Raw genomic sequence first — 144179 nt, forward strand, 5'->3', positions numbered from 1 at the left:
ATATTCTCATAAATAAAATTCTAGAATATTCAGCTATAAAAATTAACGCAAATTCACCTCTTCTATATTCAATATTAAACCCAGAAACTAACTCAGATTCACCTTCAGCAAAATCAAAAGGCGTTCGATTAGTTTCAGCTAAACAAATACAAAATCAAATAAATCAAAGAGGTAAAAAAATCACTAAAAATCAAAAATATTTTTGATAATAAAAAAATTGAAAAATATTATATCTTCCAAATTAAAAAACATAAGACAATAAAATTAAAACTATTCTTACTTCATAAGAAATTGTTTGAGCAACTGCCCGTAACCCCCCTAATAAAGCATAATTAGAATTTGATGATCAACCAACAATTATAATTCTATAAACACTTAATCTAACACAACTTAAAAAAATAATAATCCTAAATTAAAAGAAAATAATTTTACAAATAAAGGTATACAAAATCAAACAACTAAAGAAAGAAATTAGGAAAAAATTGGAGAAAAATAATAAGAAATATAATTAGATAATAAAGGATAAGTTTGTTCTTTAGTAAATAATTTAATTGCATCACAAAAAGGCTGAGGAATTCCCAATAAACCAACCTTATTTGGACCTTTTCGAATTTGAATATATCCTAATACTTTACGTTCCAAAAGAGACAAAAATGCAACTCTCACTAAAACACAAATAATTAAAATTAATGGACCAATTAAAGTTAAAAATAATTCAAAAATAAACAAGTACTATTTGTAATAAAAAAAATTACATCTATAAATTCTAAATTTAATGCACTAATCTGCCAAAATAGTTAATTAAATTATATTAATAAAATTCACATAAATAAAATATAATTATTTTAATAACTGGTCCTTTCGTACTAAGATATTATAATATATTAAAGATAGAAACCAACCTGGCTCACACCGGTTTGAACTCAGATCATGTAAGAATTTAAAAGTCGAACAGACTTATCATTTAAGCAACTACACCTAAAATTATATCTTAATCCAACATCGAGGTCGCAACCTTTTTATCAATAAGAACTCTCCAAAAAAATTACGCTGTTATTCCTAAAGTAACTTGTTCTTTTAATCATTAATAATAGATCAATAAATCATAAATAAATGACAAAAATTAATTAAAAGTTAATTAAATTTTAATATCACCCCAATAAAATAACCTTAAAAATTAAAATAAAATCAATCCAAAAAATAAAAATTTATAAAATTATAAAGATTTATAGGGTCTTCTCGTCTTTTAACAAAATTTTAGCTTTTTTACTAAAATATAAAATTCTATAATAAATTCATATGAAACAGATTATACTTCATCCAACCATTCATACAAGCCTTGAATTAAAAGACTAATGATTATGCTACCTTTGCACAGTTAAATTACTGCGGCAATTAAAAATTTTCATTGGGCAGGTTAGACTTTAAAATTAACTCAAAACAAGTAAGGAAGGCTAAGTTCCGGTGTAACCGAACATTACATACTCAGTTGAGAGCTGTGGAGACAAAGTAAGGGAAAATCACCATGTTGTAAAAAGAACCGGGTAACCCTGGAATGTGTTTGTATGACATGTGTATCAAATGGAAGGTATTAAAGAGTATTTTAAGAGGAAGTGGGCCATAGTTCTATAGATGGACGCCATTTAGGGATATCGCTATAAAGGTGGGCCAGGCCTGACTCTAGAATTTGTTTGTACGATATGGGTATCAAATGAAATGTGTTAATGATAATTTTAAAAGGGAGCTGGCCTAAGTTCTATAGGTGGACGCCTTTTCGAGATATCGCCATAAAGGTGGACCAGGGGTGACTCTAGAATAGGTTTGTACAATATGGGTATCAAATGAAAGGTGTTAATGAGTATTTTAAAAAGGAGTGGGCCTTAGTTCTATATGTGGACGCCTTTTCGAGATATCGCCATAAAGGTGGACCAGGGGTGACTCTAGAATTTATTTTGTACAATATGGGTATCAAATGAAAGGTATTAATGAGTATTTTAAAAGCGCGTGGGCCTAAGTTCTATAGATGGACGCCTTTTCGAGATATCGCCATAAAGGTGGACCAGGGGTGACTCTAGAATTTGTTTGTACTATATGGGTATCAAATGAAAAGTGTTAATGAGTATTTTGAAAGGGAGTGGGCCTTAGTTCTATAGGTGGACGCCTTTTCGAAATATCGCCATAAAGGTGGACCAGGGGTGACTCTAGAATTTGTTTGTACTATATGGGTATCAAATGAAAAGTGTTAATGAGTATTTTGAAAGGGAGTGGGCCTTAGTTCTATAGGTGGACGCCTTTTCGAAATATCGCCATAAAGGTGGACCAGGGGTGACTCTAGAATTTGTTTGTACGATATGGGTATCAAATGAAAGGTGTAATGAGTATTTTAAAAAGGAGTGGGCCTTAGTTCTATATGTGGACGCCTTTTCGAGATATCGCCATAAAGGTGGACCAGGGGTGACTCTAGAATAGGTTTGTACAATATGGGTATCAAATGAAAGGTGTTAATGAGTATTTTAAAAAGGAGTGGGCCTTAGTTCTATATGTGGACGCCTTTTCGAGATATCGCCATAAAGGTGGACCAGGGGTGACTCTAGAATTTATTTTGTACAATATGGGTATCAAATGAAAGGTATTAATGAGTATTTTAAAAGCGCGTGGGCCTAAGTTCTATAGGTCGACGCCTTTTCGAAATATGGCCATAAAGGTGGACCAGGGGTGACGCTAGAATTTGTTTGTACGATATGGGTATCAAATGAAAGGTGTTAATGAGTATTTTAAAAGGGCGTGGGCCTTAGTTCTATAGGTGGACGCCTTTTCGAAATATCGCCATAAAGGTGGACCAGGGGTGACTCTAGAATTTGTTTGTACGATATGGGTATCAAATGAAAGGTGTAATGAGTATTTTAAAAAGGAGTGGGCCTTAGTTCTATATGTGGACGCCTTTTCGAGATATCGCCATAAACGTGTACCAGGGGTGACTCTAGAATGTGTTTGTACGATATGGGTATCAAATTAAAGGTATTAATGAGGGTTTTAAAAGGGAGTGGCCCTTAGTTGTATATGTGAAGGCATTTTCGAGATATCGACCAAAATGTGGACCAGGGTGATCCAGAACATCGTCTGTCGGGTACCGCTAATTTATTTATATATGTAATACCACGAACAGTATTCCTTCCAAGATTTCAAGGGCTTTCGATTTCGCCCTGCAAAACTTTTTCATTTTCTTCTACTTAATATGGTAGGTGTCACACCCATTTTATCAAGTTTTTTTCTAAAGTTATATTTTGCGTCAATAGACCAATACAATTACCATGTTTCATCCCTTTTTTCGTATTTGGTATATAATTATGGCATTTTTTTCATTTTTCGTAATTTTCGATATCGAAAAGTGGGCGTGGTCATAGTCGGATTTCGGCCATTTTTTACACCAAGACAAAGTGAGTTCAGATAAGTACGTGAGTACGTAGTAAAGATATATCGATTTTTGCTCAAGTTATCGTGTTAACGGCCGAGCGGAAGGACAGACGGTCGACTGTGTATAAAAACTGGGCGTGGCTTCAACCGATTTCGCCCTTTTTCACAGAAAACAGTTATCGTCCTAGAATCTAAGCCTCTACCAAATTTCACAAGGATTGGTAAATTTTTGTTCGACTTATGGCTTTAAAAGTATCCTAGACAAATTAAATGAAAAAGGGCGGAGCAACGCCCATTTTGAAATTTTCTTTTATTTTTGTATTTTGTTGCACCATATCATTACTGGAGTTGAATGTTGACATAATTTACTTATATACTGTAAAGATATTAACTTTTCTTTTAAAATTTGAATTTTTTGCTAATTTTTATTAAGCAGACATATAGTAATAAGAGTAACGTTCCTGCTAAATTTCATCATGATATCTTCAACGACTGCCAAATTACAGCTTGCAAAACTTCTAAATTACCTTCTTTTAAAAGTGGGCGGTGCCACGCCCATTGTCCAAAATTTTACTAGTTTTCTATTCTGCGCCAAAAGTTCAACTCACCTACCAAGTTTCATCGCTTAATCCATATTTGGTAATGAATTATCGCACTTTTTCGATTTTTCGAAATTTTCGATATCGAAAAAGTGGGCGTGGTTATTGTCCGATATCGTTCATTTTAAATAGTGATCTGAGATGAGTGCCCAGGAACCCACATACCAAATTTCATCCAGATACCTCAAAATTTACTCAAGTTATCGTGTTAACGGACAGACGGACGGACGGACGGACGGACGGACATGGCTCAATCGAATATTTTTTCGATACTGATGATTTTGATGTATGGAAGTCTATATCTATCTCGATTTCTTTATACCTGTACAACCAACCGTTATCCAATCAAAGTTAATATACTCTGTGAGCTCTGCTCAACTGAGTATAAAAAGACATGTTTTTGTTAAACAGGCGAGTAATATATTTTCCGAGTTCTTTATATAAACTTTATATACTAATTTAATCATTATTTCTCTTCAAATAAAATTACAAAAAATTTTTTTATAAAAAAATTAAAATATAAATAAATAATATTTAAATAAAATAATTTTTAACAAAATTAATAATAATTGCTAATTCTAAGCATATATTTCTATAATTAATTTATTTCATTTATAATAATATATTTTAAAGCTTATCCCTTAAAATATTATAATTAACAAATTTATTTATTAACAAAATAAACAAATAAATCAAAAATTACTAAATTAAATTTATTTCTAAAAAAACTAGATATATTTATAACCGAATAACATTTCATTTCTAATAATCTATTCAAAATAATTTTAATACATTAAATTTAATAAATTATTAACTCTTATAAAATCGAAATTAATATTTTTACTATTAATTATTTAATAAACCCTGATACACAAGGTACAAAAAATAAATTTTTCTTATAAAATAAAAATTTTTCAAATTATTTCAATAATCTTTCGCAATACAAATACACTATAATTAAATTTATTTTTTCATTAAAAATTACTAAAACACTAATTTTTATAATTACTTTTAATATAAATTAAACAAATAATATTAATAAATAAATCATATATAAATAAATATTAAATTCAATTTATATTGATTTGCACAATCTTTTCAATGTAAATGAAACACTTTACTTTATAAGCTTTAAATTGTCATTCTAGATACACCTTCTGATACATCTACTATGTTACGACTTATTTTAGAATAAGAGCGACGGACGATATGTGCATATTTTAGAGCTAAAGTCAAAATTTTTATCTTTAAAATTTTACTACCAAATCCAATTTCATTACACATTTAAAATTTAAATTAATTAAAATAATTTTATTGTAACCCATTTCTAATTAAATACAAGCTACACCTTGATCTGATATAAATTTAAATACAAATTATTGAAAATTATTATTCTAATAAAATATTCTAATAACGACGGTATATAAACTGAAAACTAATTTAAGTGAGGTACATCGCGGACTATCGATTATAGAACAAGTTCCTCTGAATAGACTAAAATACCGCCAAATTTTTCAAGTTTCAAGAACATAACTAATACTACCTTAATGAAAAATACTCACATTTTTTATAATAGGGTATCTCATTCAGTTTAATAATAAAATTTTTAAGACTAAATAAAATTAATTGAAAAACTATTATAAATTTAAAATTTCACTAATAAATTTATATATATTTTTAATTTATACCTTTCATCGAAAAATTTTTATTTGTATTATTTGTATAACCGCGGATGCTGGCACAAATTTACGCCTACTGCAGTAAATATTCAATTATTTTCACCAATTTGTCCCTCAGGACAACTGTGTTTTCCTTATAAATTTCAAGTCCTGGATTGCCGGCATTTCTTTTATGCCTGGTCGAATATTGTCCTAAGTCAATAACTTCCTCAATAATCTGGTTGCTTGAAAATTTTCTACGCTACCATTTTTCTATCCTAAGATGAAAACGAGCGCGACTAGTCTTTTATTGCAAATTTATATAGGGCTTTAATATATATATATATATGTGGGATCTGGAATGGTGGGATCACCAACAAATCCACCAATTCACCCACGAACGGCAAGAATGGCAACCCGTGCAAGGGATAGCGAAGGAATACGAGAAGCAACATATTAGCGAGTTAGTCGTGATCATAGAGAGTTGTTGGTCGGATGTTGTCGTGTGCGCTTGCCTAAGCACAAAATACTTAGTTAGTGCCAACAAGTGTATAAAATACCAATGAATTAATACATGTACTTATTTTAATACTTTAACTAATTAACATTCCTTATAATTCAATGTAATTATTACTTCTAATATTAATCAATAAACATTATTATTAACTGAAATATGTGGTGCGTGTATATCATGTCCCACAAATTGGGGGCTCAACCAAAGGAGCTTAAGTAAATGGGCTCAGGAAAGTGAAATAACAATTGTGGAAAGTGCGCATTTAAATAAAATAATGCTTGTGACAAAATCCTCGTAAGAAAAACGAGTACAGTATTGTAAAGAATCATCTTATTCAACAAGAAAATTCATGAACAAGACGCATGAAATGTATAACTGTATGTGTGAACAGTTCAATGCAAAAAGTGAGCAAATATACGTATAGATTCAGAGCGTTGTGCATTAACATCGAGGAGAGACTTGGTGATAAAGAAGTGGATGTCAAGTTGGAACACTTGAAAGGGGTAACCGCGGAAAAGGTCGAACAGATAGTTAGGGAATATAGGCCGAGGAAAGAAAAAGTCGCACCAGTACAAATGAAACTTTTATTATATGATGAAACTCCGATTTATCAACGACCGCGTCGAATGTCATATGTAGACAAATGTTGGGTGGATGAGCAAATTGCTAAAATGTTAAGTGAGGGGATAATCCAAAACAGTTCGTCAGAATTCGCATCGCCGATAGTCCTTACAAAAAAGAAGAACGGCAGTAAGAGGTTATGCTGCGACTATAGAAAGATCAATGCGAAAATTATTAGGGATAATTTTCCTATGGCCGTAATAGATGAGGTGCTAGATAGCCTTAGTGAAGCGAGTGTGTTCACCACACTAGATCTAGAAAACGGGTTTTACCATGTTCCTATTGAGGAAAATTCTAGAAAATATACTGCTTTTGTGACCCATAGCGGGCAGTATGAGTTTCGTTTCGTGCCATTTGGAATTTCCAATTCACCGGCAGTATTTTGTCGCTATATTAATTCAGTTTTTCAAGATTTGCTAAGAGATGGTACGGTTTTGATATATATGGACGACATAGTTATTCCAGCAAAGGATGATGAGGAGAGTCTTAAAAAACTTAGAATCGTGTTAGAGAGAGCAAGCGAGTATGGACTACGTATAAAATGGCAAAAGTGTCAATTTTTGATGAAGAAAATAACGTTTTTAGGATATGAAATAGAGAGAGGGCAAATTCTTCCTTCGGAAGAAAAGACAATGGCGGTCAAAAACTTTCCTATTCCCACGAGTAAGAAAGAAATGCAGCGTTTCGTAGGACTGACATCATTTTTTAGACGTTTCGTAAAAAACTATGCTTTAGTAGCAAAGCCACTAACAGACTTTCTAAGGGATGACGAACAGTTTCGAATCGAGAAAAACACTTAGTCGCGATACAATCTTTGAAAGAGGCGCTCATGAGCGCTCCAGCGTTAAAGCTATATAGACCAAGGGCTGAGACGGAAGTGCACACAGATGCATCGAATTATGTGTACGGCGCAGTTTTACTGCAGAAAGATTCAGAGGATCAGCTTTTACACCCAGTGGAATATATGAGCAGAAAAACTTCGCCCACAGAAGAAAAATATTCGTCATACGAACTCGAAGTATTAGCAATAATCAAAGCTTTACAGAAATGGCGCATTTATTTGAAAGACATGCATTTCAAAATAATTACGGATTGCAATGCATTTATGCAAACTTTAAACAAGCAGGAAATTCCGGATAGGGTTGTGAGATGGACCATGCAACTGCAAGAATACGATTTTAAAGTAGAGCACCGTAAAGGCTCAAGCATGAAACATGTGGACGCCTTAAGTCGGGTATATTGTCTTGTTATCAAGGATTCGATGAAAGTAAGGTTTAAAGAAGCACAGGGGGAAGACGATTGGATTAGGGCGGTAAGGAAAATAGTAGAAAGCCAAGAGTATGAAGATTTTTATATAAAGAATGAGTTATTATTCAAGGATCCCGTCAAGGAACTGTTGGTAGTACCATCATCAGTAGAAGAAGAAGTAATCAGATTAGCGCATGTTCAAGGTCACTTTGCTGCAAGAAAAACTACACAGATAGTTGAAAAATCATATTTTATACCGAATTTGAGCGAGAAAGTCAACAAGGTAGTAAAGAGCTGCGTTCAATGTATTGTCATGGAAGCAAAACAGGGCAAAAAAGAGGGCTTGTTAACGTCAATTGACAAAGCCAGTGAGCCATTGGGAACTTTGCACGTAGATCACGTAGGACCTTTAACCGATACTCGTAAAAAGTATAACCATATTTTAGTTGTCGTGGATGAATTCTCTAAATTCGTGTGGTTTTATCCGACCAAGTCAACGGGGACTGAGGAAGTAATCGATAAATTACAGAAACTCACGGCGGTATTTGGGAATCCAAGACGAATAATATCAGATAAGGGATCTGCTTTCACGTCTGGAATTTTTGAGGAGTTTTGTAAGAAACAAAACATTCAACATTTAACAATTGCTACGGGGGTACCACGAGGGAAAGGGCAGGTGGAGAGAATCCACAAGATAGTTATTCCAATGATCGCAAAAATGAGTCACGAAAGCCCCACCCATTGGTACGCACATGTAGACAAGGTACAGCAGATAATTAATAACACTGCTCCGCGAAGTACGGGAGTAACGCCTTTCAAGATTTTGACAGGTTTAGATATGCGCGTAGAGGAAAATCCTGATCTAAGAGAAATTTTTAACGACATGGGACTTGAGGAGTTAAATAGGGAAAGAGAAATAGTGCGCGACAAGGCTCGCGAAAATATTGCTAAAATCCAAAAAGAAGATCGAGAATCATTTAATAAACGCCGCAAAGCAGAGTATAAATATAAGATAGATGATATGGTAGCAATAAAAAGAACTCAGTTCGGGTCGGGTATGAAATTAAGACCGAAATATCTAGGACCGTATAAAATTACGGAGAAGTTAAACCACGGAAGGCATAAGGTGCAAAAATTAGGGGAGCAAGAAGGCCCTATTGCGACAACATCAGTAGTACATTATTCGGGGCGAATAATACGTCAGGACAGCCGATTGTGGGATCTGGAATGGTGGGATCACCAACAAATCCACCAATTCACCCACGAACGGCAAGAATGGCAACCCGTGCAAGGGATAGCGAAGGAATACGAGAAGCAACATATTAGCGAGTTAGTCGTGATCATAGAGAGTTGTCGGTCGGTTGTTGTCGTGTGCGCTTGCCTAAGCACAAAATACTTAGTTAGTGCCAACAAGTGTATAAAATTCCAATGAATTAATACATGTACTTATTTTAATACTTTAACTAATTAACATTCCTTATAATTCAATGTAATTATTACTTCTAATATTAATCAATAAACATTATTATTAACTGAAATATGTGGTGCGTGTATATCATGTCCCACATATATATATATGTATATAGGTTCTCGTTGTGACATTTTCTTCATGCTTGTTGTTATGAGCTGTTTTTTTTTTAAATTTTTGTATATTTTGTTTCCTAGGGTTTGCTTATTTTCACTGTCCTAGAGTTTTCTATTGCTTCATGACTATTTTTGTCAGGAGCATTCAGAGGTGTTATGCAAATTTTTGATTTGCTGTTCGCTTTAGGCAGGGCTGCCTTTACTATCGATTGTGAGATTTTGAGACTTACTATTTGAGATTTTACTTCAATTGTTGTACGATATGGGTATCAAATGAAATGTGTTAATGATAATTTTAAAAGGGAGCTGGCCTAAGTTCTATAGGGGACGCCTTTTCGAGATATCGCCATAAAGGTGGACCAGGGGTGACTCTAGAATAGGTTTGTACAATATGGGTATCAAATGAAAGGTGTTAATGAGTATTTTAAAAAGGAGTGGGCCTTAGTTCTATATGTGGACGCCTTTTCGAGATATCGCCATAAAGGTGGACCAGGGGTGACTCTAGAATTTATTTTGTACAATATGGGTATCAAATGAAAAGTATTAATGAGTATTTTAAAAGCGCGTGGGCCTAAGTTCTATAGATGGACGCCTTTTCGAGGTATCGCCATAAAGGTGGACCAGGGGTGACTATAGAATTTGTTTGTACTATATGGGTATCAAATGAAAGGTGTTAATGAGTATTTTGAAAGGGAGTGGGCCTTAGTTCTATAGGTGGACGCCTTTTCGGAATATCGTTATAAAAGTCGACCAGGGTTGACTCTAGAATGCGTTTGTACAATATGGGTATCAAACGAAGGTGTTAGTAAGTGTTTTAAAAGGGCGTGGGCCTTAGTTCTATAGGTGGACGTCTTTTCGAGATATCGCCATAAAGGTGGACTAGGGGTCACTCTAGAATTTGTTTGTACGATATGGGTATCAAATGAAAGGTGTTAATGAGTATTTTAAAAAGGAGTGGGCCTTAGTTCTATATGTGGACGCCTTTTCGAGATATCGCCATAAACGTGGACCAGGGGTGACTCTAGAATTTGTTTGTACTATATGGGTATCAAATGAAAGGTGTTAATGAGTATTTTAAAAGGGCGTGGGCCTTAGTTCTATAGGTGGACGCCTTTTCGAAATATAGCCATAAAGGTGGACCAGGGGTGACTCTAGAATTTGTTTGTACTATATGGGTATCAAATGAAAGGTGTTAATGAGTATTTTAAAAGGGCGTGGGCCTTAGTTCTATAGGTGGACGCCTTTTCGAGATATCGCCATAAAGGTGGACCAGGGGTGACTCTAGAATTTGTTTGTACGATATGGGTATCAAATGAAAGGTGTTAATGATTATTTTAAAAGGGCGTGGGCCTTAGTTCTATAGGTGGACGCCTTTTCGAAATATCGCCATAAAGGTGGACCAGGGGTGACGCTAGAATTTGTTTGTACGATATGGGTATCAAATGAAAGGTGTTAATGAGTATTTTAAAAGGGCGTGGGCCTTAGTTCTATAGGTGGACGCCTTTTCGAAATATAGCCATAAAGGTGGACCAGGGGTGACTCTAGAATTTGTTTGTACGATACGGGTATCAAATGAAAGGTGTTAATGAGTATTTTAAAAAGGAGTGGGCCTTAGTTCTATATGTGAACGCCTTTTCGAGATATCGCCATAAAAGTGGACCAGGGGTGACTCTAGAATGTGTTTGTACGATATGGGTATCAAATTAAAGGTATTAATGAGGGGTTTAAAAGGGAGTGGCCCTTAGTTGTATATGTGAAGGCATTTTCGAGATATCGACCAAAATGTGGACCAGGGTGATCCAGAACATCATCTGTCGGGTACCGCTAATTTATTTATATATGTAATACCACGAACAGTATTTCTTCCAAGATTTCAAGGGCTTTCGATTTCGCCCTGCAAAACTTTTTCATTTTCTTCTACTTAATATGGTAGGTGTCACACCCATTTTACCAAGTTTTTTTCTAAAGTTATATTTTGCGTCAATAGACAAATACAATTACCATGTTTCATCCCTTTTTTCGTATTTGGTATATAATTATGGCATTTTTTTCATTTTTCGTAATTTTCGATATCGAAAAAGTGGGCGTGGTCATAGTCGGATTTCGGCCATTTTTTACACCAAGACAAAGTGAGTTCAGATAAGTGCGTGAACTGAGTTTAGTAAAGATATATCGATTTTTGCTCAAGTTATCGTGTTAACGGCCGAGCGGAAGGACAGACGGTCGACTGTGTATAAAAACTGTGCGTGGCTTCAACCGATTTCGCCCTTTTTCACAGAAAACAGTTACCGTCCTAGAATCTAAGCCTCTACCAAATTTCACAAGGATTGGTAAATTTTTGTTCGACTTATGGCTTTAAAAGTATCCTAGACAAATTAAATGAAAAAGGGCGGAGCCACGCCCATTTTGCAATTTTCTTTTATTTTTGTATTTTGTTGCACCATATCATTACTGGAGTTGAATGTTGACATAATTTACTTATATACTGTAAAGATATTAACTTTTCTTTTAAAATTTGAATTTTTTGCTAATTTTTATTAAGCAGACATATAGTAATAAGAGTAACGTTCCTGCTAAATTTCATCATGATATCTTCAACGACTGCCAAATTACAGCTTGCAAAACTTCTAAATTACCTTCTTTTAAAAGTGGGCGGTGCCACGCCCATTGTCCGTACTTTTACTAGTTTTCTATTCTGCGTCAAAAGTTCAACTCACCTACCAAGTTTCATCGCTTAATCCATATTTGGTAATGAATTATCGCACTTTTTCGATTTTTCGAAATTTTCGATATCGAAAAAGTGGGCGTGGTTATTGTCCGATATCGTTCATTTTAAATAGCGATCTGATATGAGTGCCAAGGAACCCACATACCAAATTTCATCCAGATACCTCAAAATTTACTCAAGTTATCGTGTTAACGGACAGACGGACGGACGGACGGACGGACGGACATGGCTTAATCGAATATTTTTTCGATACTGATGATTTTGATATATGGAAGTCTATATCTATCTCAATTCCTTTATACCTGTACAACCAACCGTTATCCAATCAAAGTTAATATACTCTGTGAGCTCTGCTCAACTGAGTATAAAAAGACATGTTTTTGTTAAACAGGCGAGTAATATATTTGCCGAGTTCTTTATATAAACTTTATATACTAATTTAATCATTATTTCTCTTCAAATAAAATTACAAAAAAATTTTTTATAAAAAAATTAAAATATAAATAAATAATATTTAAATAAAATAATTTTTAACAAAATTAATAATTGCTAATTCTAAGCATATATTTCTATAATTAATTTATTTCATTTATAATAATATATTTTAAAGCTTATCCCTTAAAATATTATAATTAACAAATTTATTTATTAACAAAATAAACAAATAAATCAAAAATTACTAAATTAAATTTATTTCTAAAAAAACTAGATATATTTATAAACGAATAACATTTCATTTCTAATATTCTATTCAAAATAATTTTAATACATTAAATTTAATAAATTATTAACTCTTATAAAATCGAGATTAATATTTTTACTATTAATTATTTAATAAACCCTGATACACAAGGTACAAAAAATAAAGTTTTCTTATAAAATAAAAATTTTTCAAATTATTTCAATAATCTTTCGCAATACAAATACACTATAATTAAATTTATTTTTTCATTAAAAATTACTAAAACACTAATTTTTATAATTACTTTTAATATAAATTAAACAAATAATATTAATAAATAAATCATATATAAATAAATATTAAATTCAATTTATATTGATTTGCACAATCTTTTCAATGTAAATGAAACACTTTACTTTATAAGCTTTAAATTGTCATTCTAGATACACCTTCCGATACATCTACTATGTTACGACTTATTTTAGAATAAGAGCGACGGACGATATGTGCATATTTTAGAGCTAAAGTCAAAATTTTAATCTTTAAAATGTTACTACCAAATCCATTTTCATTACACATTTAAAATTTAAATTAATTTAAATAATTTTATTGTAACCCATTTCTAATTAAATACAAGCTACACCTTGATCTGATATAAATTTAAATACAAATTATTGAAAATTATTATTCTAATAAAATATTCTAATAACGACGGTATATAAACTGAAAACTAATTTAAGTGAGGTACATCGTGGACTATCGATTATAGAACAAGTTCCTCTGAATAGACTAAAATACCGCCAAATTTTTTAAGTTTCAAGAACATAACTAATACTACCTTAATGAAAAATACTCACATTTTTTATAATAGGGTATCTAATTCAGTTTAATAATAAAATTTTTAAGACTAAATAAAATTAATTTAAAAACTATTATAAATTTAAAATTTCACTTAATAAATTTATATATATTTTTAATTTATACCTTTCATCGAAAAATTTTTATTTGTATTATTTGTATAACCGCGGATGCTGGCACAAATTTACGCCTACTGCAGTAAATATTCAATTATTTTCACCAATTTGTCCCTCAGGACAACTGTGTTTTCCTTATAAATTTCAAGTCCTGGATTGCCGGCATTTCTTTTATGCCTGGTCGAATATTGTCCTAAGTCAATAACTTCCTCAATAATCTGGTTGCTTGAAAATTTTCTACGCTACCATTTTTCTATCCTAAGATGAAAACGAGCGCGACTAGTATTTTATTGCAAATTTATATAGGGCTTTAATATATATATATATATATATGTATATAGGTTCTCGTTGTGACATTTTCTTCATGCTTGTTGTTATGAGCTGGTTTTTTTTAAATTTTTGTATATTTTGTTTCCTAGGGTTTGCTTATTTTCACTGTCCCAGAGTTTTCTATTGCTTCATGACTATTTTTGTCAGGAGCATTCAGAGGTGTTATGCAAATTTTTGATTTGCTGTTCGCTTTAGGCAGGGCTGCCTTTACTATCGATTGTGACATTTTGAGACTTACTATTTGAGATTTTACTTCAATTGTTTATTGCTTTTCCTCAGTTTTGAATTTGGAAACTTGGGTAGAAGAAAAAAAAATTTTAGACGCGCTGTTGCACGTTATTCATTTGCCTATATTTAAATTTCATATAGTTTTTAAGTATAGCGGCTATCGCTATGATTAATAGCCCTATCGTGCATATTAAAGCACCTAGCCAAATCTCTGTAGTTTTTGTGTCTTCTTGGGCTTGTGGCTCATATTTTACCAATTTGTTGTCAACTATTTCCTCTTCAGAGGTTTCTTTACCGAATTCATAGCCAGCTATCGCTATCATTATGCCTTGGGCTATTTTTGTCCACCAAGACATTTTGAAATATAATTATCTTCCTGCTTCTATGAGTAATGAACTAAATTTAATTTTTAATAAATTTTTTCGATTTTATTCTTTATCCTATGCATTGCATTTTACTCTTGACCTTCATTGATTTTTAATAAATTTACCTTGTTTAATTAATAGTTATTTTAAGAATTTATTTCTAAAATTGTAGTTTTTGTGTTACTTTAGAATATTTTTTCATTTATGATTTAGATATTTAAAATTTTTTCCTAAAAATTTTTAATTTTACTTGTTTTTCTTCCTAGCGGAAAAATTTGTTTAATTTAAAATATTTTTTTTTCAACTTACAATATATGTTAAAAACTAATTTGCCATTATGCCATTTTCAACGATAGCGTTAAAAATTCCGTTAGATTTTAATCATTAAAATCTTTTTAATAAGACATTTTAATTTTCTTCGTATTTACTTTTTTCTTTTTTTTTTTGACATTTTTCTTTAAATTTTAAAATTTTAAACTTCCTTTCCATTAAACTAGTCCTACTTTAAAAAAAAAATTTCTAAGCAAAAACAAAGTTTTTGCTCATGGTTTAGCGTCCGTAAAGGCCGCCCAATTTGTTTCTAAATTTTTGTACTTAAATTACTGCCGCCAGATTTGCCGCTGCCATTCTCGAAAGTTATGCCGCTCATCGGAAAAAATGTCTTGTATTATTCCACTTGATGTTTTTCTATATGTTTCCTTGCTGTCAATCTCAGTATTCCACTTCTTTTTATGCTCTTACTGCCCCTCTAATATGCGGCCAGACATTAGTCGTTTGGTATATTCCTTGTTATTACTGTTGCGATTTCCGCTGGGTATACCAGGTAAAGGTCTTAATCCTGATGATATGAAGTTGCTTGCCTCCTTGCCAACATGTTGCACGATCTCAAAAATGTGTTTGATTTTTAAGGACTTTAACCGTCAACACGCAAGTAACAAAATTGGAATTTTGATTTTGAACGGAATGATTTTAAACTGACTGATTTTAAACTGAATGATTCTAAACTGTCAGGTTCTTCCTGCAGTCAGATCTTTTTTTAGCAGTTGTGCTAATTTTTGATCTGTACTGGCAGGATCTTCCTCCAGCAAGATCTAGCTAATTTTGCTTAAGAGCAAATTTTCAGCTAATTTAAGATCAGGCTGGCAGGATCGCCATGAAAAGTTAAAATAATAAGAAATTTATTGACTTTGGTAGTCAGATCAAGATTGTCTTTATTACAAAAATTCTTTCTCTTTTTATAGCTAATTACTTAACCTACACATTTATAAATATCCTAATACTAACAACTAAAAATAAGTACATTTATATTACTGAGCATATATGTAGATTTGTATTGCTATGCATATATGTAGATTTGTATTAATATGCATATATGTAGTATATGTAGATTTGTATTGCTATGCATATATGTAGATTGGTATTGGGATGCATATATTTATATTTGTATTACTATGCATGCATGTAGATTTGTATTAATATGCATGCATGTAGATTTGTATGCAAAGTCAGCAGATCGATATTCATGTGAAATGTGAATATTTGGTTAATTCATATTATTGGTTGTATGTAAATATTTTGGTGACAAACTAACATAAGCATAATTTGTTATGTGTGAACTGACAAGGGATTCATATTCGGCATTCCATTGATGTTAGCTAACCGCTGTGTGAGTTCAAGGTAATTTATGTCTTATGATATTGTAATATGATTTTGCTATTAAAATGTATTGGCATAGAAGTTCATGATGCGTAAGGCCGTAAATGTATTGCATAGGTGGGCATGACGCATACTGCTACAGTATCACTGTGACACAATTGCAGATCGTAAAATTGCTTGTGTTGTTTTTTTTAAGCCACCACAAGACACAGCAGGTAGAATTGAAATTATCATTTCATTCTTATTACCTCGTCTCGTAGACCATATATAACGCAACAGTTTTTGTGAATGCATTAAGTCGTTGTGAAGAACTAATTGTGTGTGAAGTGTGAAGTGCTAATTTCAGATAAAAAAATATTTCAAAAAAAAATAATAAGTGAAGTGACCATTCCAAATCAAAAAGTTTACAATGAATCCACCAAACTCTACACCGCAAGATGAAGCAACTACATCAACAACTATCGAAAACCCAATGAGTCATATACCCAAGCATGATGTTCCAGTCTTACGTAACCAATCCATTCAGACTTGGGTTCTCTCAAAATAACAGGATGAGGTTCTTTTCAATATAAATACACTATAACTTTATTTTTGCGAACTTCAATTTTATTAAAGAATACGGGGTTGAGCGAGCGATTATAATCGTTTGAAGGATAGCGAACGACTCCCTTTAAAGTGGTCCAGTACATTCCACTGGACCGTTTACTTCTCCTTTTTATACCTTTTATGAAAATGAAATGGTATATTAATTTCGTTACGAAACCCAAAATTGTAAGTCCTTAAAGGAAAATAGATAGACCCACCATTAAGTACACCGAAATAATCAGGATGAAGAGCTGAGTTGATTTAGCCATGTCCGTCTGTCTGTTTGTGTGCAAACTAGTCCCTCAATTTTTGAGATATCTTGATAAAATTTGGTGAGCGGGTGTATTTGGGTGTCCGATTAGACATTCGTCGGAACCGGCCGGATGGGACCACTATAGCATATATCCTCCATACAACCGATTTTTCAGAAAAAGAAGATTTTTGTCGTATCTTCCTCAATTTAACAGATTGAAGCTTCAAACTTCACCATGTACTTTCGTATATTGCACATATTGTTGTTTGAAAAAATTGATGAGATCGGTCGTATATATAGTATATATCCCCCACAACCGATTGTTCAGATGAGAAACTTTTCGTAATTACTGCCCTATTTTACGAGCTAGAGGCTTCAAATTTCAACGAATGCTTACGTATATAGCATATATTGTTGTCTGAAAAAATCATAAAGATCGGTGGTGTATATAGTATATATATGGTGGTAAATATAGTATATATATATATATATATTTTCGCAATTTCAGCCCCATTTTAACAGCTTGAAGCTTCAAATTTCACCGAATGCTTACGTATATAACACATATTGTTGTCTGAAAAAATCATAGAGATCGGTTGTATATATAGTATATATCTCATACAACCGATTGCTCAGATAAGAAACCTTTCGCAATTTCTACCCAATTTTAATAGCTATAAGCTTCAACTAGTGCCACCGCGGTGGAATGGTAGCGTGCTCCGCCTGCCACACCGTATGCCCTGGGTTCGCACCACGGGCAAAGCAACATCAAAATTTTAGAAATAATGTTTTTCAATTAGAAGAAAATTTTTCTAAGCGGTGTCGCCCCTCGGCAGTGTTTGGCAAGCGCTCCGAGTGTATTTCTGCCATGAAAAGCTCTCAGTGAAAACTCATCTGCATCGCAGATGCCTTTCGGAGTCGGCATAAAACATGTAGGTCCCGTCCGGCCAATTTGTAGGGAAAATCAAGAGGGGCACGACGCAAATTGGAAAAGAAGCTCGGCCTTAGATCTCTTCGGAGGTTAAAGCGCTTTTCATTTATTTATTTATTTTTTATAAGCTTCAAATTTCACCGATTGTTACGTATATAGTATATATTGTTGTGTAAAAAAATCATAGAGATCGGTGATATATATGTAGCGACTTTCGCTCTACAATTGCGCATGTGATGTCAGCCTAATGGTCTAATTCAATGTAATACCTCAACAGCTGATTTAATTCGCCATGCCCTTGACACTGAAAATTAAAATCACTTTTCGGTACCTTAACTGCGTTCTCTCACCCTCTCTTCGCCGAACATTCATCAGAGACGGACATCATTTTAAGAAGCTACTCTTTCCCCAGCTAAATGCAAATAAGTATTTGCATAATATAACCTAGCTGTGATCCTTTTTGTAACTAAATAAATACAATCAAGCACATTAACAATTGATTTATTTGGCATCCGAACATTTGGTAAGTTGCAGACTGTTCCACTACATTGGTGACCCCGACGAAGAATTGTTTCGCAAGCAGTAATTTTGCGACTTGCTATCATCATCGTTTGCCACCCAGTAAAGTGCACGTTGCTACATATTTATGCATAACCACAAATTTGCACAATAATCGTAGGAAAAGCAACGCACATTTAATTTTGCTAATTTTTTCATTTCGATTTGATATTTTCCTTCTGTCCGAAGTACGTAAAAACTAACATCACTAATTCGGAGAATACTGCGCCTGAAGACAAACCTATATTTGCTGAATCTTTAGTGAGGCAAATTCAATTTAATCCTGATAAGCCATCTCTTTGTTTTGCCCAAATCGAAGCTCAATTTATTATTTTAAATGTTTCGAAAGAAGTAGAAAAATTTTACCATGCAATTTCGGTAATTGACGGCCGCTACGCCGCAGAAGTGGAGGACATAATTGTCGCACCACCGTCGGTAAATCCATACTCGACCCTTAAAACGGCGCTAATAACGCGTTTTTCAAAATCCAAGGAGGCAAAGCTGCAACAATTACTGGATGGCGAAGCCATCGGCGACAGAACGCCTTCTCAATTTTTGCGCCACCTAAAATCTTTGGTAACCGGAGTTGGTGAAGACGTTATTAAAGCAAAGTGGTTATCAGCGCTCCCTAAAGACATGCGCGCCATGCGTGCACTACAAACCACCGCTTCGTTAGACGAGCTAGGTACCAGCGCTGAAAAATTGCACGAACTTCTTCAGAATAGGCAGACAGCTGCGATTTCCTCAAGTACTACGGACGTGAGTACGCAAATATCAGATTTAACTAAACAAGTGGCTGCTTTGACTAATACTATTAACAATCAACGGTCTCGGCGAAGAAGCCGAAAACAATACCGACCTCGACAAAAGTCACGTAGTTTTTCAAAAGTTCGCAAACTAAATTCGGAAGGAATTTGCTATTACCACGAAAAGTTTGGAAAAGATGCTAAACGCTGTACTGAGGGCTGTAAGTTTTCGGGAAACTCGAAAGAGAATCACTAATGGCGGATAGTGATTCACTACCCGACTCTCGCCGCCTTTTTATTAAAGATCGCACCTCTGGGGGATCGCACCACAGGTTCCGATCTGTCCGTATTTCCTTGGTCGCGGTTGAGAACCCAATTATCTCCAGTCAACTACCAGCTCCACGCAGCAAATGGTACGGTGATTCAAACTTACGGCACCAAAATAATTTCATTAAATCTCGGCCTTAGACGCGAATTGACATGGAACTTTATCGTTGCGGATGTAACGAAACCCATTATCGGGGCAGATTTGTTGGGTCACTTTGACTTACTTGTCGACCTTAAGCGAAAATGTTTGCGTGATGGAGTTACAGGGTTTACATCGCCTGCGTTTTTTGCCAGCGCAACCGGCGCTTCATCGATTAAAGCAATCGACGGCGACACAATTTTTCACAGATTACTCAGTAGGTACCCTGAAATCACAAAACCTGATGGTGTCAATAAACCTAAGAAGCACGCTACACAGCACCGTATTCAAACTACAGAAGGACCTCCAGTAACAAGCAAGGCTCGCCGACTTGCCCCAGATAAGCTTAACATCGCTCGCGAAGAGTTCAACAAACTGATAAAACTGGGTATTGCACGATCTTCAAATAGCCCCTGGTCATCAACACTACATCTACAACCTAAACGTTCTGGCGAATGCCAACCTTGTGGAGACTACCGTGGTCTCAATGCCCGCACTATTCCTGATAAGTACCCAGTACGCTACTTGGAAGATTTTACGGCAACCCTCAGTGGTAAAGAAATATTTTCGACTATCGATCTAGTACGTGCTTTCAACCAGATCCCAGTGGCACAGCAAGACATTTGCAAAACCGCCATTATTACACCTTTCGGGCTTTTCGAATTCCCTTACATGATGTTTGGACTTCGGAACGCCGCGCAGACTTTTCAAAGGTTCATCGACGAGGTGACACGCGATCTACCATATATTTTTTCTTATATTGACGACATACTCGTTGCGTCAAACAACGAGACGGATCATTTGAAACACCTAGAGACTTTATTTCAACAACTTCAAGATTATGGCCTTGTTATCAACCCTTCGAAATCTGTTTTTGGCAAGAGTGAAGTTCGTTTTCTGGGTTATACGGTAAATAGGCATGGCATCAAGCCATTAACTGAAAAGGTTGACGCTATTACCAATATCGAGCTACCTTCTACAATAAAATGTTTGCGAGGATTCCTTGGATCAATAAATGTTTACAGGAAGTTTATAAAGAATGCCGCGGAGATTCTTGCGCCACTTAACAAACTATTAGAAGGGCCGAACGTGAAAGGCTCCCAAAAAAATTGACTGGACCGAGGAACGAAAATCTGCATTTCAGCAAGCGAAAAGCGCTCTCGCAGAAGCCACCCTTTTAGCACACCCAAACGTAACAGCACAGTGGGCCATATTCACAGACGCATCAGACTACGGGGTAGGAGCAGTTTTGCAGCAACTTGTCGGTAAAAACTGGCAACCGTTAGCATTCTTCAGCAGAAAAATGCCGCCGTCTATTCAAAAGCTGTGAAGGTACGACCGCGAGTTACATGAGTTTAAGAGGCGGTGAAGCACTTTCGTCATATTTTCGAAGGCCGTTCCGTCATCATTTATACGGATCACAAACCACTACAGCATGCGTTTCAGCAACGTACAGAGAGGACTTCACCATGGCAGTTTAGAAGGCTGGATTTTATAGGCCAGTTCGCGTCTGATATCAGACATCTCTCAGGGCGTGATAATATAGTAGCCGACACCCTTTCGCGTGTAGAAGCCATCTCACCTACCATTTCCATACGTCAGCTCGCAGATGCAAAGCAGACAGACATAGAACTCCAACGTCTAATCAACAATTCCAACACCGCTTTAAACCTACAGAAGCTGCGTATTGAGGCAAACGAGCTTACATTATACTGCGACGTATCAACGGGTACTGTCAGACCCTACGTTCCTATGCCTTTGAGGAAAAGCATCTTTGATGCGCTTCACTCTCTCGCACACCCCGGAATCAAATCGTCCCAAAAACTCGTTAGTCAGCGCTACGCGTGGCCTTCGTTGAACAAAGATTGCCGTACGTGGGCCAAAGCGTGTATCAACTGCCAGCGCAACAAAATACAACGTCATGTGTTTTCGCCAATAAGAACCTTCCAACCGACTTCGCAACGCTTTGAACATATCTAAATAAACTTAGTATCTCTGCCGTCGTCACGCGGTTTCAATCAGTGTCTAACTATAGTCGACCGCTTCACAAGATTTCCAGAAGCGGTGCCTTTGGAAAACGGGACCGCAGAGACAGTAGCACGCGAACTCATACGAAATTGGATTGCGAGATTTGGAGTTCCCAGAAGAATTACCTCGGACCAAGGCTGGCAATTTGAATCCAAGCTATTTCAAATACTGTCGCAAGTTTTTGGAATCAAGCACTTAAGAACAACACCGTATCATCCACAATCCAATGGCTTAGTTGAACGTCTCCATAGACAACTTAAGTCAGCGCTTTTATGCCACAACGAATCGTGGTACGACGCTCTACCCGTGGTATTACTTGGCCTTCGTGCGGCCTGTAAAGAGGACATAGCAACAACTCCTGCCGAACTTGTGTACGATGAGCCGATATGCCTACCAGGTGAGTTTATCGCTCCATCTAACTCTAAAATTTCAACTAGCGAGCTCTTATGCTCTTTAAAGAACTTCTTCAAAACTTTGGCGCCCGCCGAAATGTCACGTCACGGCAAGCGCTCTACTTTTTATTTTAAGGAACTCGATACCTGCTCACACGTCTTAATACGAAACGACCACATCGAGAAATCGTTCTCGCCACCCTACGAGGGACCTTTTCGAGTCATTTCACGCCATGATAAATATTTCATAGTGGATTATAAAGGAAAACATAACACAATATCAGTCGACAGACTAAAGCCAGTTTATGTTGCAGATGAAAACATACAAATTCCAAACACATCCTCTCATACGTTGGCGTCGGCCCAACACTCTGCAGTAGTTTCATTTAAAAACTAGTTACTTAACTATAAACTTCATATTCTTGCTAAACATTAGATTATCAAATTTAAACATTGTTTATTTTTCAAAATCTTTGTGATGACACATGATTAATTTATATTACTAAATATCACAAGATATTTTCTTTTTTAAACAAGGGGAGAGTGTAGCGACTTTCGCTCTACAATTGCGCATGTGATGTCAGCCTAATAGTATAATTCAATGTAATACCTCAACAGCTGATTTAATTCGCCGTGCCCTTGACACTGAAATTTAAAATCACTGTTCGGTACCTTAACTGCGTTCTCTCGCCCTCTTTTCGGCGAACATTCATCAGAGACGGACATCATTTTAAGAAGCTACTCTTTCCCCAGCTAAAAGCAAATAAGTATTTGCATAATATAACCTAGCTGTGATCTTTTTTATAACTAAATAAATACAATCAAACACATTAACAATTGATTGGTTTGGCATCCGAACATTTGATAAGTTGCAGAAACCGTTCCGCTACATATATAATATATATATGATGGTATATATAGTATATATTTATAGTATATATATATTTTTTTTGCAATTTCAGCCCCATTTTAACAGCTAGAAGCTTCAAGTTTCACCAAATGCTTACGTGTATAGCACATATTCATGTCTGAAAAAATCATTGAGATCGGTGGTATTCATAGTATATATCTCATACAACCGATTGTTCAGATAAGAAAAAGAATTACGAATAATCCTAAAAAGTTCTGGGCTTATGTTAAGTCTAAAAAAAATTTATCGAGTATTTCCAAAACAGTGTACTACAACAATGTCTCAGCTTCATCGATCAGTGAGGCTGCCAATCTATTTGCGAACTTCTTTTCATCGAACTTTGTATCAGATGAGGACTTGACTGTAAACGACCTAGATGCGTTACGTGTTAGCCTCAACGATAAACCGTGTTCTTCTGTTGATTTTAGATCTTTGGTATTACCTGAAGTGGATGTCATCGAAGGTTTAAAGAGTGTCAAAGACTCTTCGCATACCAATGTTGACGGGCTTTCCATGAAGCTTTTGAAAAATTGTACCTCGCTGGTAAAACCTCTCACGCTTATTTTTAATCTGTCCCTAGCTTCAGGGGTTTTCATTGATGATTCGAAAAGCACTTCTATTACTCCTATTTTTAAAAGTGGAAATAAAAATGATACTTTAAATTATAGGCCTATATCCAAGTTGTCGTCTGTTGCCAAGCTATTTGAATGCATTGTAAAAGAGAAACTTTATTTTCATGTGAAACATATAATTTGCACAAACGAGCATGGATTTGTGGCAGCACGCTCAACAGTTACCAATCTTTCAGTCTTTACTGAGGATTGCCATTCGTGCTTTCGTAATGGTCTTCAGCTTGATACGCGTTATACTGGTTTTTCTAAGGCGTTTGACAAAATTTCTCACGTAATCCTCATTGAGAAACTTGCATTCCTGGGTTTTCATTCCAGTATCCTCAAATAGATAAAATATTATTTACATAACAGGAGTTGCATGTTTGCTATAGATGGGGCATTCTCGGATCCATTCATTGCTACATCTGGTGTGCCTCAAGGTAGCATATTAGGTCCTTTATTATTCATCTAGTTTATTAATGATGTTTCTTTTTGTTTCAACTCGTCTAGATTTCTCGTATATGCCGATGATCTTAAAATATATTCTGAAAGAAGAGACTCGCGTGATTCATCGGCGCTTCAATGTGGACTTAATAAATTCTTAGATTATTGCGCTTTGAACAGGCTTTATATAAACATTAACAAGTGTTTCAAAGTAACTTACTCTAAAATGGTCAAGCCCTTGGATACTTGCTATTGCAAAAATTTACGGAAAATTGTTGTTTTTCGTGTTGGACTTAACAGAACAGTCTTTGGCGCTAACGCTCCCTTGAATAGAATTATGTCTGATTACAACTATTTCTCAAATATTCTGGATTTAGATTTTACGTATACCAAATCGGTTATACAGTTCAAATTAAAAACCTATTTTTTAAGTAATACTTAATTTACATTAGTTTAACTATATTCTTTAGTGTCTGCTATATAATAGACATACAAGTAAATAAATAAATAAATAAATATACATCGACTGTTGTCTGAAAAAATCATAGAGATCGGTGGTATATATATTATATACCCCATATAAACTGTCATTCTTGCCCCTTTTTACGGCTAGAAGCTTCAAAATTCATCAAATTTCATCAAATACTTACGTTTACGTCATATATTTTTGAAATACATGATTCGTAGTCATAGTTCTTACATGCAGACCACAAAAAACGTGAAGCTTTGCATCCTCACACAAAGTACCTACCTATTTTTATACCTTTCATGAAAATGAAATGGTATATTAATTTCGTCACGACACCCAAAATTGTAAGTCCTTAATGGAAAATAGGTAGATCCACCATTAAGTATACCGTCTGTCTGTTTGTATGCAAACTAGTCCCTCAATTTTTCAGATATCTTGATAAAATTTGGTGAGCGGGTGTATTTGGGTGTCCGATTAGACATTTTTCGGAAAAGGCCGGATAGATCCACTATAGCATGTATCCTCCATACAACCGATTTTTCAGAAAAAGAGAATTTTTGTCATATCTTCCTCAATTTAACAGATTGAAGCTTCAAGCTTCACCATATACTTTCGTATATTGCACATATTGTTGTCTGAAAAAATTGATGAGATCGGTCGTATATATACTATATATCCCCCACAACCGATTGTTCAGATAAGAAACTTTTCGTAATTACTGCCCTATTTTAAGAGCTAGAGGCTTCAAATTTCAACGAATGCTTACGTATATAGCATATATTTTTCTTTGAAAAAATCATAAAGGTCGGTGGTATATATAGTATATATATGGTGGCATATATAGTATATATATATAATATATATATAATATATATATATATAAATATTTTCGCAATTTCAGCCCCATTTTAATAGCTAGAAACTTCAAATTTCACCGAATGCTTACGCTTATAGCATATATTGTTGTGTGAAAAAATCATAGAGATCGATTTTATATATAGTATATATCTCATACAACCGATTGTTCAGATAAGAAATTTTCGAAATTTCTACCCCATTTTAACAGCTATAAGCTTCAAATTTCACCGATTGCTTACGTATATAATATATAATGTTGTGTAAAAATATCATAGATATCGGTAATATACATATATAATATATATATGATGGTATATATAGTATATGTATATAGTATATATATATATATTTTTTTTTTTGCAATTTTAGCCCCATTTTAACAGCTAGAAGCTTCAAATTTCACCAAATGCTTACGTGTGTAGCACATATTGAAGTCTGAAGAATTCATTGAGATCGGTGGTTACATAGTATATATCTCATACAACAGATTGTTCAGATAAGAAACTTTGCGCAACTTCTGCCCCGTTTTACCAGCTAGAAGCTTCAAATTTCACCAAATGCTTACGTATATAGCATATATTGTTGTCTGAAAAAATCATAGAGATCGGTGGTATATATATTATATACCCCATATAAACTGTAATTTTTGCCCCTTTTTTACGGCTAGAAGCTTCAAAATTCATCAAATTTCATCAAGTAGTTACGTTTACGTCATATATTGTTGAAATACGTGATTCGTAGTCATAGTTTTTACACGCAGACCACAAAAAACCTGAAACTTTGCATCCTCACACAAAGTACCTACCTATTTTTATATCTTTCATGAAAATGAAATGGAATATTAATTTCGTCACGAAACCCAAAATTGTAAGTCCTTAAAGGAAAATAGATAGACCCACCATTAAGTATACCGAAATAATCAGGATGAAGAGCTGAGTTGATTAAGCCATGTCCGTCTCTCCGTCTGTCCATCTGTCTGTTTGTATGCAAACTAGTCCCTCAAATTTTGAGATATCTTGATAAATTTTGGTGAGCGGGTGTATTTGGGCGTCCGATTAGACATTTGTTGGAACCGGCCGGATCGGACCACTTTAGCATATATCCTCCATACAACCGATTTTTCAGAAAAAGAAGATTTTGTCATATCTTCCTCAATTTAACAGATTGAAGCTTCAAGCTTAACCATATAATTTCGCATTTTCCACATATTGTTCTCTGAAAAAATTGATGAGATCGGTCATATATATAGTATATATCCCCCACAACCGATTGTTCAGATAAGAAACTTTGTGCAACTTCTGCCCCATTTTAACAGCTAGAAGCTTCAAATTTCACCAAATGCTTACGTGTGTAGCATATATTGAAGTCTGAAGAATTCATTGAGATCGGTGGTTACATAGTATATATCTCATACAACCGATTGTTCAGATAAGAAACTTTGCGCAATTTCTGCCCCGTTTTAACAGCAACCAGCTTCAAATTTCACCAAATGCTTACGTATATAGCATATATTGTTGTCTGAAAAAATCATAGAGATCGGTGGTATATATATTAAATACCCCATACAAACCGTCATTTTTGCCCCTTTTTTACGGCTAGAAGCTTCAAAATTCATCAAATTTCATCAAATAGTTACGTTTACGTCATATATTTTTGAAATACGTGATTCGTAGTCATAGTTCTTACATGCAGACCACAAAAAACCTGAAACTTTGCATCCTCACACAAAGTACCTACCTATTTTTATACCTTTCATGAAAATGAAATGGAATATTAATTTCGTCTCGAAACCCAAAATTGTAAGTCCTTAAAGGAAAATAGATAGACCCTCCATTAAGTGTATCGAAATAATCAGAATGAAGAGCTGAGTTGATTTAGCCATGTCCGTCTGTCTGTTTGTAAGCAAACTAGCCCCTCAAATTTTGAGATATCTTGATAAACTTTGGTGAGCGGGTGTAGTTGGGTGTGCGATTAGACATTTTTTGGAACCGGCGGGATCGGACCACTTTAGCATATATCCTCAATACAACCGATGTTTCAGAAAGAGAAGATTTTTGTCATATCTTCCTCAATTTAACAGATTGAAGCTTCAAACTTCACCATATACTTTCGTATCTTGCACATATTGTTGTCTGGAAAAATTGATGAGATCGGTCATATATATAGTATATATCCCCCACAACCGATGTCTGAAAAAATCATTGAGATCGGTGGTATACATAGTATATATCTCTTAACACCGATTGTTCAGATAAGAAACTTTGCGCAATTTCTGCACCGTTTTAATAGCTAGAAGCTTCAAATTTCACCAAGTGCTTAGGTATATAGCATAAATTGTCTGAAAAAATCATAGAGATCGGTGGTATATATATTATATACTTCTTATAAACTGTCATTTTTGCCCCTTTTTACGGCTAGAAGCTTCAAAATTCATCAATTTTCATCAAATAGTTACGTTTACGTCATATATTTTTGAAATACGTGATTCGTAGTCATAGTTCTATACATACAGAACACAGAAAACGTGAAGTTTTGCATCCTTACACAAAGTACCTACCTATTTTTATACCTTTCATGAAAATGAAATGGTATATTAATTTCGTCACGAAACCCAAAATTGTAAGTCCTTTAAGGAAAATAGATAGACCCACCATTAAGCATACCGAAATAATTAGGATGAAGAGCTGAGTTGATTAAGCCATGTCCGTCTCTCCGTCTGTCCATCTGTCTGTTTGTATGCAAACTAGTCCCTCAAATTTTGAGATATCTTGCTAAAATTTGGTGAGCCGGTGTATTTGGGTGTCCGATTAGACGTTTGTCGGAACCGGCCGGATCGGACCACTATAGCATATATCCTCCATACAACCGATTTTTCAGAAAAAGAGGATTTTTGTCATATCTTCCTCAATTTAACAGATTGAAGCTTCAAACTTCACCATATACTTTCGTATATTGCACATATTGTTGTCTGAAAAAATTGATGAGATCGGTCTTATATATAGTATATATCCCCCACAACAGATTGTTCAGATAAGAAACTTCTCGTAATTACTACCCTATTTTAAGAGCTAGAGGCTTCAAATTTCAACGAATGCTTACGTATATAGCATATATTGTTGTCTGAAAAAATCATAAAGGTCGGTGGCATATATAGTATATATATATATTTTCGCAATTTCAGCCCCATTTGAACAGCTAGAAGCTTCAAATTTCACAGAATGCTAACATATAATGTAGCTGAAAAAATCATAGAGATCGGTTGTATATATAGTATATATCTCATACAACCGATTGTTCAGATAAGAAACTTTTCGCAATTTCTACCCCTTTTAACAGCTATAAGCTTAAAATTTCACCGATTGCTGACGTATATAATATATATTGTTGTGTAAAAATATCATAGAGATCGGTAATATATATAATATATATATGTTGGTATATATAGTATAAATATATATTTTTTTGCAATTTCAGCTCCATTTTACACAGCTAGAAGCTTCAAATTTCACCAAATGCTTACGTTTATAGCGTATATATTTGTCTGAAAAAATCATAGAGGTCGGTAGTATATATATTATATACCCCATATAAACTGTCATTTTTGCCCCCTTTTTACGGCTAGAAGCTTCAAAATTCATCAAAATTCATCAAATAGTTACGTTTATGTCATATATTGCTGAAATACGTGATTCGTAGTCATAGTTTTTACACGCAGATCACAAAAAACCTGAAACTTTGCATCCTCACGCAAAGTACCTACCTATTTTTATACCTTTCATGAAAATGAAATGGTATATTAATTTCGTCACGAAACCCAAAATTGAAAGTCCTTAAAGGAAAATAGATAGACCCACCATTAAGTATACCGAAATAATCAGGATGAAGAACTGAGCTGATTTAGCCATGTCCGTCTGTCTGTTTGTATGCAAACTAGTCCCTCAATTTTTGAGATATCTTGATAAAATTTGGTGAACGGGTGTATTTGGGTGTCCGATTAGACATTTGTCAGAACCGGCCGCATCAGACCACTATAGCATATATCCTCCATACAACCGATTTTTCAGAAAAAGAGAATTTTTGTCATATCTTCCTCAATTTAACAGATTGAAGCTTCAAACTTCACCATGTACTTTCGTATATTGCACATATTGTTGTCTGAAAAAATTGATGAGATCGGTCGTATATATAGTATATATCCCCTACAACCGATTGTTCAGATAAGAAACTTTTCGTAATTACTGCCCTATTTTAAGAGCTAGAGGCTTCAAATTTCAACGAATGCTTACGTATTAGAGATTTAGGCCGATCACTTTATCGGCGGCGGCGGCGTAGGCTATACTATATACCGGCGGCGGCGGCGTGAGCGGCGCGCGGGCGTACGCCGGTGTTCTTACTTTAAAAAGCTTGATTTTTCTATTTAAAAAAATAATATTTATGAAAGGTATTGCTTGTATGTATTAAAGGAAATCAACTTGTTGGCCATTTAGGAAAGATCCGTAATTTTTGCCTCAAGATCTCGCAGACTGTTCAGAAATTTTCAGGAATAGCTCCTTGCGGAGGGATTGTCCCTCGTTCGTTTACTCCAGAGAGGCTTCTAACCTAGCCCCGGTCTTTGGAATTGGTACTGCTGCGTCTGCTGAAAGGATATAGAGATACATAAAATAGTCACACTTTTGTCTGTATATTTCGTGCAAAGCGTAGATTCACCTAGGGATAACGCGAACAAAATTTTTTTAAATCATTTGTGGCTCCTTGGCGGTCAAGCATAAAGGCGACTTACGGTTGCTATTAATGATGTAATAATACTCATGACTCTCGTGGCACAGGGCGCATCCAGTTTTTTCGAGCTACAATTCCCGATGTGCGAATAGCAGCAATCCCGACCACCAGTCGCTAACACGCCTCCTGGCCCTCACACCATATGCTAGCACAGAAGCTATAGGACTGCGACTTCGAACTGATACCTTCGTCGACGTCACTTTTCTAGAAGCTCTAGGTGTAGCTCTGCAGACTTTCCAACGGATGCTAAGTGGATGTCATTGCGTTATGGGTAAAAATCGTATAATCCTCGGCGCATCTACATAATTAAAATTTTACAAGGACCCTGGGTAGAATTTTTAAGATGTAGACCAAAGTTTGCAGACGTCTGTGTTCACAACATCGATTTCAATAGTCTTCGTTAAATCAAAACGATATTTTAGAATGAAGGTCGACCCCATTTTAAGTTGAAAGATGTTAACTGCTGTTTTCCAGCCTTATGATATAAGAGCTCATTGTGGATGACCGTGTACCTTCAGTTTTCAGACTAGTTCGACTATCTATTACTTTAGGGTAGTAGCACACGGTCATTAGTTCGACTGTCTTGGGAAAGCATTTGCTTCACCACTTTGAGTGTTCTTGCGAAGGACAATGCCTCACCTGGTAAATATATGTGCCTACGTTTTCACATTTGTAAAAGGAGCCGTAACGTGTAGGTGATATTTAAACTTGGTTGATAGGCTATAATCAATGTGATTCACTCAACGGGACTAGTTTGGACAGGGCCGCCACCTTTATGTCAAACCGGGAGATTTGAGTGTAGAAAGATGAAGTGTGAAAATCAAAATTAACATTTCAGACGCTATTTATAGTTTCACAAATAAACAACAGATGTTTGAATGTAAGCCCAAGTGATTTTTCAAACCCTTCTCATACGTACATATATCCTCAGCTTAAGTATTATATTAAGAATCATTTGAAATGAGTGTTTATGTCTGTGCCTAGGACCTACTAAAGAATTTTGCATCACTTATTCTTCGTTTGTTCTTTCAGCCAATCGCAATATAATTTTTTTTTAAATCGGCACCTTTTTGGGTATTTTGCTTTTTTTTTAAGAACTTGAGGACAATTTAAACATGTTCGCTTGGGTAATTTTATTTGAATTCATTCTTCATTATTAATTTTTTGAAAAAAATATGCTAAGTGAGCATATAAATTTATTATATAACTCTTCGTTTAGTGTTTTCTTTATAATAACTTGGTGAATTGGGTGATGCAAAGTCCGTGTTTAAGCTGACATCGGAGACGCCTGTGTTTTTAAATAACTTTTGGCCAGTTAGAAAGAGTTAAATTTCGCAATTAGTTTCTCATAACTGGGCAGTGATGCGCATCCGTTGATACCACTTTCGACCATATCCGACCAATTTTCGACATGAACAATAAATGGCCTAAACAGTCTTAAACGAGTAGAAAATATAGTAACGCGCCGGACGCCGCCGCGCTGACATTTTTGACATTCGGCGGCGGCGTGCGAAAACAGACCAAAATCGGCGGCGGCATTTATTGGCGGCGTATATCTCTATTACGTATATAGCATACATTGTTGTCTGAAAAAATCATAAAGATCGGCGGTATATATAGTATATATATGGTGGTATATATAGTATATATATTTGTAAACTTACAATTTTTCTCTAATATCAATTACAAAAACTATTGTATAAAGCAATATGAGCAAAGCTCGCTAATTAAATATATATAATATATATATATTTTTTTCGCAATTTCAGCACCATTTAACAGCTATAGCATACGTTGTTGTCTGAAAAAATGATAGAGATCGGTTGTATATATCGTATGTATCTCATACAACCGATTGTTCAGAAAAGAAACTTTTCGCAATTTCTACCACATTTTAACAGCTATAAGCTTCAAATTTCACCAATTGCTTACGTATATAAAGTATATTGTTATGTAAAAATATCATAGAGATCGGTGATATATATAATATATATATGATGGTATATATAGTATATATATATAGTATATATATGTAGTATATATATATAGTATATATATATTTCTTTTGCAATTTCAGCCCCATTTTAACAGCTAGAAGCTTCAAATTTCACCAAATGCTTACGTGTGTAACATATATTGATGTCTGAAAAAAGCATTGAGATCGGTGGTATACATAGTATATATCTCATACAACGATTGTTCAGATTAGAAACTTTTCGAAATTTCTACCCCATTTTAACAGCTATAAGCTTCACATTTCACCGATTGCTTACGTATATAATATATATTGTTATGTATAAATATATTAGAGATCGGGGATATATATAATATATATATGATGGTATATATAGTATATAGGTGGTTGTTTCACAAAAAGTTTTATTTATTTGAATATTAATAATGAATAATAAAGTTGGTTTAGTTTAATTACAGTTCAATTAGATTTTAATTGTAAGTACAATTAATGGTTTTGAAAAATTTTAGGAAAGGTCACGGTGCAACTACAATTCAGCTCGGCGTCAGTTTTACAACTAATATTTCTGCTGTTTTATTTCAAAATTGGCATTTTAGCAGGGTTTGCTATAACAGAACGATACGCCTGCAAGGTTGTATTTTATTTGTATAATTTGACCTGATTGGTATGTTTAGGGTTTGTTTATGTAAATGGCTAATTAGTATTCTCGACCACCTCTAGTCTTAAGCCCCAATCCCACAATTTGCCGTCCTGACATTCGTTCGTCCCTGAAGGACGGGCTCCACATTTTTATGTACTCTGCCACCGTTGTCGTTCGGTTTGGCCCCTCATTTTCACCTATCTTTTCCGCCTCGTACCGCCCATGGTTTAATACCCGAATAATCTTGTAAGGACCTAAATATTTCCCTTTTAGCTTGAGGGTGGGTCCGCTTTATAGCTACCATATCGTTTTCTTTATACACTTTCTCTGCCTTCCTTTTCGCATTGTAATTTTTTCTATTCTCTTCCTGGACTCCTTTGATATTATCCCTAGCCATTTCTCTGATTTCCTCGCGTTCTTTATCTAGCTCTTTGATTGCATCATCTTCAGTAATTTCAATCAGATCTTCTTTGTTACTAACGGCCCTATGCTGCGCGTAACCGGTAAAATTGTTATCGGCAAACAAAATTACCAAAAGTCGTAACCCCCCAAATGAATGACGAAGAAACTCACCAGTGTGCATGGTAGAATTAAAAAACATATGTTTTTGCAATCAAAAGAAGAAAAGAGGAAAATGGAAATCAACAAGTAAGTAAATTTTGGTAAATATTTTGTTAAGTTCATTATTACTTGTTTATTTTAGTTATAGAAAATATGCACGCACCACCCCTTCCCAGTTGCGATTATATGTGGCGTATTGTAGGGATCATCCCGAGCTCCTGCAGGGTAAAAACTATCCCACATCGCCAAATCATATTCAAAGGATGTGGGAGGAGCTCAAAGTAAATTGAATGCGATATTGGGGCCATCAATAACATGTGATACTTGGCGAGAGGTAAGCAAATTGATTTTTATATAATTAAGAGTTTTGTGTTGTTTTTTGCGCCAAAAATTTACTCCGGCTACAGCGTGATTGTGCGTTCAAACACGTAGGCGGAGTAATGCAATCTGCAGGATTTCTGTGTCAAGTACACATTTTAATGTCCAGAAACATAGAAGAGCGCACCTGTGTAATTAAATACTAAAATTCTTATGTCTAAGTTATTAGTTGTTGAAAGCATGCATGAAAGCCACAAACAACAGAATAATACCACACATAACTACATATTACTATATTATTATTGGAAAGAGGTTAAGAACTGATTTTTTATCTTTATTTATAGTTTCAGAGTTTGCGAAACTGGCGAAAACAGTTGCGTTCCCGGGCCCGAAAATTTTCTGCCCTTGAGAAAGACAGGTGGTGGACAGAATCCTGTGGCAGAGCTGACTGACTTCAAGCAGCAAGCGTTAGAGGTGTTTGGGATTGCTGCTGTGGAGAGCCACTCAACCTCACGGCCCTGCTTCCAGGTAAATATATTTTCAATAAACTTGTGTAATACAATAATAACCGTTGGTAGTGTAAGTGTGAAATTGTTATGCTCATGTACATATATGCATTTCTTGCATTTTTATGTAAGAATTGAAATATGTTTACATATACTTAAAATATACTACCGATATTGTAGTATTACATTTTTATATTATAAAGAAATGTTTGACGATAATAATTTTTTATTAATAGAACGCCAGCAATGCCGAAAATTTTCCTCCAACGCCAGAAGAATTAAAAGTGGAAATTCCACTACCTGCTTTTCCGTAGTTTACCTTGTTTTGCTTAGTGGTAAGTGAATCGCCCAGTCGAATTTCCTCACGTCCTGTTACTCCCAATCCCGTGCCACTTAATCCTGCTGCGAGCAATTCGCGGCGCCGAGTGCTGATACGCCCAGACAAGTTTTGTTGCCAACGTCACGCAACAGAAGAAGGGCGATAGGGATGAAATTTTGGAATTGGTGCAACAGGACATGAGGAACAGACGTCATGAACTGTCAAGAATGGATGAATCGCTAGACAATTTGGGATATGGGTTGATGTTGTTGGCTGCGGCAATTCAGGAGATGGTGGCATTGCAAAAACAACACCGGGATTACGCACGTATGATGTCAGTCAGTATTCTTTTAGTTTAGCTTAAGAACATTGAATTCCTTTTTTTAAGTATTAAGTAAGTTAAGAAATTAAAAAAAAGACTGAATTAATTTTAATTTGTTTTATATTATTGAATTTTTATTTCATTTAAACGAATTTCTTTTAATTTTAAATGTATCAATATAGTGCGGTAATTTTTGCTTTTTAAAGAACCAATATGAAATGTGATAAAATTATTGAGAAACTTAAAAACAAACTATTCTGTACCTTTTGCTGTTTTATTTACTTTATAAACAAATGTATGTTAGTTTTTAAGTAAGCAATATGGAATGAGATACAACTCATTACTATGAAACCAAATTATCAAAGAAGATACTCACTATTTTTTTGTTATTGACTTATTTAGAAATATAAATCCACAAATAAGAAACCTGCAAGTCATTCATATAATTAATAAAAACTTTTGAAAATTTTAAATTTTGTCTACATTTTTATTCATTCTTCAGTATTTGTTTGTGTTTTGTTTACATATATTATCCTATTCGAGGCACAGTCAGGGTATATGGTTGATTAACTGCTGTCGAATCCGTTCGCCTTGGCGGTGAAGATTATGTTGGTGGCATTTTCTGGTGCAGTCGTTTCCTCGTCTGGCTCCACTTCTTCAATTTCCACTTCGTCACTCGGAAAATTTTTTCTTACAACATTGTGAAGAATAAAGCAGGCGTCTACAATTATAGTTACTCTTTCGGGATTATAATTTAAATTGCGATGCTGTGCCAAGCACCGAAAACGTGACTCAACCACTCCAAATCCTCTTTCAATAACATTTCTTGCCTTGCAATGCACTTTATTGAATTTTTGTTCCCGAGGATTTGCGTGCTGAGCTAAGGGTGTGATAAGCCAAGGCTCTAGGGGGTAACCCTGATCACCTAGTAGTAAGCTTTCTCTCTGTCCGCTCATAAACGCACGCACGTTTGATGTTGTCCATATACCTGAGTCGTGGCATGACCCAGGAAAAGTTGCATCAATTGCCAGAAATTTTAAGTTGCCGTCGCAAACAGCTTCAACATTGACGCTGCAGTATCCCCTGCGATTCATGTAGAGGCTACACGGTCTGGCCGGAAAAGTTCTTGGTCGACAAATGAGCGCCACATGTGTGCAATCGATTGCACCGATAACACCTTTCAAACCAAACTTTGCGTAGAAACAAAAAATATTAGCCCATATACTATCTGTAAGTTTCCACTTGCAACGTTACCTTGCTTTTATAGCCAACTGCTCCTCGTTTGTGGTAGGAAAACTTACTTCAGATGCTTTATCTTTCTCAATTAAATTTGTAATGTATTTGATAGCTCGTGATGCAGAAGATTGGCTGAGCGCAGCATATATATTATTAGCAACACATTTTTGATACGATCCATGTGCTAAAAATGTGAGACAACAAAAAACTCGTACTCCAAAGGGCAGAGAAGTAGGTTGGTCATCCTTTGGCCACAACTCTTCTATAAGTATTTTACAGGCTTCTATCGGTAAACGGAAATGCTCTTTGAAGGTACTACAAGGAATGTTCAATGGATCACTACTGTCCCGAAGACTCTTTAAGTTATGTTCCAAAATTTCATCCTATTCTTCATCTTCAGTAAGCAGCAGTAATAGTAAATTGGACATTTTTATTATATTAAACTAATTATTGGCGTTTGAAACATTTTGGGTAATTTTTACTTTTCGTTGTATTTGTTTATTTGCTTTTAAAATGCTCGATTTAATTTTCACTTTCGCTTTATTTATTTTTCAGAGTAAACATCAGCTGTTTTATGTGGTTACGTCTATGTTACCACCTATTTTAGTGGTTACGTTGTTATCCGGCAACTTTTGCCTTCAGAATACCAAAAAGGTGTAAAAGTTGCCAGAAGCTTTCGTAACCGGTAAAAATGAACTTGTTACCACTGTAGAATAGGGCCGTAAGTCGCATATTTAGTCCTGTTAAAAGATAAAAAGGAGCTGCTTTTGTACTTCTACTTGGGGAATTGTTCAAAAATTGCTGAACTGCTGCTACATGTTGATATCACTTGTCGGGATTGTATAAAGAAAGTTTTGTAAGCATTGGTACAACTATGCGACGGATTCGCTCAACCTGACAATTACCCCTTGGCACACCTGTCGCTATCAGGAGATGCTGCACACCCGTTCGCTGCAATAGTTACTGAAAGCCTGTGAGGTGAAAGCTGCACCCCTGTCAGTGATTACTCTCATCGGGTTTCCGAATATGGCCGCTTGCCTCTCTGACCTATCAATAACAGCTGCCGCGTTTGTATCCTTCGTCGGATACAACCAAACAAAATTCGAGAAGGCGTCCACTACTGCTAATATATAGTTATACTGTTTCGATGTAGCTGTTAATGGTCCTAAGTGATCTGAATGGTATGTACTTAATGGTTTCTCGTCTTTTGGAATTGGATTAAGGAATCCCTCTTTTTTGCCTGCTTTAGCGTTTGCTATTATGCACGCAACACAAGCATTTACCACTCTAATAACCTTTTGACTGACCTCCGGTATGTAGTATGATTTCTCGACGCACTCCTGTGTCTTGTGCGCTGCAAAATGACCCTGCTCGTGAATGTACTTGATGATGTCATCTTCCATCTGCTTCGGAACAACCAAAAGTTCTTTTGAAGGATCTTTACATAAAATGCCGTGGACTAAATAAAAATCTTCGTATGATCCTTTCCTTTCTCTAAAATCGTTCTAACCACTTTTGTCCTCTAACTGCGCTTTCATTAACCTATGTCGTATAGAGTCATCTATTTATAAACAATACATCCTTCTTAGTGCATCAACGTGGCGTATCTGACTCCCTGATCTATGCTGTATCTGGTAATCAAACTCCTGAAGTAAAAGTGCCCATCTGGCTACCCTAGGTGGTATATCGTCTTTTCGCATTCTACACGAGAACGCATTACAATCTGTAATTATGGTAAACCTAATACACTTCGAATATATTCGCCACTTTTTTGAGGCTGCAGCAATAGCGAAAACTTCCAATTCATATGAAGTATAGTTTTCTTCTGCCTTCGTTGTCTTTCTACTCAAAAATTGTACTGGGTGGAATTTTTGGTCTTCACCCCCTTTTTGCATAAATATCGCCCCATATCCGAACTTGGATGCATCTGTATGGATTTCCGTATCCGCGTTAACATTATACAAACGTAGTACTGGTGACGTAGTAAGCGCTGTTTTCAATTCACTAAAGGCTTTTAACTGTTCTCTACCAATTTCGAAATCGCGTTCGTTTTTTAGCAAGTCAGATAAGGGCTTTGATATTAAGGCATAACCATTTATAAACCGCCTAAAGTACAATGTTAAGCCCAAAAATCGTTCGAGCCCTTTTTTATCGCGCGGTAATAGATAGTCCCTAATAGCTTCAATCTTTTCTGTTGATGGCCTAATCTTTCCGTTTTCTATCTCATATCCCAGAAAATTAATTTTTCTTACTAAGAACTGACATTTTTTCCATTTAAAACGTAGCCCGTACCTTGAACCTATCTCGAAAACAAGTTTTAGTTTAGTAATATTTTCTTCCTCACTTACTGCCGGTATAATAACATCATCCATGTAAATCGCGATTGTTTCATCTTTGATAAGTTCCCTAAACACGAAATTTATAAAACGATAGAATACAGCTGGGGAATTACATATGCCGAATGGAACGTACTTCAACTCATACTGTCCATCTGGCGTTACGAATGAGGTATATTTTATTGATTGTGCGTGTACTGGCACATGGAAGAATCCATCTGCTAAGTCCAAAGTATTGAAAACGTATGCCCTTTGCAACTTATCAAGAACATCATCGAATCTTGCCATTGGGAAATTATCCCGAATAATTTTCTTGTTCAATAATCGATAGTCGCAACACAACCGCTTAGACTCATATTTTTTGTTGGCAATTACAATAGGAGATGCATAGTTAGAAAAACTGGGTTGAATAATTCCCGCTTCCAACCACTCCTGAACTTGCGTATCCACAAATCCCTTATCTTCCTTAGACAGTCTTCATGGTCGCTGAAAAACAGGTACTTCATCTTGCAACAATATCTTCATTTCCATTGGATACTCTTCAAACTTCTTTGCGTCATAGTTTTGTATAATTTCACAGACTGCACTGTTACTACTAAGTTCTTCTACGTTCATGCATAAGCTTCTGAACTGTTCTAGCAAATCTAATTTTTCTTCGCATTCAACTGTATCACCAACAGCTTTATTTGCCTCCCTCTTTGTAAACGTTACCCCCTCTGACGTCACGCTTATATTGACTTGCTCTAAAACTGATGTACCAATAAACACTGGAAACTCAATTGCATCCTCGCTAGTGATGTGGAATGTTTGTGAAAAATTTAAACCATCAGCTACAATGTCCGTTACAAAACTACCATAAGTTGAAAATTCTTTTTTACATACACCATATAAAGTATGTTTTTTCTTATTCACCTCGCCATCAAAATTCAATTTATCGAAAATATCGCGCCTAATCAAACACAAACAGCATCCAGTATCAATCAGCGCATTCATTTGTAACCCTTCCACAGCTACTGTTTTAAACGCTAAATTAAAAACTCTGTTTTTTCCATCTACTATGTTAGCTTTGTCACTTTCTTTTTTAATTTTTGGATTTTCCTTACTAGTGCACTCAAAAGATTTGTGCCCTACACCTTGACACTTGAAGCATTTTACCTCCTTCACATTGCAATCACGAATGAGATGACTTGAACTTCCACATCTAAAACATGGCTTCACCGTTTTTTGACTACTTGAGGGAGTACTTACATTTTGCTGGCTGACACTTTTTGGAACCTGAGTACTTACCTTACCATAAACCTTTCCGTATATTTTGATTTGCTCCTTGAGCTCACTAATCGATTTAGCTTGATACAGCACAATTTTGTTTGCCCTCGAATCAGGTATGCCATCAATGAAATAAGAAATTATACTCGGTGCGTCTATATTAATGGGTTTACCTATTTCCATTAGTGCATATAAATATTCCCGAAAGGTTTCATTTGCTTTTTTCCTACGGCTTCTCAATTCATTATGCACATCGGATGCAGATAATACCGACCCAAATTCAAGAATGAGCGCTTCCTTCAATAATTCCCAGGTTAAAATTCCCCGCTAGCTTCTAATAAATAATTTAGCCGCACCCTTTAGCAGCTGTTTGCTGTAAACAAATTTTTGTATACCATTCCACCCTACTGCAGTAGCATTTCCCTCAAATTCATCTACCCACTGCCTTACATCCATGGAGTCATTTCCACTAAACTGCGTTCAACTTTCTTCTGTGTCTTTGAATGTGAACAATGATCTGCCAACCGACTCGACAGCGATGGCAGAGCTTCTAATCATATCAGCTGGCGCATCTTAATAGGATGAACCGGCCGTGGAATTGGCATCATCACCTACGTCAAACATATTATGCCCAAAATGCTCTAATAATCGATTGTGTAATTCTGATTTGCATCCAGCGGTGGACAAATTTAACTCACGAAGAGAATTTTGCAATTCTTTTACATTTTAATTCAAAATCGACTTCTCATCCATGTTACACAGTCACCTCTTTACATTAAAGCAAAACTATATCTAATAATTTCAATTGTATACCCTCACACAACAAATTTCTTTTTTTCTATTTTTGCAAATTTATGTATATCAAACGTATCCGAATGTTTTCAAATAGATACTTAGTTGTTTAGCTGTATATTCATTTATACAAATAAAAATGCGTTTTCTAAACAAACTACTTTTAACTAAAATATACATACAACAACTTATCTGCTTCTTGCTGCTTCGTTTCCTTTTGTTTTTTTGCTTGCTATTTTCGCGGTTCTTCCTCTTGTTACTCTACTCAGAACTTCGTTTCAGCTTCGCATCCTTTTCAATTCCTTTTCACTTGCTCTGTTACGATTTTCTTTTCAACCACCAAAGAACTTGACCGTTTCATTTGAGTTGATGAGTTGCTCTGTTTGCGCTGACGTCGACGCAGATTTTGCTTTTGTTGCGCAGAACATGTAACTGTGACACTTCTTGCTGTGTTTCTTTTTTACTAATCAGATTCTTTACTTTGAACTCTGATTCTTCACCAAATTGTACAATTCTTGACCCTGCGCTTTTTGCTACGCTTCTTCTTCACTAATTAGGTTCGTTGCATTGAACTCTAATTCTTCTCCAATAATCAGACTCTTTGCTTTGAACTCTGATTCTTCACCGAATTGTACAATTCTTGACACTGCGCTTTTTGCTACGCTTCTTCTTTACTAATTAGGTTCGTTGCATTGAACTCTAATTCTTCTCCACTAATAAGATTCTTTGCTTTGAACTCTGATTTTTCGCCGAATTGTTAAATTCGTAGAACTCGATTAACTGACATTTTGTTGTACAAGGCTTTGTATGGAAAATTATCAAGAAGAATCAATCAGCTGATGGGATAACACCTGTAATGAATTCGCCTTGCATTCAACTGAGACTTCAATGATGCTCTGCTTGCCTTGCCGTCGACATAGGCTTTAGCTTTTTAGAAAGATTATCGAAAATAAAGATGTTGCAGGCACAAACTTCGGTGGAAAGCAGCGGAGCTTCACACAATTCTGTGAACACTGTGAAATAAAATTGTTTTCTGATGATACATTGCTGATGATAAGTGGGAACAATATTACTGAAATATATGCTAAGCTACAAGAAGATCTTAACAGCGTATATGGTTGGTTATGCGTAAACAGACTAAAAGTGAATGTCAATAAAACGAAATTTATGGTTATATCTAGACGCAATTTTCAAAACAATGAGCTACAAAACTTAAATATAAATAACGAACTAATTGAAAAAGTCAGCATTATAAAATACTTGGGAATAAAAATAGATGATAAGCTGAATTTCAACGAGCACGTGGATTATACGGTAGGAAAAATAGCGAAAAAGTTATATTTTACACAACGAACCTGCAAATATTTAAATAGAAGGTATAAAATCATCGTCTACAGATCTATAATCGAACCTAATTTTATTTATTGCCCAACTATATTTTTCATCTTGCGAGATAGTCAGATATACAAGCTACAAAAGCAACAGAACCGCGCTATGAGATTCATTCTCAAAAAACGGTATGACACACCTATCAGAGACATGCTATGCTCTCTTAATTGGCTTACCATTAGACAGCAACTTTTTTATTATACCATAAAATTTATTAAGAACATAATAGAAGGAACTTTTCCTGCGTATTTGAGGACTAATATAAAATATGTAAAAGATGTGCACTCTGTAAATACTCGTAATAAAAATGATTTTAATGTAATCTGTATTATAAAGGTCTTAAATCATATAATGAACTACCGATTGATATTAAATCATGTCATTCCAATAAATTTAAACAAAAATTGTACAATTATTGCAGAACACTACCAATTTATTGCTGGACAGGCGGACTTCCATAGCATCGATAGAAGTGCAGCGAAACTATACTGCTGTGTAGCGCCAAGACTTCCAAGCTCTTGTGCGCATACAAAAAAGGTTGCCGAAGCACATACTGAAACGCATCACTCGATTAACTCAGTGCATCGCCGTGCAGATATTGCCTTCGCGCTTTACTAACATGCGTAAAATGCCTACATACTACATAATCGCAACGCTTTGTTCGCATGATCTGGAAGTCTCCCATCCATAGTACTCCAAGGTAGGACATAGATGTAACTATTCTAGATTGCATAGTCCAGAAGACAATTATAAACATGTAAAATAGATTTAAGTTAGGCTTAGGAAAGCCGTAATAAATAAATACATTATACATTATACAATTCTAGTAGGTCACTTTCACCACACCAAAAATTTTAACACAATTTTTAACATAATTTAAGCACAGAAATACACTGATTGGAGTTTTAGAGAGTAAAAGTTAAAATTCTGAACACATTACCTGAATAAAAAGTGTACAAATAATTATTAAATAACAAATACAGACAGTGGTAGTTAACAAATTCTGCTGTGGTAAGTGGTGAGTGTGACTTACTAGAAGTTTTGTGAAGCTTGCTTCACACAATTTTTCGTCCCTGCAACATCTTTATTTTCGTCCTGCAACATCTTTATTTTCGATAATCTTTGCTTTTTATGCGTGGAACTTTCGCGACGCAAGTGCTTACTGCTTTGGATACACACATTAACTTTTGCAACTTTTAGCGACACCCCTGGCTTCAATGTTCTTATGCGGTTTAAACAGTCTGAATTTTTGTCATACTTTTGCACCAATTTGTTACGAGCGAGCGTTTGACAACACTTCTCGGATTTTTTGCCACACTGACTTCCTTGGCACTTTAAGCTTCACTTTTCTAAGGTCACAAAATCTCGGTTGAGCCCCCAATTTTTGTTGTTGTTTCACAAAAAGTTTTATTTTATTTGAATATTAATAATGAATAATAAAGTTGGTTTAGTTGAATTACAGTTCAATTAGATTTTAATTGTAAGTACAGTTATTGGTTTTAAAAAATTTTACGAAAGGTCACGGTGCAACTACTATTCAGCTCGGCGTTAGTTTTACAACTAATATTTCTGCTGTTTTATTTCAAAATTGCCCTTTTGGCAGGGTTTGCTATAACAGAACGATACGTCTGCAAGGTTGTATTTTATTTGTCTCGTTTGGCCTGATTGGTATGTTTAGGGTTTGTTTATGTAAATGGCTAATTAGTATTCTCGACCACTTCTAGTCTTAAGACCCAATCCCACATATATCTATAGTATATATATAGTATATATATACATTATATATATATATTTTTTTTTTTTGCCATTTCAGCCCCATTTTAATAGCTAGAAGCTTCAAATTTCACCAAATGCTTACGTGTATATAATATATATTATTGTCTGAAAAAATCATTGAAATCGGTTGTATACATAGTATATATCTCATACAACCGACAGTTCAGATAAGAAACTTTGCGCAATTTCTGCCCCGTTTTAACAGCTAGAAGCTTCAAATTTCACCAAATGCTTACATTATATACCCCCTATAAACTGTCATTTTTGCCCCTTTTTTACGGCTAGAAGCTTCAAAATTCATCAAATTTCATCAAATAGTTACGTTTACGTCATATGTTTTTGAAATACCTGATCCGTAGTCATAGTTCTTACATACAGACCACAGAAAACGTGAAGCTTTGCATCCTCACACAAAGTACCTACCTATTTTTATACCTTTCATGAAAATGAAATGGTATATTAATTTCGTGACGAAACCCTAAATTGTGAGTCCTTAAAGGAAAATGGATAGACCCACCATTAAGTATACCGAAATAATCAGGATGAAGAGCTGATTTGATTTAGCCATTTCCGTCTGTCCGTCTGTCTGTTTGTATGCAAACTAGGCCCTCAATTTTTGAGATATCTTGATAAAATTTGGTAAGCGGATGTATTTGGGTGTCCGATTAGACATTTGTCAGAACCGGTCGGATCGGACCACTATAGCATATATCCTCCATACAACCGATTTTTCAAAAAAAGAGGATTTTTGTCATATCTTCCTCAATTTAACAGATTGAAGCTTCACACTTCACCATATACTTTCGTATATTGCACACATTGTTGTCTGAAAAAATTGATGAGATCGGTCGTATATATAGTATATATTCCCCACAACCGATTGTTCAGATAAGAAACTTTTTGTAATTACTGCCCTATTTTAAGAGCTAGAGGCTTCAAATTTCAACGAATGCTTACGTATATAGCATATATTGTAGTCTGAAGAAATCATAAAGATCGGTGGTATATATAGTATATATATGGTGGTATATATAGTATATATATATATATATATATATATATATATATATATTTTCGCAATTTCAGCCCCATTTTAACAGCTAGAAGCTTCAAATTTCACCGAATGCTTACTTAGCATATATTGTTTTCTGAAAAAATCATAGACATCGATTGTATATATAGTATATATCTCATACAACCGATTGTTCAGATAAGAAACTTTTCGCAATTTCTACCTCATTTTAACAGCTATAAGCTTCAAATTTCACCGATTGCTTACGTATATAATATATATTGTTGTGTAAAAATATCATAGAGATCGGTGATATATATAATATATGTATGATGGTATATATAGTATATATATATAGTATATATATATATATTTTTGCAATTTTAGACCCATTTTAACAGCTAGAAGCTTCAAATTTCACCAAATGCTTACGTGTATAGCATATATTGATGTCTGAAAAATCATTGAGATCGGTGGTATACATAGTATATATCTTATACAACCGATTGTTCAGATAAGAAACTTTGCGCAATTTCTGCCCCGTTTTAACAGCTAGAAGCTTCAGATTTCACCAAATGCATACGAATATAGCATATATTGTTGTCTGAAAAAAATCATAGAGATCGGTGGTATATATAGTATACATCTCATACAACCGATTGTTCAGATAAGAAACTTTGCGCAAATTACTGCCCCATTTTAACAGCTAGAGGCTTCTAATTTCACCAAATGCTTACGTATATAGCAAATATTGATGCCTGAAAAAATCATAGAGATCGGTGGTATATATATTATATACCATATAAACTGTCATTTTTGCCCCTTACTTAGCATATATTGTTTTCTGAAAAAATCATAGACATCGATTGTATATATAGTATATATCTCATACAACCGATTGTTCAGATAAGAAACTTTTCGCAATTTCTACCTCATTTTAACAGCTATAAGCTTCAAATTTCACCGATTGCTTACGTATATAATATATATTGTTGTGTAAAAATATCATAGAATATATGTATGATGGTATATATAGTATATATATATATTTTTGCAATTTTAGCCCCATTTTAACAGCTAGAAACTTCAAATTTCACCAAATGTTTACGTGTATAGCATATATTGATGTCTGAAAAATCATTGAGATCGGTGGTATACATAGTATATATCTTATACAACCGATTGTTCAGATAAGAAACTTTGCGCAATTTCTGCCCCGTTTTAACAGCTAGAAGCTTCAGATTTCACCAAATGCATACGAATATAGCATATATTGTTGTCTGAAAAAATCATAGAGATCGGTGGTATATATAGTATACATCTCATACAACCGATTGTTCAGATAAGAAACTTTGCGCAATTACTGCCCCATTTTAACAGCTAGAAGCTTCAATTTTCACCAAATGCTTACGTATATAGCATATATTGTTGTCTGAAAAAATCATTGAGATCGGTGGTATATATAGAATATATCTCATACGACCGATTGTTCAGATAAGAAACCTTGCGCAATTTCTGCCGCATTTTAACAACTAGAAGCTTCTAATTTCACCAAATGCTTACGTATATAGCAAATATTGATGCCTGAAAAAATCATAGAGATCGGTGGTATATATATTATATACCATATAAACTGTCATTTTTGCCCCTTTTTTACGGCTAGAAGCTTCAAAATTCATTAAATTTAATCAAATAGTTACGTTTACGTCATATATTGTTGAAATACGTGATTCGTAGTCATATTTCTTACACGTAGACCACAAAAAACCTGAAACTTTGCATTCTCACACAAAGTACCTATCTATTTTTATACTCAGTTGAGCAGAGCTCACAGAGTATATTAACTTTGATTGGATAACGGTTGGTTGTACAGGTATAAAGGAATCGAGATAGATATAGATTTCCGTATATCAAAATCATCAGTATCGAAAAAAAATTCGATTGAGCCATGTCCGTCCGTCCGTCCATCCGTCCGTCCGTTAAAACGATAACTTGAGTAAATCTTGAGGTATCTTGATGAAATTTGGTATGTAGGTTCCTGAGAACTCGTCTCAGATCGCTATTTAAAATGAACGATATTGGACTATAACCACGCCCATTTTTTCGATATCGAAAATTTCGAAAAATCGAAAAAGTGCAATAATTCATTACCAACTACGGATAAAGCCATGAAACTTGGTAGGTGAGTTGAAATTATGACGCAGAATAGAAAATTAGTAAAATTTTGGACAGTGGGCGTGGCACCGCCCACTTTTAAAAGAATGCAATTTACAAGTTTTGCAAGCTGTAATTTGGCAGTCGTTTAAGATATCATGATGATTTGAAGGAACGTTACTCTTATTACTATATGTATGCTTAACAAAATTTTTTTTAAGTAAAATTTTAAAAGAAAAGTTAATATCTTTACAGTATATAAGTAAATTATGTCAACATTCAACTCCAGTAATGATATGGTGCTCCGCCCTTTTTAATTTAATTTGTCTAGGATACTTTTAATACCATAAGTCGAACAAAAATTTACCAATTCTTGTGAAATTTGGTAGAGGAATAGATTCTAGGACAGTAATTAATTTCTGTGAAAAAGGGCGAAATCAGTAGAAACCACGCCCAGTTTTTATACACAGTCAGCCGTTTGTCCTTCCGCTCGGCCTTTATCACGATAACTTGAGCAAAAATCGATACATCTTTACTAAACTCAGTTCACGTACTTATCTGAACTCACTTTGTATTTGTGTAAAAAATGGCCGAAATCCGACTATTACCACGCCCACTTTTTCGATATCGAAAATTACGAAAAATGAAAAAAATGCCATAATTATATACCAAATACGAAAAAAAGGATGAAAAATGGTACTTGGATTGGTCTATTGAAGCAAAATATAACTTTAGAATAAAACTTTGTAAAATGGGTGTGACACCTACCATATTAAGTAGAAGAGAATGAAAAAGTTCCGCAGGGCGAAATCAAAAGCACCACCACTCTCTTTTAAAGCCCTCATTAATAACTTTAATTTGATACCCGTATCGTGCAAACACATTACAGAGTCTCCCCTGGTCCACCTATATGGTGATATCTTGAAAAGGCGTCCACCTATCGAACTAGCGCCCGCTCCCTTTTAAAATACCCATTATCACCTTTCGTTTGATACCCATATGGTACAAACAAATTCTAGAGTCACCCCTGGTACACCTTTATGGCGATATCTCGAAAAGGCGTACACCTATAGAACTAAGGCCCACTCCCTTTTAAAATACTCATTAACACCTTTCATTTGATATCCTTATCGTACAAAAAAATTCTAGAGTCACCCCTGGTCCACCTTTATGGCGATATCTCGAAAAGGCGCCCACCTATAGAACTAAGACCCACTCCCTTTTAAAACACTCATTAACACCTTTCATCATTTGATACCCATATCGTACAAACAAATTCTAGAGTCACCCCTGGTCCACCTTTATGGCGATATCTCGAAAAGGCATCCACCCATAGAAATAAGGGCCACGCCCTTTTAAAATACTCATTAACACCTTTCATTTGATACCCATATCGTACAAACAAATTCTAGAGTCACCCCTGGGCCACCTTTATGGCGATATCTCGAAAGGGCGTCCGCCTATAAAACTAAGGCCCACGCCCTTTTAAAATATTCATTACCACCTTTCATTTGCTACCCACGCATTCTAGAGTCACCCCATGTCCACGTTTATGGCGATATCCCGAAAAGGCGTCCACCAATAGAACTAAGGCCCACTCCCTTTTAAAATACCTATCAACACCTGTCGTTTGATACCCATAATGTACAAACGCATTCTAGAGCCAATCCTGGTCCACCTTTATAACGATATACCGAAAAGGCGTCCACCTATAGAACTAAGGCGCACTCCCTTTTAAAATACTCATTAACACCTTTTCTTTGATACTCGTATAGTACAAACAAATTCTAGAGTTACCCCTGGTCCACCTTTATGGCGATATCTCGAAAAGGCATCCACCTATAGAACTAAGGCGCACTCCCTTTTAAAATACTCATTAACACCTTTCATTTGATACCCATATCGTACAAACAAATTCTAGAGTCACCCCTGGTCCACCTTTATGGCGACATCCCTAAATACTCTTTAATACCTTCCCTTTGACACACATGTCATACAAACACATTCCAGGGTTACCCTAGGTTCATTTTACTAAATGGTGATTTTCCCTTATTTTGTCTCCATAGCTCTCAACTGAGTATGTAATGTTCGGTTCCACCCGAACTTAGCCTTCCTTATTTGTTTTATTTTATATTTATCTTAAAAATCGTTTAGGTCTGTACATCTGTTCACTATATATTTCTTATCTTATACATCCGATTATTAGGAGATTACGAACGGGAAAAGATTATTGTTCAGCCCCATTCATGAAAGGTATGAAGTCTTCGGCACAGCCGAAAGCAGTCCTGTCCTTACTTGTTTCTTTTATATTTATCTTGAGAATCGTTTAGATATGTTCAAATTTCACCAAATGCTTACGTTTATAGCATATATTGTTGTCTGAAAAAATCATAGCGGCCGGTGGTATATATAGTATATATCTCATACAACCGATTGTTTAGATAAGAAACTTTGCGCAATTTCTGCCCCATTTTAACAGCTAGAAGCTTCAAATTTCACCAAATGCTTACGTATATAGCATATATTGTTGTCTGAAAAAATCATAGAGATCGGTGGTATATATATTATATACTAGGGTGGAGCGAAAATGTTTTTTCATCAGACTGCAATCTAATAGTGAAAATCTGGTGCATTTTGGGCTTAAATTACGTCTGGCAAAATTTTGTCCAATTCGGATTAGAGTAACTGCCTCCGCAGCGGTGAAAATATGAAAGTTCCCAATTTCGCAAAACACTACTTAATATAGGTACGTAAAAAATTTGCATTTTTTATTTTTTCGATTTAAACTGTTGAATTGTACATTATACTAATTCCCATAAATATTGTTTGCTTTTAATTCTATAAGTATCTTCAGTAGTTTGGCCACTATGCCAAAAAACGTTCAAAAACTTTGAAAAAATAACGATTTTTTTTTTAAATCTCAGATTTAACCACTTTAAAATCAGAAAAAGTCTATGGACGATAAAAAGTTAGCCCTTCTATGCTGTAGTAAATTTAATTACGAAAATTTTAAGCGTACTAGTATTACATTATGATGTGCCCTTGACTTTATAAGCTCTGCTATATTGAAAGTCCTCAATCAAAAATTTTCTGTTTTTACCCAAGAAATTTTATTTTTGCATTCGTTAAAAGGGTATGATGTTTCCTAAAACACTTGTTGCATAGTATTGATACTAAAAAATATTAGGCGGGATAAACAATAGTGAAATTCTTTGAAGCAGTGCAAAGAGTCATTTTTAAAAAAAGTTTTTCTTAATGTTGGTGCGCGTCGAATTGTCGTAGACTTATAATTAATCGCCGTCCTGTGCCCTAATTTTTTCGATCTATTATAAACGGAGAAATCAGTCTGGTTTTTATAAGCTTAGTTCGGAAGTATTCGAAAATATATTTACCGGAACTTGTCACGCACGCGTTGTTTTCAGTGCTGTTTTTATTGGTTTCAATCGGTCGGCATGCAAAGAACTCGAAGTGTGAAATGTCCTATTTTTGGGGATACTTGTAAAATAAAAGATAATGTTTTACCTACATACGAAGATGTGATAAAGTTATATGAATGGACGAGACATCAACTGAAATTGCAATTAAAAACAGCAAAAGAATCCACTTTTTCGGAGATAGCAGATATCGTGCCGTCCAGAATAGAAAGTATATGGCGAACTACATCTATTCCGATAGTAACACGAACGAGGGTCATTCAACTGTTAAAGGCATTTCATTTAAAATATAAAACCTACTTAAGTCTATCAAGAGGCTTTCCCCAGAAAAGTTAAAAAGTTTTCGGCAAAGTAGTACGAAATTTTTTGATTTAGCAACATGCAAGTGCAAATAATTAAGTCGGTGCATTTGTCCTCAAAATAAAAAGGTTCCTCAACAAAAGCAAACTTTTCTGATAGATCAAAGAACGTCGCGATTGATGAAAATCGGTGGAGTTGACGTCTCTGACTCAAAGAAGTTGCAAAGAACTTCGAAAAGGAAATAGAAAATCGCCCAAGCACATCACAAAATAGTTCAACGTTAGCGGATTTAGACCTGAGCATTTCTTCCGCGGCATCATCGGATTCCGAAATTTCAGAATACACAATTGGTACAAGCGCTCCTGTGAAGAAAATTAAAAAGGTTGTGCCCGTCCATTTTCCTACGTTATCGATATGGAGTATCAGACAGAGCAGCAGCGCCAATAGCTTCATTTGTTCTGTTCGACTTTGGATCTGATGCCGAAGTAATTGATAGATACAAGGTACGAAGAGAAAGATTTAAACTATGGAAAAACTTGATCGAAAACTCAAAAGTCACAGAGCTAATAGCATTATACTTTGATGGGAGAAAAGATAAAACTCTAAAAATTATAAGGAAAGGGGTACATGCTACAGGACTACAGTTGTAGAAGAACATATATCACTTATTCAAGAACCGGGATCTGTTTTCATGGGATATGTTGTACCTGAGGTTGGTACTGCGAAAGGAATACAAACCACCATAACAGGGTTTCTGTTAAATGGAGAAATTTCTCAAGATAATATGATGACCATTGGCTGTGATGGAACGAATGTCAACACTGGGAAAAACAGTGGAGTTATAAGGCTGCTGGAGAAAAAACTACAAAACCCACTTCAGTGGATAATTTGTTTGCTTCATATGAACGAGATGCCTCTGAGGCTCTTGTTTCGGCATCTCGACGGGTATACTTCGTGACCTAAATCGTATATGGGTCCATTGGGAAAAGCCGTAGAAACATGCGAAAAACTTCCGGTAATGAAATTTGAGCGCATTGAAGGAGAAATATTACCAAAAATGGTTAATGATATATACTTGTACCAAATTGTCTCAGCAGTAATTTTAGATGTGTTTCAAAAAGATTTGGAAAATAAGTCTCCAGGTAAACTTTTACATGCATGTTGGATCACATGCGCCAACCGAATACTACGTTTGTATGTAGCAAATGAAAAGCCGACGGAAAATTTGATAACAGTTGCTAATTTTGTGGTTAAAGTTTATGCACCCTCCTGGTTTTTAATTAAGAGCAAACCATCATGCAAAGATGGTGTTCGCCATCTCTTTCTCATTATTTCGGCCTCCAGATATCTTCCAGAAACTTTAAAAAAGATTATAGATCCTGTTATCCAAAGAAATAGATATTCACCGCATCCCGAAAACATTTTTCTTGCGATTATAACAGATGCGAGAAAGGACATAAGAGAGCTGGCAGCACGTCGCATACTAAAGGCACGCAATATGAGTCAACCTTTAACACATAGGCTTTTTGACGTGCCATTTATGCATTTTAACGCTAATTCGTATACTAGTTTAATAAACTGGGAGGAAAACTTTACTGAGCCTCTACTTTTGAAAAATTTATCAGACGCTGAAATTCATGGCATTGTAGAATCTGGTGGTGAGAACAAACCATTGTTTTTAAAGCTTCCTTGTCATACTCAAGCTGTTGAGAGAGCTGTGAAGATAACGACCGAATCTGCCGTTTATCAGTGTTCAAGAAAGTCACGTTTAGGTGCAATAAAAGCCAAGTTGGAATCGCGAAAATTGATGCCTAAGTTCGAAACAAAAAGGATTTTCAAGCCAAATAGTTTATGTAATTTTTAAAATCTTTTTAAAACTTCAATATTAATTCTCAGAATAATACCTTAATAAATAAACAAATTAAATATTACATATATGAATAACTGGATGCGATATTCGGAATCAGGAGACGATTTTACATTATGAAAATGTACTTTCATTCTTGGAGAGATTTTTTTGTCGAGTAGTGTTATATATTATTTGAATATTTCACCATATACATTTTAGCGTTCTTATAAATTTTGAAGGCACTGCGGAGGCAGAACACATCGACCGATTTCAATAAAAAATAGGGTATATTTTTGTTATTATAAGGCACCTACATGTCCGTCCGTCCGTCCGTCTGTCCGTTAACACGATAGGTAGGTAGGTTGAACTGGCCGGTCCATGAGGACCTCACATAGACTGATTGAGTCCGTAGTGTTACCAGAAGTTTGTTTTAACGACCAAACTGAAAAACCCTATCAAACACCAGGACCTATGTTATAAAATAACTCCGTCCTCTTAGCAAATACTAGAAGCTTCCTAGGACTTAAGCCACTTGCTGCTTCTAGATCTGACAGCTGTATCACTCCCAATAGCTGGAGTCTTAGCCTGGCAAGTGCAGGGTACGAGCACAGAACGTGCTCGATCGTTTCCTCCTCCAACCCGCACTTCCTACATCTGCTATCACTGACCTAGCCTAGTTTAAAGGCATGTGACGCCAGAAGGCAGTGTCCAGTCAGAATACCCGTCATGAGTCTACAGTCCTCTCTTTTTAATGATAGGAGCAACTGTGTTAGTCTAAGGTTGTAAGACCTACACATAATCTTCGACACTTTACAGCCCCGCGCTTGAACCCACGCGTTTCCCGCTTGGTCGATCATGTGCACCTCTCGCCTTCGCTTAATCTCGCCCAATCTAATTGGGACATCTACGGAGCAAGCTTCAAGGGATGCACCCTTTTTAGCTAGTTCATCCGGCATTTCATTCCCATCTATTCCCGTATGCCCTGGAACCCAATATAGATGTATGCTTCTCCCTGTCCCGATTCTCTCCAGAGACTGCTTACACTCTAACACGCATTTAGATGGTGTGTGTTAACACGATAACTTGAGTAAATTTTGAGGTATCTTGATGAAATTTGGTATGTACGTTCCTGGGCACTCATCTCAGATCACTATTTAAAATGAACGATATCGGACAATAACCACGCCCACTTTTTCGATATCGAAAATTTCGAAAAATCGAAAAGTGCGATAATTCATTACCAAATACGGATTAAGCGATGATACTTGGAAGGTGAGTTGAACTTATGACGCAATATAGAAAAATAGTAAAATTTTGGACAATGGGAGTGGCACCGCCCACTTTTAAAAGAAGGAAATTTAGAAGTTTTGCAAGCTGTAATTTGGCAGTCGTTGAAGATATCATGATGAAATTTGGCAGGAACGTTACTCTTATTACTGTATGTCTGCTTAATAAAAATTAGCAAAATCGGAGAACAATCACGCCCACTTTTTTAAAAAAATTTTTTTTAAATTCAAATTTTAAAAGAAAAGTTAATATTTTATTTAATAATACCACCGTGGTGTGACGGTAGCGTGCTCCGCCTACCACACCGTATGCCCTGGGTTCACACCTCGGGCAAAGCAACATCAAAATTTTAGAAATAAGGTTTTTCAATTAGAAGAAAATTTTTCTAAGCGGGGTCGCCCCTCGGCAGTGTTTGGCAAGCGCTCCGGGTGTATTTCTGCCATGAAAAGCTCTCAGTGAAAACTCATCTGCCTTGCAGATGCCGTTCGGAGTCGGCATAAAACATGTAGGTCCCGTCCGGCCGATTTGTAGGGAAAATCAATAGGAGCACGACGCAAATTGGAAGAGAAGCTCGGCCTTAGATCTCTTCGGAGGTTATCGCGCCTTACATTTATTTTTTATTTTTTTTTTTAATAATAAAAAAAAGCAATATGGGCAATCCCCGATTATTAAAATCATACGAAAAGTTAATATCTTTACATTATATAAGTAAATTATGTCAACATTCAACTCCAGTAATGTTGCAACAAAATACAAAAATAAAAGAAAATTTCAAAATGGGCGTGGCTCCGCCCTTTTCCATTTAATTTGTCTAGAATACTTTTAATGCCATAAGTCGAACAAAAATTTACCAATCCTTGTGAAATTTGGTAGAGGCTTAGATTCTAGGACAATAACTGTTTTCTGTGAAAAAGGGCGAAATCGGTTGAAGCCACGCCCAGTTTTTATACACAGTCGACCGTCTGTCCTTCCGCTCGGCCGCTAACACGATAACTTGAGCAAAAATCGATATATCTTTTCTAAACTCAGCTTACGTACTTGCCTGAACTCACTTTGTATTGGTGTAAAAAATGGCCGAAATCCGACTATGACCACGCCCACTTTTTCGATATCGAAAATAACGAAAAATGAAAAAAATGACATAATTATATACCAAATACGAAAAAAGGCATGAAACATGGTAATTGTATTGGTCTATTGACGCAAAATATAACTTTAGAAAAAAACTTGGTAAAATGGGTGTGACACCTACCATATTAAGTAGAAGAAAATGAAAAAGTTTTGTAGGGCGAAATCAAAAGCCCTTGGAATGTTGGAAGGAATACTGTTCGTGGTATTACATATATAAATAAATTAGCGGTACCCGACAGATGATGTTCTGGATCACCGTGGTCCACATTTTGGTCGATATCTCGAAAACGACTTCACATATACAACTAAGGGCCACTCCCTTTTAAAACCCTCATTAATACCTTTAATTTGATACCCATATCGTGCAAACACATTCTAGAGTCACCCCTGGTCCACGTTTATGGTGATATCTCAAAAAGGCGTCCACATATAGAACTAAGGCCCACTCCTTTTTAAAATACTCATTAACACCTTTTATTTGATACCCATATCGTACAAAAAAATTCTAGATTCACCCTGGCCCACCTTTAGGGCGATATCTCGAAAAGGCATCCACCTATAACACTAAGGCTCACTCCCTTTTAAAATACTCATTAACACCTTTAATTTGATACCCATATCGTACAAACAAATTCTAGAGTCACCCCTGGTCCACCTTTATGGCGATATCTTGAAAAGGCGTCCACCTATAGAACTAAGGCCCACGCCCTTTTAAAATACTCATTAACGCCTTACATTTGATACCCATATCGTACAAACAAATCCTAGAGTCACCCCTGGTCCACCTTTATGCCGATATTTCGAAAAGGCGTCCACCTATAGAACTAAGGCCCACGCCCTTTTAAAATACTCATTATCACCTTTCATTTGATACCCATATTGTACAAACGCATTCTAGAGTCACCCCTGGTCCACGTTTATCGCGATATCCCGAAAAGGCGTCCACCCATAGAACTAAGGCCCACTCCCTTTTAAAACACTTATTAACACCTTTCGTTTGATACCCATATTGTACAAACGCATTCTAGAGTCACCCCTGGTCCACTTTTATAACGATATTCCGAAAAGGCGTCCACCTAAAGAACTAAGGCCCACTCCCTTTTAAAATACTCATTAACACCTTTCATTTGATACCCATATAGTACAAACAAATTCTAGAGTCACCCCTGGTGCACCTTTATGGCGATATATCGAAAAGGCGTCCACATATAGAACTAAGGCACACGCCCTCTTAAAATACTCATTAACACCTTTCATTTGATACGAATATCGTACAAACAGATTCTAGAGTCACCTCTGGTCCATCTTTATGGCGATATCTCGAAAATGCGTCCACATATAGAACTAAGGCCCACGCCCTCTTAAAATACTCATTAACACCTTTCGTTTGATACCCATATTGTACAAACGCATTCTAGAGTCAACCCTGGTCCACTTTTATAACGTTATTCCGAAAAGGCGTCCACCTATAGAACTAAGGCCCACCCCCTTTTAAAATACTCATTAACACCTTTCATTTGATACCCATATAGTACAAACAAATTCTAGAAATACCCCTGGTCCATCTTTATGGCGATATCTCGAAAAGGCGTCCATCTATAGAACTTAGGCCCACGCCCTTTTAAAATACTCATTAATACCTTTCATTTGATACCCATATCGTACAAAATAAATTCTAGAGTCACACCTGGTCCACCTTTATGGCGATATCTCGAAAAGCGTCCACCTATAGAACTTAGGCCCACTCCCTTTTAAAATTATCATTAAAACATTTCATTTGATACTCATATCGTACAAACAAATTCTAGAGCCACCCCTGGTCCACCTTTATGGCGATATCTCGAAAAGATGTCCACATATAGAACTAAGGCCCACGCCCTCTTAAAATACTCATTAACACCTTTCATTTGAAGCACATATCGTACAAACAAATTCTAGAGTCACCCCTGGTCCACCTTTATGGCGATATCTCGAAAAGGCGTCCACCTATAGAACTTAGGCCCACTCCCTTTTAAAATTATCATTAACACATTTCATTTGATACCCATATAGTACAAACAAATTCTAGAGTCACCCCTGGTGCACCTTTATGGCGATATCTCGAAAAGGCGTCCACATATAGAACTAAGGCACACGACCTCTTAAAATACTCATTATCACCTTTCATTTGAAACACATATCGTACAAACAAATTCTAGAGTCACCCCTGGTCCACCTTTATGGCGATATCTCGAAAAGGCGTCCACCTATAGAACTAAGGCCCACTCCCTTTTAAAATACTTATTAACACCTTTCGTTTGATACCCATATTGTACAAACGCATTCTAGAGTCACCCCTGGTCCACTTTTATAACGATATTCCGAAAAGGCGTCCACCTATAGAACTAAGGCCCACTCCCTTTTAAAATACTCATTAACACCTTTCATTTGATACCCATATAGTACAAACAAATTCTAGAGTCACCCCTTGTGCACCTTTATGGCGATATCTCGAAAAGGCGTCCACATATAGAACTAAGGCACACGCCCTCTTAAAATACTCATTAACACCTTTCATTTGAAACACATATCGTACAAACAAATCCTAGAGTCACCCTTGGTCCACCTTTGTGGCGATATTTCGAAAAGGCGTCCACATATAGAACTAAGGCCCACGCCCTCTTAAAATACTCATTAACACCTTTCATTTGATACCCATATCGTACAAAAAATTCTGGAGTCACCCCTGGTCCATCTTTATGGCGATATCTCGAAAAGGCGTCCATCTATAGAACTTAGGCCCACGCCCTTTTAAAATACTCATTAATACCTTTCAATTAATACCCATATCGTACAAAATAAATTCTAGAGTCCCCCCTGGTCCACCTTTATGGCGATATCTCGAAAAGGCGTCCACCTATAGAGCTAAGGCCCACTCCCTTTTAAAATACTCATTAACACCTTTCATTTGATACCCATATCGTACAAACAAATTATAGAGTCAGGCCTGGTCCACCTTTATGGCGATATCCCTAAATGGCGTCCATCTATAAAACTATGGCCCACTTCCTCTAAAAATACTCTTTAATACCTTCCATTTGATACACATATCATACAAACACATTCCAGGGTTACCCTAGGTTCTTTTTACAACATGGTGATTTTCCCTTACTTTGTCTCCACAGCTCTCAACTGAGTATGTAATGTTCGGTTACACCCGAACTTAGCCTTCCTTACTTGTTTTATTTTATATTTACCTTAAAAATCGCTTAGGTCTGCACATCTGTTCACTATATATTTCTTATCTTATACATCCGATTATTTGGAGATTACGAACGGGATAAGATTATTGTTCAGCCCCATTCATGAAAGGTATGAAGTCCCGTCCTTACTTGTTTCTTTTATATTTATCTTAAAAATCGTTTAGATATGTTCAAATTTCACCAAATGCTTACATAGAATAGCATATATTGTTGTCTGAAAAAATCATAGAGACCGGTGGTGTATATAGTATATATCTCATACAACCGATTGTTCAGATAAGAAACTTTGCGCAATTTCTGCCCCATTTTAACAGATCGGAGCTTCAAATTTCACCAAATGCTTACGTGTATAGCATATATTGTTGTCTGAAAAAATCATTGAGATCGGTGGTATATATCTAATACGACCGATTGTTGAGATAAGAAATTTTGCGCAATTTCTGCCCCGTTTTAACAGCTAGAAGCTCCAAATTTCACCAAATGCTTACGTATATAGCATATATTGTTGTCTGAAAAAATCATAGGGATCGTCGGTATATATATTAAATGCCCCATACAAACTGTCATTTTTGCCCCTTTTTTACGGCTGCAGGCTCAAAATTCATCAAATTTCATCAAATAGTTACGTTTACGTCATATATTGTTGGAATACGTGATTCGTAGTCATAGTTTATACACGCAGACCACAAAAAATCTGAAACTTTGCATCCTCACACAAAGTACCTACCTATTTTTATACCTTTCATGAAAATGAAATAGTATATTAGCTTCGTCACGAAACCCAAAATTGTAAGTCCTTAAAGGAAAATAGATAGACCCATCATTAAATATACCGAAATAATCAGGATGAAGAGCTGAGTTGATTTAGCCATGTCCGTCCGTCCGTCTGTCTGTTTGTATGCAAACTAGTCGCTCAATTTTTGAGATATCTTGATAAAATTTGGTGAGCGGGTGTATTTGGGTATCCGATTGGACATTTGTCGGAACCGGCCTGATCGGACCACTATAGCATATATCCTCCATACAACCGATTTTTCAGAAAAAGAGGATTTTTGTCATATCTTCCTCAATTTAACAGATTGAAGCTTCACACTTCAACATATACTTTCGTATATTGCACATATAGTTGTCTGAAAAAATTGATGAGATCGGTCGTATATATAGTATATATCCCCCACAACCGATTGTTCAGATAAGAAACTTTTCGTACTTACTGCCCTATTTTGAGAGCTAGAGGCTTCAAATTTCAACGAATGCTTACTTATATAGCATATATTGTTGTCTGAAAAAATCATAAAGATCGGTGGTATATATAGTATACGTATGGTGGTATATATAGTATACTAGCAGACCAGGCAGACGTTGTTCTGCCCTAAATTTGGTCTATCTGCATACATCTTAACAAGCTCTTTCCGTCTAACTCTGCCTCGCCCCTCTTATATTTTTCTTAATCTTTTATTCACTCCTCCTTCCGTTTTTTTCGATTCATCTATCTCTATTCCATCTCACTCTATCTCTTTCTCAGTCTCCTTCTCCTACCCTCTTTTCTCCTCTCTCAAGTTCTCCTCATTCTCCTTCATCTCTTATTGCCAGTCCCAGAGGTCCTAATCCCAGTCCCAGTCCGTCTCTGGTCTAGTTCCCGAAAAAAGGATCGTAAATACTAATACAGGCAAATTAATACACCAAATTTCAGGCAAATCGAATAGGACATACATAGGTACATATATAGTAGGGCGGTTCGATTTGTGGGGAGGCAAAAAAATCGCCCACTGCTCTGTGAAAATCATATTCTAGAGATCAAAATAAGAAACTTTGCTGAAGGAACCATACCTCTAAAACGAATTCTAATGTCCCTCTCACTAACTTTGGAGGCCTGACCCACCGATGCCAGTGGCAAACCCCTTGTAACACCTTCCCCCCGGTAGGGGTACATTTTGAAAAATCCCACTTTGCCCATTTAGAGTGTTCCACTCGAGTCCAAATGTATGACCGACCCATACTAATTTTGGTGGCCCGACCCACCGATTCCAGTGGCCTGGAACACCTTCCCCCCCAAGTTAGGGGTAAATTTTGAAAAATCCCACTTTGACCCATTTAGAGTGCTCCACTCGAGTCCAAATGTATGACCGACCCCCACTAACTTTGGAGGCCCGACCCACCGATGGCAGTGGCACACCCCCTGGAACACCTCCCCCCCCCCCCCCCCAGGTAGGGGTAAATTTTGAAAAATCCCACTTTGACCCATTTAGAGTGCCCCACTTGAGTCCAAATGTATGACCGACCACCACTAACTTTGGAGGCCCGACCCACCGATGCAAGTGACACACCCCCTGAAACCCCCCTGGGGGTTCCCCATACAAACATTTCAAAAAATCGCCGGTTTTGCACTTTACATGAAAAAATCAGCACAAATATATCCATACCAACTGAAAAGAGGTGCACCACTGCGTATACGTAACATTTTATTATTACGTATAAACAAATAAAAAAAATTGCAATAAAATAATTTGAAATTTTTGTGTGGTGAACCCCCGAGGGGTTCCAGGGGGTGTGCCACTGGCATCGGTGGGTCGGACCTCCAAAGTTAGTGGGGGTCGGTCATACATTTGGACTCGAGTGGAGCACTCTAAATGGGTCAAAGTGGGATTTTTCAAAACTTGCCCCTACCTGGGGGGGGGGGGGGGGGCGGGCATAAGAATTCGTTTTAGAGGGATGGTTCCGTCGGCAAAGTTTCTGATTTTGATCCCTAGAATACGATTTTCACAGAGCAATGAGCGATTTTCAAATCGACCCACCTTAATATATAGGTATGTGGGTATTATTAATTAATGTCTTTATTTCGGCTTCGCATGCTTATTTATCAGTTTTTCCAGGTTGATGCTACTAAATCGAATATTACAATGGAAATTACTTTAAAGCTCTCAGCAATAGCTTTCATTTGATATCCATAATACACACACATTGCACAGGTATCCGGGTCGACGTTTTGGCCTATATCTCAAGACCCTTGTCACTCAGCGATATAAAAATTACTCTGTACTAAAGCACACATCAACAGCTTTCATCTGCTATCCATATTACACACACCTTCTAGGGGTATCCGGGTCCACGTTTCGGCCTATATCTCGAGACCCTAGTCACACAGCGATATAAAAATTACTCTGCACTAAAGCACACATCAACAGCTTCAATTTGATACCCATAATGTAAAAACACATTCTAGTTTTACCCTGATCCACATTTTGGCCTTTATCTGGAGACCCTAGTCACCCAGGGATATGAAAACTACCCTGTACTAAAGCACTCATCAACAGCTTTCATTTGATATCCATTTTGTATAAACAAATTTTAGGGGTGCCCGGGTCCACGTTTTGGCCTTATATCTCGATACATTAGTCACCAATAGGTATGAAAACTATCCTGTACTAAAGCACTCATCAACATCTTTCATTTGATATCCAATTGTATAAAAAGATTCTAGGGGTGCCCTGGTCGACGTTTTGGCTTATTCCTCGAGACCCTAGTCACCAATAGGAATGAAAACTACCCTGTAGTAAAGCACTCAGCAACAGCTTTCATTTGATATCCATATTGTATAAACACATTCTAGGGGTGCCCGGGTCCACGTTTTGGCCTATATCTCGAGACCCGAGTCTCCCAGGGGTACGAAAAATATTCAGTATCACAGTACTCATAAAGAGATTCCATTTGATACCCATATTGTACAAACACATCCCAGGATTACCCAGGTCAACGTTTTGAACCTAAGACCCTAGCCAGAACGGGATAAAAAGTATCGTGTGTCCGTTCCCTGGTTATAAGCTACCTCTCCACCAATTTTCAGCCAAATTGGTTCATCCGTTCTTGAGTGATATTGGTTTAAGTAAAACAATAACAACTCCAATTGTAATTAATAATATAAATGATGTATATGCAAGAACTATTGAATCTTATGGAACATATCATCCGATTTATAGAGGTTTTGGGTATGATGCACAGCCTCAATTACATGTTGGTATAATAGCTTCCCTCAACTAAAACTTGGTGATAATTCAAAGACGTATTTGAATAGTGCATGTTATTGGAAAGTTGAATATAAAAAAAAATAAATAAATAAAAAAAAAGTTTAATGTTCAATCGATATTAAGTGTAATATTTCATCATGTTTTGGTAGAGGGTTTAGTGTTAGTTGGCCATTGGAAACGAACTTTTGTGCAAATTATGATCGAGCCTATACAGATGGACAAACACTATTTGGAGTAACTGAAGATGAAGACGATGATGATGATGATTACATAGTAATAACTAAAACACGAAAATTAAATTTATAATCAATTTATAATTTTATATTTATTCAATAAATAATAACTTGACATTGGGTGTGGCTTTTTTTATAACTTTTCAGTTTTTTATATGATCTCCATTTGTAAGTATACATTCTAGATCTAAATGCCGAATCATTTGGAAAAACATCATTATTTGATAATACAATTATTGGAGTTCTCATTATTACAGCATCATTTGTATATTTTACTTTTGCAGCAACTGTATCGCCACCAAATAACATTTTTAAAGTTTCTGTTGCTGAAGGTTCTAATAGTGGTTCATTCCATAAAAAAATTCTTTTATTTACACATTCCATAAGAGGAAATGAACAGTATCTATTAAAATTACCTACTTGACCAAAGTTTAAACAATAGTGTATAAATATATCAAAAAAGAAATTTTTTCCTGCATTAGGTGGTATAATATAAACATGGTATTTTTCTGTGGAATATTTTTATCTATAATGTTATAAAGATTTCTTAAAAATATTGCAATTTCTTCTTCATTATTATTAAATTTATATTTTAATAAATCTTCTAAAATTTCTATTGATTCTGGTATAGTATAATAGTAATTATATAAATTTCCAATTGGAGCATTAAAAATTAAATTTTTCGGTTCAATTGTTTTTAAATACATGAATATTTCCTGAAAATTTAAATTGTTAATATCGTTATTTATTATTTTTAAACAATTTTTTATTAATATAGAGTCTATATTCCAAAATTTAAATTCTGATGATAACCACATTAAAGTATTTAATATATTGTTACGAATATTAGCAAAACTAAGGGATGCTGCTATCTCTAAGCCGATGCTAAGCAGTGACGTGAATTCACATAAATAATTCAATCATTATGTATCTACATAAACGAAACAATAATTGCGTCTACACATATGAACCATGTACGTACACGAGCAGCGGAGAGTCAATGCACAAACACATGCATATATCTGAGATACTCCTGAAAGTATGCAATAAAATTGTGCAATTGTAGTTACAGCTGAGAAGTTTGAGAGCTGATGGACTAGAAGATTCTGAAAATGGCAGCGCCTAGAAGATGCAACGTTGAAATCCGAGAGTATAAAAGGCAGCAATTGTAGAGGCGCTGGAATTTAGTTTGATTTGAGTTGTCAAGCAGTTTCGACTAAGACGCTATCTAGCGAGCAAGAGCAGTATTATTTTGAGAATAGTAGAGTTTCATTTGAGGTATCAATCAGTTTGGTTATTAAGCAAGCTATTCGTTGCACAGTTTGAGTGTTATTGTGGAGTACTTTAATAAAGGCCATTTTGCATTATTACAAATGGGAGTTATTTATTCAAGAGTTTAGTGTTTCGCACTTAGCAGAGGTATGCAAATGAGAGGATTTGCAAGTAAATTCGTTACAGTTGGGGTCAGAAGAGGAATTGTTGAATAAATTCCAGAGGACAACAAGGACATGGCAAAGTTCAGTGAATTGAAGATCCAGCAACTGAAAAAGGAGTTGGAGAACCGTGGATTAAGTACAACCGGCAATAAGATCGAACTTCAAGCACGGCTACGAGAGGTAATGGAGTCGCAAGGAATTGATGTGGACGAGTTTGTCTTTTATCCTGATGGGGACGAGGCAACAACAAAAATTTAAGAGAAAAACGAAACATCGCAGACAGTTACGAGCACAGACTTGAACGTGATTTTGGCTGCAATAACTGCACAAACATCGACAGTAACATCAATGTCGTCGCAAATGTCAGAAATGTCGACACAGATTACATCCAAGATGGAAACACAGCTCGAAGAACAGAAGACATATATGGCATCCCAACTGGAAGTGCAGAAGACATATATGGCATCCCAACTGGAATCACAGGAGGCACGCATTTCAGAAATATCGTCACAAATGTCATCTCAACTGGAATCGCAGGAGAAACGCATAAAATCACAGATGGAATCGCAAGAAACACGCATAACATCTAAGATTGAAGCACAGGAGACGCGTATTTCCGAAATGTCGGCACAAATTTCAGCACAGATATCATCTCAGATCTCCACACAACTAGAAGAGCAGGAAGTCCGTATATCATCGAAACTGGAAGCGCATATGGAAAAAAAACTAACCCAGTTTCATGAAGGCTTCAGGGGTCGACAGGATAAAATACAGGCAGAGATGGATGATTTGAAAGATAGGATCCAGGAATTAGAATTAAATCGCCCAGCTGTTTCAGCGAGTAATCCAAAGGTAAAAACATCATCCTTTGACGGTTCTGTTCCTTTCCAGGTCTTTAAGCTACAGTTTAAGAAGACCGCGGCAGTGAACAACTGGAATGCGGAAGATAAAGTTGCTGCACTCTTCGTAGCATTGAAAGGACCAGCTGCCGAAATCTTACAGACTATTACAGAGTAGGAACGGGACAGTTATGACACATTGATGGCTGCTGTAGAACGACGTTATGGAAGCGAGCATAGAAAACAGATATTCCAAATTGAGTTGCAAAGCCGTCACCAAAGAACGAATGAGACTTTGCAGGAGTTTGCGGATGTTGAAAAGTTGGCACATTTGGCAAATGCGGACGCACCCGTGGAGTACACCGAGAGGGTAAAAATCCAGAGTTTTATAAATGGCATACGGGACGTAGAAACGAAGCGAGCGACATATGCAAACCCAAAACCTACATTCGCAGAAACGGTATCCCATGCACTGACTCAAGAAACAGCGTCACTTTTGAGTAAGCCCGCATACAAAGCTCATCGCGTGGAAGTGGGAAGGCCAGATTGGGTAGACACAATTTTGGAAGCACTGAAGGGGTTTCAACAGAAGAATGCCGGAGTTATTAAATGTTTCAAGTGCGGCAATCCAGGTCACATTGCACGTCATTGCGATCTTGGTCCTAATAGTTCCAACAATGTGGGTGGCCGTAAACGCAAAGCTGGCGGAAATAAGCTAGAGCGTGTCGGATGAAAAAAAGAGAACTTGCCCCGGCTATTGAATGTCCTGTGATATCTGTGTCACAAATTGGAAGGAAATCAAGCAGTCTTGCCGTCAGAGGGAATGTGGATGTTAAAGAACATGTACTGACTGTAGATACGGGCGCATCTCATTCCTTGATTCGATCTGATTTGGTATACAGGAGAGTAAAGTCATTACCTGGAGCGAGGTTGCGTGCGGTCACTGGCGACTATAACCAAGTCCGGGGAGAAGTGATCTGTGAAGTCTTAATTGGGAAGGTCATGGTTTTACACAAATTCGTTGTGGCGGAGATCGTTGATGAAGTCATATTGGGAGTGGACTTCTTGGTTGACCATGACATCAATATCGATATGCATAAAAGGGAGATGTGTTATAAGAACCAGTATATACCACTTAACATCAGTTTGCAGAAAGGATTCAGTAGTAATCGATTACTGGTGAAGAAGACTCGACAAAAACCACGGTAGTCAAAGGCAAAGGTTAATAGGTCGAATGGGCCAAATAAAGCAAAATTAAAAGTACCTGCGAGAGAAACACTGGCATTGACAAAACCTAAAAGACGCAGGAAAACGAAGTAACGAATTTCCGAGAAAGAATGCGAGGGTAGTTTCAAGCCGGAGCGCACTGTTGTGAAACGTGGGAACGATACTGATTATGCGAAGCCAATCCGTCAAGCGCAAGCTCTACGAAGTAGTTCATTGGCCAAGCAACAGAGTGCGAGGGAACGATCCAGGATAATGAGTAGTAAGATGAAACACATGTACGACAAGGAAAATAATTCGGAAGGTTTCCGGGAAGGAGATTTGGTACTGCTATACAACCCTCACTGGCGGAAAGGTGTTCCATCCAAATATCGGTGTAGTTGGGAAGGCCCGTACAGAGTTGTGAAGACGATCAGTGATGTCATCTACCGAATACAAGAAATTGGGAAATCACGAAATAGAAGAGTCGTACATTTGGCGATGCTAGCAGCGTTTAGATCGAGAGATTTGTCTGATCGGCACGATCGGACTTAGGTGGAGGGCAGTGTTACGAATATTAGCAAAACTAAGGGGTGCTGCTATCTCTAAGCCGATGCTAAGCAGTGACGTGAATTCACATCAATAATTCAATCAATATGTATCTACATAAACGAAGCACTAATTGCGTCTACACATATGTACCATGTACGTATACGAGCAGCGGAGAATCAATGCACAAACACATGCATATATCTGAGGTACTCCTGAAAGTATGCAATAAAATTGTGTAATTGTAGTTAAAGCTGAGAAGTTTGAGAGCTGACGGACTAGAAGATTCTGGAAATGGAAGTGCCTAGAAGATGCAACGTTGAAATCCGAGAGTAAAAAGGCAGCAATTGTAGAGGCGCTGGAATTTAGTTTGATTTGAGTTGTCAAGCAGTTTCGACTAAGACGCTATCTAGCGAGCAAGAGCAGAATTATTTTGAATAGTAGAGTTTCATTTGAGCTATCAATCAGTTTGGTTATTAAGCAAGCTATTCGTTGCACAGTTTGAGTGTTGTTGTGAAGTACTCTAATAAAGGCCATTTTGCATTATTACAAATTGGAGTTACTTATTCAACAGTTTAGTGATTCGAACTTAGCAGAGGATTGCAAGTAAGTTCGTTACAATATGATGGATTGGAGCTGTTGGATGCTGTTTCAAAAATTCGGTTACTTTGTCTCCCTTTCCGCTCTTTTTACACCCGGAATTTGAGATATCTGGTTCATCTCTGAAAGCAGTAGTTTCATTACCATTTGGTGGTTCGGATCCAATGGGGAATTTATTATAAAAGTCGGCCCATAATTCCCTTCCTTCCACCATTCTGTCTTCGGTTTCTCCGATACCTTTGAAAAATCGAATACATCGAGCTTCACCACTTGGTAGCCACGTTCTCCCGGCGATGTTAAAATAGATGTACTGCCTGAAATCTTTCTGAAGATAGATTGACAAATTAATGCAGTGTTGGATCGTGAACTGCCAACTCGGAACGATTCATCTAGCATATTTTCTAGGGAATTGTTGTCTAATGTTATTGTAGAAGGAACATCTGCATGAATTGTTTGAAGAGGAACAGTCGTGGATGATGTGGATGTGGTTGCCGTGGTACGAAATGATGAGGATGGCCCCTGAAAATGTCTGCATATTTGTTTGTAATCCAACTGGATGTCTCCAATGTTATATGGGCATCTGTGTACGTCGTGTACCACTCGCTGCTTAAGATGATACTTACTAAACTCCTCATTGAACACTTGCCTCTTAAAAAAAAAAATAATTAATATATATTTTTATAGTATATAAATAATTTGTATTACCTAATTCTTTGTTTTGGTTCAGCAGTTGCGTTTGAACAAAAGCCATCGATTCCATCAGATTGTGCAGGAACCTCTTCGCCTCGTACATCTTCCCCACCAAAGAGAGAGATATCAATATCTCCAATGAAAAAATCATTGAGATCGGTGGTATGAATAGTATATATCTCATACAACCGATTGTACAGATAAGAAACTTTGCGCAATTTCTGCCCCTTTTTAACAGCTAGAAGCTTCAAATTGCACCAAATGCTTACGTATATAGCATGTATTGTTGTCTGAAAAAATCATAGAGATCGGTGGTATATATATTATATACCCCAAATAAACTGTCATTTTGCCCCTTTTTTACGGCAAGAAGCTTCATATTCATCAAATTTCATCAAATAGTTACGTTTACGTCATATATTTTTGAAATACCTGATTCGCAGTCATAGTTCATACATGCAGACCACAAGAAACGTGAAGATTTGCATCCTCACATAAAGTACCTACCTATTTTTATAATCAGTCGGGCAGAGCTCACAAAGTATATTAACTTTATTGGATAACGGTTGGTTGTACAGGTATAAAGGAATCGAGATAGATATAGACTTCCATATATCAAAATCATCAGTATCGCAAAAAATATTTGATTGAGCCATGTCCGTCCGTCTGTCCGTTAACACGATAACTTGAGTAAATTTTGAGGTATCTTGATGAAATTTGGTATGTAGGTTCCTGAGCACTCATCTCAGATCGCTATTTAAAATGAACGATATCGGACTATAACCACGCCCACTTTTTCGATATCGAAAATATCGAAAAACAGAAAAAATGCCATAATTCATTGCCAAAGACAGACAAGGCGAAGAAACTTGGTAGGTGGATTGACCTTATGACCCAGAATATAAAATTAGAAAAATTTTGGACAATAGCCGTGGCACCGCCCACTTTTAAAAGAAGGTAATTTCAAAGTTTTGCAAGCTGTAATTTGGCAGTCGTTGAAGATATAATGATGAAATTTGGCAGGAACGTTACTCCTATTACTATATATGTGCTAAGGAAAAATTAGCAAAATCGCATTACGAGCACACCCACTTTTAAAAAAAATTTTTTTAAAAGTCAAATTTTAACAAAAAATTGAATATCTTTACAGTATATAAGTAAATTATGTCAACATTCAACTCCAGTAATGATATGGTGCAACAAAATACAAAACTAAAAGAAATTTTCAAAATGGGCGTAGCTCCGCCCACTTTCATTTAATTCGTCTAGAATACTTTTAATGCCATAAAACGAACAAAAATTTACCAATCCTTGTGAAATTTGGTAGGGGATTAGATTCTAGGACGATAACTGTTTTCTGTGAAAAAGGGCGAAATCGGTGGAAGCCACGCATAGCTTTTTTACACAGTCGTCCGTCTGTGCTTCCGCCCGGCCGTTAATACGATAACTTGAGCAAAAATCGATATATCTTTACTAAACTCAGTCCTCGTACTTATCTGAACACTTTGTATTGGTGTAAAAAATGGACGAAATCCGACTATGACCACGCCCACTTTTCCGATATCGAAAGTTACGAAAAATTAAAAAAATGCCATAATTCTATACCAAATACGAAAAAAGGGATGAAACAAGGTAATTGGATTGGTTTATTGACGCAAAATATAACTTTTGAAAAAAACTTTGTAAAATGGGTGTGACACCTACCATATTAAGTAGAAGTAAATGAAAAAGTTCTGCAGGGCGAAATCAAGGGCTTTGAATCTTGGCAGCAATACCGTTCCTGGTATTACATATATAAATAAATTAGCGGTACCCGACAGATGATGTTCTGGGTCACCCTGGTCCACATTTTGGTCGATATCTCGAAAACGCCTTCACATATACAACTACCACCCTTAACTTTTAAAACCCTCATTAATACCTTTAATTTGATACCCATATCGTACAAACACATTATGGAGTCACCCCTGGTCAACCTCTATGGCGATATCTCGAAAAGGCGTTCACCTATAGAACTAAGGCCTACTCCCTTTTAAAATACTCATTAACACCTTTCATTTGATACCCACGCCCTTTTAAAGTACTCATTAACACCTTCCATTTGATACCATATCGTACAAACAAATTCTAGGGTCACCCCTGGTCCACCTTTATGGAGATATCTCGAAAAGGCGTCCAACAATAGAACTAAGGCCCACCCCCTTTTAAAATACTTATTAAAACCTTTCATTTGATACCCATATCGTACAAACAAATTCTAGGGTCAACCCTGGTCCACCTTTATGGCGATATCCCTAAATGGCGTTCACCTATAGAACTATTACCCACTCCCTCTTAAAATACTCTTTAATACCTTCCATTTGATACACATGTCATACAAACACATTCCAGGGATACCCTAGGTTCATTTTCCTACATAGTGATTTTCCCTTATTTTGTCTCCATAGCTCTCAACTGAGTATGTAATGTTCGGTTACACCCGAACTTAGCCTTCCTTACTTGTTATATATAAGATTACAATGTTCTTGGGCAAAAGTTGTATGGTGAAAATATCACAGCGATACCTTTCATCACTTTCCTTTCAATTTATATCCCTACTCAGATAAATGTTGCAAATAGGAGGTGAAAAAGGTAAACAGTTAAGACGCACACCTTTGTCAAATATGTGTACCTTTACAAATCATAGCTGCCGTTACTTTAAAAATGATTTAATAAGTTAGTACGTTATTTTTATACTCAGTTGAGCAGAGCCCACAGAGTATAATATACTTTGATTGGATAACGGTTGGTTGTACAGGTATAAAGGAATCGAGGTAGATATAGACTTACATATATCAAAATCATCAGTATCGACAAAAAAATGTGATTGAGCCATGCCCGTCCGTCCGTCCGTTCTTAAACACGATAACTTGAGTAAATTTTGATGTATCTTGATGAAATTTGGCATGTAGGTTCCTGGGCACTCATCTCAGATCGATATTTAAAATGAACGAAATCGGACTACAACCACGCCCACATTTTGGATATCAAAAATTTCGAAAAAGAGAAAAAGTGCGATAATTCATTACCAAAGACGGATAAAGCGATGAAACTTGGTAGGTGTGTACACCTTTTGACGGAAAATATAAAAAAATATAAAATTTTGGGACAAAGGGCGTGACACCGCCCACTTTTAAAAAAAGGTAATTTAAAAGTTTTGCAAGCTGTAATTTGGCAGTCGTTGAAGATGTCATGATGAAATTTGGTAGGAACGTTACTCACATTACTGTATGTGAGCCAAACAAAAATTAGCAAAATCGGATGACGAACACGCCCACTTTTTAAAAAAAAAATTTTTTAAAGGTAAATTTTAAGAAAAAATTCAATATCCTTACAGTATATAAGTAAATTATGTCAACATTCAACTCCAGTAATGATATGGTGCAACAAAATACAAAAATAAAAGAAAATTTCAAAATGGGCTTGTCTCCGCCCTTTTTCATTTAATTTGTCTAGAATACTTTTAATGCCATAAGTCCAACAAAAATTTACCAATCCTTGTGAAATTTGGTAATGGTATAGGTTCTATGACGACAACTGTTTTCTGTGAAAATGGGCGAAATCGGTTGAAGCCGCACCCAGTTTTTATACACAGCCGACCGTCTGTCCTTCCGTTCGGCCGTTAACACGATAACTTGAGCAAAAATCGATATATCTTTACTAAACTTAATACACGTACTTATCTGAACTCACTTTATCTTGGTATAAAAAGCCGAAATCCGACTATGACCACGCCTACATTTTTGATATCGAAAATTGAAAAAAAAAATTCCATAATTCTATACCAAATATGAAAATAGGGATGAAACATGGTAATTGGATTGGTTCATTGACGCAAAATATACCTTTAGAAAAATTTTTGTAAAATGGATGTGACACCTACCATATTAAGTAGAAGAAAATGAAAAAGTTTTGCAAGGCGAAATCAAAAGCCCTCGGAATCTTGGCAGGAATACTGTTCGTAGTATTGCATATATAAATAAATTAGCGGTACCGGACACATTTTGGTCGATATATCGAAAAGGCCTTCAAATATACAACTAAGAGCCACTCCCTTTTAAAACCCTCATTAATACTTTTAATTTGATACCCATATCGTACAAACGCATTCTAGAGTCACCCGTGGACCAGGGGCATTATGGCGTTATCTCGAAAAGGCGTCCACCTATAGAACTAAGGCCGACTCCATTTTAAAATACTCATTAACACCTTTCATTTGATACCCATATCATACACACACATTCTAGAGTCACCCGTGTTCCACCTTTATGGCGATATCTCGAAAAAGCCGTCCACATATAAAACTAGGGCCGACTCCCTTTTAAAACACTCATTAACACCTTTCATTTGATACCCATAATGTACAAACGCATTCTAGAGTCACCCCTGGTCCACCTTTATGGCGATATCCCGAAATGGCGTCCACCTATAGAACTAAGGGCCACTCCCTTTTAAAATACTCATTAACACCTTTCATTTCATACCCATATCGTACAAATGCATTCTAGAGTCACCCCTGATCCACATTTATGGTGATATCCCGAAATGGCGTCCACCTATAGAACTATGGCCCACTCCCTTTTAAAATACTCTTTAATGCCTTCCATTTGATACCCATGTCATACAAACAATTTGCCATCGTTAACCTAGGTTAATTTTCCTACATGGTGATTTTCCCTTATTTTGTCTCTAAAGCTCTCAGCTGAGTATGTAATGTTCGGTTACACCCGAACTTAGCCTTCCTTACTTGTTTATTTTATATTTATCTTAAAAATCGTTTAGATATGCTCAAATTTCACCAAATGCTTACGTTTATAGCATATATTGTTTTCTGAAAAAATCATAGAGACCGGTAGTATATATAATATATATCTCATACAACCGATTGTTCAGATAAGAAACTTTGCGCAATTTCTGCCCCGTTTTAACAGCTTGAAGCTTCAAATTTCACCAAATGCTTACGTATATAGCATGTATTGTTGTCTGAAAAAATCATAAAGATCGGTGCTATATATAGTATATATATGGTGGTATATATAGTATATATATATATATAATATATATATACATTTTCACAATTTCAGCCCCATTTTAACAGCTAGAAGCTTCAAATTTCACAGAATGCTTACGAATATAGCATATATTGATGTCTGAAAAAATCATAGAGATCGGTTTTATATATAGTATATATATCATACAACCGATTGTTCAGATAAGAAACTTTTCGCACTTTCTACCCCATTTTAACAGCTGTTAGCTTCAAATTCCACCGATTGCTTACGTATATAATATATATTGTTGTGTAAAAATATCATAGAGATCGGTGATATATATAATATATATATGAAGGTATATATAGTATATATATATATATTTTTTTGCAATTTCAGCCCCATTTTAACAGCTAGAAGCTTCAAATTTCACCAAATGCTTACGTATATAGCATATATTGATGTCTGAAAAAATCATAGAGATCGGTGATATATAAATTAAAGTATTTTATTTAATTTTTTAAATAGTTTTATTTATTAATTCAGACAGGGTCTACTGATACTAATACTACATATATCGTAGCGCACGACCTTCACATTCAAATTGCAACCAAAATCTGATCAGAAAGAATTCCAATAAGAATTGGCCTACCGCTTACTTGCTCTCTGCTGTAACAAGAAACTGGTTTTCGCTAAGAAACAAACATTATACAAAAATACTGAGGTTACCGCTAGCTTACTCTATTCTACCATGCATTATACTCTCCCAGAAGTCAACGTTGTTCACCGCAAACATTATACTCTATTCGGTGAACATTATTATCATAATGAGAAAGAATTCCAATAAGAAATGGCCGTTATCATACAAACAGATAGCTCTCCCAGCAATAACCCACTCTTACATTGCAAGGGATGGCTATGCCGTTAAGTATTGTACTAGTGATGTTAAATTGTGCATCACTTAATCTTACATTGCAAGTGATGATGATGACGCAGTGTTGTACTCGTGACGTCAAACTGTTCATCACTTATTCTTACATTGCAAGTGATGTTGATGTCGCGAAGTGTTCTACTCGTGATGCTAAAGAGTGCATCACCTACTCCTACACTGCAAGTCAAGGTGATGACGTTATGTATTGTACTCGTGATGCTATAGAGTGCATCAGAAAGCAGATCGAACTACATGGGTGGTCATTGTGACTTAACTTATATATTATATACTCCATATAAACTGGCATTTTTGCCCCTTTTTTACGACTAGAAGCTTCAAATTTCATCAAATAGTTACGTTTACGTCATATATTTTTAAAATACCTGATTCGTAGTCATAGTTCTTACATGCAGACCACAAAAAACGTGAAGCTTTGCATTCTCACACAAAGTACCTACCTATTTTTATACCTTTCATGAAAATGAAATGGTATATTAATTTCGTCACTAAACCCAAAATTGTAAGTCCTTAACGGAAAATAGATAGACCCACCATTAAGTATACCGAAATAATCAGGATGAAGAGCTGAGATGATTTAGCCATGCCCGTCTGTCCGTCTGTCTGTTTGTTTGCAAACTAGCCCCTCAATTTTTGAGATATCTTGATAAAATTTGGTGAGCAGGTGTAATATCGGACTATAACCACGCCCACTTTTTCGATATCGAAAATATCGAAAAACAGAAAAAATGCCATAATTCATTGCCAAAGACAGACAAGGCGATGAAACTTGGTAGGTGAATAGAAAATTAGTAAAATTTTGGACAATAGCCGTGGCACCGCCCACTTTTAAAAGAAGGTAATTTCAAAGTTTTGCAAGCTGTAATTTGGCAGTCAAATTTTAACAAAAAATTGAATATCTTTACAGTATATAAGTAAATTATGTCAACATTCAACTCCAGTAATGATATGGTGCAACAAAATACAAAACTAAAAGAAATTTTCAAAATGGGCGTAGCTCCGCCCTTTTTCATTTAATTCGTCTAGAATACTTTTAATGCCATAAATCGAAAAAAAATTTACCAATCCTTGTGAAATTTGGTAGGGGATTAGATTCTAGGACGATAACTGTTTTCTGTGAAAAAGGGCGAAATCGGTTGAAGCCACGCATAGTTTTTTTACACAGTCGTCCGTCTGTCCTTCCGCTCGGCCGTTAATACGATAACTTGAGCAAAAATCGATATATCTTTACTAAACTCAGTCCTCGTACTTATCTGAATTCACTTTGTATTGGTGTAAAAAATGGACGAAATCCGACTATGACCACGCCCACTTTTCCGATATCGAAAGTTACGAAAAATTAAAAAAATGCCATAATTCTATACCAAATACGAAAAAAGGGATGAAACGAGGTAATTGGATTAGTTTATTGACACAAAATATAACTTTTGAAAAAAACTTTGTAAAATGGGTGTGACACCTACCATATTAAGTAGAAGTAAATGAAAAAGTTCTGCAGGGCGAATCAAGGGCTTTGAATCTTGGCAGCAATACCGTTCGTGGTATTACATATATAAATAAATTAGCGGTACGCGACAGATGATGTTCTGGGTCACCCTGGTCCACATTTTGGTCGATATCTCGAAAACGCCTTCACATATACAACTACCACCCTTCACTTTTAAAACCCTCATTAATAGCTTTAATTTGATACCCATATCGCACAAACACATTATGGAGTCACCCCTGGTCAACCCTTATGGCGATATCTCGAAAAGGCGTTCACCTAGAGAACTAAGGCCCACTCCCTTTTAAAATACTCATCAACACCTTTCATTTGATACCCACGCCCTTTTAAAGTACTCATTAACACCTTCCATTTGAAACCATATCTTACAAACAAATTCTAGGGTCACCCCTGGTCCACCTTTATGGAGATATCTCGAAAAGGCGTCCAACAATAGAACTAAGGCCCACTCCCTTTTAAAATACTTATTAAAACCTTTCATTTGATACCCATATCGTACAAACAAATTCTAGGGTCAAACCTGGTCCACCTTTATGGCGATATCCCTAAATGGCGTTCACTTATAGAACTATTACCCACTCCCTCTTAAAATACTCTTTAATACCTTCCATTTGATACACATGTCATACAAACACATTCCAAGGATACCCTAGTTTCATTTTCCTACATGGTGATTTTCCCTTATTTTGTCTCCATAGCTCTCAACTGAGTATGTAATGTTCGGTTACACCCGAACTTAGCCTTCCTTACTTGTGAAATATAAGATTACAATGTTCTTGGGCAAAAGTTGTATGGTGAAAATATCACAGCGATACCTTTCATCACTTTCCTTTCAATTTATAACCCTACTTAGATAAATGTTGCAAATAGGAGGTGAAAAATGTAAACAGTTAAGACGCACACCTTTGTCAAATATGTGTACTTTTACAAATCATAGCTGCCGTTCCTAGCCCTTTCGTACTGAAACCGGTACTTTAAAAATGATTTGATAAGTTAGTACGTTATTTTTATACTCAGTTGAGCAGAGCCCACAGAGTATAATATACTTTGATTGGATAACGGTTGGTTGTACAGGTATAAAAGAATCGAGGTAGATATAGACTTACATATATCAAAATCATCAGTATCGAAAAAAAAATTTGATTGAGCCATGCCCGTCCGTCCGTCCGTCTGTCCGTCCGTTCATAAACACGATAACTTGAGTAAATTTTGAGTTATCTTGATGAAATTTGGCATGTAGGTTCCTGGGCACTCATCTCAGATCGATATTTAAAATGAACGAAATCGGACTACAACCACGCCCACATTTTCGATATCAAAAATTTCGAAAAACAGAAAAAGTGCGATAATTCATTACCAAAGACGGATAAAGCGATGAAACTTGGTAGGAGTGTTCACCTTTTGACGGAAAATATAAAAAAATATAAAATTTTGGGACAATGAGCGTGGCACCGCCCACTTTTAAAAAAAGGTAATTTAAAAGTTTTGCAAGCTGTAATTTGGCGGTCCTTTAAGATGTCATGATGAAATTTGGTAGGAACGTTACTCACATTACTGTATGTGAGTCAAACAAAAATTAGCAAAATCGGATGACGAACATGCCCACTTTTTAAAAAAAAAAATTTTAAAAGGTAAATTTTAAGAAAAAATTCAATATCCTTACAGTATATAAGTAAATTAGGTCAACATTCAACTCCAGTAATGATATGGTGCAACAAAATACAAAAATAAAAGAAAATTTCAAAATGGGCGTGGCTCCGCCCTTTTTCATTTAATTTGTCTAGAATACTTTTAATGCCATAAGTCGAACAAAAATTTACCAATCCTTGTGAAATTTGGTAGTGGTATAGGTTCTATGACGGCAACAGTTTTCTGTGAAAATGGGCGAAATCGGTTGAAGCCGCACCCAGTTTTTATACACAGCCGACCGTCTGTCCTTCTGTTAACACGATAACTTGAGCAAAAATCGATATATCTTTACTAAACTTAATTCACGTACTTATTTGAACTCACTTTATCTTGGTATAAAAAATGGCCGAAATCCGACTATGACCACGCCTACATTTTCGATATCGAAAACTGAAAAAAAATGCCATAATTCTATACCAAATATGAAAATAGGGATGAAACATGGTAATTGGATTGGTTCATTGACGCAAAATATAACTTTAGAAAAATTTTTGTAAAATGGATGTGACACCTACCATATTAAGTAGAAGAAAATGAAAAAGTTTTGCAGGGCGAAATCAAAAGCCCTCGGAATCTTGGCAGGAATGCTGTTCGTAGTATTGCATATATAAATAAATTAGCGGTACCCGACACATTTTGGTCGATATCTCGAAAAGGACTTCAAATATACAACTAAGGGCCACTCCCTTTTAAAACCCTCATTAATACCTTTAATTTGATACCCATATCATACAACCGCATTCTAGAGTCACCCGTGGACCAGGAGCATTATGGCGTTATCTCGAAAAGGCGTCCACCTATAGAACTAAAGCCGACTCCATTTTAAAATACTCATTAACACCTTTCATTTGATACCCATATCGTACACACACATTCTAGAGTCACTCGTGTTCCACCTTTATGGCGATATCTCGAAAAAGCCGTCCACCTATAGAACTAGGGCCAACTCCCTTTTAAAATACTCATTAACACCTTTCATTTGATACCCATATCGTACACACACATTCTAGAGTCACCCCTGGTACACCTTTATGGCGATATCCCGAAATGGAGTCCACCTATAGAACTAAGGGCCACTCCCTTTTAAAATACTCATTAACACCTTTCATTTCATACCCATATCGTACAAACGCATTCTAGAGTCACCCCTGGTCCACATTTATGGCGATATCCCGAAATGGCGTCCACCTATAGAACTATGGCCCACTCTCTTTTAAAATACTCTTTAATGCCTTCCATTTGATACCCATGTCATACAAACACATGCCATCGTTAACATAGGTTAATTTTCCTACATGGTGATTTTCCCTTATTTTGTCTCCAAAGCTCTGTTGGTTCGGTTACACCCGAACTTAGCCTTCCTTACTTGTTTATTTTATATTTATCTTAAAAATCGTTTAGATATGCTCAAATTTCACCAAATGCTTACGTTTGTAGCATATATTGTTTTCTGAAAAAATCATAGAGACTGGTAGTATATATAGTATATATCTCATACAACCGATTATTCAGATAAGAAACTTTGCGCAATTTCTGCCCCGTTTTAACAGCTTGAGGCTTCAAATTTCACCAAATGCTTACGTATATAGCATGTATTGTTGTCTTAAAAAATCATAAAGATCGGTGCTATATATAGTATATATATGGTGGTATATATAGTATATATATATAATATATATATATTTTCACAATTTCAGCCCCATTTTAACAGGTAGAAGCTTCAAATTTTACCGAATGCTTACGTATATAGCATATATTGTTGTCTGAAAAAATCATAGAGATCGGTTTTATATATATTATATATATCATACAACCAATTGTTCAGATAAGAAACTTTTCGCAATTTCTACCCCATTTTAACAGCTGTTAGCTTCAAATTTCACCGATTGCTTACGTATATAATATATATTGTTGTGTAAAAATATCATAGAGATCGGTGATATATATAATATATATATGAAGGTATATATAGTATATATATATATATATATATATTTGCAATTTCAGCCCCATTTTAACAGCTAGAAGCTTCAAATTTCACCAAATGCTTACGTATATAGCATATATTGATGTTTGAAAAAATCATAGAGATCGGTGGTATATATATTATATACTCCATATAAACTGTCATTTTTGCCCCTTTTCTACGACTAGAAGCTTCAAAATTCATCAAATTTCATCAAATAGTTACGTTTACGTCATATATTTTTAAAATACCTGATTCGTAGTCATAGTTCTTACATGTAGACCACAAAAAACGTGAAGCTTTGCATCCTCACACAAAGTACCTACCTATTTTTATACCTTTCATGAAAATGAAATGGTATATTAATTTCGTCACTAAACCCAAAATTGTAAGTCCTTAACGGAAAATAGATAGACCCACCATTAAGTATACCGAAATAATCAGGATGAAGAGCTGAGATGATTTAGCCATGCCCGTCTGTCCGTCTGTCTGTTTGTTTGCAAACTAGATATCTTGATAAAATTTGGTGAGCAGGTGTATTTTGGGGTCCGATTAGACATTCGGAACCGGCCGGATCGGACGACTATAGCATATATCCTCCATACAACTGATTTTTCATAAAAAGAGGATTTTTGTCATATCTTCCTCAATTTAACAGATTGAAGCTTCAAACTTCACCATATACTTTCGTATATTGCACATATTGTTGTTTCAAAAAATTGATGAGATCGGTCGTATATATAATATATATCCCCCACAACCGATTGTTCAGATAAGAAACTTTTCGTAATTACTGCCCTATTTTAGGAGCTAGAGGCTTCACATTTCGACGAATACTGTTGAAATTCTTTTTCATGTGGCAACTCTGTTTTTCATTTGCAACTTGTAATCGCATTTTTTGCTTTGCGAATTCTTTCTTTGTATTCGCCATTTTAACTTGCGAATAATTCTTTTCTACTGTGTGTATCTAACCGACGTTGAAGTAAGTCGAAATAAACATTCTTTATTGTTCAGAAGAGCGGCTGTTTTTATTTTAAATTAGAGGACCTCCAACAGGTTATGGGCCCAGCCCCTACATAAAGTGCTAAGAAAAATGAACAATTCCTCGTTTTTTAATGTTGAGAAGTTGGATGAGTCCAACTATGACGCATGGTGCGTTCAAGTAAAAAGTATACTTGTATACAAGGAGCTCTGGGATGTGGTGTCAGGTGCACTTATGCAGCCAGCTACAGAAGCCGAAGACGCTGAACAAAAAGCATGGAAATCGAGTGATGAGAAGGCCATGGCAACAATTGTGTTAAGCCTAACGCCAATACAAATTGCCTATGTGAAAAAATGCAAAACAGCAAAAGAAGCATGGAGTGTGTTGCAGGATATACATCGACCAAAAGGCCCTGCGCGAAAGGTGTCTTTATTTAAGCAGCTACTGGATATGCGCATGGCAGAAAGTGATAAGGTACAACAATATCTAAGCAATTTTTCGATTATAGTTGAGAAGCTAGCAGAAATTGGTATAGATCTGCAGGAGGAGTTATTTGTAATAATGCTCCTAGCTAGTCTTCCGAAGTCTTTCGAAAATTTAGTTGTCGCGTTAGAGTCACGCGATGAGCTTCCAAAGCTGAGTTTGTTAAAAATTAAATTGCTTGAGGAAGAGCAACGTCGAAAAATGAGTGTGTCGCCTATTGCAGAAAGTAGCGTGCAGGTTTTCATGGCACATGAAAAGGGTAAAAGCAGTGGCAGCAAGTCGTCGCAGCGAAGTAAATGTTCTAGAAATCGATCGAACTTAAAATGTTTTAGTTGTGGACGAACGGGTCATTTTGCTGCACAATGCAACAAAAGCAACAAAAACCAGGAACAGACAGATAAAACAAACGAGAAACTAAAAGCATTTACTGTGTTCTCAGCGTTTGAGTCAAACAACTTGCAGTCGAACGTATGGTGTATCGATAGCGGAGCCACGTCGCATATGTGTTGTGACAGAAACATGTTCGATAAGTTGAATGAATACAATGAAAACATTTTGTTGGCTGGTAACAAATGTATAGAAGCAATGGGAAAGGGAACAGTTCGACTAAAAGCAGAAGGGAAAGAAATCCAGCTGATTGATGTACTTTATGTTCCTGTATTGCAATGCAATTTTATTTCAGTATCGAAAGCAGTGAAAAATAACCTTTGTGTTAAATTTGCAAAAGATTTTGTCACGGTATATGAAAACAACGGCAGCGTAATATTGCGTGGAAACAAAGTTGGTGGTATGTTTTTGTTCACAGAAAATAAGAAAATGTTATTCTTTGCAGGCCAGCAGAATGAAGCAATGAAGTGGCATGCACGGTATGGTCATTTGAACTATGACAGCATGCGTATGCTTGTAAGCAAAAATTTAGTGAACGGGCTTCAAGTAAATGTGCCAAAATCTATTCAGTGTGTTGTATGTATGCAGAGTAAATGTGTAACAAAACCATTTACATCAAGTTCAAATCGAGCAAGCGAATTACTTGAACTAGTACATACAGATGTATTTGGGCCAGTAAAAACATCGGCTGGTGGTTCGAAATACGTATTGACATTTGTAGATGACAAATCAAGATATGGTTTTGTTTATTTAATGAAGCACAAAAGCGAAGTTTTCAGTAAATTTAAAGAATTCAAGGTTTTCGCTGAACGTCAAACTGGGTGTCTAATTAAAGCCATTAGAAGTGACAATGGCACTGAATACACAAATGATTTGTTTCAGGAGTATGTAAAAGATTGTGGCATTTTGCATCAGTTCACGGTACCCTACACCCCGCAGCAGAATGGTGTAGCTGAACGCTATAACCGGACATTGGTAGAGATGGCACGGAGCATGCTAATTGGTGCGAACTTGAGTGATACATTATGGGCAGAAGCTGTAAATACTGCAGCCTACTTGCGAAATAGGTCACCAACAAAAGCAGTCGATGAAATGACGCCTTATGAGGCATGGTATAAAAGAAAACCAGTTGTGTCACATCTAAGAACATTTGGATCAGTGGCTTACGCCTTAGATAAAAAACCTAAAAGTAAATTCAATGCTAAGGGAAAAGGGTATGTAATGGTTGGTTACGGTAGTGCTACCAAGGGCTATCGCTTGTATGATTCTGCCACAAGAGGAATTATTTTAAGACGTGATGTATCATTTATAGAACCAACTATTCCGAAAGAAAATCTAAACGTTGATTTATATATTTTAAAGTCAAATCAAGATAAGCCAGAATGTGAATGTGTAAGCACTGAAGACAAGCTAAAGAGTGAGTGGGTTAGCACTGAAGACAAGCCAGAGAGTGAATGTGTTAGCACTGAAGACAAGCTAGATGATGAACGTGTTAGTGCTGAAGATGACCCAGAGAGTGATTATAAATCTGCAAAAGAAGAAAGTGATGAAGAGCCTGCTACTAAACAAGTAGGACCTGGTCGGCCTAAGTTGGTGCGGTCAGGGAAACCAGGAAGGCCAAAGAAAGAATACCATTATGCAAATTTTCTCAATGATGTTGATATTCCGAATACAGTGGGTGAAGCCATGTCTAGTGACCATGCAAGTGAGTGGCGTAAAGCAATGTGTGCTGAATATCAAGCTCTTTTAGACAACGATACATGGGAGCTAGTAGATTTACCAAAAAATCAGAAAGCCATAAAGTGCAAATGGGTATTTTCGATCAAGAAAAACAAGAACGGTGAAATTGATCGATTTAAGGCAAGGCTAGTAGCCAAAGGGCGCAGCCAAGTATATGGGGTGAACTATACCGATACGTTTTCACCTGTGGTGCGGTATTCTACGATCCGTACAATTTTCGCGTTAGCTGCAGAGTACCAGCTATACCTACACCATGTTGACGTTTCATCTGCGTTTTTAAATGGTATCATAGATGACGAAATATATATGGTGCAGCCTGAAACATTTACAAACAGCGAGTATCCCAATAAAGTCTTAAAGTTAAAGAAAGCTTTATATGGTTTGAAACAGGCAGGACGTCAATGGAATATGAGGTTGCATGACATTTTAATTAATATTGGTTTTAAACAATGTGTAACAGAGCCTTGCGTATATACGAAGCATCACGACGGGCACATCAATTTGTTAGCAGTGTATGTAGATGATTTGCTAATAGCCAGCTCAAACAAGAAAGAGATGAGCTCTATTAAACACGAAATTTCGAAAAGACTGCAAGTGGTAGATAAGGGTCCTGTTCAATTATTTCTTAGTATGGAAGTCGAAAGGGAAGGTGAAAGGGGCGCAATAGCTATACGACAAAAAGGGCAAATCAAAGAATTGCTGCAACAACATGAAATGTTAGACTGTCGTCCTATAGCAACACCACTCGATCCTAAGCAACAAATATTATGCGCTGATTCTAGTTGCAAGCGCGTTGGCAAACAAGAGTACCAGTCGCTGATAGGCTCGTTGTTGTATCTGGCGTTGTGCACAAGGCCAGATATTATACATACAGTGTGCAAGCTTGCGCAGCATAATAATGAGCCACATAGCGAACACTTGGCAGCGGAAAAAAGGGTGTTAAGATATTTATGTTCTACGATTGATTTATCGCTCACGTACAGTAAGAAGGGAACGCCGATACAATGCTATGCTGATGCTGATTGGGGTGGAGAGTCACTCGAGCGCAAATCGTTCACTGGCTATGTATTTCTTTTAGCCGGTGGTGCGGTGTCTTGGGAGTCGAAGAAGCAATCAACAGTGGCCTTGAGCAGCACCGAAGCGGAATACATATCGTTGTCAACTGCCGCAAAAGAGGTTATGTTCATAAAACAATTTTTGGACGAAATAAATGTACATAGGCCTGACAAAATTGTTGTAAATGGTGATAATTTAAGCTCATTACATCTTATCAAAAATGCTGTATACCATACAAGATGTAAGCACATAGAAATTAAATTTCATCATATAAGAGATATGTATCAGAAAAATTTAATTGAATTACAATATTGTTCAAGCTCAGATAATATTGCAGATGTATTTACGAAAAATCTAAGCAAGTTAAATCATAACAAGTTTGTAAAATTGTTAGGTTTAATCTAGTACATGTAAAATAACTTCAAAGTTTTTTTTGAGTTAAATTATTAATTTGTGACTGCAAATGAATACCAGATTTGAGGAGGAGTGTTGAAATTCTTTTTCATGTGGCAACTCTGTTTTTCATTTGCAACTTGTAATCGCATTTTTTGCTTTGCGAATTCTTTCTTTGTATTCGCCATTTTAACTTGCGAATAATTCTTTTCTACTGTGTGTATCTAACCGACGTTGAAGTAAGTCGAAATAAACATTCTTTATTGTTCAGAAGAGCGGCTGTTTTTATTTTAAATTAGAGGACCTCCAACAAATACTTACGTATATAGCATATTTTGTTGTCTGAAAAAATCATAAAGATCGGTTTTGTATATAGTATATATATATGGTGGTATATATAGTATATATATAATATATATATATTTTCGCAATTTCAGCCCCATTTTAACAGCTAGAAGCTTCAAATTTCACCGATTGCTTACGTATATAATATTTATTGTTATGTAAAAATATCATAGAAATCGGTGATATGTATAATATATATATGATGGTATATATAGTATATATATATTTTTTTTTTGCAATCTCAGTCCCATTTTAACAGCTAGAAGCTTCAAATTTCACTAAATGCTTACGTGTATAGCATATGTTGATGTCTGAAAAAATCATTGATATCGGTGGTATACATAGTATATATCTCATACAACCGATTGTTCAGATAAGAAGCTTTGCGCAATTTTTGCCCCGTTTTAACAGCTAGAAGTTTCAAATTTCACCAAATGCTTACGTATATAGCATACATTGATGTCTGAAAAAATCATAGAGATTATATATTATATACTCCATATAAACTGTCATTTTTGCCCTTTTTTACGACTAGAAGCTTCAAAATTCATCAAATTTCATCAAATAGTTACGTTTACGTAATATATTTTTAAAATACCTGATTCGTAGTCCTAGTTCTTACATGCAGACCACAAAAACGTGAAGTTTTGCATCCTCACACAAAGTACCTACTTATTTTTATACCTTCCATGAAAATGAAATGGTATATTAATTTCGTCACGAAACCCAAAATTGTAAGTCTTTAACGGAAAATAGATAGACCCACCATTAAGTATACCGAAATAATCAGGATGAAGAGCTGAATTGATTTAGATATGCTCGTCTGTCCGTCTGTCTGTTTGTTTGCAAACTAGTCCCTCAATTTTTGAGATATCTTGATAAAATTTGGTGAGCGGGTGTATTTTGGTGTCCGATTATACGTTTGTCGGAACCGGACGGATCGGACCACTATAGCATATATCCTCCATACAACCGATTTTTCAGAAAAAGAGGATTTTTGTCATATCTTCCTCAATTTAACAGATTGAAGCTTCAAACTTCACCATATACTTTCGTATATTGCACATATTGTTGTTTCAAAAAATTGATGAGATCGGTCGTATATATAATATATATCCCCCACAACCGATTGTTCAGATAAAAAACTTTTCGTAATTACTGCCCTATTTTAAGAGCTAGAGGCTTCCAATTTCGATGAATGCTTACGTATATAGCATATATTGTTGTCTGAAAAAAACATAAAGATCGGTGGTATATATAGTATATATATGGTGGTATATATAGTATATATATAATAATTCATAATAATTTCAGCCCCATTTTAACAGTTAGAAGCTTCAAATTTCACCGATTGCTTACGTATATAATATATATTGTTATGTAAAAATATCATAGAGATTGGTGATATATATAATATATATATGATGGTATGTATAGTATATATATATAGTATATATATATTTTTTTTGCGCAATTTCAGCCCCATTTTAACAGCTAGAAGCTTCAAATTTCACCAAATGCTTACGTGTATAGCATATATTGATGTCTGAAAAAATTATTGAGATCGGTGGTATACATAGTATATATCTCATACAACCGATTGTTCAGATAAGTAACTTTGCGCAATTTTTGCCCTGTTTTAACAGCTAGAAGTTTCAAATTTCACCAAACGCTTACGTATATAGCATATATTGTTGTCTGAAAAAATCATAGAGATCGGTGGTATATATATTAGATACTCCATATAAACTGTCATTTTGCCCCTTTTTTACGGCTAGAAGCTTCAAAATTATCAGATTTCATCAAATAGTTACGTTTACGTCATATATTTTTGAAATACCTGATTCGTAGTCATAGTTCTTACATGCAGACAACAAAAAACGTGAAGCTTTGCATCCTCACACAAAGTACCTACTATCTTTATACCTTTCATGAAAATGAAATGGTATATTAAATTCGTCACGAAACTCAAAATTGTAAGTCTTTAAAGGAAAATAGATAGACCCACCATTAAGTATACCGAAATAGTCAGGATGAAGAGCTGAGTTGATTTAGCCATGTCCGTCTGTCTGTCTGTCTGTTTGTATGCAAACTAGTCCCTCAATTTTGATAAAATTTGGCGAGCGGGTGTATTTGGGTGTCCGATTAGACATTTGTCGGAACCGGGCGGATCGGACCACTAAAGCATATATCCTCCATACAACCGATTTTTCAGAAAAAAATATTTTTGTCATATCTTCCTCAATTTAACAGATTGAAGCTTCAAACTTGACCATATACTTTCGTATATTGCACATATTGTTGTGTGAAAAAATTGATGAGATCGGTCGTATATATAATATATATCCCACACAACCGATTGTTCAGATAAGAAACTTTTACCCCAGCGGGTTAGGGGATCAGAATATACCCGCGGTAGGTATGCCTGTCGTAAGAGGCGACTAAAATACCAGATTTAAAGGGCTGTGTAGCGCAACCTTTTAGGTTGCCAGCGCAATACATAGCTTCTCCAAACCCAATTGTCAACCTCACCTATCCGCGGCGAATCCTGTTTCACTAACAGACGAGGCTCTGGCGACCCCAAGCTCCTCATGGAACTTGGGGGTAGGGAGGGAGGGAATGGCCTGAAGGTTTAATGTGGCCACATAAATCGTTCCCGAGTTGGTCGGGCTAGCACCTTAATGGTGCTGTGGTACCGGAGCGTACCGGATTTGTATCCGGCAAAGGACCATCACATCGATAACACTTTCCAAAGCCTTCGGGGAGCAACCTTATCGCTACAACAACAACAACAACAACATAAGGAAATTTTCGTAATTACTGCCCTATTTTAAGAGCTAGAGGCTTCAAATTTCAACAAATGCTTACGTATATAGCATATATTGTTGTTTGAAAAAATCATAAAGGTCGGTGGTATATATAGTATATATATGGTGGTATATATAGTATATATGAGCCGTTTATTTTGAAAGTGGCATAAGTCATTTCATGTCGTTTAGGTTCAGTGATAATTTGTTTGTATCTCTCCTCGCCTCCAGTTTGTTAGCAATTCTTATTATTATTTTATAATTGTAGAACCATCTATATATGCATTCGTTCAAAAATAACAATGCATTTAAGACCATGAGTTGGAAATGACTTATGCCACTTTCAAAATAAACGGCTAATATATATAATATATATATATATATTTTTGCAATTTCAGCCCCATTTTAACAGCTAGAAGCTTCAAATTACACCAAATGCTTACGCATATAGCACATATTGTTGTCTGAAAAAATCATAAAGATCGGTGGTATATATAGTATATATCTCATACAACCGATTGTTCAGATAAGAAACTTTTCGCAATTTGTACCCCATTCTAACAGCTATAAGCTTCAAATTTCACCGATTTCTTACGTATATAATATAATAGCAGACCCGGCAAGATGTTGTTCTGCCCTAAATTTGTATATCTGCATACATTTTAAAAAGCTTTTCCCGTCTAACTCTCCCTCGCCCCTCTACACTTTTTCCTAATCTTTGTATTCACTCTTCAATCCGTATTTTTCGCTTCATCTATCTCCATCTTCGTCTCATTCTATCTCTTTCTCAGTCTTCTTCTCCATTTTCTCTTCTCTCAAGTTTTTCATATCTTATTGCCAGTCCCAGAGGGTGGTATGTATTTTATTCCAGTCCCATTCCGAGTCTCAGTCCCAGTTCCACTCCGAGTCTCAGTCTCAGTCCCAGTCCTAATCCCAGCCCCAGTCCGTCTCTGGTCTACTTCCCGGAAAAAGCATCGGAAATACTAATATAGGCAAATTTATATACCAAATTCAGGCAAATCGAATAGGACGTAAGTAAATAGGTATGTAGGTATTATTAATTCACATCTTTATTTCGGCTTCGTATGCATATTTATCAGTTTTGCCAGGCTGATGCGACTAAATCGAATATCATAATGAAAATTACTTAAAAGCTCTCAGTAACAGTTTTCATTTGATATCCAAAATACACGCACATTCTAGGGGTGCCCGGGTCCACGTTTTGGCCTATATCTCGAGACCCTAGTCACCAATAGGTATGAAAACTACCCTGTACCAAAGCACTCATCAACAGCTTTCATTTGATATCCATATTGTATAAACACATTCTAGTGGTGCCCGGGTCCACGCTCTGGCCTATATCTCGAGACCCTAGTCACCGATAGGTATGAAAACTACCATGAACTAAAGCACTCATCAGCAGCTTTCATTTGATATCCATATCGTATAAACACATTCTAGGGGCGCACGGGTCCACTTTTTGTCCTATTTCTCGAGACCCTAGTCACCAATATGTATCCTGGTCCACTTCCCGGAAGAAAAACTATCCCACATTTTGTTCTAGATATAACGCTACCTACATACCAAATGTCAGGCAAATCGAGCCATATATAAGACAGTTTAGAATAAATCAGTCCCTGGTCCATTTCCCGAAAAAAAAACGTTTCACAAATACTCTCCGGGTTCCTGTTAAGTTATCCTAAAAATTTCATGGCAATCTTTCTATCCGTTCTCGAGTTATGGAGTGACAATCAAAATGTACACTTCTTTTTATATATATAGATATTGTTGTGTCAAAAAATCATAGAGATCGGTGATATATATAATATATATATGATGGTATATATAGTATATATATATAGTATATATAAATATTTTTTTTTTGGGATTTCGGCCCCATTTTAAAGGCTAGAAGCTTCAAATCACCAAATGCTTACGTGTATATCATATATTGATGTCTGAAAAAATCATTGAGATCGGTGGTATACATAGTATATATCTCATACAGCCGATTGTTCAGATAAGAAACTGCGCGCAATTTCTGCCCCGTTTTAACAGCTAGAAGCTTCAAATTTCACCAAATGCTTACGTATGTAGCATATATTGTTGTCTGAAAAAATCATAGAGATCGGTGGTATATATATTATATACTTCATATAAACTGTCATTTTTGCCCCTTTTTTAAGGCTAGAAGCTCCAAAATTCATCAAATTTTATCAAACAGTTACGTTTACGTCATATATTTTTGAAATACGTGATTCGTAGTCATAGTTTTTACATGCAGACCACAAAAAACGTGAAGCTTTGCATCCACACACAAAGACCTACCTATTTTTATAACTTTCATGAACATGAAATGGTATATTAATTTCGTCACGAAACCCAAAATTGTAAGCCCTTAAAGGAAAATAGATAGACCCACCATTAAATATACCGATATAATCAGGATGAAGAGCTGAGTTGATTTAGCCATGTCCGTCTGTCCGTCTGTCTGTTTGTATGCAAACTAGTCCCTCAATTTTTGAGATATCTTTATAAAATTTGGTGAGCGGGTGTATTTGGGTGTCCGATTAGACATTTGTCGGAACCGGCCGGATCGAACGACTATAGCATATATCCTCCAAACAACCGATTTTTCAGAAAAAGAGGATTTTTGTCATATCCTCCTCAATTTAACAGATTGAAGCTTCAAACTTCACCATATACTTTCGTATATTGCACATATTGTTTTCTGAAAAAATTGATGATATCGGTCGTATATATAGTATATATCCCCCACAACCGATTGTTAAGATAAGAAAATTTTCGTAATTACTGCCCTATTTTAAGAGTTACAGGCTTCAAATTTCAACAAATGCTTACGTATATAGCATATATTGTTGTCTAAAAAAATCATAAAGTTCGGTGGTATATATAGTATATATATGGTGGTATATATAGTATATATATATAATATATATATATATCATTTTGCAATTTCAGCCCCATTTTAACAGCTAGAAGCTTCAAATTTCACCGAATGCTTACGCATATAGCATATATTGTTGTCTGAAAAAATCATAGAGATCGGTTGTATATATAGTATATATCTCATACAACCGATTGTTCAGATAAGAAACTTTTCGCAATTTCTACCCCATTTTAACAGCTATAAGCTTCAACTTTCACCGGTTGACTACGTATATAATATATGTTTTTATGTAAAAATATCATAGAGATCGGTGATATATATAATATATATATGATGGTATATGTAGTATATATATATATTTTTTTTTTTGAAATTTAGGCCCCATTTTAACAGCTAGAAGCTTCAAATTTCACCAAATGCTTACGTGTGTAGCATATACTGATGTCTGAAAAAATCATTGAGATCGGTGGTATACATAGTATATATCTCATACGACCGATTGTTCAGATAAGAAACTTTTCCCAATTTCTGCCCCGTTTTAACAGCTAGAAGCTTCAAATTTCACCAAATGCTTACGTATATAGCATATATTGTTGTCTGAAAAAATGATAGAGATCGGAGGTGTATATATTATATACCCCATATAAACTCTCATTTTGCCCCTTTTTTACGGCTAGAAGCTTCAAAATTCATCAAATTTCATCAAATAGTCACGTTTACGTCATATATTTTTGAAACACCTGATTCGTAGTCATAGTTCTTACATGCAGACCACAAAAAACGTGAAGTTTTGCATCCTCACATAAAGTACCTAGCTATTTTTATAAACTAAAACTAGTCCCTCAATTTTTGAGATATCTTGATAAAATTTGGTGAGCGGGTGTATTTGGGTGTCCGATTAGATATTTGTCGGAACCGGCCGGATCGGACCACTATAGCATATATCCTCCATACAACCGATTTTTCAGAAAAAGAGGATATATAGTATATATCCCCCACAACCGATTGTTCAGATAAGAAACTTTTCGTAATTACTGCCCTATTTAAACAGCTAGAGGCTTCAAATTTCAACGAATGCTTACGCATATAGCATGTATTGTTGTCTGAAAAAATCATAAAGGTCGGTGGTATATATAGTATATATATCTTGGTATATATAGTATATATATATATTATATATATATTTTTTCGAAATTTTAGCCCAATTTTAACAGCTGGAAGCTTCAAATTTCACCGAATGCTTACGTATATAGCATATATTGTTGTCTGAAAAAATCATAGCGATCGGTTGTATATATAGTATATATCTCATACAACCGTTTGTTCAGATAAGAAACTTTTCGCAATTTCTCCCCCATTCTAACAGCTATAAGCTTCAAATTTCAACGATTGCTTACGTATATAATATACTAGCAGAACCGGCAAGACGTTGTTCTGCCCTAAATTTGTATATCTGCATACATTTTAATAAGCTTTTTCCGTCTAACTCTCCCTCGCCCCTCTACACTTTTTCCTAATCTTTGTATTCACTCTTCAATCCGTTTTCTCTTCTCTCAAGTTTTTCATATCTTATTGCCAGTCCCAGAGGGTGGTATGTATTTTGTTCCAGTCCAATTCCGAGTCTCAGTCCCAGTCCTAATCCCAGTCCCAGTCCGTCTCTGGTCTACTTCCCGGAAAAAGCATCGGAAATACTAATATAGGCAAATTTATATACCAAATTCAGGCAAATCGAAAAGGACGTATGTAAATAGGTATGTAGGTATTATTAATTCATGTCTTTATTTCGGCTTCGTATGCATATTTATCATTCTGCCAGGCTGATGCGACTAAATCGAATATCACAATGAAAATTACTTAAAAGCTCTCAGCAACAGCTTTCATTTGATATACAAAATACACACACATTCTAGGGGTTCCCGGGTCCACGTTTTGGCCTATATCTCGAGACCCTAGTCACCAATAGGTATGAAAACTACCCTGGCAACAATCGCATTATCTTAGGCGATTTCAATGCCCATCACGACCTATGGCATTCAAACTTGCGGCCGGACAGTAGGGGTGAGATGTTGGCGGATCAAATAGAAGAAACGACGTTCTGCACAATAAACGGAGACGCCCCCACACGTATGGTAGGAAGCTGTCATAGCTCGCCAGATATCTCAATCGTGAGCGCAGAACTCGTAAGCTGCGTCAACTGGTAGCCGATGGTAACATTGGCATCCGACCACCTGCCCATACTTATTTCGTTCGAGCGTACCGCCGACTTCATCGTCACCGAAAAACGCACTTTCATACACTTCAAAAAAGGAAAGTGGGAAGAATATAAATCTGCAACAGACAGCAGCTTTGCTGCCCTCCCTATCCCGACTGATGCCCGCCAAGGGGAGCGTGCCTTGCGTAAGGTCATTGAATCCGCCTCGGTACATTTCATTCCCGCCGGGAGAATTCCGGAAATCCGGCCCACTTCCCGGCGGAGGCCGCGAGCTTAGCGAGGGAACGCGACCTTATAAGACAGCTTGATCCAGGCGACCCCCAAATAAGGGATATAAACCAACGCATCAGATTGCTTGTGGACGAACACAAGCGGGCGAAATGGGAAGAGCACCTAAGAGGTTGTAACCTCTCTACCGGTGTAGGTAAACTTTGGTCCACCGTAAAGTCCCTATCGAATCCGACTAAGCACAAAGACAAAGTTTCCATCGCCTTTGGCGATAAGGTGCTGTCGGATGCGAAAAAATGCGCGAGCGCTTTCTGCCGACAATATATAATGCATCCTACGGTCGACAAAGATAGACCGAGAGCCAATAGACACGCACATAAACACAAACTCAGCGCGTCACCAATTACCATCACCGCTAGAGAGGTTGAGGACGCCAGTGGTCGCGCTAAACCATCCAAAGCAGTGGGCCCAGACGGCATAGCCATGCCGATGCTTAAAAACCTAGGGAAAGAGGGTTTCAAATATTTAGCGCATGTCTTCAACCTGTCTCTTTCCACCTATGTCATACCCGAGAAGTGGAAAATGGCCAAGGTGGTCCCGCTACTAAAGCCTGGGAAACCAGCTAACGTAGGTGAGTCATATCGTCCGATATCTCTCCTATCGCCAGTGGCAAAGACGCTTGAAGCCATTTTGCTCCCTTATTTCCAAGCACATTTGCAGCTAGCCCCTCATCAGCATGGCTTCAGAAAACTCCATAGCACTACCTAAGCGCTAAATGTCATTAGCACCCAGATAAATTGCGGTTTGAATCAATATCCCCACCATAGAACAGTACTCGTAGCGTTGGACCGGTCAAAAGCTTTTGATACGGTCAACCATGGCTCGTTACTGCAAGACCTGGAAGGGTCTACCCTTCCCCCATGTCTTAAAAGGTGGACCGCAAATTATCTGGGTGGTCGGCAGGCATCGGTGCAATTCAGAAACGAAACATCAAAACAAAGGAGAATTAAACAAGGAATGCCACAGGGTGGTGTCCTATCCCCGCTTTTGTTTAATTTCTACATACCTAAGCTACCTTCACCACCGGAAGGAGTCACAATCGTTTCCTACGCCGATGACTGCACAATAATGGCCACAGGCCCAGGCCCTAAAATCGATGAGCTATGCAATAAAATAAACGGCTATCTCCCTGATCTCTCCAGTTTTTTCGCCTCGCGAAACCTGGCATTGTCACCGACTAAATCTTCCGCGACCTTATTTACAACATGGACGCCCCAAATGTCGACCATATTGAACATCCACGTCGATGGCACTACGCTACCGACTGTCCTACACCCCAAAATCTTGGGTGTGACGTTTGATCAGGATTTACATTTTGGTGCGCACGCAACCGCAATTGTTCCAAGAATTCAGAGCCGTAATAAAATCCTCAAATCCCTTGCTGGCAGTACCTGGGGAAAAGATAAAGAAACGCTCTTGACCACATACAAAGCAATTAGCCAGCCGACTACGTGCTACGCGTCACCCATATGGTCGCCAAGCCTAAAAACCACCCACTGGAAGAAACTACAGGCCTGCCAAAATACTGCTCTCAGAATCGCCACGGGCTGTCTTCTTATGTCCCCAGAACACCATCTACATAATGAGGCGAGAATACTCCCCATCAGGGAGAGAAATGAGATGCTGACCAAACAGTTTCTGTTGAATACCCAGAAACCTGGGCATCCCAACAGACATCTGATTGACGAACCAGCACCGCCTAGGGGCCTAAGGAGTCATCTCCGTAAGCATTTTGAGGAAATACGGCACCTGAGAACCCAGCCGTATGAAGCGGAAAAACACAAGCAGGTCCTTGGTGAACTCCATAGACAGGCGTCGGACCTTTATGTCGGGAATTGCCCGGTGAATCCAGTACTTGAAGAAAAATATCCAGAACTCGCAGAAGAGGAACGCATACTCCCGAGGGAAACGCGTGTCACTCTTGCTCAACTTCGTTCTGGATACTGTAACAGGTTAAACTCTTACCTATCCAGAATCAACCCTGACATACAAAATGTATGCCCTGCTTGCAATGTGTCCCCACATGACACCAACCATCTCTTTAATTGTAATGTGGAACCAACGCCCCTAACACCCCTTTCCTTATGGTACACCCCTGTTGAAACGGCAAGTTTCCTTGGACTCCCGTTAGAGGATATTTATGACAATTTGTGATCGGTCGCGGCTATTAGGTGGGGCGAGCATTGCTACAACAACAACAACAACAACAAAAACTACCCTGTACTAAAGCACTCATCAACAGCTTTCATTTGATATCCATATTGTATAAACACATTCTAGTAGTGCCCGGGTCCACGTTCTGGCCTATATCTCGAGACCCAAGTCAGCGATAGGTATGAAAACTACCATGTACTAAAGCATTCATCAGCAGCTTTCATTTGATATCCATATCCTATAAACATATTCTAGGGCGCCCGGGTCCACTTTTTGTCCTATTTCTCGAGACCCTAGTCACCAATATGTATCCTGGTCCACTTCCCGGTAGAAAAACTATTCCACATTTTATTCTAGATATAACGCTACTTACATACCAAATTTCAGGCAAATCGTGCCATATATACGACAGTTTAGAATAAATCGGTCCCTGGTCCATTTCCTGGAAAAAAACTTCTCACAAATACTCTCCGGGTTCCTATTAAGTCATCCTAAAAATTTCATGGCAATCTTTCTATCCGTTCTCGAGTTATGGAGTGACAATCAAAATGTACACTTCTTTTTATATATATAGATATTGTTGTGTCAAAAAATCATAGAGATCTGTGATATATATAATATATATATGATGGTATATATAGTATATATATATAGTATATATAAATATTTTTTTTTGCGATTTAGGTCCCATTTTAAAGGCTAGCAGCTTCAAATTGCACCAAATGCTTATGTGTATAGCATATATTGATGTCTGAAAAAATCATTGAGATCGGTGGTATACGTAGTATATATCCTATACAACCGATTGTTCGGATAAGAAACTTTGCGCAATTTCTGCCCCGTTTTAACAGCTAGAAGCTTCAAATTTCACCAAATGCTTACGTATATAGCATATATTGTTGTCTGAAAAAATCATAGAGATCGGTGGTATATATATTATATACTTCATATAAACTGTCATTTTTGCCCTTTTTTAAGGCTAGAAGCTCCAAAATTCATAAAATTTCATCAAACAGTTACGCTTACGTCATATAGTTTTGAAATACGTGATTCGTAGTCATAGTTTTTACATGCAGACCACAAAAAACGTGAAGCTTTGCATCCTCACACAAAGACCTACCTATTTTTATAACTTTCATGAAAATGAAATGGTATATTAATTTCGTCACGAAACCCAAAATTGTGAGTCCTTAAAGGAAAATAGATAGACCCACCATTAAGTATACCGAAATAATCAGGATGAAGAGCTGAGTTGATTTAGCCATGTCGGTCTGTCCGTCTGTCTGTTTGTATGCAAACTAGACCCTCAATTTTTGAGATATCTTGATAAAATTTGGTGAGCGGGTGTATTTGGGTGTCCGATTAGACGTTTGTCGGAACCGGCCGAATCGGACCACTATAGCATATATCCTCCGTACAACCGATTTTTCAGAAAAAGGGGATTTTTGTCATATCTTACACAATTTAACAGATTGAAGCTTCAAACTGCACCATATAATTTCGTATATTGCACATATTGTTGCCTGAAAAAATTGATGAGATCGGTCTTATATAAAGTATATATCCCCCACAACCGTTTGTTCAGATAAATAACTTTTCGTAATTACTGCCCTATTTTAAGGGCTAGAGGCTTCAAATTTCAACGAATGCTTACGCATATAGCATATATTGTTGTCTGAAAAAATCATAAAGATCGGTGGTATATGTAGTCTATAAATGGTGGTATATATAGTATATATATATATATATAGTATATATATATCTTTTCGCAATTTTAGCCCCACTTTAACCCTAGAATGCATACGTTGAGCCTCCGGGGCTCACGTGGATATATATATCAACATATCTTATAAATTTGAAACAACTTTTACAAGAGGCTTTTGGAATGCTATATCTGAATTATTTTAATCATAGTAGGCATTGACTTTTTGAAAAAAAAAATTTTTTCTCAGAAATAAAAGCAATTTTGTATCAATACCCCTTTTATACATATGATGAGACTGTGAGGCTCATATGGCTCAACCAAGTATGCCATGCAAATTTATTTGAGCAATGACCGTTATTCTATGTAACTGAAGTGAGTCTATTTCATAGTAGGCATTGATATTTTGAAAAAAAAAAACATGTAAGGAAGGTTAAGTTCGGGTGTAACCGAACATTACATACTCAGTTGAGAGCTATGGTGGCTGTAGGGTTATCTACTTTGTAAAATATACTTTAATTTTGTAAATTTTTTTATGTTATTTTACTTTTAATGTTATTTCAAAATGAAAATTTTCAAATCAGATATTTTAGAATTTTTAAAATGTGAAAATATTTAATTTGACTGTGAAATAAATTTTTAATAAAAATATAGTTTAACACTATATAATTTTAAATATAGTGTTAACTACTTTGTACTCTTTACTTTAATTTTTAAAATAATTTTAATTGAGTTTTCGTGTTAACTTAAAATTTTTGAATAACTTCAAAAAAAGAAAATTCTTATTAGTTTTGAAAATATATGAACTCAAAAATAAACAAAATATAAATTTTTAAAAATAAAATAAATATTGAGTTTACTACCAAATATATTGGCGATTCTACCAACGGACGTAAACTTTTATATAAGTCTATATGTGATACAATCACTGAATTTGACGCTTTACGTATTGCAAAACTGGCCAATACAATACCGCAAATAAAAGTGCAACTAAGTGACGTGCTACCAAAGAAAATTTGTTTAAAGTTTGTTTAACATTACATACTCAGTTGAGAGCTATGGTGGCTGTAGGGTTATCTACTTTGTAAAATATACTTTAATTTTGTAAATTATTTTTATGTTATTTTACTTTTAATGTTATTTCAAAATGAAAATTTTCAAATCAGATATTTTAGAATTTTTAAAATGTGAAAATATTTAATTTGACTGTGAAATAAATTTTTAATAAAAATATAGTTTAACACTATATAATTTTAAATATAGTGTTAACTACTTTGTACTCTTTACTTTAATTTTTAAAATAATTTTAATTGAGTTTTCGTGTTAACTTAAAATTTTTGAATAACTTCAAAAAAAGAAAATTCTAATTAGTTTTGAAAATATATGAACTCAAAAATAAACAAAATATAAATTTTTAAAAATAAAATAAATATTGAGTTTACTACCAAATATATTGGCGATTCTACCAACGGACCTAAACTTTTATATAAGTCTATATGTGATACAATCACTGAATTTGACGCTTTACGTATTGCAAAACTGACCAATACAATACCGCAAATAAAAGTGCAACTAAGTGACGTGCTACCAAAGAAAATTTGTTTAAAGTTACCTGGACCAATTAAAAACTATCTACCGGTTTCAGCAAATGTGCACACGGTCCTGCTCCGAATCATCACATCCTTGAATGCTGTTTAATATAAATTTTAAAAGCATATTCAGTGCATTTTCATAAAACAAGAACAACCATTAAAATTTAAATAAAAAATCAAAAATTGAAATTAACAGGATAAAATACACATCTATCTACCCTCAACATTTGTGCGGTACATCTGTTAACGCTAGTGAAAAGAAATCAACAATTAAAACAAATATCGAACAAGATGAGTGCCGTTATGTGATATAGAAGAAAGAATAAAAAAAAAAAATCTTTAAAACAACAGCCGCTGGAACTAAACAAAAATAACTTAATTAATTCTTAAAACTTTGATAGAAATAATAAAATAGTTAAAAATGCAACAAAAAATTGTGAAATAATTAAAAAAATTTAATTTTTGAGTAATTTTTCGCAACACATTGCAACATATTTTTAAGTTATGCAATATAAAACGCTTAAAACGAGAAGTGTAAATACGATAAGGCTCATTTTTAAAAATAAATGCCAGATCAAAACAATACTGCCACTATGTCAAATACAACCACAGCTGTTGAAAATTGATCCAGCACTACTCAGGAAGTTTCATCTACAAATTAGTACCGCTAACCTCTCCCTACATTTCATTCGTATTTTAACATTCAACAAGCAACATCGTCATATAGTGTTTCGTTTATTGGAACCATTCATGATCTTTAACGTCCTCTACACAAATAAGAGCATCATTATATTTTAAAGCCATTGCATATTTAAATTTATCAATCAACTGTTCCATAGTAATAAATCGTAAATATAAATTTTAAATAATTTTAATTGAGTTTTCTAAATACAATTTTTATTTTAATATTAAATTAAAATTTCAAATTTATTTTAAGATTATTTTTATATCTTAAAAATTTTAATATAAGTTATTTAAATTTACTTATTTTTTTATATAAAATTAAATATTGTATTTAAATTGTTAACTCCCTTTCCAAAAAATTTTTAAATATATTCTTATTTTCAAATATTTCATTTAAATTTGTTTTCATATGGTTCTACGTTCACCAATACGAACTCGTAATTTTACAAATTCAGAAAATCAAAATAACAACGATACAAATAACACAATGACTCACAATCCAACTCAAGATACTCAAGCTACTTCAACACAAGATAACTTTACAAATTTTCCTTCTACTAAATTTATTAAATTACCACAATTTTGGCAAGATTGTCCTGATTCCTGGTTTTTACTTGTTGAAGGACAATTTGAATTTAATAATATCACTGATGATAATTTAAAATTTCAAAATGTTCTAGTTACCCTTCAACGATATACTATTTCAAAAAATTTTGATGTTATTAACCCTCCTCCCCTTTTCAATAAATATGATACCATCAAAAAAATTGTATGTGAAAGATTTTCTCTTAGTGAAGAAAAACGGTTAGAACAATTATTTTCAAAAACTGAATTTGGTGATCGTTCACCATCTGAATTATTCAGATTTATGAAATCACTTATAGGTTCTGACTCCATCGTTAGCCAAGAATTACTCTTTAAATTGTGGATTCGTAAGTTACCACAAGAAATACAAATTCATTTGACTTCCAATAATAATCAAAACAGAGATGAAATTATTATTTTAGCTGAAAAACTTTTTGATTTAATCAATAAACCCCATTTTTCCAAATCTCCTGTAGTATCAAGTATAAATAATAATATTTTAGAACAATGCGTTAAAAATTTAACTGAATTAACTACGGCTATTTATCAGAATTTAAATAAAATTTCTAATGATATTAATCAATTACAAATCCGTTCAAGATCTAAAGATAGAAATAGATCTAAATCTCGAAATTTTTCAAGATCAAGAAATGTTTCAAACAATCGTAATTTTAATTCACAAACAACTATTTGTTGGTTTCACAAAAAATTTAAGAATAACGCTCTTAAATGTATACCCCCCTGCAATTTTAATCAAAATCATGATTCAAATTACGAACAAAATTTAAACTGAAACGATCCATTATGACGGGGACGGATAATGGAACTATTATTAAACCTACTCGTCGCCTATTCATATTTGATAAATGCAATAAACTTAATTTTCTTATCGATACCGGCGCAGTTGTATCAGTCATTCCTTTTTCTAAATTTGAAATTTGTATAAGAAATTCGGATCTTACTTTGACTGCAGCAAACGGTTCTTCAGTTGAAACTTTCGGTACAAAACTACTTAAAATTGATTTAGGTTTAAGAAGAGATTTTGAATTTCCATTCATTATTGCGAACATTGATACACCAATTTTAGGAGCAAACTTTTTAGAAAAATTCGGAATTATTGTCAATATTAAAAATAAAGAAATAATGGATTCTACTACAAAAATTAAAGTTGCTGGATCTTCTGGCTTTTCTGATATTTTCTCACTCAAAATTCCTATTGTCGAAAATAAGTTTTCAAATTTACTTAATGAATTTCCGTCTATTACCTGTGAACCAGATTATACTAAAAAAGTTAAACACCATACGATTCACAGGATAGAAACAAAAGGTATTTTACCATTTTCGAAACCCAGACGTCTTGATCCAATCAAACTTAAAATTGCTAAAACTGAATTTGAATTTTTAGTTAAAACTGGTATATGCAGACCATCAAATTCTCCTATTGCATCTCCACTTCATCTCGTTCCTAAAAAAGAACCAAATGATTGGAGACCTTGCGGAGACTATCGAAGACTTAATTTTATTACTACACCAGATCGGTATCCTTTACCACATATTCAGGATTTAACAATTGATTTAAAAAACAAACAATTTTTTTCCAAAATTGATCTTGTGCGTGCTTACCACCAAATTCCAATGGCAGAAGAAGAAATTCATAAAACTGCAATAACTATCCCTTTTGGAATGTTTGAATTCGTAAGAATGCCTTTCGGTTTACGAAACAGTGCTTAAACTTTCCAACGCTTTATTAATGAAGTATTTTCTGATTTCGATTTTGTATTTATCTACATACATTGATGACATTCTTATTGCCAGTGATAATGAAGATCAACATATAAATCATTTAAAATCAGTTTTCAAAAGACTTGAAGAATATAATTTAAATATCAAACCTTCAAAATGTACTCCCGGTGTAAATAAATTAAATTTTTTAAGTTACGAAATTTCAGGCGAAGGTATTAAACCATATTTAGATAGAATTGAAATTATAACAAATTTTGAAAAACCAATTTCTATAAATAAGTTACAAAAATTTTTAGGTATGATAAATTACTATCACAGATATATTAAAATGTTAGCAACAGAACTTAGTCCTCTGCATGAAATGTTAACACATGCAATTAAAAACAAACTTAAACAATTAAATTGGACAAATGAAACCACAATAGCTTTCGAAAATGTTAAAAAACTTTTTGCTAAAAATACTTTACTTACACATTTCGACAAAAATGGTGCTTTATCATTAGCAGTAGATGCATCAAATGTTGCTATTGGAGCAGTTCTTCAACAAACTAGCAATAATGTACTAGAACCTTTAGCTTATTTTTCAAGAAAATTAACTACAACAGAAACTAAATATTCAACATTTTATCGTGAACTTTTGGCAATTTATAATTCAATTAAACATTTTGAACATTTTCTTGAAGGTAGAACTTTTACAATTTATACTGATCATAAACCTTTAATTCATGTTCTAAATTCCAAAGTAGATAGATCTCCTCGTCAACTACGTCATCTTGAATATATTGCTCAATTTACAAATGATATTCAATATATACGTGGAAAAGACAACATAGTTGCTGACACACTTTCCCGTATTCCAGAAATAAATGCAATTTCAACTCAAGATATAAATTTAGAAACATTATATAAAGAACAACAAACTGATACACTTTTACAAAAAACCATTTGTGATCAAAATTCTAAAAATAATTTAAAAGAAATTCATATTCCAGTTATTAATTTAAACATATGGTGTGATGTTTCTCTACAACCTTTTCGACCTTATGTTCCACATTCTATGAGAAGAATTATATTTGACAAAATTCACTCATTATCTCATCCAAGTATAAGAACAACTACAAAATTAATTCAAAATAAATATTATTGGCCTAACATGCGTAAAGAAATTAACGATTGGACTTCATCTTGCATCAATTGTCAAAAATCCACATACTAAATCTCCTATCCAAAAAATTCAAATACCACCAGGACGTTTCGAACATATTCATATGGATATTGTTGGACCTCTTCCGGTTTCAAAGGAAAATTGTTATATTTTAACAATTATTTACAGATTTTCACGTTGGCCTGAGGCTTATCCGCTTAAAGATATTTCAACAAATACTATAGTAAAAACTTTCATTCAAAATTATATACCACGATTTGGTATACCATTAAATATTACAGTAGATCAAGGTTCACAATTCACTTCAAAATTTTTTACGGAATTAACTAAACTTTTAGGTTCTCATAAAATTCATACATCTCCTTACCATCCCCAAGCAAATGGCATGATAGAGAGATTTCATCGAACTTTAAAAGCAGCAATTATAGCATCAAACGACTCGGTTCATTGGTCTGACATTTTACCATTCATTCTACTTGGTTTACGAACTTCTATTAAAGAAGATTTAAAATGTTCATCTGCTGAACTTGTTTATGGCCAAACACTTAGAATACCTGGTGAATTAATTATTTCAAATAGCAATAAAGAACATGATTTTTCTAATGACGCTCTTCATAAAATAAGAGAATATTTTTCGCTTGTTCGTTCTAAAGTTTTTCATCATAACAAAGAAAACTTTTTCGTTCCTAAAAAATTAGAAAATTGTGAGTATGTTTTCATTAAAGTTCTTCGTAAATCTAATTTAGAATCACCTTATGAAAGACCTTTTAAAGTTATCTCTAAGAAACAGAAAACATTTACAATTCAATACAAAAATACTATTAAAAATATTTCAATTTATTTACTTAAACCAGCAAACATACTTATTAACACTAATTTAAATACAAACACAAATACATTAAACAACAAAAAACAAAAAAGGTAACATTTAATATTAATTAATAATTTGTTTGTTTCAAATTTTCTTGGAGGGGGAGTAAATATAGTGTTAACTACTTTGTACTCTTTACTTTAATTTTTAAAATAATTTTAATGGAGTTTTCGTGTTAACTTAAAATTTTTGAATAACTTCAAAAAAAGAAAATTCTAATTAGTTTTGAAAATATATGAACTCAAAAATAAACAAAATATAAATTTTTAAAAATAAAATAAATATTGAGTTTACTACCAACGTGGCAACATAAGGGAAAAAACCATCTAGGAAAATGAACAGAGAGTAACCCAGAAATGTGTTTGTATAACATGTGTATCAAAAGAAAGGTATTAAATATTATTTTAAGAGGGAGTGGGCCATAGTTCTATAGGTGGACGCCATTTAGGGATATCGCCATAAAGGTGGATCAGGGTTGACTCTAGAATTTGTTTGTACGATATGGGTATCAAATTAAAGGTATTAATGAAGGTTTTAAAAGGGAGTGGTGGTAGTTGTATAGGTGGTGGCCTTTTTGAGATATCGCCATATAGGTGGACCAGGGTGACTCTAGAATGTGTTTGTACAAGATGGGTATAAAACGAAAGGTGTTAATAAGTATTTTAAAAGGGCGTCTGGCTTAGTTCTATAGGTGTACGCCTTTTCGAAATATCGCCATAAAGGTGGACCAGGGGTGACTCTAGAATGTGTTTGTACGATATGGGTATCAAATTAAAGGTATTAATGAGGGTTTTAAAAGGGAGTGGTGGTAGTTGTATATGTGAAGGCGTTTTCCAGATATCGAAAAAATCTGGACCAGGGTGACGCAAAACATCATCTGTTGGATTCCGCTAATTTTTTTATATATATAATACCACGAACAGTATTCCTGCAAAAATTTCAAGGGTTTTTTATTTCGCCCTGCAGAACTTTTTCATTTCATTCTACTTAATATGGTAGGTGTCACACCCATTTTACAAAGTTTTTTTCTAAAGTTATATTTTGCGTCAATAAACTAATCCAAATATCATGTTTCATCCCTTTTTTCATATTTGGTATAGATTTATGGCATTTTTTTCGTTTTTCGTAATTTTCGATATCGAAAAAGTGGGCGTGGTCATAGTCCGATTTCGGTCATTTTTTAAACCAATACAAAGTGAGTTCAGAGAAGTACGTGAACTGAGTTTAGTAAAGATATATCAATTTTTGCTCAAGTTATCGTGTTAACGGCCGAGCGGAAGGACAGACGGTCGACTGTGTATAAAAACTGGGCGTGGCTTCAACCAATTTCGCCCTTTTTCACAGAAATGAGTTACCATCCCAGAGTCTAAGCCCCTACCAAATTTCACAAGGATTGGTAAATTTTTGTTCGACTTATGGCATTAAAAGTATCCTAGACAAATTAAATGAAAAAGGGCGGAGCCACGCCCATTTTGAAATTTTCTTTTATTTTTGCATTTTGTTGCACCATATCATTACTGGAGTTGAATGTTGACATAATTTACTTATATACTGTAAATATATGAAATTTTTTGTTAAAATTTGACTTTAAAAAAAATTTTTTTTAAAAGTGGGCGTGGTCGTTCTCCGATTTTGCTAATTTTTATCAAGCATACATATAGTAATAGGAGTATGCCAAATTTCATCATGATATTTTCAACGATTGCCAAATTACAGCTTGCAAAATTTTTAAATTACCTTCTTTTAGAAGTGGGCTGTGCCGCGCCCATTGTCCAAAATTTTACTAATTTTCTATTCTGCGTCATAAGGTTAACGCACCTACCAAGTTTCATCGCTTTATCCGTCTTTGGTAATGAATTATCGGACTTTTTCGGTTTTTCGAAAATTTCGGTATCGAAAAAGTGGGCGTGGTTGTAGTCCGATATTGTTCATTTTAAATAGCGACCTGAGATGAGCGCTCAGGAACCTACATACCAAATTTCATCAAGATATCGGAAAATTTACTCAAGTTATCGTGTTAACGGACGGACGGACGGACATGGCTCAATCAAATTTTTTTTCGATCCTGATGATTTTGATATATGGAAGTCTATATCTATCTCGATTCCTTTATACCTGTACAACCAACCGTTATCCAATCAAAGTTAATATACTCTGTGAGCTATGCTCAGCCGAGTATAAAAAAAATCAAGCAAGTATGCTTTTGCAGAAGAGTACCCAGTAGTGTTCTATTCGTGGTCAAGTGCACAACAATATATTTGTTTATTGATAAGAAATAAATAATATCGGTTCAAACTACATCAGGTAATAAAAATTCATAGATAGTGAAGACGAGAACAGCTCCGAAGAAAATATAGACATATCGGACCGCTGCAGTAACGTCTTTTCCGGAAAAAATTGGTTAATATGGAAAAGTTCACCACCCCAGCAGAACAAAGTTCGTCCACACAACTTAATGCGTTTTACTCCTGGTCTTATACAAAAATGTAATATTTGGTCTAAGAAGAACGCTTGGGACAAATTTACTACATCGAAAATGATCGACGAAATCATACTATGTACAAACAGAGAAGCTAGCCGCTGTTTTGAGGCACAGGGGAAATATTGGCCACCCCTGGAGAAAGACGAAATTGAGGCTTTTTTGAGTTGCTACTGATGGCTGGTGTGGAAAAAAAATTGGAACCGATTCGAAAACATACGCAGGGTGCTTCGATTTGATGATAAGAGAACACACAACCTTCGAGTTTCATCAGAGAAATTTGCGCCCATTCGTCATATATGGGAATAGTTTCTACAGAGGTGCCGAACAGTAATCATTCCAAAAGCATTTGTAACAATTGACGAACAGCTATTAAATTTTAGGGGACGCGCAAGTTTTATTCAGTATATGTTATCGAAGTCAGCCAAGTCCGGAATTAAATTATTTTGGCTCTGTGAAAGCGATTCGGGTTATACCATTGATGGCCAAGTTTATTTAGGTCGCCAGCCCGGAAATAATGTTCAACATAATGTAGTTGAGAATATCGTAAAATCCCTTGTTACAACCATACAGTGTTCTGGCCGAAATCTAAATTTGATAATTATTTCACGAGCATTCCCCTTGCATAGGATTTATTAGAAGCTGGAATAACGATTGTAGGAATTTTACGTAAAAATGAAAAGGAAATACCAGGAGAGTTCCAAGCTTCTAAAGAAAGAAGCGTTTACTCATCTCAATTTGGTTTCAAAGACGACTTAACATTAGTAAGATACGTTCCGAAAAAAAAAAAACAAAGCGGTTATATTACTAAGCTCTATGCATCACGATGATATTGTTAAAATTGAGAATGTAACTAAAAAACCAGATATTATCGAGTTCTATAACAAAATCAAGGGTGGTGTAGATCATATGGACCAAATGGCTGGTAATTATATATGCCAGAGGCAAACAAGCCGATGGCCTATGACTGTTTGGTATAATATAATAGATGTTGGAGCTCTGAATGCCTTTTTGATATTTATTCAGGAAAATCCCGCCTTTACAACTGGGATACGGCAGAAAAGGCGTATCTTCCTAAAGGAACTAGCATTTAAGTTAGTACTTCCATTTATGAAGCGGAGAGCACAAAGTTCAACAAAACTGTCTAAAGTTCAAGAAAATGGCTATGGCAAATTTTATACAGATTGAAGAAGAAGCAACGACTAAGAATGATGCTCCGCCGACAAAAAAGAAATGACGCGAATTCTGTCGTTCCAAAATAAATCGCATGAGCAGACTATTTTGAGCTAAGTGTGTTAAAAGTATTTGTAAAGAACATTCATTACTGCTTTGTGAAACATGTTCCAATTGTACTAATTAGCAAATAATTTTTTGTATTTATATAACCATTACACGTATTTGTAATAATAAAAAGAAACGATAAACGAATTAAAGTTTTATCCCAGTAATATATTGTTTTATTTATAAGTAAACCGAAACTTCTAGTACTTGAGCCTCTGAGGCTCATCGTATGTATAACTGTAGTTTTTTTACGCATGCATCCTAGGGTTAACAGCTAGAAGCTTCATATTTCACCGAATGCTTACGTATATAGCATATATTGTTGTCTGAAAAAATCATAGTTATCGGTTGTATATATAGTATATATCTCATACAACCGATTGTTCAGATAAGAAACTTTTCGCAATTTCTACCCCATTCTAACAGCTATAAGCTTCAAATTTCACCGATTGCTTACGTATATAGTATATATTGTTGTATCAAAAAATCATAGAGATCGGTGATATATATATGATGGTATATATAGTATATATATTTTTTTTTTTGCGATTTCGGACCCATTTTAACAGCTAGAAGCTTCAAATTTCGCCAAATGCTTACGTGTATAGTATATATTGATGTCTGAGAAAATCATGGAGATCGGTGGAATACATAGTATATATCTCATACAACCGATTTGTCAGATAAGAAACTTTGCGCAATTTCTGTCCCGTTTTAACAGCTAGAAGCTTCAAAATGCTTCACCAAATGCTTACATATATAGCTTATATTGTTTTCTGACCACAAAAAACCTGAAACTTTGCATCCTCACACAAAGTACCTACCTGTTTTTTATTTTATATTTATCTTAAAAATCGTTTTGGTATGTAGAACTGCTCACTATATATTTCTTATCTTATACATCCGATTATTCTGAGATTACGAACGGGATAAGATTATTGTTCAGCCCCATTCATGAAAGGTATGAAGTCTTCGGGACAGCCGAAGATAGTCCCGTTCTTACTTGTTTATTTTATATTTATCTTAAAAATCGTTTAGATATTTTCAAATTTCACCAAATGCTTATGTTTATAGCATATATTGTTGTCTGAAAAAATCATAGAGACCGTTAGTATATATAGTATATATCTCATACAACCGATTGTTCAGATAAGAAACTTTGCGCAATTTCTGCCCCGTTTTAACAACTAGAAGCTTCAAATTTCACCATATGCTTACGTATATAGCATATATTGTTGTCTGAAAAAATCATAGAGATCGGTGGTATATATATTATATACCCCATATAAACTGTCATTTTGCCCCTTTTTTACGGCTAGAAGCTTCAAAATTCATCAAATTTCATCAAATAGTTACGTTTACGTCATATATTTTTGAATTACCTGATTCGTAGTCATAGTTCTTACATGCAGACCACAAAAAACGTGAAGTTTTGCATCCTCACATAAAGTACCTACCTATTTATACTCAGTTGAGCAGAGCTCACAGAGTATATTAAGTTTGATTGGATAACGGTTGGTTGTACATATTTAAAGGAATCGAGATAGATATAGACTTCCATATATCAAAATAATCAGGATCGAAAAAAAAATTGATTGAGCCATGTCCGTCCGTCCGTTAACACGATAACTTGAGTAAATTTTGAGGTATCTTGATGAAATTTGGTATGTAGATTCCTGGGCACTCATCTCAGATCGCTATTTAAAATGAACGATATCGGACTATAACCACGCCCGCTTTTTCGATATCGAAAATTTCGAAAAACCGAAAAAATGCGATAATTCATTGCCAAAGGCGGTTAAAGCGATGAAACTTGGCAGATGGGTTGACATTACGACACAGAATAGAAAACTAGTAAGATTTTGGACAATGGGCGTGGCACCGTCCACTTTTACAAGAAGGTAATTTAAAAGTTTTGCAAGCCGTAATTTGGCAGTCGTTGAAGATATCATGACGAAATTTGGCAGGAACGCTACTACTATTACTATATATGTGCTAAATAAAAATTAGCGAAATTGGATGAAGAACACGCCCACTTTTTAAAAAAAAATTGTTTTAAATTCAAATTTTAACAAAAAATTTAATATCTTTACTGTATATAAGTAAATTAAGTCAAAATTCAACTCCTGTAATGATATGATGCAACAAAATACAAAAATAAAAGAAAATTTCAAAATGGGCGTGGCTCCGCCCAGTTTCATTTAGTTTGTCTAGAATACTTTTAATGCCATAAGTCCAACAAAAATTTACCAATCCTTCTCAAATTTGGTAGGGACATAGATTCTATGACGGTAACTGTGAAATGGGCGAAATCGGTGGAAGCCACGCCCAGTTTTTATACACAGTCCACCGTCTGTCCTTCCGCTCGGCCGTTAACACAATAACTTGAGCAAACAACGATATATCTTTACTAAACTTAGCCCACCTACTTATCTGAACTCACTTTATCTTGGTATAAAAAATGGCCGAAATCCGACCATAACCACGCCCACTTTATCGATATCGAAAATTACGAAAAATGAAAAAAATGCCATAATTCTATACCAAATACGAAAAAAGGGATGAAACATGGTAACTGGATTGGTTTATTGACGCAAAATATAACTTTGGAAAAAACTTTGTAAAATGGGTGTGACACCTACCATATTAAGTAGAAGAAAATGAAAAAGTTCTACAAGGCGAAATCAACAGCCCTTGGAATCTTGGCAGGAATACTGTAAGTGGTATTGCATATATAAATAAATTAGCAGTACCCGACAGATGATTTTCTGGATCACCTGTTACACATTTTGGTCGATATCGCGAGAACACCTTCACATATACATCTAAGGGCCACTCGCTTTTAAAACCCTCATTAATACCTTTAATTTGATATCCATATCGTACAAACACATTCTAGAGTCACCCCTGGCCCACCCTAATGGCGATATCTCGAAAAGGCGTCCACCTATAGACCTAATGCCCACTCCCTCTTAAAATGCTCAGTAACACCTTTCCCATATCGTACAAACATTCTAGAGTCACCTCTGGCCCACTCTAATGGCGATATCTCGAAAAGGCGTCCACCTATAGACCTAATGTCCACTCCCCCTTAAAATGCTCAGTAACACCTTTCGTTTGATACCCATATCGTACAAACATTCTAGAGTCACCCCTGGCCCACCCTATTGGCGATGTCTCGAAAAGGCCTCCACCTATAGACCTAATGCCCACTCCCTCTTAAAATGCTCAGTAACACCTTTCGTTTGATACCCATATCGTACAAACATTATAGAGTCACCCCTGGCCCACACTAATGGCGATATCTCGAAAAGACGTCCACCAATAGACCTAATGCCCACTCCCTCTTAAAATGCTCAGTAACACCTTTCGTTTGATATTCATATCGTACAAACATTCTAGAGTCACCCTTGGTCCACCTTTATGGCGATATCTCGAAAAGGCGTCCACCTATAGAACTAAGGATTACTCCCTTTTAAAATACTCATTACCACCTTTCATTTAATACCCATATCGTACAAACACATTCTAGAGTCACCCTGGCCCACCCTAATGGCGATATCTCTAAAAGGCGTCCACCTATAAACCTAATACCCACTCACTCTTAAAATGCTCAGTAACACCTTTGGTTTGATACCCATATCGTACAAACATTCTAGAGTCACCCTTGGTCCACCTTTATGGCGATATCTCGAAAAGGCGTCCACATATAGAACTAAGGATTACTCCCTTTCAAAATACTCATTACCACCTTTCATTTGATACCCATATCGTACAAACACATTCTAGAGTCACCCCTGGCCCACCCTAATGGCGATATCTCGAAAAGGCGTCCACCTATAGACCTAATGCCCACTCACTCTTAAAATGCTCAGTAACACCTTTCGTTTGATACCCATATCGTACAAACATTATAGAGTCACCCCTGGCCCACACTAATGGCGATATCTCGAAAAGACGTCCACCAATAGACCTAATGCCCACTCCCTCTTAAAATGCTCAGTAACACCTTTCGTTTGATACCCATATCGTACAAACACATTCTAGAGTCACCCCTGGCCCACCCTAATGACGATATCTCGAAAAGGCGTCCACTTATAGACCTAATGCCCACTCCCTCTTAAAATGCTCAGTAACACCTTTCGTTTGATACCCATATCGTACAAACATTCTAGAGTCACCCTTGGTCCACCTTTATGGCGATATCTCGAAAAGGCGTCCACCTATAGAACTAAGGATTACTCCCTTTTAAAATACTCATTACCATCTTTCATTTGATACCCATATCATACAAACACATTCTAGAGTCACCCCTGGCCCACCCTAATGGCGACATTTCGAAAAGGCGTCCACCTATAGATCTATTGCCCACTCCCTCTTAAAATGCTCAGTAACACTTTTCGTTTGATACCCATATCGTAAAAACAAATTCTAGAGTCAGCCCTGGTCCACCTTTATGGCGATATCCCTAAATGGCGTCCATCCATAGAACTATGGCCTACTCTCTCTTAAAATACTCTTTAATACCTTCCATTTGATACACATTTCATACAACCACATTCCAGGGTTCCCTAGGTTCATTTTCCTACATGGTGATTTTCCTTATTTTGTCTCCATAGCTCTCAACTGAGTATGTAATGTTCGGTTGCACCCGAACTTAGCCTTCCCTACTTGTTTATTTTATATTTATCTTAAAAAACGTTTATATATGTTCAAATTTCACCAAATGCTTATGTTTATAGCATATATTGTTGTCTGAAAAAATCATAGAGACCGTTAGTATATATAGTATATATCTCATACAACCGATTGTTCAGATAAGAAACTTTGCGCAACTTCTGCCCCGTTTTAACAACTATAGGCTTAAAATTTCACCATATGCTTACGCATATAGCATATATTGTTGTCTGAAAAAATCATAAAGATCGGTGCTATATATAGCATATATATGGTGGTATATATAGTATATATATATAATATATATATATATTTTCACAACTTCAGCCCCATTTTAACAGCTCGAAGTTTCAAATTTCACCGAATGCTTACGTATATAGCATATATTGTTGTCTGAAAAAATCATAGAGATCGGTTGTATATATAGTATATATCTCATACAACCGATTGTTCAGATAAGAAACTTTTCGAAATTTCTACCCCATTTTAAAAGCTATAACCTTCAAATTTCACCGATTGGTGACGTATATAATATATATTGTTGTGTAAAAATATCACAGAGATCGGTGATATATATAATATATATATGAAGGTATATATTTTTTATTTTTTTTTATATATATATATATTTTTTGTTTGCAATTTCAGCCCCATTTTAACAGCTAGAAGCCTCAAATTTCACCAAATGCTTACGTATATAGCATATATTGATGTCTGAAAAAGTCATAGAGATCGGTGGTATATATATTATATACCCGATATAAACTATCATTTTTGCCCCTTTTTTACGGCTAGAAGCTTCAAAATTCATCAAATTTCATCAAATAGTTACGTTTACGTCGTATATTGTTGAAATACTTGATTCCTAGTCATAGTTTTTACACGCAGACCACCAAAAACCTGAAAATTTGCATCCTCACACAATGTACCTACCTATTTTTATGCCTTTCATGAAAATGAAATGGTATATTAATTTCGTCACGAAACCCAAAATTGTAAGTTCTTAAAGAAAAATAGATAGACCCACCATTAAGTATACCGAAATAATCAGGATGAAGAGCTGAGTTGATTTAGCCATGTCCGTCTGTCCGTCTGTCTGTTTGTATGCAAACTAGTCCCTCAATTTTTGAGATATCTTGATAAAATTTAGTGAGCAGGTGTATTTGGGTGTCCCATTAGACATTTTTCGGAACCGGCCGGATCGGACCACTATAGCATATATCCTCCATACAACCGATTTTTCAGAAAAAGAGGATTTTTGTCATATCTTCCTCAATTTAATAGATTGAAGCTTCAAACTTCGCCATATACTTTCGTATATTGCACATATTTTTGTTTGAAAAAACTGATGAGATCGGTCGTATATATAATATATATCCCCCACAACCGATTGTTCAGATAAGAAACTTTTCGTAATTACTGCCCTATTTTAGTAGCTATAGGCTTCAAATTTCACCGATTGCTTACGTATATAACATATATTGTTGTCTGAAAAAATCATAGAGATCGGTTGTATATATAGTATATATCTCATACAACAGATTGTTCAGATAAGAAACTTTTCGCAATTTCTACCCCATTTTAACAGCTATAACCTTCAAATTTCACCGAATGCTTACGTATATAGCATGTATTGTTGTCTGAAAAAATCATAAAGATCGGTGATATATATAGTATATATATAGTATATATATATATAATTATATATATATATATTTTCGCAATTTCAGCCCCATTTTAACAGCTAAAAGCTTCGACTTTCACCGAATGCTTACGTATATAGCATATATTGTTGTCTGAAAAAATCATAGACATCGGTTGTATATATAGTATATATCTCATACAACCGATTGTTCAGATACGAAACTTTTCGCAATTTCTACCCCATTTTAACAGATATAAGCTTCAAATTTCACCGATTGCCTACGTATATAATATATATTGTTATGTAAAAATATCATGGAGGTCGGTGATATATATAATATATATATGATGATATATATAGTATATATATATTTTTTTTTGCAATTTCAGCCCCATTTTAATAGCTAGAAGCTTCAAATTTTACCAAATGCTTACGTGTATAGCATATATTGATGTCTAAAAAAATCATTGAGATCGGTGGTATACATAGTATATATCTTATACAACCGATTGTTCAGATAAGAAACTTTGCGCAATTTCTGCCCCGTTTTAACAGCTAGAAGCTTCAAATTTCACCAAATGCTTACGTATATAGCATATATTGTTGTATTAAAAAATCATAGAGATCGGTGGTATATATATTATATACTCCATTCAACTGTCATTTTTGCCCCTTTTTTACGGCTAGAAGCTTCAAAATTCATCAAATTTCATCAAATAGTTACGTTTACGTCATATATTTTTGAAATACCTGATTCGTAGTCATAGTTCTCACATGCAGACCACAAAAAACGTGCAGCTTTGCATCCTCACGCAAAGTACCTACCAATTTTTATACCTTTCATGAAAATGAAATGGTATATTAATTTCGTCACTAAACCCAAAATTGTAAGTCTTTAAAGGAAAATAGATAGACCCACCGTTAAGTATACCGAAATAATCAGGATGAAGAGCTGAGTTGATTTAGACATGTCCGTCTGTCTGTTTGTATGCAAACTATTCCCTCAATTTTTGAGATATCTTGATAAAATTTGCTTACGTATATAGCATATATTGTTGTCTGAAAAATAACCTGAAACTTTGCATCCTCACACAAAGTACCTACCTGTTTTTTATTTTATATTTATCTTAAAAATCGTTTAGGTATGTAGAACTGCTCACTATATATTTCTTATCCTATACATCCGATTATTCTGAGATTACGAACGGGATAAGATTATTGTTCAGCCCCATTCATGAAAGGTATGAAGTCTTCGGGACAGCCGAAGATAGTCCCGTTCTTACTTGTTTATTTTATATTTATCTTAAAAATCGTTTAGATATGTTAAAATTTCACCAAATGCTTATGTTTATAGCATATATTGTTGTCTGAAAAAATCATAGAGACCGTTAGTATATATAGTATATATCTCATACAACCGATTGTTCAGATAAGAAACATTGCGCAATTTCTGCCCCGTTTTAACAACTAGAAGCTTCAAATTTCACCATATGCTTACGTATATAGCATATATTGTTGTCTGAAAAAATCATAGAGATCGGTGGTATATATATTATATACCCCATATAAACTGTCATTTTGCCCCTTTTTTACGGCTAGAAGCTTCAAAATTCATCAAATTTCATCAAATAGTTACGTTTACGTCATATATTTTTGAATTACCTGATTCGTAGTCATAGTTCTTACATGCAGACCACAAAAAACGTGAAGTTTTGCATCCTCACATAAAGTACCTACCTATTTTTTATTTTATATTTATCTTAAAAAACGTTTAGATATGTTCAAATTTCACCAAATGCTTATGTTTATAGCATATATTGTTGTCTGAAAAAATCATAGAGACCGTTAGTATATATAGTATATATCTCATACAACCGATTGTTCAGATAATAAACTTTGCGCAACTTCTGCCCCGTTTTAACAACTAGAAGCTTAAAATTTCACCATATGCTTACGCATATAGCATATATTGTTGTCTGAAAAAATCATAAAGATCGGTGCTATATATAGCATATATATGGTGGTATATATAGTATATATATATAATATATATATATATTTTCACAATTTCAGCCCCATTTTAACAGCTCGAAGTTTCAAATTTCACCGAATGCTTACGTATATAGCATATATTGTTGTCTGAAAAAATCATAGAGATCGGTTGTATATATAGTATATATCTCATACAACCGATTGTTCCGATAAGAAACTTTTCGAAATTTCTACCCCATTTTAACAGCTATAACCTTCAAATTTCACCGATTGGTGACGTATATAATATATATTGTTGTGTAAAAATATCACAGAGATCGGTGATATATATAATATATATATGAAGGTATATATAGTATATATATATAGCATATATATATACATATTTTTTTTTGCAATTTCAGCCCCATTTTAACAGCTAGAAGCCTCAAATTTCACCAAATGCTTACGTATATAGCATATATTGATGTCTGAAAAAGTCATAGAGATCGGTGGTATATATATTATATACCCGATATAAACTATCATTTTTGCCCCTTTTTTACGGCAAGAAGCTTCAAAATTCATCAAATTTCATTTGTTGAAATACTTGATTCCTAGTCATAGTTTTTACACGCAGACCACCAAAAACCTGAAAATTTGCATCCTCACACAATGTGCCTACCTATTTTAATGCCTTTCATGAAAATGAAATGGTATATTAATTTCGTCACGAAACCCAAAATTGTAAGTTCTTAAAGAAAAATAGATAGACCCACCATTAAGTATACCGAAATAATCAGGATGAAGAGCTGAGTTGATTTAGCCATGTCCGTCTGTCCGTCTGTCTGTTTGTATGCAAACTAGTCCCTCAATTTTTGAGATATCTTGATAAAATTTAGTGAGCAGGTGTATTTGGGTGTCCGATTAGACATTTGTCGGAACCGGCCGGATCGGACCACTATAGCATATATCCTCCATACAACCGATTTTTCAGAAAAAGAGGATTTTTGTCATATTTTCCTCAATTTAATAGATTGAAGCTTCAAACTTCACCATATACTTTCGTATATTGCACATATTTTTGTTTGAAAAAACTGATGAGATCGGTCGTATATATAATATATATCCCCCACAACCGATTGTTCAGATAAGAAACTTTTCGTAATTACTGCCCTATTTTAGTAGCTATAGGCTTCAAATTTTACCGATTGCTTACGTATATAACATATATTGTTGTCTGAAAAAATCATAGAGATCGGTTGTATATATAGTATATATCTCATACAACAGATTGTTCAGATAAGAAACTTTTCGCAATTTCTACCCCATTTTAACAGCTATAACCTTCAAATTTCACCGAATGCTTACGTATATAGCATATATTGTTGTCTGAAAAAATCATAAAGATCGGTGATATATACAGTATATATATAGTATATATATATATAATTATATATATATATATATTTTCGCAATTTCAGCCCCATTTTAACAGCTAAAAGCTTCGACTTTCACCGAATGCTTACGTATATAGCATATATTGTTGTCTGAAAAAATCATAGAGATCGGTTGTATATATAGTATATATCTCATACAACCGATTGTTCAGATAAGAAACTTTTCGAAATTTCTACCCCATTTTAACAGCTATAACCTTCAAATTTCACCGATTGGTGACGTATATAATATATATTGTTGTGTAAAAATATCACAGAGATCGGTGATATATATAATATATATATGAAGGTATATATAGTATATATATATAGCATATATATATATATATTTTTTTTTTTGCAATTTCAGCCCCATTTTAACAGCTAGAAGCCTCAAATTTCACCAAATGCTTACGTATATAACATATATTGATGTCTGAAAAAGTCATAGAGATCGGTGGTATATATATTATATACCCGATATAAACTATCATTTTTGCCCCTTTTTTACGGCTAGAAGCTTCAAAATTCATCAAATTTCATCAAATAGTTACGTTTACGTCGTATATTGTTGAAATACTTGATTCCTAGTCATAGTTTTTACACGCAGACCACCAAAAACCTGAAAATTTGCATCCTCACACAATGTACCTACCTATTTTTATGCCTTTCATGAAAATGAAATGGTATATTAATTTCGCCACGAAACCCAAAATTGTAAGTTCTTAAAGAAAAATAGATAGACCCACCATTAAGTATACCGAAATAATCAGGATGAAGAGCTGAGTTGATTTAGCCATGTCCGCCTGTCCGTCTGTCTGTTTGTATGCAAACTAGTCCCTCAATTTTTGAGACATCTTGATAAAATTTAGTGAGCAGGTGTATTTGGGTGTCCCATTAGACATTTTTCGGAACCGGCCGGATCGGACCACTATAGCATATATCCTCCATACAACCGATTTTTCAGAAAAAGAGGATTTTTGTCATATCTTCCTCAATTTAATAGATTGAAGCTTCAAACTTCGCCATATACTTTCGTATATTGCACATATTTTTGTTTGAAGAAACTGATGAGATCGGTCGTATATATAATATATATCCCCCACAACCGATTGTTCAGATAAGAAACTTTTCGTAATTACTGCCCTATTTTAGTAGCTATAGGCTTCAAATTTCACCGATTGTTAACGTATATAACATATATTGTTGTCTGAAAAAATCATAGAGATCGGTTGTATATATAGTATATATCTCATACAACAGATTGTTCAGATAAGAAACTTTTCGCAATTTCTACCCCATTTTAACAGCTATAACCTTCAAATTTCACCGAATGCTTACGTATATAGCATATATTGTTGTCTGAAAAAATCATAAAGATCGGTGATATATATAGTATATATATAGTATATATATATATAATTATATATATATATATTTTCGCAATTTCAGCCCCATTTTAACAGCTAAAAGCTTCGACTTTCACCGAATGCTTACGTATATAGCATATATTGTTGTCTGAAAAAATCATAGACATCGGTTGTATATATAGTATATATCTCATACAACCGATTGTTCAGATACGAAACTTTTCGCATTTTCTACCCCATTTTAACAACTAGAAGCTTCAAATTTCACCATATGCTTACGTATATAGCATATATTGTTGTCTGAAAAAATCATAGAGATCGGTGGTATATATATTATATATCCCATATAAACTGTCATTTTGCCCCTTTTTTACGGCTAGAAGCTTCAAAATTCATCAAATTTCATCAACTAGTTACGTTTACGTCATATATTTTTGAATTACCTGATTCGTAGTCATAGTTCTTACATGCAGACCACAAAAAACGTGAAGTTTTGCATCCTCACATAAAGTACCTACCTATTTTTTATTTTATATTTATCTTAAAAAACGTTTAGATATGTTCAAATTTCACCAAATGCTTATGTTTATAGCATATATTGTTGTCTGAAAAAATCATAGAGACCGTTAGTATATATAGTATATATCTCATACAACCGATTGTTCAGATAAGAAACTTTGCGCAAATTCGGCCCCGTTTTAACAACTAGAAGCTTAAAATTTCACCATATGCTTACGCATATAGCATATATTGTTGTCTGAAAAAATCATAGAGATCGGTGGTATATATATTATATATCCCATATAAACTGTCATTTTGCCCCTTTTTTACGGCTAGAAGCTTCAAAATTCATCAAATTTCATCAACTAGTTACGTTTACGTCATATATTTTTGAATTACCTGATTCGTAGTCATAGTTCTTACATGCAGACCACAAAAAACGTGAAGTTTTGCATCCTCACATAAAGTACCTACCTATTTTTTATTTTATATTTATCTTAAAAAACGTTTAGATATGTTCAAATTTCACCAAATGCTTATGTTTATAGCATATATTGTTGTCTGAAAAAATCATAGAGACCGTTAGTATATATAGTATATATCTCATACAACCGATTGTTCAGATAAGAAACTTTGCGCAAATTCTGCCCCGTTTTAACAACTAGAAGCTTAAAATTTCACCATATGCTTACGCATATAGCATATATTGTTGTCTGAAAAAATCATAAAGATCGGTGCTATATATAGCATATATATGGTGGTATATAATATATATATATATTTTCACAATTTCAGCTCCATTTTAACAGCTCGAAGTTTCAAATTTCACCAAATGCTTACGTATATAGCATATATTGATGTCTGAAAAAGTCATAGAGATCGGTGGTATATATATTATATACCCGATATAAACTATCATTTTTGCCCCTTTTTACGGCTAGAAGCTTCAAAATTCATCAAATTTCATCAAATAGTTACGTTTACGTCGTATATTGTTGAAATACTTGATTCCTAGTCATAGTTTTTACACGCAGACCACCAAAAACCTGAAAATTTGCATCCTCAAACAATGTACCTACCTATTTTTATGCCTTTCATGAAAATGAAATGGTATATTAATTTCGTCACGAAACCCAAAATTGTAAGTTCTTAAAGAAAAATAGATAGACCCACCATTAAGTATACCGAAATAATCAGGATGAAGAGCTGAGTTGATTTAGCCATTTCCGTCTGTCCGTCTGTCTGTTTGTATGCAAACTAGTCCCTCAATTTTTGAGATATCTTGATAAAATTTAGTGAGCAGGTGTATTTGGGTGTCCGATTAGACATTTGTCGGAACCGGCCGGATCGGACCACTATAGCATATATCCTCCATACAACCGATTTTTCAGAAAAAGAGGATTTTTGTCATATTTTCCTCAATTTAATAGATTGAAGCTTCAAGCTTCACCATATACTTTCGTATATTGCACATATTTTTGTTTGAAAAAACTGATGAGATCGGTCGTATATATAATATATATCCCCCACAACCGATTGTTCAGATAAGAAACTTTTCGTAATTACTGCCCTATTTTAGTAGCTATAGGCTTCAAATTTTACCGATTGCTTACGTATATAACATATATTGTTGTCTGAAAAAATCATAGAGATCGGTTGTATATATAGTATATATCTCATACAACAGATTGTTCAGATAAGAAACTTTTCGCAATTTCTACCCCATTTTAACAGCTATAACCTTCAAATTTCACCGAATGCTTACGTATATAGCATATATTGTTGTCTGAAAAAATCATAAAGATCGGTGATATATACAGTATATATATAGTATATATATATATAATTATATATATATATATATTTTCGCAATTTCAGCCCCATTTTAACAGCTAAAAGCTTCGACTTTCACCGAATGCTTACGTATATAGCATATATTGTTGTCTGAAAAAATCATAGACATCGGTTGTATATATAGTATATATCTCATACAACCGATTGTTCAGATACGAAACTTTTCGCATTTTCTACCCCATTTTAACAGAGATAAGCTTCAAATTTCACCGATTGCCTACGTATATAATATATATTGTTATGTAAAAATATCATGGAGGTCGGTGATATATATAATATATATATGATGGTATATATAGTATATATATATTTTTTTTTGCAATTTCAGCCCCATTTTAATAGCTAGAAGCTTCAAATTTTACCAAATGCTTACGTGTATAGCATATATTGATGTCTAAAAAAATCATTGAGATCGGTGGTATACATAGTATATATCTTATACAACCGATTGTTCAGATAAGAAACTTTGCGCAATTTCTGCCCCGTTTTAACAGCTCGAAGCTTCAAATTTCACCAAATGCTTACGTATATAGCATATATTGTTGTATTAAAAAATTATAGAGCTCGGTGGTATATATATTATATACTCCATATCAACTGTCATTTTTGCCCCTTTTTACGGCTAGAAGCTTCAAAATTCATCAAATTTCATCAAATAGTTACGTTTACGTGATATATTTTTGAAATACCTGATTCGTAGTCATAGTTCTCACATGCAGACCACAAAAAACGTGCAGATTTGCATCCTCACACAAAGTACCTACCAATTTTTATACCTTTCATGAAAATGAAATGGTATATTAATTTCGTCACGAAACCCAAAATTGTAAGTCTTTAAAGGAAAATAGATAGACCCACCGTTAAGTATACCGAAATAATCAGGATGAAGAGCTGAGTTGATTTAGCCATGTCCGTCTGTCTGTTTGTATGCAAACTATTCCCTCAATTTTTGAGATATCTTGATAAAATTTGCTTACGTATATAGCATATATTGTTGTCTGAAAAAATCATAGAGATCGGTGGTATATATATTATATACCCATATAAACTGTTATTTTTGCCACTTTTTTATGGCTAGAAGCTTCAAGATTCATCAAATTTCATCAAATAGTTACGTGTACGTCATATATTTTTGAAATACCTGATTCGTAGTCATAGTTCTTACATGCAGACAACAAAAAACGTGAAGCTTTGCATCCTCACACAAAGTACCTACCAATTTTTATACCTTTCATGAAAATGAAATGGTATATTAATTTCGTCACGAAACCCAATATTGTAACTCGTTAAAGGAAAATAGATAGACCCACCATTAAATATACCGAAATAATCAGGATGAAGAGCTGAGTTGATTTATGTCCGTCTGTCCGTCTGTCTGTTTGTATGCAAACTAGTCCCTCAATTTTTGAGATATCTTGATAAAATTTGGTGAGCGGGTGTATTTGGGTGTCCGATTAGACATTTGTCAGAACCGGCCGGATCGGACCACTATAGCATATATCCTCCATACAACCGATTTTTCAGAAAAAGAGGATTTTTGTCATATCTTCCTCAAGTCAACAGATTGAAACTTCAAACTTCACCATATACTTTCGTATATTGCATATATTGTTGTCTGAAAAAATGTATGAGATCGGTCGTATATATAGTATATATCCCCCACAACCGATTGTTCAGATAAGAAACTTTTCGTAATTACTGCCCTATTTTAAGAGCTAGAGGCTTCAAATTTCAAGAATGCTTACGTATATAGCATATATTGTTGTCTGAAAAAATCATAAAGATCGGTGGTATATATAATATATATATGGTGGTATATATAGTATATATATATATTTTCGCAATTTCAGCCCCATTTTAACAGCTAGAAGCTTCAAATTTCACCGAATGCTTACGCATATAGCATATATTGTTGTCTGAAAAAATCATAGAGAGCGGTTGTATATATAGTATATATCATACAACCGATTTTTCAGATAAGAAACTTTTCGCAATTTCTACCCCATTTTAACAGCTATAACCTTCAAATTTCACCGATTACTTACGTATATAATATATATTGTTATGTAAAAATATCATGGAGGTCGGTGATATATATAATATATATATGATGATATATAGTATATATATTTTTTTTTTGCAATTTCAGCCCCATTTTAATAGCTAGAAGCTTCAAATTTTGCCAAATGTTTACGTGTATAGCATATATTGATGTCTAAAAAAATAATTGAGATCGGTGGTATACATAGTATATATTTTATACAACCGATTGTTCAGATAAGAAACTTTGCGCAATTTCTCCCCCGTTTTAACAGCTAGAAGCTTCAAATTTCACCGAATGCTTACGCATATAGCATATATTGTTGTCTGAAAAAACATAGAGATCGGTTGTATATATAGTATATATCATACAACCGATTGTTCAGATAAGAAACTTTTCGCAATTTCTACCCCATTTTACAGCTATAACCTTCAAATTTCACCGATTACTTACGTATATAATATATATTGTTATGTAAAAATATCATAGAGATCGGTGATATATATAATATATATATGATGGTATATATAGTATATATATATATAGTATATATATATACTTTTTTTTGCAATTTCGGCCCAATTTTAACAGCTAGAAAGAAACTTCAAATTTCACCAAATGCTTACGTATATAGCATATATTGTTGTCTGAAAAAATCATAGAGATCGGTGGTATATATATTATATACTTCATATAAACTGTAATTTTTGCCCCTTTTCTAAGGCTAGAAGCTTCAAAATTCATCAAATTTCATCAAACAGTTACGTTTACGTCATATATTTTTGAAATACCTGATTCGTAGTCATAGTTCTTACATGCAGATTACAAAAAACGTGAGGCTTTGCATCCTCACACAAAGTACCTACCTATTTTTATACCTTTCATGAAAATGAAATGGTATATTAATTTCGTCACGAGACCCAAAATTGTAAGTCCTTAAAGGAAAATAGATAGACCCACCATTAAGTATACCGAAATAATCAGGATGAAGAGCTGAGTGGATTTAGCCATGTCCGTCTGTCCGTCTGTCTGTTTGTATGCAAACTAGTCCCTCAATTTTTGAGATATCTTGATAAAATTTGGTGAGCAGGTGTATTTGGGTGTCCGATTAGACATTTGTCGGAACCGGCCGGATCTGACCACTATAGCATATATACTCCATACAACCGATTTTTCAGAAAAAGAGGATTTTTGTCATATCTTCCTCACTTTAACATTTCACAAACTTCACCATATACTTTCTTAGATTGCACATATTGTTGTCTGAAAAAATTGATGAGATCGGTCGTATATATAGTATATATCCCCCACAGCCGATTGTTCAGATAAGAAACTTTTCGTAATTACTACCCTATTTTAAGAGCTAGAGGTTTCAAATTTCAACGAATGCTTTCGTATATAGCATATATTGTTGTCTGAAAAAATCATAAAGATCGGTGGTATATATAGTATATATATGGTGGTATATATAGGACATATATATTATATATATATATATATTTTCTAGAGGCTTCAAATTTCAACGAATGCTTACGTATATAGCATATATTGTTGTCAGAAAAAATCGTAAAGGTCGGTGGTATATATAGTATATATATGGTGGTATATATAGTATATATATAATATATATATATATATTTTCGCAATTTCAGCCCATTTTAACAGCTAGAAGCTTCAAATTTCACCAAATGCTTACGTATATAGCATATATTGTTGTCTGAAGAAATCATAGAAATCGTTTGTATATATAGTATATATCTCATACAACCGTTTTTTCAGATAAGAAACTTTTCGCAATTTCTACCCCATTTTAACAGCTATAAGCTTCAAATTTCACCGATTGTTGTTGATGCTCTCCGTGAGTTTAAATCTATCAGTACTGTTGTAACTCTAGACTTTTCTGCTCCAAAAGCGAAACTGTTAAATATGTTAAAATCTGCTTTCTAAGTAGCATGTATTATTATTCAAATAACTATCTCGTAAGGATTTAAGTCCATTGACTAATTGGAATAAAGAATAAATAAAGAATATATATATAGTATATATATATTTTTTTTTTGCAATTTCGGCCCCATTTTAACGGCTAGATGCTTCAAATTTCCCCAAATGCTTAAGTTTATAGCATATATTGATGTCTGAAAAAATCATTGAGATCGGTGGTATACATAGTATATATCTCATACAACCGATTGTTCAGATAAGAAACTTTGCGCAATTTCTGCCCCGATTTAACAGCTAGAAGCTTCAAATTTCTCCAAATGCTTACATATATCGCATATATTGATGTCTGAAAAATGATTGAGATCGGTGGTATACATAGTATATATCTCATACAACCGATTGTTCAGATAAGAAACTTTTCGCAATTTCAGCCCCGTTTTAAAAGCTAGAAGCTTCAAATTTCACCAAATGCTTACGTATATAGCATATATTGTTGTCTGAAAAAATCATAGAGATCGGTGGTATATATTAGATACTTCATATAAACTGTCATTTTTGAGCCTTTTTTTAAGGCTAGAAGCTTCAAAATTCATCAAATTTCATCAAACAGTTACGTCTACGTCATATATTTTTGAAATACGTGATTCGTAGTCATTGTTTTTACATGCAGACCACAAAAAACGTGAAGCTTTGCATCCTCACACAAAGTACCTACCTATTTTTATACCTTTCATGAAAATGAAATGGTATACTAATTTCGTCATGAAGCCCAAAGTTGTAAGTCCTTAAAGCAAAATAGATAGGGCCACCATTAAGTATACCGAAATAATCAGGATGAAGAGCTGAGTTGATTTAGCCACGTCCGTCTGTCCGTCTGTCTGTTTGTATGCAAACTAGTCCCTCAATTTTTGAGATATCTTGATAAAATTTGGTGAGCGGGTGTGTTTGGGTGTCCGATTAGACATTTATCGGAACCGGCCGGATCGGACCACTATAGCATATATCCTCCATACAACCGATTTTTCAGAAAAAGAGGATTTTTGTCATATCTTCCTCAATTCAACAGATTGAAGCTTCAAACTTCACCATATACTCTCGTATATTGCATGTATTGTTGTCTGAAAAAATTGATGAGATCGGTCGTATATATAGTATATATCCCCCACAACCGATTGTTCAGATAAGACACTTTTCGTAATTACTGCCCTATTTTAAGAGCTAGAGACTTCAAATTTCAAGGTTGCTTACGTATATAGCATATATTGTTGTCTGAAAAAATCATAAAGATCGGTGGTATATATAGTATATATATGGTGGTATATATAGTATATATATATATTTTCGCAATTTCAGCCCCATTTTAACAGTTAGAAGCTTCAAATTTCACCGAATGCTTACGTATATAGCATATATTGTTGTCTGGAAAAATCATAGAGATCGGTTGTATATATAGTATATATCATACAACCGATTGTTCAGATAAGAAACTTTTCGCAATTTCTACCCCATTTTAACAGATATAAGCTTCAAATTTCACCGATTGCTTACGTATATAATATATATTGTTATGTAAAAATATCACAGAGATCGGCATATATATAATATATATATGATGGTATATAGTATATATATAGTATATATATATACTTTTTTTTGCAATTTCGGCCCAATTTTAACAGCTAGAAACTTCAAATTTCACCAAATGCTTACGTATATAACATATATTGTTGTCTGAAAAAACCATAGAGATTGGTGGTATAAATATATTATATAGTTCATATAAACTGTAATTTTTGCCCCTTTTTTAAGGCTACAAGCATCAAAATTCATCCAGTTTCATCAAACACTTACGTTTACGTCATATATTTTTGAAATACGTGATTCGTAGTCAAAGTTTTATATGTATCCCCACACAAGGTACCTACCTATTTTTATACCTTTCGTGAAAATGAAATGGTATATTAATTTCGTCACGAAACCCAAAATTGTAAGTCCTTAAAGCAAAATGGATAGACCCACCATTAAGTATACCGAAATAATCAGGATGAAGAGCTGAGTTGATTTAACCACCTCCGTCTGTCTGTTTGTATGCAAACTAGTCCCTCAATTTTTGAGATATCTTGATAAAATTTGGTGAGCGGGTGTATTGAGGTGTCCGATTAGACATTTATCGGAACCGGCCGGATCGGACCACTATAGCATATATCCTCCATACAACCGATTTTTCAGAAAAAGAGGATTTTTGTCATATCTTCCTCAATTTAAATGAATGAAGCTTCAAACTTCACCATATACTTTCGTATATTGCACATATTTTTTCTGAAAAAATTGATGAGATCGGTCGTATATATAGTATATATCCCCCATAACCGATTGTTCAGATAAGACACTTTTCGCATTTACTTCCCTATTTTAAGAGCTAGAGGCTTCGACTTTAAACGAATGCTTACATATATAGCATATATTTTTGTCTGAAAAAATCATTGAGATCGGTTGTATATATAGTATATATCTCATACAACCGATTGTTCAGATAAGAAAATTTTCGCAATTTCTACCCCATTTTAATAGCTATAAGCTTCAAATTTCACCGATTGCTTACGTATATAATATATATTGTTGTGACTAGTATGTTTATGAGGATTCTGGACCATATTTTGTATGGAAAGCTCGGTGCATGTGTCACCCTAAGAACTCTATACTTTTGGTTAAGTCTGTCATCAGTCTGGCCTTAGAAACGGGACCAGTTCATTATTTTCGGACCAGTCTGGGTTGAGTCTGACCGAGGGAATGAAATCAGGTCTATATTTATTTTGACCTGAAATTTTTACCACCTCTCAAGATCATTCAACATTTCCGCTAGGTGTCGCATCCGTTTTTTCGGTTTGGGTTCTGGCTGATCTTCTAGTTTGTGTTCTGGATAACTTCCGCTAGGTGGTGTATAAGAAAAAGCTTAGAGCTTTTTACCTTAACAGAGCTTTGCCGTAAACATGACAGCATATAAATTATATATATATATACAACAAACCGCAAAATACATACCGACACAGACACACCCATCCACATACATACATTTAGATAAGGGCTACTTGTCTCAATGTATAAATTAACGTTTTATAGTACGTTTTATATTTTTTAAAAAGGTAGCGGACTCCATATTTATTGGTTGTGATTCAACTTAAAAATAATTACAATGAATGTCTTAACTTAAAATTACACCTATCATTGGCCATACGTCACGTTGCATTTGCATGTGTGCCCTATTTCTTGTTATTGCCCAAAATCGAACTATTGCTGATTGTTGTTTACTGCGATCGTTGCTGACTGTTGTTTACTGTGCTTATTGCTGACTGTTGTTTGTTACAATTAAACCGATGATGAAGCATTTAATGAAGTTGCGCGTGCAGGCCGTTGGTAAGGGTCAGCTTGGTAAGCGGTTGCCTTAACTTATATAAGTTGAACATCTTTTGAGTAAAAAAAATTAGGATCGTTAAATGGGGGCCCTACATTTTTAAAGGGCCGCAAATTTTTAAATGTCTCCTCATATTTATAATGAGTCCTAGACTTCACCTGAGCCGTTTTAAAACGTCCCACAGATTTCTAATCGAGCGACTGCTCCCCAATCCCACCAATCCCCCCACCCCTCTCTTTTTTCTCGTCTACAAAAAGGAGTCGATGGGCACTTGTAGTACCGCCCCCCCCCCCTTTTTTCTCGTTTGTAAAACGGGCCTGTCGGGCACACGATCAGGGACAGATTGTTAACTAAAGGTTATCTTAATAATGAACTCATGATTTTTCATTATTGAACATTTGTGTGACCATGCCGTTACATATGTTTGTTTGATTGTAAGTTTGTGTACACATGCTGTTGCTGGTCCATATATATGCATGTGAGAATTTCATTATTCCATTTGGGCTCCTTAAAAATGGGAGCATATACATAAATTATATTTTTTTAAATATGAATATTGAACATTTTGTGTACATGCCATCACATATGTTTGGACATGGGAATTTTATTAAACCACACTGATAAGAAACCTCAACCGTACGACATTGCAACATATTTATATGTATATATGTAAATAAAACTTCGTGCCGTATTTCATTTAATTAAATTCGTTATCAGAATTTTCCGTAAGTATAAAACATAGAAACCCGATCACTTCCCATTTAGTTGAGCTTTACAACTCTTCCAAAATTAGCTACACGTTTAGTTGAACTTTAGCCTGCGCTTCAAAAATCTGAGAAGAAAAAACAAAAAACAGAATTTTTATTAAGATTTAGATCTCGAGCTGACAAAAACATCAAAAAAGGAACCAAACATAATAAAAATCCTAGAAAAAAGAAAATAAAAAAAAAATAGTATGCCTTCATTTGTGTGCGAGTATTGTAACAAAGAATTTAAATATGATCGCAGTTTAAGGTGACATATTAGAAACTACGATGCGAAAGAAGTGAGTTGCAATGTATGCAAACAAAAGCTTAATAACATTCAAATGTTGTTAACACATAAACGTTTACAACATACAACTAACGCGGATGACCCTATATACTGTGATGTTTGTGCAATTAATATCGCAAAAAAAACTGTCATATCACATACGGACTAATACACACAAACAAAAGGCTAGACAGAACTTCACTTCTAATGTTAAAATCATTAAATCAGTATTCAATAAGCGAATCGAAATATTTGTATTTGAAAATAATGTAAAAGAGGATTTGATTGTTGAACACTTTTTTGCAACAATAAAAAAAGAACTTTGTAAAATTTTAAGAGAAAAACTAACTCATTATCAAAACATTAAGTTTAATTGTGAGCTGTTTTGTAAATATATTTTGATTAAAGAAGACGTAGAGTGTTTGATGGAATTGAAATCACATCAAGCCAAGATGATTTTGCATGAATCAACTTCTACGGAAAATGATATAAATCTGTTTTACGAGGACCAGTGTGTTATTTTATCTTCAAAAATGAGCGAATTTCAAGAAAGAGATAGTGGTTGGTCACTAATTGAGATATCACATCTAGAAGCGTATATAAATAAATATGAGCCTATTAAAGGCTCCTTTACCTTTACCGCCAACAATTCAAAACAAACATTCGTGTATAAATATTCAAAACACAGATGAACACTGTTTCAAATGGGCAATTATATCAGCTCTATATCCTAGAAGCTGTCACACAAATATATGTTCATCTTATGAAGTTGATGATATAAAAGCAGATGTGATAGAACTGCGAAACAATATTACAATCAACTTCCATAATCTAAAGTTTCCACTTGCGGTTGAACAAATCAAGATATTTGAAGAAAAAAATCCTGGCATTAGTGACAACGTTTTCGGCCTGGACAATACCACTATAGTGGGCCCATATTATTTTACAAAAGAGGAACGAGAACATCATATAAATTTATTGTTGTTAGAGGACATTAACAACTTCCATTATGTTTGGATAAAGAACATTTCGGGCAAGACACTAAGAAAAACTCTTAAATTAAACAAAGTTCGCTAACACAACTTTTAATTTTATATATTTTCAGATTAATACGTCAATTAACAAAGTGCAACACATGTTTAATCCACTTCCATACAAACGAAGCTTTAGCATACCACAAGGATCATTGCAATAAAATAGTAACAGAGATGCCTTCCGAAATGATAAAGTATTAAACTTTAGAAGTTTAGGAAACAATTAGATGTGCCCTTTGTTATTTATGCAGACTTTGAGTGTATTCTAGAACCAATAGATATTAAAAATTCTAGCAAAGTTAAATCAGTTCAAAAACATATTCTTTACGCTTATAGTTACTATATCAAATGTTCTTATGACAACAGTTTAGATAGTTTTAGAATATATAGTGGTGAGGTTTGCACAAACCATTTTTTCAAAAATTTAATTGAAGATGTTTTGAAAATCTATGGTATTATTAGTAAAAAAAATATCGATAATCCCTTTAACTCCCTCTCAAGAACAATTTCATAAAGAATATTCAAAATGTCATATTTGCAATGAAAATTTTAATGAAGATTGCAGAGTTGCAGATCATTGTCATTTAACTGGTGAATATAGAGGTCCTGCTCATAACAAATGCAATTTAGAATATCAAATTTTGCGCTTCGTGCCAATATTATTTCACAATCTTTCGTCCTACGACAGTCATTTGTTTGTTAGAGAACTTTCGACAACACAAGGCGACATTAAAGTTATTCCCTTAAATAAAGAGTTATATATATCCATATCTAAGAGAAAATATATATCTGAAAAAGATTCTATCGAACTTCATTTTTTGGATTCATACAGATTTATGCCATCTAGCTTACAAAGCTTAGCAAGTTACTTAACCGATTAAGATTTACATATTGTAAAATCAGTTTATAACAAGTAAAGACGGGACTGTCTTCAGCTATGCCGACGACTTCATACCTTTCATGAATGGGTCTGAACAATAATCTTATCCCGTTCGTAATCTCCGAATAATCGGATGTATAAGATAAGAAATATCTAGTGAACAGTTCTACATACCTAAACAATTTTTAAGATAAATATAAAATAAAAAATTGGTAGGTACTTTGTGTGAGGATGCAAAGTTTCAGGTTTTTTGTGGTCTGCGTGTAAAAACTATGACTACGAATCACGTATTTCAACAATATATGACGTAAACGTAACTATTTGATGAAATGTTATGAATTTTGAAGCTTCTAGCCGTAAAAAAGGGGCAAAAAAATACAGTTTATATGGGGTATATAATATATGTACCACCGATCTCTATGATTTTTAACAGACAATAATATATGCTATATAGGTAAGCATTTGGTGAAATTTGAAGCTTCTAGCTGTTAAAACGGGGCAGAAATTGCGCAAAGTTTCTTATCTGAACAATCGGTTGTATGAGATTATATAAGTTAAATTACTAAAAGTTATTTAGTTGAAAAAAAAAAATTTTTATTGGGAGCTATGGTTTCTTTATTATTCGATGTCAGAATTAGAACTAACTTTTACAAATATTATTTTCTTACAACTAACTTATTTTGTCGCCACTCTACCGACTGCGCTGCTGTTGCCGCTTTGTGAATTCGCTGACGATGCGCTGCCCACCGCTTGCTGCATTCCTACTTATTTTCGTGATGTTATGACTTGTTTGAAATTGTTGACGATGCATTTCCCACCGCTTGCTGCATTCTTAATTATTTTCGTGGTGTTATGTTTCGTTATGGAATTTTGTTTACCAGCTTGTGCAACAAGTGTCTTCTTGCTTTACGATTTGGCGTGCGTCGTGCTAACATATGTATACTAAGCTGATAACAGACTTATCCAAAAAAGAAAAATTATATAATACACTATAGAACTCTTAAACAATGTATAAGACATGGATTGGTTTTAGATAAAATACATAAAATTCTAAAATTTGTTCAATCAGATTGGTTGAAAAAATATATTGATTTGAACAACCACCATCGAATATTAGCTAAAAATTTATTTGAACAAAATTTTTTCAAGCTATTAAACAATGCGGTCTATGGAAAATGTTGATAAACGAAAAGATATAAAAATAGTAACCGAATGGGAGAGTAGAGGCAGAAGATTAGGAGCTAGAGCTCTAATAGCAAAGTTTAATTTTCATAATTCACAACAATTTACTGATAATACGATTGCAATACAATTAAACAAAGGTTTCACAATTTACAATAAACCCATTAATTAGGTTTTACCGTTTTAGAACTTTCTAAACTGAAAATGTATGAATTTCATTATGATTACATTAAACCAAAATATTGCGAAAATGTTAATCTTAATTATATGGATACTGACTCCTTTATTTACGATATTAAGACAAATGACTTTTATGATGATATTCGTAAGGATATAAGCATGCAGTTTGATACATCTGCATACCCAAATCCAAATTTGTTTGATTTTCCATTGTTAAACAAAAAGGTTTTGGGTATGATGAAAGGTGAATGTAATGGTAAATTAATGAAGGAATTTATTGGTTTGAGAGCAAAAATGTATTCTATTCGCATCGATCAAGAAGAAAAAAGATTAAAAAAATTAAGGGTGTTAAACAATGTGTTACTCTCAAACTTTCTTCAAATGATTTTAAAAGATGTTTATTCGAAAAGAAATTGTACTTTGACTCAATGTATATTTTTAGATCAAAATGTCATGAATTGTATACACAAGAAATGAATAAATTAACATTAAGTTTTTTAGATGATAAGAGATTTGTAAAAAATAATGGAATTAATACCTACGCTTGGAATCATTATAAAATAAAAGAATAAAAAAAACATAATTCAGTTTTATCTTATTTAAAGCTTCGAAAAATAATACTTTCGAAATTGCCTCACCGAAAAGAATTATACCACACCAGATTCTTATCAGATACACACAACTGATAGGTAACGGATTTACAAGATTCTTATCAGATACATAGCTGATGGGTAACAGATTTGCCAGATTCTTATCAGATACACAACTGGTAGATATCAGATTTATCAGATTCTTATCAGATACACAACTGATAGGTAACAGATTTACCAGATTTTTATGAGATACACAACTGATAGGTAGCAGATTTTTTTCGATCACTCATTAAAAATCACGTGAAGTAATCATATGACTGCATTACCAAATCTTGTTAAGACCAGGAAAGTATTAAAAGGAAAACTTAAAAGAATGAAATTGGGAGAATTGGATAGAACCAAATTGTTAGAGGCGGCCACCGTGGTGTGATGGTAGCGTGCTCCGCCTATCACACCGTATGCCCTGGGTTCAACTCCCGGGCAAAGCAACATCAAAATTTTAGAAATAAGATTTTTCAATTAGAAGAAAATTTTTCTAAGCGGGGTCGCCCCTCGGCAGTGTCTGGCAAGCGCTCCGATTGTATTTCTGCCATGAAAAGCTCTCAGTGAAAACTCATCTACCTTGCAGATGCCGTTCGGAGTCGGCATAAAACATGTAGGTCCCGTCCGGCCAATTTGTAGGGAAAAATCAAGAGGAGCACGACGCAAATTGGAAGAGAAGCTCGGCCTTAGATCTCTTCGGAGGTTATCGCGCCTTACATTTATTTTTATTTATAAATTGTTAGAGGATGCAGGCATTCTACTAATTAAGACTGTCTCGGCCGTTTCATGTTCATAACGAGAACTGGTCCCGCAAACACTTTGTCAAATGTACTTCCCTTATTTTCCTTTTCTGAAACGTAGACGCACACAAGTAGATTACGCATTGCTTAATGAGATGACATGTTGCAAGTAGATTACGCATTGCTTACTATAATGAGATGGCATGTTAAAAGTAGATTACACATTTCTTATCAGACACAAAAAGTACTTTATTGTTCTATTCTTCTACTATAAAAGCTCAGCTCAGATCTACTTTACATTATTCAAATTTTTGACTAAGATTGATTTACGTATAAAATCTAAAAATGATGATTAATGCCCACGTTAGGAGGGATGACCACTCTAATGATTTCTCCCCGTGGCACTGCATTCTAGAGGACGACCAGCAGCGTGAAGAGCTGCTTGATGAGATAACGGAAGTGATTGTGGAATACCTGAGGCTGGAACCGGAGTTCCTTAGTGCATCTAACCTAACATTGGTTGTTACAGATACGGATTTAAGTGACACTGAGGCGAGAAATTTTTCTGTCTCAGTATCACTTTGCGAAAAAGATATGGACGCTTTATGGTCCATAGGGTGGGTGAAATTCAATTTATGGAGGGTGCCATAACACTCTCTTTAAGATACTTATAAATATAAAATTTTAAAATTTAAAATAAAAATTGTTTTTATTTATTTATTTAAAAGGTTTATTTGAAAAAGTAAGTATTTGCAGGCATAATTTACATCGAGTGCCAGTGTTGATAATTTTGTAGGCTTCCTCATCCAAACGCTCTAGGTGTGAGCAATTGCAAGTGTCTGGGCCATCTGTGCTATTAGAATTCGACCAAACACAGTTTTCATAGTGTTCACCGAATTGATTTTTTATTTTATTTAATTTATCTCTATACTCAATTTTTGAATGAATTTCGAAAAGTCTTTTCCTCTGCTCTTCAGGTAAAATATGTTTAAATTGTTTCATAAAATTAAATATGTCTACTGCTGCTGACGACGACGATGACATGTTTGTGATTACTGAACCTTCATATGCAATGTTTGATAATAACGATCAACATGAATTATTGTTGGATTTATATCGTACGAGGTATGCTCATATAATGCTTCTCGTTTATGTAATGTCTCCGTATTGTCTTCCGGAAATTCAAAGCAATAGATATTTGAAGTACGCTGTATATAATTGCTGTAATAAGAACATTTAATTCGTATTTCACAATTATCTTAAACTAAATTGAAATGTCTATAAAAAAACCTCTGGGCTTTCAAGAATGCCTCCTATTCTCTTTTCCTTTTCAACCAGTAATTCTTTAAAATTGTCAATAGCCTCTAGAATGGTGTATTCACTTTTTTTCACACCATGTGACACTCCTTTGATCGCGAATAGTTGGTCTAAAAGATCCCCGAGGGCGTTGTTGTTGTTGCTGTTGTTTTTAATAATGATGGGTTGAGCTCAGGAAAACTCTGCTTTAACAATTGAATTGTTACATTTATTTTTAAACGTAATGAATTGTTTGGAATATTGTATTCAAAACTAGTCTGTTTACTATTCTCAAAATTTCTAAAGCTGTTTATATTTTGTTCTTGATTCATAAATTGATTATAGGGATAACTTGTTCCGTAACTTAAGTGAAACAGTCAAATAAGTAAAATTTTTATTAAATTAGCTAATTACACATCGGGTTTTAATTTTTTATTTTTATCTATACCTGTGTGAGTCACATTACACAATGATCATATTATAAGTTAGTTAGTGAGTTTTGGTTTATCGCAAGTGCATTACTATCTAGGTTTTCCCAAAATAGTGCTCCGGTAGGTAGTTTTGAAAACAAATAATAATAATGAGATATAAAATTTAAAATTCATTGTGATATATCCCTTTGTTTACGTCAATTTAAAATGAGGTTGATATTGGAAAACAATGTATTTATATACTTACTTTTCTTCTTCTTCTTCCACTTCTTCTAATTCTCACACTTTTAAAATAAAAACACTAAAGTTAAGATTTCTAATTCTATTTTATTTCATTATAAATTTAAATTACTAGCCGATATGTATTTGAACAAAATATATGCTAATTTTAAAGCACAACGAATTTGTCGTTGATTGATTTTCACATTACCATCAGTATGAAAATGATATTGAAAACGCACAACATCTGGGTGTAAACTATATAATCTAAAGAGATTCATTCCATCACATCCTGTACTCTCCTCTTCAATGTTAAACACCGGCTTTTCGAGGAACTCTGCTATCCATACACTTTTTTCTTGCTCCTTAGCATAAACTTTTATGTTCTTCAATGTTGACATCAAATAGTTTTTTACAGATTTAAAACTATCGCTTCCATAGGACCATAATAAATTATGGTGGTGTAACATTAACCAATTAGCTTGTCGTTGATTTTCCTTACTCAGATCCGAAAATTCAAATGGAGCTTTTATGTGGAAACAATTGAATTCTTCATTGTTGAGGACCACAGCTATTTCCTTTACAATAAATCTATTATCGTATGCTTTAAAGCCTTGAACATCTACTGTGACAAACATTATGAAAATTAATAAAGAAATATCTTTGTAATGGTAGGTTTTTATACGTTAAGCACAGACAGGCGAAGCATAGTTGGGTATAAAATAGAATTTTTATATTTCGCCCACACTTATATACTTTATAAACGTGGACCCTTTAAAAATTTGGAGTCCCCCCCATTTAAAATCTGAACTCGATACTCTTCTGCACTGAACTTCTAAGCTCTTTTTTTCTTGCAGTCAGAACACAAAACAAGCAATTCAAAGCTTTTTCTTATAGATCAGCTAGAACGTATGTCTAAATGCAGGTACACAAACTTATATATTATATATATATACATATGCACATGCACATATATATGTTTCAATGTTGATCAGTTAAGGTTTCTTATTAGCATGTTTTGATCTTTTCTCTTATACAAACATTCCCAAGCGTAGGTATTAATTCCATTATTTTTTACAAATCTCTTATCATATAAAAAAATTAATGTTAATTTATTTATTTCTTGTGTATACAATTCATGACATTTTGGTCTAAAAATATACATTGAGTCAAAGTACAATTTCAATTTATTTATTTCTTGTGTATACAATTCATGACATTTTGATCTAAAAATATACATTGAGTCAAAGTACAATTTCTTTTCGAATAAACATCTTTTAAAATCACTTAAACTCATCTAATAAAACACCAAACGAGCCCAAATGGTTGTAATCAATATGAGAACATGTTTTATTGAAATACAAAACAAAAAAATCATGAGTTCACTATTAAGATAACCTTTAGTTAAGAAATTCTCACATGCATATATATGGACCAGCATCAGCATGTGTACGCAAACTTACAATCAAACAATCATATATGTAAGTATGTACATAGAAATGAAATGTTCAATCTGCCCCTGATCGGGTTTCTATGTTTTATACTTACGGAAAAATGTTCAATATTCATATTTAAAACAAGTAGGGAAGGCTAAGTTCGGGTGCAACCGAACATTACATACTCAGTTGAGAGCTATGGAGACAAAATAAGAAAATCACCATGTAGGAAAATGAACCTAGGGAACCCTGGAATGTGGTTGTATGACATGTGTATCAAATGGAAGGTATTAAAGAGTATTTTAAGAGAGAGTAGGCCATAGTTCTATGGATGGACGCCATTTAGGGATATCGCCATAAAGGTGGACCAGGGCTGACTCTAGAATTTGTTTGTACGATATGGGTATCAAACGAAAAGTGTTACTGAGCATTTTAAGAGGGAGTGGGCAATAGGTCTATAGGTGGACGCCTTTTCGAAATGTCGCCATTAGGGTGGGCCAGGGGTGACTCTAGAATGTGTTTATATGATATGGGTATCAAATGAAAGATGGTAATGAGTATTTTAAAAGGGAGTAATCCTTAGTTCTATAGGTGGACGCCTTTTCGAGATATCGCCATAAAGGTGGACCAAGGGTGACTCTAGAATGTTTGTACGATATGGGTATCAAACGAAAGGTGTTACTGAGCATTTTAAGAGGGAGTGGGCATTAGGTCTATAAGTGGACGCCTTTTCGAGATATCGTCATTAGGGTGGGCCAGGGGTGACTCTAGAATGTGTTTGTACGATATGGGTATCAAACGAAAGGTGTTACTGAGCATTTTAAGAGGGAGTGGGCATTAGGTCTATTGGTGGACGTCTTTTCGAGATATCGCCATTAGTGTGGGCCAGGGGTGACTCTATAATGTTTGTACGATATGGGTATCAAACGAAAGGTGTTACTGAGCATTTTAAGAGTGAGTGGGCATTAGGTCTATAGGTGGACGCCTTTTCGAGATATCGCCATTAGGGTGGGCCAGGGGTGACTCTAGAATGTGTTTGTACGATATGGGTATCAAATGAAAGGTGGTAATGAGTATTTTAAAAGGGAGTAATCCTTAGTTCTATATGTGGACGCCTTTTCGAGATATCGCCATAAAGGTGGACCAAGGGTGACTCTAGAATGTTTGTACGATATGGGTATCAAACGAAAGGTGTTACTGAGCATTTTAAGAGGGAGTGGGTATTAGGTTTATAGGTGGACGCCTTTTAGAGATATCGCCATTAGGGTGGGCCAGGGTGACTCTAGAATGTGTTTGTACGATATGGGTATTAAATGAAAGGTGGTAATGAGTATTTTAAAAGGGAGTAATCCTTAGTTCTATAGGTGGACGCCTTTTCGAGATATCGCCATAAAGGTGGACCAAGGGTGACTCTAGAATGTTTGTACGATATGGGTATCAAACGAAAGGTGTTACTGAGCATTTTAAGAGGGAGTGGGCATTAGGTCTATTGGTGGACGTCTTTTCGAGATATCGCCATTAGTGTGGGCCAGGGGTGACTCTATAATGTTTGTACGATATGGGTATCAAACGAAAGGTGTTACTGAGCATTTTAAGAGGGAGTGGGCATTAGGTCTATAGGTGGAGGCCTTTTCGAGACATCGCCAATAGGGTGGGCCAGGGGTGACTCTAGAATGTTTATACGATATGGGTATCAAACGAAAGGTGTTACTGAGCATTTTAAGGGGGAGTGGACATTAGGTCTATAGGTGGACGCCTTTTCGAGATATCGCCATTAGGGTGGGCCAGAGGTGACTCTAGAATGTTTGTACGATATGGGAAAGGTGTTACTGAGCATTTTAAGAGGGAGTGGGCATTAGGTCTATAGGTGGACGCCTTTTCGAGATATCGCCATTAGGGTGGGCCAGGGGTGACTCTAGAATGTGTTTGTACGATATGGATATCAAATTAAAGGTATTAATGAGGATTTTAAAAGCGAGTGGCCCTTAGATGTATATGTGAAGGTGTTCTCGCGATATCGACCAAAATGTGGACCAGGTGATCCAGAAAATCATCTGTCGGGTACTGCTAATTTATTTATATATGCAATACCACTAACAGTATTCCTGCCAAGATTCCAAGGGCTGTTGATTTCGCCTTGTAGAACTTTTTCATTTTCTTCTACTTAATATGGTAGGTGTCACACCCATTTTACAAAGTTTTTTCCAAAGTTATATTTTGCGTCAATAAACCAATCCAGTTACCATGTTTCATCCCTTTTTTCGTATTTGGTATAGAATTATGGCATTTTTTTCATTTTTCGTAATTTTCGATATCGATAAATTGGGCGTGGTTATGGTCGGATTTCGGCCATTTTTTATACCAAGATAAAGTGAGTTCAGATAAGTAGGTGGGCTAAGTTTAGTAAAGATATATCGTTGTTTGCTCAAGTTATTGTGTTAACGGCCGAGCGGAAGGACAGACGGTGGACTGTGTATAAAAACTGGGCGTGGCTTCCACCGATTTCGCCCATTTTCACAAAGAACAGTTACCGTCATAGAATCTATGTCCCTACCAAATTTGAGAAGGATTGGTAAATTTTTGTTGGACTTATGGCATTAAAAGTATTCTAGACAAACTAAATGAAACTGGGCGGAGCCACGCCCATTTTGAAATTTTCTTTTATTTTTGTATTTTGTTGCATCATATCATTACAGGAGTTGAATTTTGACTTAATTTACTTATATACAGTAAAGATAATAAATTTTTTGTTAAAATTTGAATTTAAAAAAAATTTTTTTTAAAAAGTGGGCGTGTTCTTCATCCAATTTCGCTAATTTTTATTTAGCACATATATAGTAATAGTAGTAGCGTTCCTGCCAAATTTCGTCATGATATCTTCAACGACTGCCAAATTACGGCTTGCAAAACTTTTAAATTACCTTCTTGTAAAAGTGGACGGTGCCACGCCCATTGTCCAAAATCTTACTAGTTTTCTATTCTGTGTCATAATGTCAACCCATCTGCCAAGTTTCATCGCTTTAACCGCCTTTGGCAATGAATTATCACATTTTTTCGGTTTTTCGAAATTTTCGATATCGAAAAAGCGGGCGTGGTTATAGTCCGATATCGTTCATTTTAAATAGCGATCTGAGATGAGTGCCCAGGAATCTACATACCAAATTTCATCAAGATACCTCAAAATTTACTCAAGTTATCGTGTTAACGGTCGGACGGACGGACGGACGGACGGACATGGCTCAATCAAATTTTTTTTCGACCCTGATTATTTTGATATATGGAAGTCTATATCTATCTCGATTCCTTTAAATATGTACAACCAACCGTTATCCAATCAAACTTAATATACTCTGTGAGCTCTGCTCAACTGAGTATAAAAATATAATTTATGTATATGCTCTCATTTTTAAGGAGCCCAAGTGGAATTATGAAATTCTCACATGCATATATATGGACCAGCAACAGCATGTGTACACAAACTTACAATCAAACAAACATATGTAACGGCATGGTCACACAAATGTTCAATAATGGAAAATCATGAGTTCAATATTAATATAATCTTTAGTTAACAATCTGGTGCACGACAGGCCCGTTTTGCTGACGAGAAAAAGAGGGGGGCGGTACTACAAGTGCCCATCGACTCCTTTTTGTGGACGAGAAAAATTTGGGGTTGGGGTAGGGGGTTGGGGTTGGGCGGTACTACAGGTGTCCAACTGCTACTTTTTTTAGACGAGAAAAAAGAGGGGGGTGGGGGGATTGGGGAGCAGTCGCTCGATTAGAAATATGTGGGACTCTTTAAAACGGCTCGGGTGAAGTCTAGGACTCATTAGAAATATGAGGAAACATTTACATTGAGATAAGTAGCCCTTATCTAAATGTATGTATATGGATGGGTGTGTCTGTGTCCGTATGTATTTTGCGGTTTGTTGATATATATATATGTATATTAGGCCGGGTCGATTTGTGGGGAGGCAAAAAAATCGCCCATTGCTCTGTGAAAATCATATTCTAGGGATCAAAATAAGAAACTTTGCCGAAGGAACTATACCTCTAAAGCGAATTCTGATGTCCCCCCTTTGGGTCGTAGGGGCAAATTTTGAAAAACCCCACTTTGAAATGCCTATGTTTTTTCTTTTTGGAGTTAATTTTTCTCTTTAGAAATTTATTTAGTCAGAACATATGTAAATAAAAAAATGAATTTAACTTAATAATAGAAAAGAAATTTAAAAAAATTATTAGAAATTAGCGTTTTTACAACCCCCTTTTAAACCAAGGCATCACTGTGATGCATTTGCATGTCGTAAACATAGTTGTGTGGGTTTTTTATTCAACCGTTTTAAAAAATGGAGGTATCACTGTGACACAATTGCAGATCGTAAAATTGATTGTGTTGTTTTTTTTAAGCCACCACAAGACACTGCAGGTATAATTGAAATTGCCCCTACCGAAAAGTTCAATCTAAAGGGGGGACATTAGAATTAGTTTTAGAGGTATGGTTCCTTCGGCAAAGTTTCTTATTTTGATCCCTAGAACACGATTTTTACAGAGCAATGAGCGATTTTTAAATCGACCCGCCCTAATATATATATATATATATATATATATAATTTATATGCTGACATGTTTACGGCAAAGCTCTGCTAAAGGTAAAAAGCTCTTAGCTTTTTCTTATACAAAACTAAGCTTTTTCTTATGCGCCATCTAGCGGAAGTTAGCCAGAACACAAACCAGAAGATCAGCCAGAAAACAAACCGAAAAAATATATGCGCCACCTAGCGGAAATGTTGAATGATCTTGAGAGGTGGTAAAAATTTCAGGTCAAAATAAATATAGACCTGGTTTCATTCCTTCGGTCAGACTCAACCCAGACTGAACCGAAAATAATGAACTGGTATTTTTTTTTTTGCAATTTCAGCCCATTTTAACATTGAGATCGGTGGTATACATAGTATATATCTCATACAAACGATTGTTCAGATAAGAAACTTTGCGCAATTTCTGCCCGTTTTAACAGCTAGAAGCTTCAAATTTCACCAAATGCTTATGTATATAGCATATATTGTTGTCTGAAAAAATCATAGAGATCGGTGGTATATATATTATATACCCCATAAAAACTGTAAATTTTGCCCCTTTTTTACGGCTAGAAGCTTCAAAATTCATCAAATTTCATCAAATAGTTACGTTTACGTCATATATTTTTGAAATACCTGATTCGTAGTCATAGTTCTTACATGCAGACCACAAAAAACGTGAAGCTTTGCATCCTCACACAAAGTACCTACCTATTTTTATACCATTCATGAAAATGAAATGGTATGTTAATTTCGTTACGAAACCCAAAATTGTAAGTCCTTAAAGGAAAATAGATAGAAGTATACCGAAATAATCAGGATAAAAAGCTGTCCGTCTGTCCGTCTGTCTGTTTGTATGCAAACTAGTGCCTCAATTTTTGAGATATCTTGATAAAATTTGGTAAGCGGGTGTATTTGGGTGCCCGATTAGACATTTGTCGGAACCGCCCGGATCGGACCACTATAGCATATATCCTCAATACAACCCATTTTTCAGAAAAAGAGGATTTTTGTCATATCTTCCTCAATTTAACAGATTGAAGCTTCAAACTTCACCATATACTTTCTTATGTTGCACATATTTTTGTCTGAAAAAATTGATCAGATCGGTCGTATATATAGTATATATCCCCCACAACCGATTGTTCAGATAAGAAACTTTTCGTAATTACTGCCCTATTTTAAGAGCTAGAGGCTTCAAATTTCAACGAATAGCATATATTGTTGTCTGAAAAAATCATAATGATCGGTGGTATATATAACCGCCCTATGCTCCGACTAGGAGCGATAAGTTGTGCTTCTGGATGGCTACGGTATTAGTTTTTAACTTTTGCGATTGTCAACTAGATGTTCAATTCTATCTAGGAATACAACAAATATATATAGTATACTAGGCCTTTACCCGCGGCCCCGTCCGCAAGGAGAAAATTAAATATATGGGGTATTCATGTTAGCCTGCTTATCAAGTTATCTGTTTAAAAAATTTTTTCTGTCTAATGCATTTTATTTTTTGTAATTGAGTAAAAAAAGAACTAAATGACTGATAACCTGATAGGATCCCCAATTATCCAAAATTATCCAGAAAAATCCACGAAATGACCCGACGCTATCGCGGACGGATCCCGAAAACCATCTAGAAATGATGCCGAAAGGGTCCCCAAATGATCCCGAAATGACCCCTCCGGGATCCCGAAAACCATCCAGATATGATGCCGGAACGGTCCCCAAATGATCCCGAAATAGTCGAGAAAAAGTCTCAAAATAACCCTGATGGGATCCCGGACGGATCCCGAAAACTATCCAGAAATGATGAAGGGTCCCCAAATGATCCCGTATTAGTCAATGAAAAGTCCCGAAATGACCCCGACGGGATCCCGGATGGATCCCGAAAACCATCTAGAAATGATGCCGGAAGGCACCCCAAATGATCCCGAAATAGTCCCGATATGACCCGACGGAATCCCGGACGGATCCCGAAAACCATCCAGATATGATGCCGAAAGGGTCCCCAAATGATCCCGTATTAGTCGAGAAAAAGTCTCAAAATGACCCTGATGGGATCCCGGACGGATCCCGAAATCTATCCAGAAATGATGCCGAAAAGGTCCCCAAATGATCCCGTATTAGTCGAGAAAAAGTCCCGAAATGACCCCGACGGGATCCCAAACGGATCCCGAAAACCATATAGCAATGATGCCGGAAGGTACCCCAAATGATCACGTATTAGTCGAGAAAAAGTCCCGAAATGACCCCGACGGGATCCCCGACGGATCCAGAAAACCATCTAGAAATGATCCCGGAAGGTAACCCAAATGATCCCGAAATAGTTCCGAAATGACCCTGACGGGATCCCGGACGGAACCCGAAAACCATCCAGAAATGATGCCGAAAGGGTCCCCAAATGATCCCGTATTAGTCGAGAAAAAGTCCCGAAATGACCCCGACGGGATCCCAGACGGATCCCGAAAACCATCTAGAAATGATGCCGGAAGGCACCCCAAATGATTCCGAAATAGTCCCGAAATTACCCCGACGGGATCCCGGACGGATCCCGAAAGCCATCCAGAAACGATCCCGGAAGGGTCTCGATATGACCCTAACGGGATTACAAATACTTACTTACTTTCTCAATTG

This window comes from Eurosta solidaginis, chromosome X (assembly GCF_040869045.1).
Source record: "Eurosta solidaginis isolate ZX-2024a chromosome X, ASM4086904v1, whole genome shotgun sequence".
NCBI classification, from domain to species: domain Eukaryota; kingdom Metazoa; phylum Arthropoda; class Insecta; order Diptera; family Tephritidae; genus Eurosta; species Eurosta solidaginis.